The 144,179-nt window shown below is 37.5% G+C and overlaps 2 protein-coding genes and 4 pseudogenes across 5 annotated transcripts; 1 reads left to right on the top strand and 5 right to left on the bottom strand.

Annotated features, from left to right (window-relative positions):
- Positions 1-5,678: 5,678 nt before the first annotated feature.
- On the bottom strand, positions 5,679-6,884 carry LOC109452824 (large ribosomal subunit protein eL6 pseudogene; annotated as a pseudogene).
- A 32,474-nt stretch (positions 6,885-39,358) lies between these two features.
- IDO2 (indoleamine 2,3-dioxygenase 2) lies at positions 39,359-82,481 on the bottom strand. Of its 4 annotated transcripts, XM_019742138.3 has the most exons (11): positions 82,012-82,478; positions 69,784-69,856; positions 67,959-68,054; positions 62,185-62,304; positions 59,846-59,964; positions 57,942-57,956; positions 56,508-56,607; positions 54,717-54,834; positions 48,609-48,660; positions 41,813-41,961; positions 39,359-40,577 (listed from the first exon to the last, which is right to left on the bottom strand). In XM_019742138.3, exons 3-11 carry the CDS (start codon positions 68,022-68,024, stop codon positions 40,222-40,224), a joined length of 1,095 nt encoding a protein of 364 aa, XP_019597697.3. In that variant the 5' UTR covers positions 68,025-68,054; positions 69,784-69,856; positions 82,012-82,478; the 3' UTR covers positions 39,359-40,221. The 4 variants fall into 4 exon arrangements, with proteins under 4 accessions (XP_019597697.3, XP_019597695.3, XP_074185708.2 ...); XM_019742136.3 differs by lacking the exon at positions 69,784-69,856 and having other exon boundaries at positions 82,012-82,479; XM_074329607.2 differs by lacking the exons at positions 67,959-68,054; positions 69,784-69,856 and having other exon boundaries at positions 82,012-82,481.
- Positions 82,482-90,705: 8,224 nt separating this feature from the next.
- On the bottom strand, positions 90,706-91,358 carry LOC141566974 (serine/threonine-protein kinase PLK4 pseudogene; annotated as a pseudogene).
- Positions 91,359-91,404: 46 nt separating this feature from the next.
- LOC109452810 (serine/threonine-protein kinase PLK4-like) lies at positions 91,405-92,165 on the bottom strand (annotated as a pseudogene).
- Positions 92,166-97,852: 5,687 nt separating this feature from the next.
- LOC109452811 (structural maintenance of chromosomes flexible hinge domain-containing protein 1 pseudogene) lies at positions 97,853-108,655 on the top strand (annotated as a pseudogene).
- A 1,397-nt stretch (positions 108,656-110,052) lies between these two features.
- IDO1 (indoleamine 2,3-dioxygenase 1) lies at positions 110,053-124,843 on the bottom strand. The gene is made up of 10 exons (XM_019742016.3): positions 124,687-124,843; positions 121,313-121,408; positions 121,076-121,195; positions 117,927-118,045; positions 116,929-116,943; positions 114,309-114,408; positions 113,742-113,859; positions 112,615-112,666; positions 111,608-111,756; positions 110,053-110,671 (listed from the first exon to the last, which is right to left on the bottom strand). The coding sequence occupies exons 1-10, from the start codon at positions 124,780-124,782 to the stop codon at positions 110,316-110,318; spliced, it is 1,221 nt and encodes a 406-aa protein (XP_019597575.3). The 5' UTR covers positions 124,783-124,843; the 3' UTR covers positions 110,053-110,315.
- Between the last annotated feature and the right edge of the window lie 19,336 nt (positions 124,844-144,179).

Below are 144,179 nucleotides of genomic sequence, written 5' to 3'. Positions count from 1 at the left end.
TCTCATGCCATGCTGCCCTCTTATATGGATGCCTCTAGCCTTTGTGGGACATTACAGTCTTTGTTTTTCCACCCAATGCCTTTGCCATAGATCTCTCCTTACTCTGCCCAAGCTCCGACACACTGCTGTGAGTCACCATGGGTCTTACCACCGGGCTCAGACACCTACCTTGCTTGATTGCACTTAATAACTTGTGAACTGAATTGTTCCAGAGGGAAGCAAGCAGAAGGGAAGTAAACACACAAAAAAGAAAGGGATATAAAGGGAAAGAAACTAAAAGGAAAGGCATAGAATAGGAAAGGGAGAGAAGAGAAGAGGAGAGGAGAGGAGAGGAGAGGAGAGGAGAGGAGAGGAGAGGAGAGGAGAGGAGAGGAGAGGAGAGGAGAGGAGAGGAGAGAAACAGAAAAGAAAGGCACAAGATGAGATGAAAAGGATTTAAGAAGAGCTAAAATAACCTTTTAGTTGTTTTTTGCCATTTTCTCTCATGTTCCTTCCCCATCCATTATCCACAGAGCAGCTGAGTGGTAGTTGCAAAATCTACATCAAATTGTGTCAGTGTTTTATTTATTCAACGTCTGTAAAATGACCTGAAAAGTCCTGAATTTGTTGTCTTCTACTGACTTCTCCATCGTCATCTCTTCTACTCATCCCATAATTGATTGTGATGTTACTATGCTCAAGTCACTCTGACCTTTAAGGTTCTTACACTGTTAAGCTTTTTCCTTCCTCAAGGTCCTCAGCATGTGGCGTCCTGTGTCTGGAATGCTTCTCTGTCTTTGCTTTGCCTGGCTAACTCCCACGTAGCCCTCTGAGCTCCACTTACTAGACCTTCCCCAGCGATGCCATCTCTGACCTGCTCACCTACAAAGCATCGCCCCCGTTGTTTTCTCTCACAGGACCCTGTATCCCCATCATTGCACTTACACAATGATAATTAATTGTGTGTATGTTTTATTTTAAAAATATTGGTCTCATTCATTAGGAATAAGGTCTACTTTATTCATCATTATCTATATGCAGTGTCTAACATATATATTACGTAGTTAAATACTGTGGCCAGATGAACATCAAAATAAATTAATAAATAAAGATAGCTGAATTCAAAACCAGGATGAACTATTAAACTACTGATCGCCTAACTGCTTCTTTCCTAGGAATCATGCTTTCTCTTACCATGTTGCTTTTGAACCTGCCACCTTGACCTTTAATGATGGTTTGGGATATACACACCAGAAATAATTCTTATTCTTGTGTTATCCTGCTATAGTTTATCCTAGATACAGCCCACAGAGTGGCCTGTTGGATGATTTTCTGATTCTGCGAGTCTACTGCTGACAAGGGTTGAACCACATAACAAAACTGAAAAGATCTCTTTAGGGCAATGTTGCAATGAGCTATATTTTAGATCAACCAGTCTAAGTAGGCTTTCTACCACCTACTACTACTGATAATGAAGTTTTCATGTGTTGAGTATTTCGTATATGTCAGTCATTTCACATATAATTTTAGTCATTCATTTATTTCAGCTAACTATGAGGTAAAGACTAGGATGGATGTTATTGTTTTCAATGTCAGTATCTAAAAAAAAAAAAGAAAAAAGAATAAAATAATACCATAGTGTCTATCTCCAGAGGAGTAAATGGAGCATCCCAGCAATAGATTGCACTGTAAAATTCAAACCGAATGATTTGACTAAAAAGTCATAAGCTTGACATTAGGGCACTGTTTAGTATTCTGTTTCCAGGTCCTGTCTCTGCTGCCCACACATTCACACAATGTATACACACAGAAGTATCTTAAAAAGGCTAAAGCAGAGGAGAAACAATCAATCCTCTTTTATGTGATTTGCCACATTTGTTGCTAAAAGAAGCCCCTTCCAGAATTATGGGGAGGGGAAGGGTCATTTCTAAATCTGAACACCCTTTATTCTTCTCCATCTGTCTCAGAGTCTGCTACTGTATTACATTATTGCAACTACACCTCTGGAAACAGCATGTTACCATTCTGTGCTCACAAAAGGGGATCTTGACGGAATGGGCACCACCTATTTGAGACTAGTGGGGAAGTTATCTGATGTCTTTTCTCCCTTTTTGAGTGCCTTGACATACATCTTGGAATAAAAAGTGCAAGGCTTCTCCTAATGAAATAATGTCACAACGTCAGCCCTTCCTGAAGTAAAAGGCACTCCTTTTATGAGGAGTGATCAGGTCGAGTCACCTGCTCATTAGCACTTTCTAGGAGGAAGTGCCTGTAGACAAGTGCTTTTCTGTGGAGAACCCGCTACTGTTTGTTTTGGTGAGTGTGTGCTCCAGAAACTGAAGAAAATAAACCTGGGACTAAACACTATATAATGACCTGTTACAGTTTCTGGTAGGCTGACTTTTGGACTTGGGGGCTGTGGTTTTAATTTCTTTTTTATGTTGCAATCTGAGTGACAAAGTGGCCAAATGTTTCTGTCTTGTGATGTTATTTCTCATGGGTGGTACAGTGCCCCTTGCAACTTGCTACTTACCTCAGAGACTGAGATGTGAAAACCTTACAAGAAATTTTATTCTTCACAAGTTTTATTGTATTACAGTGATTTCTGGTTGCACCGAACGTTGACGAAATTAGAATAATATTTTTGGGGACCTGAAAGAACTTTTTTTAAACTATTATAGTATTGGCTATGTAGGATGTCTGTCTCCAATTAAAAATAATATATTTAATATTCTGACATCTAAGTACCAGTATTAGTGTTTGTACTGTGCTTCATTCCACAAAGGACTTGAGTCAGATTGCAAAATTGCAAGGAACGTTTTGATTAGAATATAAGATTGAGTTTGCGGGGAGAGTCAGAGAATAATCTCATAGGTTGTGGGGGTAGGAAACATGTCTTGGTTGAAAACAGCCTGAGAAGAAACAAGGTAACATACCTGAGGAACACCCTTCCCCAGGCTCCGCTGGACTGTGTCAAGGCAATGGGAAGTCCCATTGTTCTGACTCTCTACTCCAGTTCTGTGTCCAGAGCTAATGAGTTGATTTGGGTAGGCTGTGTGGAAAGCCACCTTGTGGGTCCTAAAACACCCAAACCTGGGGTGAGGCTGCAGTATAGTGGGGTGGGAGATCCCATCTCAACAGTGTTTGCTCTGCCTGAGGTCAAGGGGGCACAGGAGTCTGGATGCCCCCAATTGGTTCAGGCCTTACATTCCAGCAACTCCATTTATTCCCTTGCTGATTCACACACTTATAAATTCAAAACAGCCAAGTAAGCACCTGTTTTTTTAAAGATCACTTTTATATGCTAAGTTCCTAAACTACTTTCATTATATAACATATTATATAATTACTGTTGTGTGTAATCATCTGTTAGATTCTCATTTTAGAAAAGAGTGAGCTCAGTCTTAGAGTGATTTGCTTAAGCTTACACAACTAATAATAGTAAGTTGGAAATGTTAGAATTGGAACCCAGGTTTAGTTTTAGAGTCTACACTCTCTATTATTCCTCATTGCCTGGTAGGAACACAGTAATGACAGGGAATTTGATAAATACCCCAAAAGGAAGAAAAATGTATCTACTGCAACGTTCTCCATATTCACTAACAAAGGCGAAAATATGTGTATATGTGAAACTGGTCAAAAATGACATATGGGGATAAATAAAATGTTTCAAAATTGAAAGCAGAGACTTGAAGAGCTATCCATACATCCATGTTCATAGTGGCATTATTCCCAGCAGCCAAAAGGCAAAGGCAACCCAAATGTCCATGAATGGATGAATAGCTTAGCCCCTCCCCCCAATACAGCTCCAAGGCCTTTTGTGATCTGAACCCTGGGGATCTCTAAGTCCCCACCCTTCTGGTCTTTTCCACTCCTCATTTCCTAATGTCCAGTCTTACTGAACTGCTTCAGATTCTTAGATATACTGTATTTTTTTTAGATCTCTGTGCCTTTACATACTCCAGATGCCCATTTTCCCCACTCCTCTTCACCTGCCCTTGTTGAAACTCTCCTCTTTCCATTCACTGGGCTAATGCTTTATCATCCTATGGGAGGCAATGTTGACATCACACCCTTCAGGAAGCTTTTCTTGAGCCTTGCTCTCTCCCATGCCCCCAAGCCTGAATAGTGTGTCCTATTTGCATTGCTGTAGTACCTTGTACTTCCTCCATCATAACACTTACCACACTTCACTACTTTTTTCTTCTTCTTTTTTTTCTTTTTTTTGGTTTATATCCCCCAAAGACTATAAGTTCAGTGAGAACAAGACATTATTGGTCCTATCTACTACCTTATCATTAATGCTTAGCATATTGCCTAACATATAGTAGGAAGATTTTCAATAATATTGGTTGAATAAATAAATTCAGTGTAAAATGTTTAGTTTCATGCAAATATCTACACAAAGACTTTCTCATTTGAACCTCTTAAAAATTCTGCCAGCAAGATTGAATAGCTCTTACAGCTTTCATTCCACAGATGTGGAAATCGGGGTCTAAAACAGATTAAGGCAGCAATCAGCAGTGTAGGGCCATACAGATACAAAGTGGTGGAGTGACCGTTTATTAGAGCTTTTATTTGTATCACAATACCTCGTGTCTTGGCTTCCTGTTTCATATAAAGAAAACTTCTCTCGAGATATCTCTTAATTATTTATCTCCAAATGCAAATTTTATGTGTGTCTGTTGACTGTAGCAGAGATTATTGATGCCCCACCCTATATCTCCATAGCCCACCTCTGAGTTCACCTGTGGCGAAGGTAGATAGTTTCCAGAATGTTGAGAACTCTCCACTTCAGGGACCTACATTTCTCTTCCCCTCGGCCTGGGGTTTTTCTTCAGTACCACTGAGCTTGTGCTCTGCACACCAGTGCAACCCAGAAGTGTGTATAAGGGGTTAATGCCCTTGGGAGCAACCCTCAATGTGGAGGGGAGTTTCTGGGTAAATCATACAGCCTCCACACTCTCTGGTGGGACAATTCTGAGGTGTGCTCCCTTCTCATGGTGTCTTACAGGATCTCTGTCAGGGTTGAGCCCCAGTTGCCTGTGTTGGGATGGTTTTTTCCTGCGAGCACAGCAGGAGCTTTCCCCGTATCCCTCCCTCCTCCGATATCTTATCGGAGCAGTTTTCCTGCAAGCACAGCAGTTAGAGGCTTTCCCGTCAAAACAGTATTGAGCGATCACAGCTGTTAGGGACGGACCTCCCCTGCACCCTAGCCCGATTTAACCAATCCCTAGACCTGCAATAGCAATGGTGTGAATCGCCCCCAAACCCGGAGGCCTAACCCTATAAAACAAAGCGCCCGACCCCAGTAAGTGCTCAGTCTTTGGGAACAATCCCGCTGAGCCCACCGGCATACTAAAGCTGTGTTCTCCCTTATCTCTGCGTGCCGCCTGAGTCTCTCGGTCCTTGCCGCTTTTTCCGCGACACCTGCAGAGCTTAGCCCACACAATAGCATAAAGTTTAATGGATTTTCTGCCTCCATGAATCACTGTCATCTCTCTCTCATGTGTCCTAGAGATTACTTCACAAAGAAATTACTGGAATCCAAGTCTTTGTCTCAGGAATTTTTTTTGTTTGTTTGTTTAGAAAACCAATCCAAGATATTGGTAAATCCACAGCAAGTAAGAAGGAGATGGGAAAGAACATGGCTTTTTCTCCACTGCTAAGGAAGTGTCCTAGGAAACTGTTTCCTGCCATGTTCCTCACCTGCCTCCTTACTAGATGATCTTTCAGGGCCCTTTTCTTTCTCTCTGTCTCTCTCTCTTTTTTTAACAGGTCGGGTACTTAATTAGGTTCTCAATAATACATATAGAGCACCAGTTTATGAGGATAGACCCCATTTGTGAGAACACAGATCGGAGGTAGCCCTGGAGCTGAGGAACAGCTTTGATTTTTAGCAGAATTTGCAAGTCCATGGCTTTCTGATCAACCTTACACTGCCCTGTAATATCATATTTCTCTTTCTGTGTTGAAGAGCTCACCCTCCTGTTGTCTGGAATTGCACAGCTTCTTCTTGATGTAAGCAACAGTGAGATGTTTGGGGATTTTCACACCACTGATAGTAATTTTGGTAGACGTGGTGATGACAAATTTCTGGTATGTTCTATGCAGAGGCACTTGATTGAGGGATAGGGATCCAGTCACAAGTAGCAAGCCACTGCTCAGCTGTTTCCGGAAAAGCACCCTCTCGCCTTTATGGCACCTAGTGAGCATGATCAGAATGCTTCTGGGAATGATGCTTGCCCCAAGTTTTCTCACGTGCTGACTGAAGGGTTTCTTGTGGCTCAACAGCTTTCAAGGCAGATCTTCAGTAGGATAATATCTAGCTAGGCATTTTGCTAAGTGTAACCACTTAGGTGTCACCATTCTTGTTGCCACCAACTTGTTCTGTGACAGTAGCAAGAAACTTCTTTTATTTCTTTTCAACCCTGGATTTAGCTGCTAAATATTTCCTCTTGTACATGGCCTTTTGGAAATAACTAGCCAATTGGGAATGTCTGCTGATTCCTCTGCCCAAGACAGGGTCTCGGCTGCAGTGGGGCTTCCTTTTCTTAGGCATTTTGGCCTTGAGATTACCCTTCTTAGCCTTGCCACCAGCATCAGCCTTCTTTTTTTAAACTCTTATTTATTTTAAGTGTGTTTTTCCAGGACCCATCATCTCCAAGTCAAGTAATTGTTTCAATCTAGTTGTGGAGGGCGCAGCTTACAGTGGCCAGGTGGGGACTGAACCAGCAACCTTGTTGTTAAGAGCACCGCGCTCTAACCAACTGCACTAACTGGCCACCCCAGCATCAGCCTTCTTAATTTCAGATTTCTTCTCTTTATCATCCGGCTTCTCAGCTTTTTCACCTGCCATCTTGCAAGACGGGAAAAAGTTTCAGGGCCCTTTTCATCTTTGAGAGGTCATGAATTCTACTCTACAGTACACTGTTCACCAAATGCCTAGCTCGGAGATAATTGTTCTTCCCAGTGTGTGCTCTTATAGCTGCACAGGCACCCTCAGGGCACTGACCTGTGGCAGGCTAGTAACTGGCACAGAGCAAGCAATTTCCAACCTCTGTGCCAGTTCTCTCTGTCCTTTGTTTATCAGAACTGGCTGGAATTACTGACTAGAATCCCTAAGGGGAGGACAGAAGTTGCAAACAACCATGGCTATCTACACTCTATTAGCTGAAGCAGACAGAGCCAGAAGCACAATAGAACATTAACTTCCAGACATACACATTTAGTTTTAGACAGTCCATGAAAAAGGGTGGGGTGTGTACAGACTAAAACATACCCATGCAACAAAATGCAAACAAGGAGCACACCAAATGCCCTTGGTCAACTATTACACAACAGGTTTCTGAAACCAGTTTTCCCAGAGTTGCTGAAATGTTTGTTTGTTCAAGGAACATTTCTTTAAATTCTAAAGGTCAATTTAGTTGATTCATGTCATGCCACCTCCACCACAAAATGTGCACTTTTGACTTGCCTCCTCCTTTCACCTCTCTGGGGATAACAGTGGCTACCTGCTTATCACAACCTGGGCACCAACTTACTGTTTTCTTCACCCTCAACTACTTAACCTGATGGCTGCTTCACCACACATTCTACTGTAGCAGAAAGAAATCACAGGTGCAAGGAGACCAATGTGTTTCATAGGCAGTAGATTATACTCGATCAAGCATTGGACACCTCAGGAAATTTTGTCTTATTTATCTTCATATCCTATTCCTAAGTAGAGTGCCTAGTGCTTATAAGATTCTCATTAAATATTTGTTGAATCCTTGGATGTATGCATGAGTGGATTAATGAATATATGCATAATTCTTCTAGCTCGAAAGACTGAGGCTTATGCTATGAATATAATTTCTGAGTAATTAGCTCTGTGCATAGTGGGTGCTCAATAAATGTGAATTAATGAATCAGTAATGTGCTTAAAAGGGCTTTGCAGAGAATAAATCACTATGGAGGGCTGTGGAAATACCTCCACTTTGGTGTTGGTGGATTCCATATTGTACCCACTGAGTGATTATAGTCTCATATAAGTGATTCTTGTGATAGTTTATACATCATTTTAGTTGGGCTTTCTCTTTCAGTATATGCCCTTTTCCCCATATTGTGTTATTACTCATTTGAGGCATCTAGGCAGGGTTAGATAGTGGGAAAAGACCAGGGCTGTAAGTAAACTCCAGATAAATTCCTTAATTGAATAAGAGTTTGTCTGTGGTCTTAAGTGTAAACAATTAGTCCCCAAGGAGAAGTATTAGCTTTGTTATCTATAGTACACTATGGTCATGCAATACGTTTTATGAACCCGTAATAAAGTAATAGTACAATCATTGATTGTTATCTTTATCTGTTTAAAGCTGTTTCAGAATGCTATATCAAATAAGCTTCTCTTTTTTGCTGCTCTATAATGATATTGTAGATTTGAGATAATTTGTTTTTCTACTTTCATATTGCACTGAATATTTCCAGAAAATTATATGAATAATATACCATGAGTCAACATGTCTTACATTTAATAGTAATGATAATAATAATAGTAATAGCAGTTCCCCCTTTTGAGCATTTACTATGTGTTAGACCCTTTACTAAATGCTTTATATGTATAATCTTATTTATTCCTTAGATTAAGCTTTAGAAGCATTTATTATTATTTTCAGTTTATGTCTGAGGATATGAAAATTTAGACAGGTAAATGATTTAATCAGTATCATATTGCTGGAAGAGGTAATTTGATTCAAAATCCTTTGTTTTTAATTATTTTACTAGTATGCATGCACAAATACTTTATAGAAAGCTAAAATTAGGATAATCAGTTTTTTAAAAATGGGATTTGTAATAATAGCAACTATCATCATATGTTATGCTAAGTGTATTATATAAGTTGTCTTATTTACACTATGTATCTATCAAATTTGGTACTATACAGATGAATGGTGGTACTATACAGATGAATTTGGTACTATACAGATGATACTATACTGTGCCTCTCTACACAGATGAAAAAAAAATTGAGCTCCTAAAGGTCATGTGATTTGCTATAGATGATCAATAACTAGGTAGTAGAGCTTCGACCTAAACCAGCTCTGTCTTACTTTGAAGTCTTATCAGCACCTCCATAACACTCAACTGTATTGAATAAAGTAGACATTGCTAAAGTATTGATAATAGACATTTATCATTTTGTCGATATAGCATCCATTCCCCTTTCTTATCAACACCTTGATTTTGCATTTTATTTTTATGTGGGGGAAGGAGGTGATTACTTCTTATGTGTATAAAATTGTTGAGACAGTGAATCCATGTTTCTACCTTTTATTAAAGAAGTTGAAGGAACTAGATTATACCTTCTATCAACTCATGTGGACAAGATATAGCTAGATGGTCTAAATTTGACAATTGGAATAGTATTTGTATTTTTTTTTCAGGAATTGGAATCTTTTTTTTTTTTTGATTACCAAGTAATTTATTTTGCTTTCTTTTTTTTTTTTTAATATATAATTTTATTAGTTTCAGGTGCAGAAGACAAAGCAATACTTAGATGTTTATCATTTATATCCCTCACACTGTGTGAACACCCCTCCCCTATCCACTATCCCTCTGACATCGCACAGAGTCATTACATTTCCACTGTCTCGATTCCTAATGCTGTACTCTGCTTCCTGTAACCATATATATATATATATATATATATATATATATATATATATATATATATATATATATATACATATATGTGTATATATATATATAAAATTATAGTTGGCGTTCATTATTGTTCAGATTCAGGTGTACCGTGCAGAGATCAGGCATCTACATCATCCCTGAGGTGGTCTCCCAAATGGGACACATGTCCATCGGATACCCTACAAAATCTTTACATTATTGATAGGAATCGGAATCTTGATACCTGATGCAAGTAGTGAAGAAATGATTGGAATGCATTAATCTTATTTCTTTTCCATCAAATTTCCCTACAATGAGATTATTCTTGTGATTCCTACACCACTGAAACCTCACTCAGGCATAGCCCTGAAGCATAATGAAGAAAGAAAATCCTTCCATGAGCCAAATTCTAAAGAGCACATTTCATCAACTTTGCTGAGGAGAGATGGTCTGAAATAAGATCCTTACTTAAGCATGGGCAGTGGCCAATAGTTTGGTCAGATGATGAGGAATATCAAAGGAGCATGATTAGGGAATTTGTGAAAAGAAAGTTTTAAGGAAAAGTATATGGATGTATCTTGAATGGAGCCTATATTATCTAGGAATAGTTTCAGCTTAATACGACAGAAAATACTACAAAATCCTAACCAAACAAGATGGAAGTTCATTTTTTTGGTTTTTGTTTTCCATTCCAACATAAAAGAAGTTGTAGTTGTGTAGCCAGTGCTGATATAACTTCAATGATCATCATACTTACTTCACAGTCCAAGATGTCTTCTGGAACTCCAGCCAATTATGTTCTAGGCACTGAAAAGAAGGAAGAGGAGAAAAACAAAAACAGATGGGCCTCCATGCTGAGTCAGTTTCTCTTAAGAAATCTTAATGGAAATTCCATACTATATTTCCATTTACCACTTAGTGGCCAGAATTTTGTTACATGGGTACACTTAGGTACAACAGTAGCTAGGAAGTATAGAGTTTTTTTTTAGCTAGATGGTTTGACACTATAAATAAAATCAATATTCTATTTCATATAAACTACCAGCAAAGTTCACCACTATAAGAAGGAATCTAAATCAAGTGGAATCTTAATCTTGCTTTTTACTAAATTCTTTTACTGGTTACTCCAGAGTCTGCTCAATACACTCATAAGCGAAGTAGCCATGTTGGCAGTCACGGAAACTGTGCCTTGTCTCAGCCACAAGCACATCCCCTCACCAAGGTTGATTGTTGTTGAATATCCAGTAGGCCCCCCATTGCTGAGCATCCAGTTTAACACAATTTGCTAAGAGACTCTAACATGATGACAGTACATTGTTTACATTAGGCCCCTTCCACTATGAAAGGAGCAAACATTTGACTTTACTGGCACATTTTTTTCTTGACTGGGATATGCAAAGGCTTGTTTCTCATGCCTTTGCCAGCACTTTAATCCATAAGCTTGTAGAAGTCCTTATACACCATCATGATATCTTGTACTTTCAGGAGATCGAGGATATTGCCTCAATGTCAAAGTAGTAAGGTGATGATTTCATGCTAATGGTATTCACCAATTCTATTTTGTATCTTATCACCATGAAGAAACAGTTATACCACAGCTAAGAGACAAAACCTTGCCAGGTGTGCTGCTCTCTTGAATAATATAATGAATGCTATGAGGCAGTGACCCAAAATATGATGGTATTTCACCTATAGCTAGACTATATGGTTCTTGGAACTAAAAGATATAAATAGATTTGATGCTTCACAAGGTCACTTACCTACTTGCCATCTACAGCATCATTATTTCCTGTTCTTAGGACGTGGAAATCTAGGACTCTTAATACTAATTCACTTGAGAACTTGGGGTTCCCCATGTTACCAGGTGAATAGCTCCAAAAGAATATTATGGTTTTGGCTATATGGGGAAATTGGATTATTCATATACATTTGGCAGGAAAAACTATGGATGAAATCCAAGTTACTCCCTTTGGGGTTTCCTTGTCTGACTATGCCTAGTAGTAAAGGTTAGTGGACGTCCTTAACAAAAGGGCTTCCAAGGTCTCAGTTCCCTCAGTAAGGCAAAGGTTTTGGTCACCATGGTAAGCAATCCTCTGATCGACTGGTTGTTAAGAGATGGAAAGGGGAATACGGTATATGTATGGGAAAAAGGAAGAGAAAAATATTAGTTATGGTCTTGTGTCCAGTTATAGATCTATAGTCCCTATCTTTATGCATTTATTGTGTCATATACACAATCCTACACATATTTTTATATTTCTGTTAGATTATCTTATTCTCTTTCTATTCTTTATCATTGAATAATTTTGTCAGTTGTTATATGTTTTGGATCATAGAGGTGGAATCACAGTAGAACTAGTGGAGGAGGATTAGTCATCAGAGTTCCTTGATTTGGACATGGGCATGTAACTTTCAAGACTTAAGTTTACATAGTTTTTATTGTATTTGAAATTATTGTATTATTATTAGTGGGAGGGAGTATTTTAGAAAGTTCACCCAAGGGAAAAAATGTATGACTATTGGGCAGGAAAATAGATATTCCATAGATCCCACTTGATGGATATTGTGTATGAGTGAGATCTTCCCAGTATTCATTCCCTTTTCCCCAAAGTGTCCTATTTCCTATTGGGAAAATGTGTGGTCTTGGTAGGACAAGAAATCCAGAAGCCTAATTGAAACAATGAAAACTGTAAGGCCCAAAATGACCCTACTACTCATTTTTGTTATGATGGGGTAAGCACATATCCTAAGCTTGGCTATATAATTTTTTTCCTCTACATTTTGAATTTTAATAGTTGGAAATTATGCATCCTAATACTCACAATTTGACCAGCTTGACAGAGATCATTACTGGCATTCTTGATCCTTAGCTCCCTGCTGAGATGTTTTGCTTCTTGCCTTTTTCAAAGTCTGGTTATAGCAATTACAGAAAAATGGAAAAAGACATAATTTCCCTACCCTCCACCCCCAGTTCCAGCTGTTAAGCATAGCTACAATCCCTTGACATCATATGTAAAAGAATATAAGAAGATCCTGCGAAGTGGAGATAAAAAAGCAGATAGATTAGAGACCTCAGGACTCAAGTAATGACATGGTAGTGAGTTTACTAGGTTTTCTTTTAGCCTCATATGTGCCTAACTGCATATTGGAGAAACTAGCAACCCAGAAATGACCGTTGGTACAGACAGTAAAAACCCCAACAAAAGTCTGTTGTCTCTAGCCAAAGGATCAGGAAAGGGGAAGCTGACAGAAAACTTTTAGAAACTAGCCATTCTGCTCCAGCCAAATAACAAAAAATTGCTGCCCCACCCCCATCCCTGCCAACAAAAACCAATGAAGGACAAGGTGCAGTGGCGCCTCACTGAGGTCATAGTGAGAGAGAGAGGCCTCACCCACTGGGTGGTGATTTCCCACTAGCCTCCTCTCATACACTGCACAGAGCAATGGAGGCACCTTATTACCATCACGTGGTGCAGGAAACCCAGGCTCCCACGCTGTCTCCACTAACATCATATAAGATGAGAAGGCTCATTGCTTCCTGGTGGTGATGTGTCCTGGGTCTTCACTCTGTCTTTTCTAACAACACTTTGGCAAAGACATGAAGAGACATTTCACCCAAGAGGATATATGGCAGACAAATAAGCACATGAAAAGACGTTCAACATCACTCGTCATTAGGGAAATGCCAATCAAGACCACAATGAGATAGCACTACACACCTATCAGAATGGCTAAAATTAAAAATAGTGACAATATTAAATTCTGGCAAGGATGCAGAAAACTGAATTTCTCATATATTGGTGGTGGAAATGTAAAATGATACAGTCACTCTGGAAAACAGTTTGGCAGCTTCTTAAAACAAAACAAAACAAAAGCTAAACATACATTTACCTTGTAACCTAGTGGTTACACTCCTGGTCATTTATCCCAGAGAACTGAAAACTGAGGTCCACACAAAAACCTGTGCAACGATTGTTCCTAGCAGCTTTGTTTGTAATAGCCAAGAACTGGGCACAGTTAGCATACTTCACAATAGGTGGATGATTAAACGAACTGTGCACCGCCAATGCATGAAATCAAAAGAAACAAACTATTGATGTATGAGCAACTATGATGGGTCTCCAGGGCATTATGCTGAGTGAAAAAAAGCCAATTTCAAAAGGTCACATACTATGCGATTTCATGTATAAAACAATTTTGAAAAGACAAAATTATAGCTATGGAGGACAGAAAAGCAATTGCTGACGGTTAGGGATTTTGGGGAGGAGGGGATGAGTGTAATTCTAGGAAGGTATAAAGGGATCCCTTTGTGGTGACTTAAATGCACGGTGGTTACATGACTCTGTAGTTGATAAAGCAACATAGAAATACACACACACACCAATATGCCAATGTCAATTTTCTGTTTCAATATGTTATACTATAATTGTATAAGATGTAACCATTGAGGGCAACCAGATGAAGGTTACATGGAACCCTTCTACACTAACTTTGCAACTTTTTGTAAATCGATAAGTATATAAAAACAAAGTTTTGAAAAAGCTGGTTACATAACCTTCCTTCACTTCCATAAATTCCTAATATTTTTTCAATAAATCCCTCCTTTATTTAATTAAAGTTCTTGCTGAGGGGTAAGGATGTTGGCGAGGAGGGGATGAATGTGATTATAGGAAGGTATAAAAGGAATCCCTTTGTGGTGATTTATATATAGCATATCTTGCTTTCATCCAAATTATTCTGATATGCAACATTTATGTAAATGATTCATCTCATCCTTAGAAGAGTAAGAAAAAGAGTTCTAGAAGATATGCTTTGGACAAAAAGGATCAGAAACTAGAATTACCTGTCTCTTTATTCTCTTACATTTAAATTAGGTTATGTTAAGTTTGACTTGTGTTCTCTTTTCTGTTGAACACAATTACACATTTCATACACATATCCTCCCCCCAATCCCCTTCCCTTAATATGTTGGGATAATCAAAGCCATCCGTATATTTGGTATAGAAAGTAGTACATTTTTACAGCATTTATTGGACTTTTATGGTTAGTTGCAAGGGGCAGAGTCACCTAGTTAGGTAAGCACCAGGAGCTCATTTGGGAAAATTAATTTCTTTCATGTAGTGGTTTGGGAAATGAGCTTTCCATGGATATTCAAAATCAGGATCTTCAGACTGTATTTCTTTTTTTTTTTTTTTTGAGTCAAGGTGTTTATTCATGGAGTTTCTTTGAAGTCTCACAGTGTTCCTTCTTCAGTGTGAATCAAATATTCAAAATGTAGGTGTTTCTCTCCACCTTTTCTACTTTCATCTGCTTGAAGTTGGATCCCAAGAGGGCTGGGTAACACAGTACAAAACATGGCCCCTTAGGTAGCTAGAACTGTAGACAGAGCAGATTTCCTTAGAAGGGAATGTGAGCAGAGCAGGAAATGATCAATATCACTGAGTGTGGCTTTGCTTTAAAAATGCTGGGAAAGCTTCAAACCCAGTGACCTATCACACTGCTTGAAATCTCATCTGCATTCCTTTGTAGTTAAGGCATCTTCGGTTTCAAGACGGGAAGGTACAGCTGAAGGACTAATATGGACATACTTCTGTGATTAAGGTGTTTTCATTTCAATAACTACCTGATATTCTAAATGGGTATTCAGTCTCAGCTGTGTACATTGAAAGAGTTGCTGTGTGCTTTCACGTCAAGTGGGCATGGCAAAGAAAATGGAGAATGGGGTGAGGCAGAATGCAGAGTGTGGTGGGTTTAAAATCGCTGGGACAGTTGGCAGAGCAGGAGCCAGCCTCTAAAACTTACAGAGCAAAAACTGAGTGAAGGACATGGCCAGCATGAGAAATCTGCTTAGCAACAGGATGTATATAAAACCTTATCTGGGAATCTATGAGTGTGAAATTCTGTTAATAAGTTTGAAGTCACATCAATCAGATTTAAACAAGGAAGCCAGGTACATATTCCAAGACAGGTACACAGTGAGGACAGAAGATAGCTGTAGACAGCAGTTCATTGTGTCTAGACTGCTTTTTTTTTTTTTTTTTTTTTTTTTTTTTTTTTTTTTTTTTTTTTTTTTTTTTATAATGTATTGGCTTAGGTAACTGGAAAGTCCAAGGGCAGAGCTGGCTTCAGTTACTGTGGCTTGGAATTGTCTTCAAATCTCTCTCTCAACCCCCCTTTTACTTCCTCCTTTCTTTCCTCCCTTTTTTCTTTCCTCTCTCCCTTCCTCCCTCCCACTCTTCTTTCCCCTCTTGACTCTGGATCCTTCTGTTAGTTTTGTTCTTGACATGCTCTTTCTATAGTCAACCCCAAACCTACCTTTTCATTCTCTCAGTACCCAAACATTGAAAGTTACAGAAGAGTCTGATTGGCCTCGTTTGAGTCACATGCCTCGCTCGCCCTGTGGCCTGGGTAATGGAGTACTCTGTTCAAATGTGATCAAGTCACCTACCACATCTGTGGATGGCAGCATTAGAATTGGCCCCACTGGTAATACATGAAATGGACAAAAGCCATTCTGACCTTGATCCTAAAGGACTAATGGGAGTGGGATAGGAGTGGGAGAGTGCTCCTGAGGGTAAGGTAGAGCCTGGCATATGGGAAGTTAGGAATTGGGTATAAAAACACTAAAATGCTTGAGAGGATTACATAACAGGAAATAAGGATGGAAGTAATACGAGCCTCACTTTTTATCTGATTTTCTGGGTGGAAGAGGGCCCTGCAGATGAAAAGAAAAAACCAAAAACATTTACCTCAGCATTTGTTTTTAGGAAAGATGTGTATGGGAGGAGGCCACACATGGAACCCTGTTGCCATAGACACCATATTAAGATAGTGACACAGAGGTCAAGGTGGAAAAATAAAGAGGTCTGAATTTTCCTATGGCCATACTAGGCTGTCTCTGACACAACAGTTAACCCTAGGATTTGCTTATGTGGAATAAAACGGCTTCTATCTCAGGAAGAATTGAAAACCAGATTGAGATAGGCCAGCCTGTGTATCTTCCTCAGAACTATAAGTAGAGAAACTGAAAATCTGGACCCTGAAATAGCTTTTAGCTACCCTTAGAACTGGAACAGCATAGAAATAGGCCAGGAATTAGCCCAAAGAGCAAGTCCTATTAAAATGCTTAATAGGAATAATAGGTGTTTTGAAACTTTTTACCTAGTAGCAATACCAAATGTTAATTGATCATTTTATGTCTGAAGCTCATGGTTTTTAGGTACCAGACAAGGCACAGAGTTAGTTCTGCTGTTTTGAAAGGTGCTTCATAGCATTAGTAATACGAGCCTCACTTTTTATCTGGTTTTCTGGGTAGACTAACAGCTCTGAGGACGTCTCAAGACATATACACATATACATATATATATACATATACATTATACATATACGTATACATACATATACATACATAAACACACACACACACACACACGAGATCCGACAATTAAGTTCACAAACTTTTTGCACAGATGTTGCTAACCTTTTTTGGTATCATAGAGATTACTCATTATGAATTTGTACCAACTGGATAAATGGTTAACCAAGTTTACTATTTGGAAGTGCTGAAAAGGCTGCGTGAAAAAGTTAGATGATCTGAACTTTTTGCCAACAAGTCATGGCTCTTGCATCATGACAATGCACCAGCTCACACGGCACTGTCTGTGAGGGAGTTTTTAGCCAGTAAACAAGTAACTATATTGGAACACCCTCCCTACTCACCTGATCTGGCCCCCAATGACTTTTCTCTTTAGCTGAAGAGAAAGGAAATATTGAAAGGAAGACATTTTGATGACATTCAGGACATCAAGGGTAATATGATGATAGCTCTGATCCCCATTCCAGAAAAAGAGTTCCAAAATTGCTTTGAAGGGTGCACTAGGCACTGGTGTTGGTGCTTCCGAAGGGGAGTACTTCAAAGGTGACCACAGTGATATTCAGCAATGAGGTATGTAGCACTTTTTCTGGGTTGAGTTCGAGAGCTTAATTGTCTGGCCACATATATATATATGTTGCTCCAAAAGTTATCATCTGATGGTCCTGAAATGAATGCTCTGAGGTTCTGGTATCTGAAGCATGTCCTTGGTTTGAAAGCATAAAATCAAGTCTCTATTGTTTTTATCCCTTTCTAAAATCACTAAATTATTTTACTATGCTATATATAAAAACTTATGCGCTAACATGTTACTTAGCTGTAAGTAGCACTCGCTTCAGGCAGCTCTTTGACAGTGTTCCTGAGAGTTTCAGTCTAGGACCTTCTATGCTTGGGAAAGTAAATCAAGCCTTCCTTTCCTCTCTGGACAGAAGAATCCAAGTACATCGCTCTGTGATATCATTAGTGTTTCAGAGATGGGCACTAAAAGATCACCGAGCCAAATCCTATTCTGCTTTCTTCACCCAAAGAGGTTCTGCTGGAAGCTGGGGAGGCTATTTCAAAGCCACACCTGTGGAATTCCGCCATCATTGCTGCAATAAAGAGTGATTTATGGTAACCCTGGTCTCTGAGTTAATCCCAGAACTAGGAGGACAGATTGTAAATGCATTTTGTATTACTCCCTCTCTCAACATTGAGAAGCCCTGGAGGTGAGCACAAGGATGTGGATGGAGGAGAAGATGCTATATTAATGGTGATTTGAACTAAAAGAGACACCTGCTTTCATTTTCTGCTCTCTTTACTTTCTGTGAGAGGACTCCTTACGTTGCTGCTGCCATTGCCCCCGGCCTTTAAATTAAATGCTTCAGAAGAAAATGGAACTGTTTATGAAGTATATATTAAAGATTGGAATTAAATAGCCTGACTCACTGGTGATTGTAAGGTGATTCACTGTAGGGGAAATCTCTGCCCAAAGCCATTAGTGTAGATTCGGCAATTAGGGCCATTGCTTTGGGATCCTGTGTCTGTGGGTTTTTGCTACCAGAGTGGCACAGAAACTCAGAGATGGAACATTGGGACAGGAGTAAAAGCTACAAAAAGCTGAGGCTAAAGGACTGAGTCCTCTGTTAAGTCACTTAGGAGGGACTGAGACATGCAGGCTTTCAATATACTTCTTCCTCTCCTCATCAGACAGCATGCATCCAGTTTTTGAAACAGCTTCTCCTTTGGCAACTATGTCACAAAAGAACAATACAGGGACCATTGCATTTGATCTAAAAGATCTGGTTTTGTGTTTTAGTTCTGCCACTTACTATGCTGTTAAGGTTGGGTGAGTCACCTAACTTCTTTGAGCTGCAGGTTATTTACTAGACAAACTGGGATAATAATAGTACATACCTTACCAGGCTGTGGTAGAAATTACATGGAATAATACTTGTGAAAGCATTTCATAAATTATACACATTATTACTAATGTTATGATGCTTATGCTCTAGGTATCTCAGCATTCAAAGTGGTGCTTGATATAAATTTAAATAAGAGTTTACTAGTACAAAAGTATGATGAGGGAAGAATTCACAGAGTAATTTGTAGCAGACTACAGATTCTATCGAGACAAGTAGACTCCTGTTCCCTGATAAGGCCGTTTTTCCCCATACAACAGAAGTTCGAACTGTGGTTACATTGCTGACTACCTCAAACGGGGTCTCTCCACAACACCCTCTGAGCTATTCCTTCCTTTTTTCCTTCCTTCCTTCCTTCCTTCCTTCCTTCCTTCCTTCCTTCCTTCCTTCCTTCCTTCCTTCCTTCCAAGAACATTTACTGATCACTGCCTATACTAGGCAGAGAGAAAATAGAGGTAACTTTAAAGAACTCATAGTTGAGTGGAAGAAGCATTTACAGAACAGATAATTACAATTTCTCCATGAGACAAGTCCAGCCATGGCAGCAAGCTCAAGTTGTTAGGCAGCATATAGTCTGGGGAGGGGTGGGGAAGAGACAAAGTGGGTAGGAAGGGCCTCCTGGAACAGACACCTGAGTTGAGTCCTTAGGGATGTGTAGGAGCGCGTCAGGAAAAGACAAAAGTGGAAGGTGCTGATCCCTTGATTCCAGGCTCTCCCCACTTGAATATGTTGACTTAATTAACTCTTATAAACAATGAGGAATTAAGATAAGATGATTTAAAATAGCAATGATTGCTCAAATATTCCTTGATATTGTGTGGAAAGAGCAGATGGGCATGGTATAATGAGGACTTGTTCAATGGAGCTGCTAACTGTAGACTGGGCATTTTAGGTAAGGGAGAAGAGTGTTCTCTGGTAAATTTCATTGTTAAAATGCAATTAGTTGATTTATTATTTATCATTCTTTTGGTCATAAATGTTGCCTGTGTTTAATGCAAACAGGAAGAGTCCAGCCTAAATGGCAATGAACCAACTAGGATTTAGAATAATTCCTGATTGATAGTACAAGTAGAACTAATTCACTGTTTATCCAGCACAGGACTACCTCTTGAACACTCCTTAGAGAATCATCTAATGTTAGAAAAGAGAAAGATCTTAGAGATCATCCAGTCCAACATGCTGCCTTCATCATTGAAGACAGTGAGGCTTAGTGAGGTGAGACAACGTCCCTACGATGGGCAGTCAGAGAGGAGTAACCCAATCATTTAACTCTATAGTGTGTGTATATTTATTTGCAGAAGAATCCTGATATGTATTAAACATTTTCCAACTCTTTCTATTCTCACTAACTTTTGAAGGGATATTTTACCTATTAATTTTACCATTACTTAAAAATCATACCAAACTAGTTTCAGTTCAAGTCCCAGAACAAGTCTCCCTTCTGATGAAATCATAGTCAGCAGTTGATTTGGGATTTTGTCATTTTGAGGAAACCATCCATCTCCTTTCCTGTGTCTTTTGGCCCAAACTGTCTTGAATTTTTTACTATGTCCTTCACTGGACAAAAGCATTGCGTTTTCCCTGAAACTTGAATTTGCTTTCTATTTCTGTTGAAATTTAATGGTGTAAGAGACTGATCAAAAGAAATATTTCCTTTATAACATATGCAAACACTTTTCTGCATGTTTTTGAAGAGGGGTGGGTATGTCAGTCACCAAGACAACTTAAGTATTTTATGCTTCATATTCAGATGGTTATAGAGAACTTAAAGTTTCCCCCTTTAGAAAGCAAACTTTTCTTTCATTAAATGTGAAATGAAATACAAGTAATGGTTCTTGGTGTCTTTGATATCATGGAAGGGAAGAAAACACCATAAACCAGTGGTTCTTAAACCTTAGCTTGTAATGCCGTTACCTGGGAACCTGTTAGAAAAGCAAATTCTCAGGTTGAACCCCAAACCTACTAAATCAGAAACTCTGGGAGTGGTCATACCAATCCGTATTTTATCAAGTTTCAAGCAATTCTGATGTAGGGCTAAAGTTTCAGATATAGGCTGCTGTAAACTTATGGAATACAACCCATTTAAATAATTTACTCCTGACTGTGAGAACAGGTAAAAATTTCTCCCAATCTGAGAACAGCTATTTTACATACTCATAGGCAGGACATTTCCCATATCGGTATAGCTGCAAAAGGAAGATAACATTACAACTTTTAGTGCAAGCTGACTGTCCTAAGGTGAGGTATGAAATGTCTATGTGCTGTAATTGCATACTATGTTCTATCAAATATTGCTTCTACTCCCTTAATTCTCCTCTCCCTCCTTTGAAATTTTACTTGCAATATTTAATAACTATACTTACGAAAATTTCTGGTCAAGATGATTGAATAGGTAAATGCTGTGCTTACTTCCTCTTACAACCACATCAAGATTACAACTGAACTACAGAATAACCATCATTGAGAATCACCTGAAGTTCAGCTGAACTGAAGCTCTACAACTAGAGACAAACAGAAGAAGCCACTTCGAGACTGGTAGGGGAGGCAGAGATGTGGAAGAGGCTGGTCCCACACTGTGTATGACCATTAAAAATCAGGAGAGATATATTGGGTACAGAGGATCCCCCCAATGGATGAACAGGTCCCAACCCCACACCAGGCTATCCAGCCTAGGGTTCCATTGCCCCAGGGAGAGAAGTCCCCATAATTTATGGCTGTGAAAACCAGCAGAAATTGTGGGTAAGACAAGGGTATCAGCAGTCCCAGGTGTTCCTCTTAAAAGGCCCATACACAAACTTACTCGCTGAAGGACTCACTCCCTCTGAGCTCCAGTGCTGGGGCAACAGCTTGAAAAGTCCCAGGAACATACAGGGAGGAATGAGTTGTCTGTCTTTAGGGTGAGGATTAGAGGGACTGCTTTTTCCTGGATGGAGGAGCTGGCAAAAGCCATTGTTTCTTTGTTGAGTCCTCAATGCTCTCAGTGTGCAGGCTCAGACAGCTGCCATATTTGAGTTTCCATCACCCTGTCAAATATTGTTAATTCACCCTGCCATGGTGATTCCTTGAGACCCTGCCTACCCAACTTTTGAGTACACCCAGGCCCCTTCCAGTGACTTTTCCATACAAACAACCTGGGTTGGCTCATGCTGCAGACTTTCCTAAAAACTCTCAAAGGTTCACAAAACACAAACAAGAAGCATCTGGCCTTGGCATGCCACATACTTCTTGCTGAATAGTCCCAAGCCCAGCACTAGCAGCAACCAGCCTCGGTTGGTACATTTGAGAGATTTCTTGAGGCACTTCCCAGACCAGTGGTGGCCATCTGCAGATTGCTTTGTGTCTCATGTTAAGTAGTCCTGGGCATGGCACAGAGGGTGGCTGAACTTGGCCTGCAGAGTGTCACCTTCCAGAAGGACCCAGGGCTGGCACACCCGGTGGCCAGCTTATGACCAAGCCAGAGCACCACCTGGCCAACTCCAAGGATGACACACCCAAAGGGCAGACTGGGCAGCCACCGGAGCCCTACTAAAGTGAATCCTGCTCTGTAGGGTCAGCCCCTGCACAACAGCTCCACAACTGTAGTCACAGCCTGTCCTCACAACTAATCAGCCTGAATGGCAATTCCTCCCATTGATGTGCAAATGGAAACCAAGGCTCAACTACAAGAGGAGGGCACACACAACCCACACAAGGAACACACCTGGAGCACCCAGCTCAGGTGACCAGGAAGACTGTGCCACTGGGCCCCACAGCACACCTGCTACATAGGCCACTCTACTAAGACTGGGAGACATAGCAGCCCTACCTAATACATAAGTACAAACATAGGAGGGCAGCCAAAATGAGACAAAGAAACATGTCCTAAATAAAAGAATAGAACAAAGCTCCAGAAAAGGAACTAAACAAAATACAAACAGAGATAAGCAATCTACCAGATGCAGAGTTAAAAAACTGGTTATATGGATGCTCAATGAACTCAGGGAGAACTTCAACAAAGACATAAGAAATATAAAAATGGAGATAAAAAACCATAAAAAAGAACCAATCAAAAATAAAGAATACAATAACTAAAATGAAGAATACAATAGAGAAAATAAACAGTAGATTCAAGGAAACAGAGGATCAAGTCAGAGACTTAAAAGATAAGATAGCAGAAAACACCCAATCAAAGAGCAAAAAGAAAACAGAATCCAAAAAAATGAGGAGAGTTTAAGGGGCCTCTGGGACAACATCAAGTGTAACAACATTCACATCATAGGGGTACCAGAAGGAGAGGATAAAGAGCAAGGAGTTGAAAACCTACTTGAAGAAAAAATGACAGAAAACTTCCCTAACCTGGCAAAGGAAATAGACATACAAGCCCAGGAATTACAGAGAGTCCCAAACAAGATGAATCCAGAGATCCACACCAAGACACATCATAATTAAAATGCCAAAGGTTAAAGACAAAGAGAGAATCTTGAAAACAGCAAGAGAAAACAGTTAATTACCTACAAGGGAGCTCCCATAAGACTGTCAGCTCATTTCTCAACAGAATCTTTGCAGGCCATAAGTTATTGACACAAAATATTCAAGATGATGAAAAGCAAGGACTACAACCAAGATTACTCTACCCAGCAAAGCTATGATTTAGAATCAAAGGACTGATAAATAGCTTCCCAGGCAAGAAAAAGCTAAAGCAGTTCATCACCACCAAACCAGTATTACAAGGAATCTTACAGGGACTTTTTTAAGATTCAAAAAACAAAAAAGATAAAAAATATGAATAATAAATTGGCAATAACTACATATCTATCAATAATGACTTTAAATGTAAATGGATTAAATGTTGCAATCAAAAGATAGAATGACTAAACAAATAAGATAACAAGACCCATATATATGCTGCCTATGAAAGACTCACTTCAGGTTGAAAGACACACACAGACTGAAAGTAAAGGGATGAAAAAAAAAAAAATTTCATGAAAAAGGAAATGAAAAAAAAAAAAAAAAAAAAGGCTGGGGCAAACATACTTATACCAGACAAAATAGCCTTTAAAACAAAGGCTAAACTTCTGCTTTGGAAACTGGCAGGTGACGGAGTGAAGAGAGAGTACTTGGAGGTACAGAAGCTGGGAGGTGAGAAAGGCTGACAGAACTTAAATCTTCCAAAAGCAAGTTCCGTTTCTTCCTGAAAAGGCCTGTTTTGTCTCCTCTGACCTCTGAGGTAGACTTTATGAGGAAGACAGAAAGGCCATACTGAATCTGCATTAGAAGCTGGAGCCAAGAAAAGCTTCTTGAACTCCTTCGCTCTCCCAGGAATACAAGATTCCAGTCTCAGTTTAAACCATGGTTTCACCACAGATTGTGTGGTCTTGAGAGAGTTATTTAGTAGCTTCCAAGTATTGAATGTCCACTGTATTCCAGGAGCTTTCTGATTATTATTTCATTTAATTCTCACAATAACCCTACAAGGTATTCTGTCCTTGTTCTGCACAAAAGCTAAGAGGCGGTGTGGGTGTGGAAAGGCTCATGGGCTTGAGATTCAGATGGCCTTTTGAATACTGGCTTCATTATGTAATTGTGTAACCTTTATTAAATTCTTTGTTTCAAACCCCTTCATATGTAAAAGCTAAATAATCTACTTTCAAGGCTTATTGTGAAGTTAAATGGAGTGCTTGCCACATAAACATGATGATGTGTTTTTTAATGTCATTAAATAATCTACAATATTAAAAAAATACAAAGGCTATAACAAGAGACAAAGAAGGACCCAATAATTCCACTCCTGGGTGTCTATTCAAAGAAACCCAAAACACTACTTTGAAGGGACATGTGCACCCATATGTTCATTGAAACATTGTTTACAATGGCCAAGATGTGGAGGCAGCCTAGATATCCTTGATGCATGAATGGAAAAAAGGAGGTGGTACCTTTATACAATGGAATATTGCTAATGGAAGGGTATGGGTTCTTGCCATCTGCAGTAGCATGGATGGACCTGGAAGGTACTGTGCAGAGTGGAGTATGTCAGACAGAGAAAGACAGATGCAATGTGATTTCTCTTACACATGGAATCAAAAGAACAAAATAAACAAAACAAAAACAAATTCGTAGATACAGAGAACATTTTGATGGATGCCAGACAGGAAGGGGATTGGGAGGGTGGGTGAAAAAAGGGAAGGGATTAAAAAAAAAAAAAGTACAAATTGGTTGTTACACAGTAGTCATGGGGATGTAAGGTGTAGCATAAGAAATATAGTCAGTAATATTTTAATAACTATGGATGGTGTCAGATGGATACTAGATTTATCAGGGTGATAGGTAGGAGAGAGGTTGGATACAGGATGAAAAAGTCGAAGGGATCAGGAAATACAAATTGGTAGTTACAAAATAGTCATGGGGATGTAAATATAATCAATATTATGGTAATAATGATGTATTGTGTCAGGTGGATACTAAACTAGTCAGGGGGGGTCACCTCTCAAATTACATAAATGTCTGACCACTATGCTGTACACCTGAAATTAATATAAACTAATATTAAATGTTAACTGTAATTGAAAAATTAAAAAGGGGGGAAGGTGGAGGGAAATGAGGTTCAAATTTCCAGGTATAAAACAAATAAGTCATAGGGATGTAATGCATAGCATAGGGAATATAGGGAATATAAATAATATTGTGATAGTGTGGTACGGTGTCACATGGTTGCCAGACTTATCATGGTGATCACTTCTTTAGGTACGTAAATGTTGAATAACTCTGGTGTGTATCTGAAACTAATGTAATATTGTATGTTAGGTATATCTTAATAAAAATCTTTTAAAAAATAACTATACTTAAGGCTTTAATGCTATTATAGTTCAAATTCCTTAGGTAGAGTTAATACTTTTATTCTTTATCAATCTTTTATACAGTGAAGTAAGTTTTAGATTCTTTCTTGAGAAAAAGTTTTAAGAAACACAAAGGGAACTGAGAAATAGGAAGATTTAAGGAAAATATAATATAAGTGGGTTTTGTTGCCTACCTCAACATGCATTCATCCCCTACTTCCTTTTTTAACAGAACTCTATTTTTTGCTGGTTGTATGACTGCTCTGTTAAAGGACTACATTTACCAGTCTCCATTGTAGCTAGGAAGGCTATGAGACTAAGATATAGTCAATAGGAAGTAAGAGAAAATTGTCCTTTACTCCCGTTTCCTTCCCGTGACCTAGAAGGCAGATGTTGAGGCTGGAGCTCCAGCAGCCACATTAAACCATACGGTGGACAAAACCTCCTGAGGATGCCAGGGCACGGAGAAAGAGCAATCTGATTCATTAATGACTCTATCAAGCAACCATTTCATCCCTGGATATTTTAAAACATGAGAGAGAAAGAAACTTCTATCTTTGGGATTTTATTATTATTATTATTAGTAGTAGTAAAATACAATATTGTACTGATAGAAGATGTTGGAGGTTTCCAGCACAGAAAGGGGAGATTAGAAATGTGGAAGCTAAATTTCCTACACTTGACACCTTAGGCAGTCCTGTCAGGCAATAGGATATTACACTTCTTCTTCCAGAAGATTAGCTCCCCCTGCCAATATGCTTATGAGACTTTAGCTCTGTAAATCCTAGATCTGTTTTGTTTTGTTTTTCAAAATCTATAGTAGCTCCACTTCTCTCGGTGTTGTAAGGTCTCACCACCATACGGCCGTGACTTTAGTTTGATTTTAAAACTAGATATTTCATATGATTTAGAATTTAGGAGTGGGATTGAAGAAGTTCTTGTATAATAAACACGACAGGAATCAAAGAGTATCAGAAAAATATTTCCCTAAAAGTTGAAAATACAATACCATAGAAATTTCTCAGTTTTTCCAAAGGCCTTCCTCTGGGGTTCTTCAATTAGAAATCTCCTCTGCCAGGTGAAACCTGGGAGAATAGAAATGAGTGGAACTCTTCCGTGACATTATGCCTTGTATTTAAGAATGCAAGCTTTCCTTCCACACTGCTCAGCAGTGTGTCTAACAGTCCCTAGCAATTCATAAAAGCAATAATAATAGACGCAAATAGTTGCATAATGTTTGTGCTATGCAGACACTCGTCTAAGTGCTTTACATGTATTAACTCATATAATCATCATACCCTATAATACATGTATTGTCATTATCCTAAAATCGACACACAAAGATGTCACAGATATACTGAAGGGAGGAACTAGAATTTGTACCCAGGCAAGGGACGACAAAGGAGAAGATCTGTGTGGGCTTCATCCTCTGTATTGAGATCACTAATCCTAAATTTGTGTTTACTATGTGCCTAAAGGGACATTGAGTAATAGATAGTCTGGATTTGTTGTTTTCATTAGTTTCATATTAGAATTTTAAATTATCTCTTCAGTGTCTTTATTAATCATTGGAAATTAATGGACAAGGGAAATGATAAACAAGGACCCTTTAAGTTGTTTGGTTTGTTTTTTTTTTCAAGGTTTGTTTTATACTTTAAAATAAGGTTGAACTTGGTGACAATGAGCAGATTAGCTAGCTGTCACATTGCCTAATCCATCTAGTGCCTCAGTCCAACCAGACTTTCCACTCCAGTGATTCACTATAATTTCAAAGATTGTCACAATAGGACATTTTAAAGTGGACTGTCTATTTGCATGTGCAGAGTACAACACTGAGCTCTTATGATAGTAGGCATTTCACGCAAGTGACACATGGCTAAGTGCAATAGTGTTAGAATGTGTGTGTGGGGGGGAATGAGGAGAGAAATAGTTAACTAGAGATGACATTTGTCTTTTTCTCAACTAATCTCTTTCTCGGCCCAAAGCAGTTATTTGGCTTTTCTTGTTTGTAGTACTTATGTGACCTTTCTTTTCAATGCTTAGTCCTGTTACTAATCTTTTCACCATCTGGCAGCATTTAAGCTTCCCTGATAGTAAAGATTCTCAGATGACACTGGTCAGGGAGGTAGGATGAAGAATTCCTCTCCAACTTTTAAAAACACACATATTAGTGTTTTGCTTTTTAGTAAAGAAAAAATATAAAAAGAGGAATATACATTATCGACAGTTCTGTCACCCAGAACATCCCTATTAAAATTTACAAGTAAATAAAATATGATTTGCTTTTGGACAGAGAGAGATCTACCTGGATTGATTTAGTGTAGTGCTGTAAGGAAACAGCACGACTGGGTGATGACCTTTCAAGATTCTCCCCAGCCCTAATGTGGAAAAAGAAAGAGATACTTCTAAAACACAGGAAAATATTTTGGCTTGTGAGAGCAGTGGGAAATCCACACCGAGTTGGCGCTTGGTGGAACATATTGCAGGTTGCTATTGCCCTCTGGTGGTAACGGACCAGACTTACAAGTGACGTTTATATAACACTTTCAAGCATAAGACAGATAAGCAGTCCCCACCGCTAATGCTTTCCTTGGCCTGGGTAAAAGTACAAATGGACATCCACATACCATTTCTACACACATTTAGAAATTGTAAATCAAGTTAGCAAATTATTCAATAAAAGGTGTTCTGTCAGCCTGCATAGAAAAAGATACTTTCCTAATAGCCTGAGAGCCCATATTCAAATTAAAATTCTCAGACTCCTTAGAAATCTACATCAAACATGGAGACACGAAGATAGTCTTAGGTCTAGTCTTGCTCTTCCCAGCCCGACTCTGGTGCATATTTCCAGGGATTGCTCCATCATGCCTGTAGACACCCCAGCCATATGGCTAAGCTCCATCCGTATACCTGAAAGGAAACCACCCACTTCCCCAGACACTCAGTGTGGGCCTAGGCAAATCAATACCAATAGCATAGTCAGGAGTAAAAATAGGACAGGGGACTATGCAGGTTCTAGAAGCGGTCTTGAGACCATTTGTGCACAGTATTCTGGAGTTACCAGCGTATGACTGAGAAAGTGGTGGTGGTTTGGGGTAGTGGGGTTTCTTGGAGGGCAATTAGAGTAACCACACTGGTTTGCCTAGACACGTCTTGTTTGTAGCGCTGAAAGTCCCCCTGGGAAACCTTTCATCAGGATGTTACACGTTCCACTTTTTGATTATGCATCAAAAGATTAAAGGAAAAGTGCAAAATCCATATTAAAACCCCTAAAATAAGGACTGAAATGAACTCTCTTATTAGTGTCAAATTGATATGGTGTAGATTATCCATCTTCCATAGTCATTGTCAGTAGGTTTTCCCCTGATGGTTGAGGTTGGCAACTGTGATTTGTCGTTCACAATAGTGTACGTAACCAAAGTGTGCAATTTAAGCACACTGTAATCCTAATGTTAAGTCTGTCTGTGACTTTGCCTGTGGATTATCTAGGGCTTTGTGTTGAGACAGTATGAGCTTGATTTTTCACACTGAGCATTGTGATAATGTTTTCACCACTCATTTGAAAAGTTCAAATAATTAAAATGAGAACAATTATATATTATTTGTTTAATGAATTCTACTACTAATTACTACTAATTGCCACTGTGAACTACCCAATTGTTCTGTTTTGTTACATTTACGTAACAGAAAAGTAGGTAATGCTGAATAGAATATGATTTCAAATAGATGTCCATTTTTTATGTTTTAATGATAATAACATTGAGTGCATCCTCATTATTATTATCATTGTTGCTGATGTTTCTATTTTGTCTGGTATGGTTGTGTTCCTGATTCCCTATCTAAAAAGTTGGTCATTCTAAGGGCAAGTGCCATGGCCCCCGGTACTCCTTGCCTAGTAAGGAGAGATATGGCCTGCAAAGGGCTAGAGTGGGATCTAAGAAAAGATGCTCCTAACATAAGGTACCGGTCAAATCTTGGATGGACACCTTTAGGAAGAAAAAAAAACTGTTTATGGACCATTAAAGGCAGATACATAATTGAATTTGGTTTGAAATCTATACAGCTGCCACAGAACCATGTGGGCCAAAAGATTTGTGAGTTTACAAAGGAAATTACTTTGCAAAAAAAAAAAAAATCATTTGTTTTTGATGATGCTTACATTTAAGAACTCAGTTTTTTAATATCACTAGAAGCAGATGCTAAACTGCAAAAATTAACTAGAGATTGCATTTCAGAAAGCAATGATATTCAACTTCTTTATTAAGTTTACTGGTAAGTGAACAAAGAAAAAGAAAAGCATTTCTTCCATTAACAAAGCAAATAGGACATCTGTGCACAAGAAAATGCAAGACAAAATTTGTTGGGTGAAATTTATTGCTGGGGAAGGACAAATTGGCTTGTAAGTACCAAAAGTTTTATATCCCACGTCTTAAATTGCATAGGATCTCACAAGTTTTAAGCATTTCTTTATTATTGTTGTTAATTTTTATTTTTATTTTAGCTCTATAGATTGTATTGAGACAATAGAAAAGAATTTCAGACTAACAGCAAGGGGAAAAAACTCAGTTTCTGAGCCTCACTGTCTTGACTTGACACTGTAAAGTGAGAGATCTTTGTGTGCTGGTTTGAGGGATTCCAACCTACTGCAGGTAGCCCAGGAATCACGATGGAGCCTGTGAGCCCAACAGAGTGAGCATGACATTTAGCAATGACAATGACATCTAGTTAGTATTTCCTTTCTGTTTTTTTTTTTGTTTGTTTGTTTGGTTGCTTTTAAAATCATCCCTGAGTCTTTCTTTAAAATCTTCTGCAAATTGCCAAACTAATCCTAGCTAGAGTGGATGTGGGCACAGGATGAAAAGGAATCAGCGCTCCTTGTCACCAGCAGCGGTAGGTGGTGGGGGAAGCCAAGGTGAAGGTCAGTTTTGTGTACAGGATTCAGACTTCAAGGCCTTGTCCCCCCTTTCTAGGTGAAGATTTGCCCTATGTTTTCAACCTCAGAGCAGTGGGTTGTGTTTTTGTTAAGAGACACAATGGTTTCACTCCACATAGATCAGCTAGCATAGAACTTTTAGTTATAAAGTAACTCAGACTTTTTTTGGTGGTATTCTTCACTTCTCTCTGGTAGATTTTATCCAACCCACTGCTGTACCCCTTTGAGTCATCTCATAGGCCATCTCATAGTTCTACTCTGCACCATTTTTTTGCCTTCTCTCCATCATTACAAAGGAGGATCCCTCTTCTCTAATTGAGAGCATGTGTCACATACAATAACTTATCCTAATTCAAGTCCTTCTCAGGAAGGATTGTGTTAGTGAAATTTATTTTTTCTCCTTTTTCACTTTCTTATTTATTTTTAAATTTTCAATTACAGTGGACATTCAACACTATTTTACATTAATTTCAGGTGTACAGCATTGTGGTTAGACATTTCTATAATTTAGGAAGTGATCCTGCAGTAAGTCTAGTACCCACCTGGCATCATACAGTTATTACAGTATCATGGATTATGTTCCCTATACTGTATTTCATATCCCCATGACTGTTTTGTAACTACCAATTTGTACTTCTTGATCCCTTCACCTTTTTCACCCAGGCCCTAACACCCTCCCGTCTGGTGATCATCAGTTTGTTCTCTTGTATCTAGGAGTCTATGTCTGTTTTGTTTGTTCATTTATGTTGTTCTTTAAATTCCACATATAAGTGAAATTGTATGGTATTTGTTTTTCTCTGTCTGACTTATATCACTTAGACTAATATCCTCTAGGTCCATCCATGTTGCTGCAAATGGTAAAATTTCATTCTTTTTTATGGCCAAGTAATATTGCATTGTATACATGTACCACTTCTTTTTTATTCAATTGACTATTGATGGGCACTTGGGTTGCTTCCATATCTTGCATATCTTGGCTATTTTAAATAACACTTCAGTGAACATAGGGGTGCATGTATCTTTTCAAATTAGTCTTTTGGATTTCTTTGGATAGATACTCAGAAGTGGAATTGCTAGGGCATAAGGTAGTTCTATTTTTAATTTTTTGAGGAATCTCCAAAGTATTTTCCATAGTGGTTGCACCAATTTACTATCCCACCAATAATGCATGACGGTTTCCTTTTTTCCTCATTCTCGTCAACACAGATTTTTGATTTATTGATGATAGCCATTCTGAGAGAAGTGAGGTGATATCTCATTGTGGTTTTAATTTGCACTTCTCTGATGATTAGTGATGTTGAGCATTTTTTCATGTCTATTGGCCATCTGTATGTCTTCTTTGGAGAAATGTCTATTCAAATCCTCTGCCCAGTTTTTAATTGGATTGTTTGTTTGTTTGTTTGTTTGTTTTTTGGTGTTGCATTGTATGAGTTTTTTAAAGATTTTGGATATTTACCCATTCTTCAATGTATCATTGGTGAGTATCTTCTCCCATTTAGTAGGTTGTCTTTTCATACTGTTGATGGATTTTGTTTGCTATGCAAAAGCTTTTTAGTTTGTTGTAATCACAAGACACATGGAAACCAGATGCTGCTTGTTTGGGTTTTATGAATATTTGAGAGATTTTAGGAAAGTCCGCAGCAAGAGCCAGGGAAGGACATTTATAAGGAAAAGCCACTGGAAGCGACTTGGATGTGCCTGAAAGTTGGGTGGGGCATGGTCACAGGGAATCAGTAGGGTGTGGCCAGTTTGATGGAGACTCACATAGGACCAGGGAGGGGGAGGGCTCAACAAGGAAATAATAGCCTTCGCCAGCTCCTCCATCCGGGAGAAAGCTGCCCCTCCAGCGCTCACCCTGAAACAGGACAATTCAGTTCCTCCTTGTATGTACCTGTCACCTTTCGAGAGTGGGTGAGTCTGTAAGCAAGTAAGTCTGTGCGAAGGCCCGTAAAGAGGAGCACCTGGGAATGCAGCTACCCTTCATCTCACTCAGCCACAATCTATGCTGGTTTTCACAGCCAGAAATTATGGGGACTTCTCTACCCGACATTGAAACCCTGGGCTGGGGAGAGGCTGGGACCCCTCGGTCCTCCAGGGGGACCTCTGCAGCCAAGATATCCCTCCTGATTTTTAATGGTCACACTTGAGTGTGAGAGCAGGCTGTTCCATGTCTCTGCCCCTCCTACCAGTTTTGAGGTGGCTTCTGTATATCCATAGTTGTAGGGCTTTGGTTCAGTTAGACTTCAGGTGATTTTCAATAGTAGCTGTTCTGTGGTTTAGTTGTAATTGATGTGGTCCTGAGAGGTGAGCTCAGTGTTTACCAACTGCACCATCTTCACTGGAGAAAAATCAAGACAGATAGGTGTTAATTCTTCTTTGAATATTTAGTAAAATTCACTCTAAAGCCAACTAGTCCAGGACTTTTGTTTGTTGGGAGTTTTTTGATTACTGATTTGACTTTAATAGTAGTTATCAGTCTGTTTAGATTTTCTGTTTCTTCTTGATTCAGTCTTGGAATATTGTATGTTTCTAGGAATTTATTCATTTCTTCCAGATTGTCCAATTTGTTGGCATATAATTGTTTGTAGTATTTTCTTATAATGCTTTGTTTTTCTGTAATGTCAGTTGTCAGTTCTCTTTCATTTCTGGGTTCTCTCTTCTGATGAGTCTGGTTAAAGGTTGATCAATTTTGTTTATCTTTTCAAATAACAAGCTCTTGGTTTCATTTATCTTTGTGTTTGGTTTTTTTTTTTAGAATCTATTTCATTTATTTTCACTCTGATTTTTATTATTTTCTTCTTTCTACTAACTGTAGGCTTTGTTTCTTCTTCTGTTTCTAATATTTTTAAGTGTAAAGTTAGATTGTTTATTTGAGATTTTTCTTGTTTCTTGAGGTAGGCCTATAGTGCTATGAATTTCCTTCTTAAGACTGTTTTTGCTATGTCCCATAGATTTTGGGGTCATTGTGTTTTCATTTTTGTTTGCCTCAAGGTGTGTTTTAATTTCTTCCTTATTCACATTGTTAATTCATTCATTGTTTAGCAGCATGTTATTTAACCTCCTTGTGTTTGGGATTTTTTCAGTTTTTTTCTTGTAATTGTTTTCTAGTTTTATACCATTCTGGTCAGAGAAAACACTTGATATGATTTCAGTCTTCTTGAATTTACTGAGACTTGTTTTGTTGTCTAACATGTGACCTATCTTGGAAAAAGTTCCATATGCACTTGAAAAAAATGTGTATTCTGCTCCTTTGAGTTTAAAATGCTCTAAAAATATCAATTAACTCCATCTGGTTTAATGTATCATTTAAAGCCACTTTTTCCTTGTTGATTTTCTATCTGAAAGATCTATCCATTGATGTCAATGGGGTGTTAAACTCCTCTGCTATGGTGGTATTACTGTTAGTCTCTTCTTTTACATCCATTAATATTTGTTGTATATACTTAGGTGCTCCTATGTTGGGTGCATAAATGTTTACAAGGGTTATATTCTCTTGTTGGACTGATCCTTTTATCATTATAAAATGTCCTTCTTTATCTCTTACTGTAGTCTTTGTTTTAAAGTCTGCTTTGTCTGATATAAGTATTGCTACCGCAGCTTTTCATCATTTCCAATTGCGTAGGATATCTTTTTCCATCCCTTTACTTCTGTGTGTGTCTTTCAATCTGAAGTGGATCTCTTGTAGACAGCATGTGTATGGGTTTTGTTTTCTTCTTCATTCATCTACCCTATGTCTTTTGATTGGAGCATTTAATCCATTTACATTTAGAGTGATTATTGATAGGTACATAATTATTGTCATTTTAGTATTCATATTTATGCCTGCCCCTCTTCTTCTTCTTAAAGAAGTCCCTTTAACATTTCTTGTAATACTGGTTTGGTGGTGACTAACTTCTTTAACTTTTTTTTTTTTTCTATCTGATAAGTTCTTTATTGGTCCTTTGATTCTAAATAATAGTCTTGCTGGGGAGAGTAGTCTTGGTTGTAGGTTCTTGCTTTTCATCACTTTGAGTATTTTGTGCTAATCCCTTCAGGCCTGCAAAATTTCTGTTGAGATATCAGCCGACAGTCTTATGGGAGCTCTCTTGTAGATAACTAGCTGCCTTTCTCTTGCTGATTTTAAGAGTCTGCTTTTGTCTCTAACTTTTGGCAGCTTAATTATGATGTATCTTAGTGTGGGACTCTTTGGGTTCATTTTGTTTGGTACTCTGTGATTCCTGGACAAGCTGCTGTGTGGTTGCTAATCCCACAGTAGGATTTGGCCCAGAAGGCTCCAGTGCCTGCTGAGATCACGCTTTGGGTGTACTGCTTGTGGAGCTATCTGGGTGGTGCTCTGCAGTGTTCTGAAGCTGTGTTAGTTTGGGGACCTCTTGGGAAGGTCTCTGGTGCACGCTAAGGTCAGCTGCTACCTTTGACTGGCCTGGGACTACTTGATAGAAGATACAAAGTGATCTGTGATCTGCAGTTGGTAGCTGCCTGTTCTGGGTATGGAAGCACATAAGAGGGGCCATGCTGCTACCAGTATCAAGCCTGGGGTCCATGAATCAAAGGCACAGGAGACCCTGAGGCCTTCCACTGTTTGCTGGCTGTCCACAAGGATCAGCCACTGAAAGAACTTTGGGCAATATGCAAGTTGGGTGAGGTAGGGTATCGGGGAATCACCAGGTGGTGTGTAGTGTTCATGCAGTTAATGCAGATTCAGATTTGGCACCAATTATGAGCCTGGGGCCTCTCGATGTGGCATATGGCACACCAAGGTTAGCTGTCACCCACTTAGGGCCTGTGGACCTTAGAGAGTTTTTAAGAAAGACTGTGGTGCAAGCCAAGGCTGGCTGCCCACTGCTAAAAGAACCTTAGGTGTTCTGAGGCTGGCTGCTTGCTACTGAGCCTCAGGAAGTGTACAAGGCAAGGCAACCTGCTTACCACTGAAAGAGCCTCAGGTGGTACACAAGTTGGTTGGGGCTGGGTCTCAGGAAGTCATTAGGGTGGGGTGAGTGGAATTCACCAGCTAATTGGATTCAGACTTGGCTGAGTGGAGGGAGGACTCAACATAGGAAAGATGACACTCTCCTGCCAGCTATGTGAAAGGAGGATTCAACATAGTGACAATGGCAGCAATCCTTCTTGCCCTCATCCTACAGCCACACAACTAAGTTTCTCCCTCTATGTCCCTGGTGCCCCCTGAGATGTTCTTCCTCTGCTGGAGTCCAGGGTAAGTGTCTTCAAGTGAGGAAGTCTATGTGCAGCCCCTTTAAAAGGACACCTGAGTTTCCAGCTCCCTTCTGTCTCACCTGGATGAATGGAATCCTGCTGATTTTCACAGCTAGATGTTATGGAGGCTCCTCTTCCCAGCACTGGTACTCCGGAATGGGGAGCCCAGCGTAGAGATGGGACCCTTTGAACCTCAGGCAGGCTTTCTGCAGCTGAGGTTTCCCTCCAGATTCTCAACTGTCACATGTGGGTGTGGGGCCAAACCACTTCACATCTCCATTCCTCCTACCAGTCTCGATGTAGCTTCCTCTGTATATCTTTAGTTCTAGGACTTCTGTTCAGCTAGTCTTCAGATGGTTCTCCAGGTTGATTGTTCTATAATTTAGTTATAATTTTGGTGTGGTCATGGGAAGAGGTGAGCACAGTGCTTACCTACTCTACCATCTTGATCAGAACCTCGTGATAGCTAATTTTGTGTGTCACCTTGGCTGGGCCACAGTGAACATTATTTTAGATGTTTCTGTCAGGGTTTTTTCAGATAACATGAAAGTTTAAATTGGTAGACTTTATGTAAAGTAGGTTATTCTCCATAATGTGGGTGGGACTCATCCTATCAGTTAAAGGCCGATTGAACAAAGAGTGACTTCCCCTGGGCAAGAAGGAATTCTGCCAACAGTTGGTCTTTAGACTTACACCACAGCATTGGCTCTTCCTTGAGTCTCCAGCATGCTGGTCTACCCTCCAGATTTTGGAATTGTGCCCGCCCCCCTTCTTCCATAATCACATGAGCCTCCATAATCACATGAGCCAATTCCATAAAATAAATCTCTCTCTCTCTCTCAACACACACACACACACACACACACACACACACACACACACACACACACAATTCGTTGTTTCTCTGAAACACCCAAACTAATACAGAGCTCTAATTAAGGAATCTCAAATAATTATAAAGCATTGAGGAAGAAATCTATGGGTCAGCATAAATTTGTTGAACCTTCAAATTGAACATGTAAGTGGTACATACTCCATCCATTTGTAGGACTGTCCCTCTACAATAACGTAAGATGAAACCTCCCTAAGATAGGAAGTAAACATGTATTTTCCTCTACCTCCACTTGGTCTCTGACTGTAAGGTTGAGTATCCTCAAGGAAACTATTTTTTTAAAGGCAAGAATTTGTAGCCTTCCCCTCTATTCCACTCAATTTGGGTGTTGATTTAGTCTATGATTATTGTGAAACTAATATGTGTTAAACACTACAATTGGTTTTGATTATATCTAGATAAACTTAAAGTGTAATCCTATGACAACACCCTTCTTATCATTGTGAAACAAAAATTACAAATCTTAGAGCATAATGAATGTCCTAGGTTCTATCTCTGGGCTGATTTGGCATTTTCTTTATTCTCAGTCATAATTCTGCTTCTTATACCCGTGTACATGCACACATTATTCCATACGTGCTTCAGGAAAATAGTTTCTGTAGCACTTTTTGATTACATGTCTGTTGGGTCTCTTCTCCATTTTCCTTGAAACTAGAGAATGGAGGAGCATAAGCTTTTATCTACACTTGTTTTCTTGTCTGGATCAAGGGAGTAGTCAGGGAATATGCAACATCACCATAATAATACCATTTACTCACGTCCTGCATGCTAGCAAATATACATATATTAGTTTTACTTTTCACAAAAGTATTTGCAAAGTAGCTATTATTATTCTCATTTACACATGTGATTTATATGACTCAGAAATGTTAAGCAAGGTACCTGGCTTATGTTGTAAGTGAACAGCAGAGTGAGTATTCAAACCTGCATTTCTCTAGTTTCTAAGCCTACACTTTTGTTACTTCTTCAAGCTTGTATTAACATTCTCATATAATAATACTAATAAAATTATTTCTACCATTAGATAGTCATTCTTTTCACTGGTTTGGATACCCTTCATCCCCAGAAGTCTTGAGAAAAATGTGTTCTCTTGCTGTAATGGAAACTTTACTTTCACCACTATACCATAAAACTAAAAATGGAACTCCATGGCCCAAGAAATCAAACTTTGACACATGAATTAGGAGTTAGTTCATGGGCAAGCAAAATACTTTTGTTTGCATTCATATCATCTTTGTTCAACGACAACAAACAAACAACAAATGAAACATATCTGAAAATTTTGGAAGACAAAACTTTGTAAATGTCTCTTTCTACCCTATTTAATCTACCTATTTTTTAATTTATTGAACATTTATAGAAAATCTGCTCTGAGTTAGACTCTGTGGTCTCTTTGAGTGAACTTGTATTTGTTGAAGGTATATCAGTTAAGATGATTTTTGTAATCCTGTCACTCTGAGGGACAAACCAGGGCCCCATTTTGTACAGACCTAGATTTGAAGTCTAATGAGACAGGACCCTTTATTAAGTTCTCAAATGTCCTTAGCATTATGCCCCACATGTGCCTGTATTATTTCAAGAAAATTCCAAGTTATATCTTGCTTTTCTTGCTTGTTTTAAGGTTATATACAGGGAGATAGACAACCAAGTCCAATGTTCCTTCTGGGTTTTAGGAATTCTTAGGCATGGATCCCTTCAGTTCAAGGCCATGTACATGCAGAATAAAAGTATAATAACCACCGTTTAGTTACTGACTATATATTCTTGCTCCACACAGTAATTACAATATTCCTTCTTTTACAAGTAAGTAAACTATGGCTCTGAAAGATTAAAAGATTAAACAATTTTTCTATCATAAAATGTGAAAAAGCTGGACCACAAACCCAAGTTTCTTGACTCTTTAAGCTCCCACTTTCTATTTTCTAGCATCCCCAAAAATAAATGATAAATGTTGTTTTATTGCTATGCAGACTCTGCGAATCCAAGAAGCTTGAGGAACATAATGTCCTCTCTTGAACAGACATCTACATGGTGCTCTGAGCCCCACCTCACAACCAAATGAACTTTTATTGGTTTCTTCCTCCTTGCCAAGAACTATCCCTTCTGTTATTTAGATCCACCCCAAGACCATTCTAATCATCTCAATTTTATAAGAAATAGGAAACTCAGGATTCATGATTTTCTGTAATTGGTCAAAAGCCACATTGTTAAAATTTATTAAATGGAGGCATTGGAATTCAAACACAGGTTTTATTTTAAAGGTACATTATTTTCTCATGGAACATTATCTAGAAGCAACAATGTTTTGAATCATTAACCAATGTGCTTCTATCCTATTACCCCTAGTCCCACATAGGGAGAGGGACTGCTTAGTAGATGCTAACTTAGGCAGAGTCTTCTCCACCCCATGTTCAGGTACCTCTATCTCATGACATGATGCTAGATCAATGCTCTGGAATTTAGAAACTATCCCAGATATATGTGTGTGTGCATAGTGGGGGGCAAACCTAAATTAGTGTACTTTACCTGAATTGACAAGATTAAAGTTTTCTAGATTTGTTGTGTCAGGTGGAATGAGACCTTGAGATAGAAACCAAGTCAATGAAAAGTTATGTTTATTTGCACACTAAACATGGGGATTTCCTATTTATTTCCACTTAGCTCATTTACTTCCAAAGGAGCAATTAATTCATTTTTACAAATACAAACTTTCAGTGTAAGGAGAAAGAATCATTCTTTTAAAAATAAAGAAGGAAACTAAAATAGAACTTGCAAATTTATGAACTATGTGAAGAGTCTCATCCATTCCCATAGAATTAACTATGCTTTTCCATACTGGTGATGCCCAAGTCTCATGGCCAACCTTTTCTTTCCTCCACATCTCCACTGGAGCATTTCCAATCAAATTCACCAAATTTAGCCAAATTCGCCGAATTCAGCCATGAAGGGAGATGAGGGCTGGGCTGGGGCCACAGAAATCCCTGTTCTAATCCCTAAGCCAGTGTTCAGTAGGAATTTAACAAGGTGTTAAATGAATAAATGCATGAATAGTTAATTTGTTTTTTCAAGAAATCAATAAGGTGTTCTGTCCACAGGCAATTTTACTTGGTTTCTGAAATTTAAATTGTTTCTATTGCTTTGCAAACAGAACAGGGATAACCTCTCTCCTCTGTGGGGTTCTCAATGAGGGAATGTCAAAAGTTGCTTGCTATTAACCACTGATCAGGTAGAAAAAGGAGTTTCTGGCCATGAAAATTCTCCTCTGTGAAGACTGACAGATCTCAACAAAGGAGAAGATGGTGTTCTCTAGAGCAGGAACATGAATAGGGCTGATGTCCCTTTCGGATTATTCCAGACAGAACCCTGACCCTCAGTCTCCAAGCCTACCTGTCCTCCAATGGGGAGAAGGTAAGGGGAGACCTGCGTTTGTTCATTTGCATTGCTGGGGAGAGGGCCTTCTCTTAACTACTCTGGGGGAGGATTGCTTCTAAGGTCTTATTCCTGACACTCTTCAGGAAGCTCAGAACTGCAGTTCCACCTGTGCCCCTCTCTTCTAAGGCCTGAGGCGGCTCTGGTAGCTGGCTTGACCTCCTGCTTTTCGCTTTGGCTGCAGCTGTGATGACGTATTTGGTCACCACGGTTATATGATAGCTGCGCAGCTCTGCCAGGGCCTCCACACACTGGTTATAGGCTTTCAGAAGTTGGCCATTTCCAGAGGACAGGATGTGATTCCTCAGTGAAGGAGCTGACTGGATTTCTTCTATGAAGGCCTTATGAGAAGGAGGCATGTAGTCTCTCATTCTGAGCAGAAAGTCAGCTGAAAGAAACAATCCAGAACAATGTCATAGTGCCACATGGAAAGATTAGAGAGCCTGTCTGCTTTTCCAGACATTAATGCAGCAAAAACTGTTACTATTGTCCTAGCTATCCCATCTACTTTGCTGGCCCTTATGCTAGTAGACTTCAAATACTCAAATGCACGTTCTTGATTATTGATAGGAGATGGGGAAGGGAAAAAGAAGCAAGCACATCTCAGATAACTGAGTTGGAACTAGATCTATCAGCCAGTGTACATTTATCATAACTACATATGGGCAACAATCTTGCTAGTCACTATGAGAAAATATCTAGAAATATAAGGCATAAACTCTGAAACTGAGTAGCTACTAAATATTTGGCTGAATTTTGTTTCTTGAATGCTTTGTTTTGGAGGGGATGCTAAGGAAGGAAAAAGTAATAGCGTTTATAAAAGACAATAAAGAATCAGTAACTACTTTAATAATAGCCTCTTGAAGTCAAGTTGTTTTAAAATGTAATCAATAGATATTCATAGGAAATGTTCACAGATCATTTATAGGCAATCCATTATGTATTTAGTATTACGCATGGTAAGTCAACTACTAATATTACCAAGTCAAACTTCCATGAAAAGTTATCATAGTTCTAGAGAACTGGCTCTTTGTGAATGAGACTGGATGCTGTGACACCAAATTATAGTCATTTTTTCCTACTCCAACTTAAAAACTCTGTACTATGAAGTGCTTTCGGCAGCTGGGAAACATTTGGTTTAATGCTGCCAGGTAAGAAAAGGAGCACTTTCAAGCTTCTAAAATGATTGACCCCTCCCTTTTCTCATCTAAATAGACTTGGCTGGAGGTTGCACCATTTTTATGGGGAAGGGATTTGGTGAAGGAGCTCAGACCCATCACCAGCTAGACCCAGACTTAGCAACAAAATACCACAGACTTCAAACTCTAGAAGTCTCCCCCATTTTAGAAAAAGAAAGCTGTTGCCTAAGGATCCAAACAAAATTGCAGTGAACAGCTGGAAATGTAGCAATATTTTAAGAGTTGGAAATGGAACCCAATATCCTGCTGAGATCTGATATTAATTGACTTGACACAATAACATATGGCAGGCACACAGTTTCCTGGTTGATTTGGAAAGATACAGACTTCGTGACATCTTAATTTATACTTGCTTTTATCAATCAGTAAAAGCATCTCTGTTCTTCAACCCTGTTAAAAAAATAAATAAAAATGTCTGACTTACCACTTTCCTTGCTATGACGAATGCCCAAGAACTCATCAAAGGCATGAAGCACTGTGCTCTGAGCTGCACTCCCTCCAGAGTATTTCAGGGGCTCTGTGGAGACTCCTTCATATATCAGCCCCACAGGCATTGCTGGGTTATCTTTCCATCTAAGCAAGAGTAAAAGTCAGAAAAAAGTGGGTCCTTGGAGTTAAACGTGTATTTTCTCATATGGAACCAGAGAGTGAGCAACAAAGAGAACATGTTTTTGTTTGTTTTGGTTTTTTGTTTGTTTGTTTTAAGATTTTATTGGGGAAGGGGAACAGGACTGTATTGGGGAACAGTGTGTACTTCCAGGACTTTTTTCCAAGTCAAGTTGTTGTGATTTCAATCTCAGTTGTGGAGGGTGCTGTTCAGCTTCAAGTTGTTGTCCTTTCAGTCTTAGTTGTGGAGGGCGCAGCTCAGCTCCAGGTCCAGTTGCCATTTCTAGTTGCAGGGGGCACAGCCCACCATCCCTTGCGGGAGTCGAGGAATCGAACTGGCAACCTTGTGGTTGAGAGGATGCACTCCAACCAACTGAGCCATCTGGGAGCTCAGCAGCAGCTCAGCTCAAGGTGCCGTGTTCAATCTTAGTTGCAGGGGTCACTGCCTACCCACCATCCCTTGCGGGACTTGAGGAGTTGAACCAGCAATCTTGTGGTTGAGAGCCCATGGCCCATGTGGGAATTGAACTGGCAGCCTTCGGAGTTAGGAGCATGGAGCTCTAACTGCCTGAGCCACTGGGCCGGTCCCCGAGAACATGGTTTTAATAGTAATTTTAGGGCAAAAGACTGGGTATCTTTGTAGGATGTGTACTTAAGCATCATCTTGACCTCAACTTCATAACAGGACACATAATGAAGCCCTTCTCTTTCTTCATTTAAAGGATTTTTTTTTTTTTCTAGAGAAATAAAGGATATTTAGAGAGGAATCCTTGGCATTCATTCCATGGCATATTCCTTAGAAAAACCCAGTTATAAAGATGACATCAGTGCTGATACAGGAAGAAATTAGGGGCTCTGGAACAATCTTCACTCCCTCTGTTAATGTCAACCTTGACCTGATAATTCCACAAGGAGAGATTTGAAAATACACATACACATACACACACACACACACACACACACACACACACACACACGTCTTTGCCCTTCCCTGAAACAGTTGTAACAGTTGTCACATCAGGCTATCAGTTCTAAATACTACTTGATTTTATAGGAATGCCTTTATCAAATACTTTGTTGATAGCAGGTATTGTAAATAAGGATAGTGACAAAGACAACATAATACAACCCTGCACTGACCAGGAGCTAAAGTCAAGGACAGGTAGAAGGACTGGAATAGAGGCACTTAGTCAAGCTCAGATTAATTGAGTTTTCCTCCCCTCCACTCCCCTGTCTTCTCTCCTTTCCTCTCCTCTAGTGTCACTCTGATTTCGTTTCTTCATCTTCTGTCTCTGAGTCCTCCTCTTTCTACTTCCAACTATTTTACTAATTTCCATGTCTGATTTTGTATAGTCTGGATCACAGAGTGCATGTGGATGGCTCCATAATGAAGCCAGAACAATGACACCAGGATCACATGCATATATTTGTACTTACAGTGCTTTACAGTTTATAAACAACTCACATTCATTTTCTCATTTGACCTCTTTTGAGTAGATCAAGGCAGGTTTTTTTAAACCCATTTTACAGATAAAGAAACAGAGACTCAAAGCAATTGAGTCTCCAGGGCCACATTGTTAGAGAACAGGAGAACCAGAACTTAAACCCCCAAACTTATACTTTTCTGTTTTCATGTTCTCGAGACCCCACCATGAAGATATCTACTTTTACTAAGAAATGGAATCTTTTTCTCTTATTGCCTGGAACAAAGTACCACCCCTGTTGTTAACAGTGTAAATAACAGGCTTACATGGTTTATCGCCTTCTTCCTATAAGTCTAAAAGTCATTTTGCTCAGGAGAAGTGAAACACACACATTTCACACATATAGAAGCCGTAGACAGTCTGCTCAGCTTGCTAGTCATGACCTTTTTAAAATAGTTCCCTGAGGCAGGAAATGCTGTAAGGAGCTGGTTGTTTCCTTTTGGGGGTTGTTTTGTGTTGAATGTTCTATGGTTTTCCCTGGAGGACTTTCAGAGTGTCCTTTGCAGTTGGGGCACTCTAGAAAGAAATGAAGCACAGAAAGCAGGGCAGAGGGACAAGTGAGAAGAGCAAAGGAAGGATTCTGATTGTAAGATTGTAACGTGCTGTAGCTGTTATGGAAAAGGGCCCCTTTTTAGGCAGATTTGTAATTGAATCTCAGCTGTGATATTTATTAACTGTGTGCTTTGGCTTAGTAAACCACTCTGAGCCTCAGTTTCCTCATCCAAGCGAAATCAGTATCTACCTTATTGAATTGCTGTAAGAACAATTTAAAATAATACCTGCTCGGTGCCTGGAACATGTTAAGCACTCTATAAATGTCAGCCATTTTATCATTTATTCAGAGTGAGCTGGAATCTCTGCTCTCCCCTTTCATTGTTTTGTAACTTTGTACAAATCCTTCTGAGTTTTAGTTCTCTTAATTTGTACCTACTTCCTAAAACTGCTGGAAGAATTAAATGAGAGGTTTCATGACTTGTTAAGAGTTCAGGACACTAGTTCAATAAAATTTCTAAACAACATTCTATGGGGAAGAAATATTGAAGACGTGACTGCTACTGTGTGGTAAGTGGATCAAACACAGGGACCACGCTTGTTCAGGTTTCCTTTGTAATCCTGTTGATGATCTTATGTAGTTATTTCAGTCTCCTTCACTAGTTCTTTCCATCATGACCATCTCTAAGGGTTGGACTCCCTCGGAGCTCAGTCCTTGGCCTTCTCACTACTGTCACTTCCCGAAGGATCTTGCCTAGCCTCATAGATTCAAAAACCTATTCTGTTTCCAAACCTGCACCTCTACCTGAACCTCTCCCCTACAGTCCAGACTCATATATTTGACTGCCTATGAGGCATCTCCACAGGAATGGACTTGTCCCAAGCTGAACACCTGATCCCCCCTCCTTTTTGCCACACTTGTTCTGCCTATAGTCTTTCCGATCAGAGAAAATGGCAGCTTCGTTCTTTGCAAATTGGGCCATAACCGTGAGAATCATCTTTGATCTCTCTCTTTTCCATTTTGCATGCAATCCAATAGCAGATCCTGTCATCTTTACCTTCAGTCTATATCCAGAACTGATCATTGCCTCTAGTGTCACCACCTTAGTTCAAGCCATGCCCTGGATGTATAGTAAAAGCTTCCTAAATACATTCCTGGCTTCCATTCTTTTTCTGAAATAATCTATTTTTTACTTAGAAGACAGAGTGATGATTTGAAACTTTATACAGATCATGTCATTCTTCTCAAACTTGCCAGTGTTACTCATTTCACTCAGAAAAGAAGCAAACAAGTTCCTACATGATCTGATCTCCCAGTATGACTTGTATTTTTCTCATTCTCCCCCCTGCTTACTCCATCTAAGTGCTGCTGGCTTCCTTGCAGCTCTTCCTTCATGACAAACATACTCCCATTTCAGAGTCATTATCATTTCTGTTCCTTTTTCTTGGAACAAGTATCTAGGTGGCTTACTTCTCACTTAAATGTGTAGCATTCCCAGATCACAATATATAAATTAGAAACTTTGGTTGCCACCCCTAACACTCCATAATGTCCTATGTCCTACTTTATATCTCCTCATATCACATATTGTTGTAACATATATTGTATGCTACTTGTTCTGATTATACTTATTTCTTCATCATCTGTATCCCATCTTTAAAATAAATGTAAGCTCCACAGGAGTGAAGTTGCTGTTTTATTTTGCTGCTTCATTCCCAGCACCTAGAACTGTGCCTGACATGTAGTAAGCACTCATTAAATATCTGATAAGTAAATGAATGAAAAAATAGCATTCTATAATTATATATTATATATCTAGACTGTGTAGAACCCAAGTATATTTTTTTAAAGGACCTGGTCAGCTTAAAAGAGCCATCAGATGCTCAAATTGCCAAGACATCAATCAATCTCTTTGTGTGCCCAAACCCGAAGAAGACATGTTGAAGCCACATTGAAGATGATAGAAAAAATACCAGTGTGAAAGTCAAAAAAGATAACAGCATCTACTTTCAAAACCCACATTCTCCATCTATGATGAGATTTGTCTAAGGAAGGAAAATTGGGTTTCTTTGGAAAGCCCAGGGATTGCTCCCATGCATTCTCAGGCCCAAACTGCTGTTTGTGAAGGAAAGGAATTATTTTCCTTTCAAATCTCTGTAGACAAGGTTATTTTTAGCCTTTCTTGTAGCATATTTCTAGCAAACCCAAGAAAAGCAGACATTTAAAAAGAAAGAAAGAAAATAAAAAAAGAAATGAGATGACATTTGTTTTCCACAGGGGCTATTAACTTTCCTGAAAATTTTAATGTGAGCGGGAAATAAAGGGAATGTTTTTCATCTGCAGATGAAATCTCTTAACCCTCCTAAATAAAAATGTTTTAAAAAGTAAACAAAAATAATGAATCAAGCATCAAGAACACAGGAGCAGATTTAGAATTTTCAAGACAACCCTATTGGGAATTGTCAGCAATCCAGATGTTTTTGGTCATCACTACTTATCAATACACTTAGGATTTGGTACTTGTCATTTAGTTTAGCTACATGGGAAACATTTTTCAGTATCAGAAACAGGGGAGATATTTATGTAGATCACAGATAAAATGTGTCACTGACCCAGAACTTATTTTAATGATAACAAAGTCACCCTCTGATGCCCATCTAATCATGATAGATAAAATTCCAAAAATATTGCCCCAAGATTCCCAGTTTAATTCCTAGAACTGTTAATATTATGAGAGAGCATACCTGTTGATATCATGCATTATATGTCAAGGAAAAGGGACTTCACAGATGTAATTAAGGTTATTAATCAGTTGACCTTAATATAGGGAGTTATTCTAGATTATCTAGGTGAGCCAAATCTAATCAATAAGACTAGTGGCTAGTGGCAGGAGAAGTCAGAGAGATTTGAAATACTGGAAAGACAGGAATTAGCGTTGCTGAGTTGGAAGAGACCGTGTGACAAAGAATTCAGGAGTCTTCTAGAAGCTGAAAGCAGCTGCCGTCTGACAATCAGCAAGGAAACAAAGACCTAAGTATCAAAACTACAAAGAATTAGAGTCTATCAAAAATCTGAATGAGTTTAGAAGTGAATTCTGTCCCAGATTCACCACATAACAGCTCAGGCCAGCAGATACCCTGACTTGGCCTTTTGAGACCCTTAAGCAGAGAACCAAGCTGAGCTCACCTGGACTTCTGACTTGCAGAAATGTGAGATACTTAATGTGTGCTGGTTTAAGCTGCTAAAGTTGTGGTAATTTGTTATGTAACAAGGAAAACTAATACAACCTTAGAGAACAAAGGAAAGCACGAAGAGGTTTTCCAGAATTAGGTGCTTCCTAAATCTCAGTCTATTTTAAAACATTTAAAAACTGACCTTTGTTTTTGTTTTTGTTTTTGTCTAATCCTACCAAAGCATATTTATATGTTTTGCTTAATATGGGTTGGTAGAATCTCTATTCTATAATCAGATCTTGTCTTGACCCTGACTACATGCAAAAAATACAGAGAGCAAACAAGAGTTCTGCAGGATGTATAACCTCTTTGGGGAGGGTTTCCGGAGTGAAAGTCTAAAGTCTGAGACACACTCCCAATTCCATTTCTGTGCCCTTTCCCCTTTTTTCTCTTTTCACCAAAAACCAGGTCGCCATTACTTTCAAGTTATTCTCTAGAAACCTTCCTGCTTCTTTCCACTCTCCACACCCTACAATGAGGAATACCCACCAGGGCTGTCCTCCCTTAGAGAGGGAGGCTGCTTTCTCACACTCCAGACCTACCCAATCTAGATAAAAAACTTCATACATATTTTTACCTCATTTTTGCACCAACAGAATATATCACTAAAGCAATAAATTAATAAATTCATTGATTTTGGTATTTGACACGTCTCTTGTTACATCCAGGCACAGCTTCAGATTCTTTCTATAAATAACACTTCAGGCATCTCCTAGGTATCAAGATGGCATACCGGATGACATCTATTTCACATTTTTTACCTCATCCATCTACTACCTCTGCCTTTCACTTTTCACCATTACAAAACAAAAAAAACACACAATTTCTCTCAGCTAAAATGAATAGGAAAGCAATCTCATTAAAACATGTCAAGATATAATTAATGTATTTAAAATAAGAAATATATCTGAAAGTAGAGTTCTGTTTCTAAAGAAATTACAGGCCATGTGACAAAAGGAGGATACACAGGAATATGAGAAAATGGCTTGGGGTAGCTCTTCTAGGAAGAAAGTTTTTAAGCTACTGTCTATGTCTCTATCTGCCTCAATAACAAAGGGCGAGAATGAATATAAATGATTGAGCTTTGTGGGTGGCACAGTGGGCTTTTTTCCCCCTTTCTCTAATCAAGGTGGGGTTCTAAAAAAGGTAAATACTAATGAATCTAATATGATGGCCTAAGGACAATTACTTTAAACTTAAAAATTCAACCTTTAATGTTATTTGTCACGTAGATGGTACCCCCACTTCCTTTATCCAAGAGTGGATCCAGGTGATTACTTTGCTAACAAGGGTTACTCGGTTGGTTACTTACTTTAGGAAGAAAGCTTTTGTCTGTTTCTACACCCATAAATTTGGAAAATGCTACAGAGACCTCACACAAGAAACCAGTTGAACTATACTTACCCTGAGAGAAAGATCCGGATGACTGCATAAAATATGTCTGGATCTACATAATCTGGAGGAGCAATCAAAATGTGAACTTTACTACAAGGCAAAAAAAGTAATTGGTTACATATGCACAAGCTCTGCTGCTCTCCTGGGGCTGCCTCCTCTATCTGATCTGCATGGAGGCCTGGAATGAAGGCAACAGCAAGAGGTGGATGGAATGTTCTCTTTTGTAGTTGCCCTCATTGGCACTTACAGAACTTTTAAACTATTCCAAATGCTGCCCTTTTCTATTTGTGGTACTTCCCTTTTCTGTACTTAACAACAACAAAAAGAGAGATCAAGGCCATCTTTAAAAAATTAATAATTTAAACAGACATGACGTTTGAGAAAATGTGGAAAGTCGAAAGGACAAAAGTGGAGAAAAAGAATCACCTCTCCCACGGCTTTCACAAGAGAGAAAACTAAAGCCATCGATCCTCAAGCAAAGTTGTGTATAGTCAACAAAGGACAGATGAGTGGAGAGTCTCTTGCCCAGGGACTGCCACACAAGGTCAGATACAGGTTCATTTAGATCCATGTTTAGGTGCATTCATTAATCTGGGCAGCTATTTTTAAATCTAATTCAATATCTGAGGATAATTGATTCCACTAGTTTATTAACTTGTATATAAGGAAGCAGATTTTCACATTTGTACTAAATTTATTTTCATCAACTTTTGAAGGTTGTTCTCTTTCTTCACTTAACAGGATCCCTCTGTGACCAACCATGTTTCTCTTATCCACATTCCTGTCTATGTCTCTTTGTTTCTGAGAGAAAACAAAACAAAACAGAACATTTTTTTTTTTAATGAGACTTAAATAATGACATCTTCATACTATCAATTTCCCTTTTTTACCATTACACCTACTGTCTTGTTCACCATCTCTATTTTTCTGAAGCCCCATGGCTTGGGTAACTAGTGTCTTTCTTCAGCGTCAGGATTTCTCCATGCTCCTGAATAATGTCACATTCTCTCTGCTGTTCTGTGACAATTCTCCATGTGCCAGACTTTTCTCTGGTGTTATTTTTGCATCTTACCCATTTGGTACTCTGTTCCCACAAAAATGCTAAATATTATATACAAATTTTTGCTGAAGCAGTAATGACTGGCAACAATTTAATATATTATCCAATTTACCATATTTAATGAAGAAAAGTCAAATGATTATTTCAATCGACACAAAATAATCCTGGTGTAAAATAATTTCGATAGATGTAAAAAAAATCCATTCATGATTAAGACAAACAAACAAAACATTTTAATTAATTCAGAATAGGAGGGAACATCCTCAAACTGATAAAAGGAATCCACAGAAAGCCTACAGTACACACTTAATGTTAGAATATTAAAAATAAGTCTTCAAATGTGGAACAAAACAACGATCAGCACATCTATTCAATACTATATTAGGAGTCCTAGCCAGAAGAATAGAAACAAAAATTTTAAAAAAAATAAGTTGTAAGTATTATAAATGAAGAAACAAAAGAACATTATTTTCAAATGATATGATTTCTGCATAGAAAATTCAGATAATCTGTAGATAATTATTAGAATTAATAAGTGTGTTTATCAAGGTGCTAGATTCAAGGTTAACATTTAAATATCAATTTTATTCTATAAACCAGTAACAATCAGGAGTTAGTTAAATCACCACATTCACTAGAAACAAAAATATAAAGTAACTTTGAATAAAACAGAAGATATTTAAATCTTTTATCTTAAAAAAAATTAAAGAAAAGTTTGTCCATTTGAGGAAAATCGAGAAAACTCAATATCAATATCTAAGAGGAGAAATATATCTAAATGAGAGTTTTCTATCAAGATAAACTTCTTTTGTCACAAAAGAAGAATATTCACTAATATGAAGACATGATTTAGGGTAGCTTGTCTAGGAACCTCAATGTTTTCATGTTATTGTATATGTTTCCACCTGCCTTGATCATAAGACAGAAAGACTGGATATAATATCAAAATTATGTATTTTTTTCCAAATTAATATACAGATTTAATGCAATTTGAACCAAATTCCTAACAGAGATTTTTTTTTTAATGGTATTTGACAAACTGATTCTGACAGTTTATATGAAAGGCAAAGGCTCAAAGACAAGACAGGCATCCTTGGAAAGAAGAGCAAGGTGAGAATTTTTTTATATACCTTAAAATGAAAAATACTATGAAGATATGGTTCTTAAGACAGATGGCATTGGTGGGAAAGATAAACAGACAATGAAACAGAATAGAGAGCCTGAAAACAGATCCAGTCATTTAAGAAGAACTGATAGAAAAGTATTGCAAATTAGTGATTATTCACAGAGGGGAAATTGAATTTATTTCCTATGTCATACTACGTATAGATAATAATTATATGTGAATTAAGGACTAAAATGTGAAAGCTAAAACAACAATTTCAGGAGAAAATGCAGGAAAATATATTTATGACCTAAGATTTTGAAATATCTTGTGCAAAACCTAAAACTGAGGCTTTTACAAAAGAAAGGACAGGTACTTTGACTATATTTAGATTAAGAACTTCTGCTTTCAAAAAGTGTAACAAAATGAACCACAACATTTGCAACACATATAACTAACAAAAATCAGCCTCAAGAGTTTACAAAAACTCATAAAAAGCCATAGGCAAAATATAAAAGATTATTAGAAAAATAAGGAAAGACATGCCTTTCACAAAAACGGGGACATGAGTGAGGGGCACCCATGAACACACACACACACACACACACACACACAGGGAGAGAGGGAGGGAGGGAGGGAAGGAGAGAGAGAAAGAGAGAGAGAGAGAGAGAGAGAGAGAGAGAGAGAGAGAGAGAGAGAGAAGATAGTCAACATATTGAAAATCAGGGAAATGCAAGAGTGACATCATCAATATTATGGCATAAGAGTTTCTAATGTCTTCCTCCCAAGAACACTGATTTATATAGTCATCCATGGATAAGAGATCTTTTGTGAAAGTCCAGGAGTCCAGGGAAGAAGTTCCAGCACACTGGACCAAAAACAAACACACACAAAAATCCGAGACTGAATGCACCCAAAAGAGTGAGAACATTTCACTTTACCCACAACACCCCTCTCACAAGGCAGCATAGTTCAGTGTCACAAAAGACCTTTTTGGCCCATGATTTTTCCTGCAAGGGAAAGTGAAAACATATGAGTGAGTGCCTAGCTTCCCAGGTACACAGAATGCTTCCAGAGACGCGTGTCTTTCCCACCCCTCCCAGAATACTGAGGTGAGCTGAGTGACTGGGAAAACTGGGGAGTAGGGAGCGGCTGTGAGACCTCTTGGGGGACATTAAAGGGTTGCAGATCCTACTAACCACCTCACAGACTCCATCAGGATACCCTCCCACGAGCTACTGAGGATGACCTGCCTGCCAATCCCCCTAACTGGTCCATGGGCACCCTTAGTGCTCAGGGTGCCTCATCCACACACCCCATACCGCACTCTGTGGCCACTTCCTCCTGCACACTGCTGAGGGCGGCAAGAGAGCCTTTGTAGAGAAAGAAGAACAAAGCAGGAGGCACCAGGCTCCCTGATTTCAAACTTCCTACAAACCTATAGTAATTACACCAGTATGGTGCTGACATAAAAACAGACACACAGATGAACAGAAGAGAATTGAGAGCACAGAAATAAACCCACACATATATGGACAATTAATATATAACAAAGGAGTCAAGAATATGCAATGGAGAAAGGACAGTCTCATCAATAAATGGTTTTGAAAACACTGGGCAGCCCCACGCAAAGGAATTAAACTAGACCATTATCTTATACCATACCAAAAAATTAATGCAAAATGGATTGAAGACTTGAATGCAAGACCTGAAACCATAAAATTCATAGAAGAAAGCATAGGCGGTAAGCTCCTTAACATTGGTCTTAAGGTTATTTTAGTGGATCTGACTTCACAGCCAACAAAAACAAAAGCAACAATTAACAAATGGGACTACATCAAACTAAAATACTTCTGTGCAAAAAAGGAAACCAGCATCAAAACAAAACAGCAATCTACTGAATGGGAGAAGATATTCACAAATCATATATCCAATAACTAGTACCCAAAATATATAAAGAAGTCATACAACTCCACAACAAAAAAGTGAATATCCCATTTAAAAAAGGGCAGAGGATCTGAATAGATATTTTTTACAACGAAGAAATACAGATGGCCAACAGGAACATGTAAAAATGTTCAACATCACTAATTATAGGGAATGCAAATTAAAACCATGATAAGATATCACCTCATACCTGTCGGAATGGCTATTATCAAAAAAGCAAGAAATAACAAGTGTTAGAGATGATGTGTAGAAAAGGGAACTGTTGGTGGGAATGTAAATTGGTGCAGCCATGATGGAAAACAGTATGTAGATTCCCCCAAAATTACGAAGAAAACTACCATAGCATCCACCTATTCCACTTCTGAGTATTTATCTAAAGAATATTAAATTACTAATTTGAAAAGATATATACACCCCTATGTTCATTGCAGCATTATTTACAATAGCCAATATATGGAAACAACTTATTGATGGATAAATGAATAAAGATGTTTATATATATATATATATATATATATGTTTATATATATATATATATATATATATATATTGCTCATCCATAAAAAAGAATGAAATCTTGCCATTTATGGCAACATGGATGGACCTTAAGGGTATTATGATAAGTCAATAAGTCAGATGAAGAAATTCAATTCACTCATATTGGAATCTAAAAACAAACAAACATAACAAATGTATAAGCAAAATGAAACAAAACAAACTCATAGATACAAGGAACAGATTGGTCATTACCAGAAAGGATAGGAGTTGAAAGGTGGAAGAAATGAGTGAAAAGAATCATCTATGGTGATAGATGGTAACAAGACTTTGGTGGAGATCCGTTCGTACTATACACAGATGTTGAAGTATGATGTTGTACACCTGAAGCTTATATAATGTTACATGCCAATTTTACTTAAATGAAAAACAAAACACACACACACACACACACACACACACACACACACACACACACACACACACTGTGGGGACAGAGCCCCAGAAAGCAGTTTCCAGGCTCTCGGCCTCACATAGAAAGGTGCTGGCTCAGGTAGTAAATGGCCATCAACTGTGATTGGATGGCCATCAGCTGTGGCTAGTTGTCCGTCAGCTGTAACCAGTGAGCCATTGGCCACTAATATAACTGCTGTGGCTACGCTAGCAAAAAAATGGGGGCTAGCAAGAAGATGGTGGCTGGCAAGCGCGGACTGCAGTTAGGAAGGCGGGTTGCAGACAGTGTGGCTCCTGCTTCCTGTGTCTCCAACCCAGCTGCCAGCGAGAATATAGTGGTGTGACTCCCCTACCTATGGCTCCGTGGGTGTTCCTTTTTGGCCTCACCATATCCTGCGTTCTTATGTGGGGAGCGGGAGCAGAGCCCCCCCCTTCGCAGGCCACCCCACACGACACACACACACACACACACACACACACACACACACACACACACACACCCTGTATATTTTTTAGATTCTTCTGATAGAGGAAGTTGAAGAGCTGACTACCCTGGAGATGGAATGTAGTCAGCTGAATAAAGTGTAACCCAGAAGGAACTGGCCACATCTATCAAAACTTATCCTGTACCAGCCACAGGAAAAGGAGCACTGGAAGGGCCATCAAATGAAGCCTAATGCCACTTGAGAAAAAAAGAATGAAAGGGGCATTAGAGAATGTAACGACAACTCTCAGCAGTAGCCACAGTGCTGGATGGAGTACATACAGCCATTGCTGTTGTGTGCCTCATTCCCTTCTCCCAAACTTCATACAAGACCTCAACAGGCAAAGAAATGTATGACCTCCGAAGAGGAAACTACCCGAATCACAAGGGAACACCAGAAAAGGACAAAACCACGAGACTCTGCAAACTGAGAGATCATCCACTACTAGTAGTACGCACAGCAATCTGGTACAATTAAATAAAGCTAATACACCAGCGCCATCTTGTGGATGTTGCCCAACCTTCAGACCCTTTGCCACCAAGCAGAGCCTTAAACATGCAGGAGCCCCATACCATGCATTTGTCCCAAGGTTCTGGTGATGTCCTGAATGGAGAGTCTCAGTTGCTGCAGGGCTTGGAGCAGAGAATCCTGGCTGGGCTGCAAGACGGCATTCACTGCCTGAATAAGTGCCTGGGGAGGAAATTCATTCACTCAATATATTAGCATTCACTTAAAGCCCTTTGATGTGGAGTGAGCAGCAGATCTGTGGGAATCCCGGTGAAGGGTGTCCCTCTGACTATTGGACTGTTTGGTAGGTCTCCCCTGGGAGTGCTCTTAAACTAGATTTGCTATGAGGTCTGCCTGAAAGGAGGCTCTCTCTGGGCATCTCCCAGATAGACCCTTGGTTCGGTTTTTCTGGATCTTTCCACTAATTGCTACTTCTTATAACTCTCAGGGGCATAATTATGATTTTTTTTCCCTTCTGTATTTATCAAACATTATAATAATTTCTATGTCTGAATCTTGAATTAGGGCACCTTCAATGCTGAGCTTTGTCTTACATAACATCAGACAGATTCTGTAGAGCTTCCAGGTGCCGAGACCCCCCATTATGAAATCTTCCTTGTCTCTAGCAGTCTCTACCTTTTATGAGCTATATTTGGAAGACCAATATTTTATTCTGCATCTATTGATGTACTAAATACACTGATGAGAAGTAAAGGGACCATATACCATGTTTCTCTAAAAATAAGACCTAGCCAGACCATCAGCTCTAATGTGTCTTTTTAAGCAAAAATTAATAGTAAAATAAGACTGGGTATAATATAATATAATATAATATAATATAATATAATATAATATAATATAATATAATATAATAAATATAATGCCAGGTCTTATATTAATTTTTGCTCCAAAAGACACATTAGATCTGATGGTCCGGCTAAGTCTTGTTTTCGGGGAAACACGGTAGTTTCACTGTTGAGAGTGAAAGAGAATGTTATAATAATTATGCCATGACTGCGCAACCTGCTTAGCATACAGTAAGCTTCAAAATGTGCTTATCAGGGAAGGTGGTGAGGAAAGACATAACCCTAACTCAATTATCTTTAGACAAGGCATGAATTCTCTAGCCGCTCCCCTGCTGCTCCACCATCTTTTGTCTCACTCCTGACCTTTCTGTTAGCTCCCTGACCCCTGAAGGAATTCAAGTTTGTAATCCCCCAGGGCTAGGTAATCTCAATGATGGTTCTTTTCCCCTGAGCCTTTGCACAGCAGTTCTGTCTGCCAGGAATATGTTCTCTTTCTCTTTCTTTCTCTCTCTCCACGCCCCCCTCCACCCCCCACCCCCATCACCCTTCCTTAATTCCTATATATCACTCAGGTTTTAAATTTAGCTGTCATTTCCTTTGGGAAGCTTTGCCTGACCCCCTGACCCTTTAGGTCTGGATTAGGTTTTAGATGTCTTTTCATGAAACACTGCATCCCCCCCCCCCTTATTACCATATACATCAGCTCATTTGCCTCCACTAGATCATGAGCTTCAGTGGTGGCCAGAATGATGTTCCCCCAGATGTTCCACTGTCTAGAACAATGCTTGTTTGTTGAAAGGACCACTGGTCGCTTCTAAGTTTTACAGGAGTTGAGGAAGGTATTATCTCTGTGGACTAGAGCTTAGATCTCTTTCCTCAGACATAAAGCAATAGGACAAAGCCTATGCTCATCTGCATTGATTAATTCACTGAAGGGAAAGGGACTGGGTGGGAAGTAAAGCTCAAACTGATTTCTCATTTAGACAAAAAAAAAAAAAAAAAAAGAAAAAGAAAGAAAGAAAAGAAAAGGTGCTTTGAGTGAAAAGATACCTTCATTCCAGGTACTGCTGCTTTTTCCACCAAAACAGTCACCAGTACAAAGCCACGTAGGCTTTCTCCCCCAGGCAATGAGACAATGGTGTCCAAGTTCCTTGGGAATGAGATGACATATTGGACACCATGAGTATGCATGACCCCTAGGTCCCCTCAGAGTTAGACAACTATATATCCAGGGTAGAATCAGTGAACAGCTTTCACCTTTTTAATAGGAAAGCCCCAAGGATGGGCATCTACCTTCAGCAACATTCAGAAAGGAAAGAGAACAGATGTACTCAAGCCTAAGTTCAACTGGTCTTAGGACTTTCAAAGTCTAGCATGGCCCTGATGGTCCAGACCATCCCCCTAGTGGAAGAGCTGAAGCATGAGTGGGCAGATGTTGTTGATTCTTTATAAGGCCAATCTATGGCCTATCACACCATTCCTGTCAGGAGCATACATAGTCTTAGAGCTATAATGACCACAAGCAACAGCTAATTCCTTGCTCCTTTTTTTACAGATATGAAACTATGGCCCAAAGAAGCAAAACAGCTTGCCCAAGGTCATACAGCTCCTTAGTCACAGGAGCAGGTGGAGACCAGTTTCATAACTCAGACTAGTGCTTTCTAATTAGCAATTTTGTTTTGTATAACAGGGTGAGAGCTGGAAGACCGTTAGAGAGGGATCACTTTTAAATGACCTGTGATCATATGGATTCAAATATCCCAGATGTAGATCCAGTCTACAAAACCTAAAAACTTTATTTCATGAGTCACTTCTGCCTCTAACATATTAAATATGAGAAGAGATGAAAACAAACACAAAAGAAAAGTAATTCAGGAGCTCCATTGTTCCAGCAGTGACTTTAGTGTGAGAAATGGTGTCTTCACCCTTCCATCCCTCCATCTCCCGAGCTACAGCTTTTATATGAACCCCTTTACTGAGCTGAGGTTTGGTGATGGGCGAGGCAATGTCAATTTGGAGACTCGCTTTGCTCTTTGCGGAAAGAGGAGCCTAAGGATGTCTGGGCCAGACCCGCCCCATGGGCTCCAGTCCATGTAACAAAATATTTCAAACGGATCCTTCTGTAGCTATGTCAGGCACTGCCTGAAATTTGACCTTTCATAGAAGTTATGATGAAACGAGAGATCATTTTCAGATCATTAAAGAATTAGTGACTTTTTTTCTTGCATTGCACTTACTTGTTTTATTATGTACGAATTTGAAACTATAGTACAGAAAATTAATTACCTAATCCCAACAAATCATTCACTGTTAAATTTTGGATTGTTAATTTTTCGTACATTCTTCGAGACTTATTTTTACATACATTTTTGTACAGCTTATATAATATACGTACATTTTGGAATGCTTTCTCTTTTTGTTTTATTGTAAACTTTTAAAGTTAGCATGAATTCTAAAGTAAGTGAAGGATTTCTGAGAACTTACCTTATGTCCAGGGGTCTAGTCAAATTTCAATGAATGACAACCACAAACAGAAAAAGAAAATAAAGGAACAAGTCAGTTTGTAAACCAGATATGCCTTCTAGGGTCACATGTACACAGGCACACACTTTCATGTTCAAATGCACATGCGTGTGAGTGCACACACACACATGCACACATACATGTATCCAAGTGCACTTTGGCTATCACAGGCTATAACTAGACTATGGGCCACTGTGTGACAAAGGGTGAGGCAAATCTCAACTCCTATCTCAGCCCCAGAACATTTAGCCTGTGGCATCATGATAAATCATCTTACTCCTTTTGTATTTTTTAATTACCACAAACTCATATTTTTGTTGTAGGTATTCTCCTACTCACCTTTTAGCACCTACTTTAAGTGGAATTTCACCAAGCTTTCTCATGAGTGTTAAAGCCTGAATTGATGTAATTTCTTTGAAATTCTAAAGGGTTTATTGTTTGTATCACTCTGGCATTTGTTGTGTATTGCTTTGTTTTGTTATTTAACCATTTTGGGTGTACTTTGCTTCCATTTCTTTCATTTCTTTATTGCACTCAGCTCTGTGCTAGGCATATTAAGAGACTCAAAAAAAAAAAAAAAAAAAAAATGAAGAAGAAGAAAAACATTACCAAGAAGAATAACTACTGAATCCCAAGGCTGTGTCTGCATCTCTGGGATTAAACTAGCCCTGCATTCTTACCCACTGAAAAAGTAGCTTTTTGTTGTTTTTACTTTACCACCCCAGTCCAGTCATTTTCCCCTTCAACCTTCCCCACTTCTTTCTCTTTGAATCACAGACTCAGCTTATTAAATATATGATGTCTTGACCAGAACCATTTCTTCACATATATCTATTATTTTTTTCTGCCCAAAGCCAGATACAGCACCTTCCTAGGGTAATATTAGTCACCAATTTTGTTATTAAAGCAGAATTGGTCAAAGATCATAATTCATAATTATAAAAAACATAAAATCCCAGGGCTCAGAAGTCCTTAGAGAGGTGAGATGGCCCAATCTCATTTTCTTCAAGGGGCATGCATGTAAATTAATCCTAAAGGATTTATTGTTTATTAAGTGCTTAATTCTTTAAAAGTAATTTCCCATCATCTCTGGCAATCCTGTGTTTACCCACAACCCTAATGCTAAGGAAGCTTTTTCCACATGTCTGACTGAAATGTCATGTTAGCTATTTCAGTAAGTCACAGAAGTGCTATCTCTTGCATCTACAGCCTGAAATAAATTTGAGTGTGATAATGAAGTTCAAAGGAAAATTCAATACCTCACCATTTCTGCCCCATTCTATTTATTGGAATTTCTTGTCTTTAAAAACTCATGCTATTTCTACTGTAGACAAATGCCAATATCCCCAACCTGTCAAAGGAATCATACTAACTAGGTGGAATAGACAGCAGTATTAATCAAATTTTCAATCAAACACGTCTAGAGCACCTACTCTCAATTCATACGTAATCATTCATGATCACTATATAAACGATCATTTATTGAAGTTCCTGGTCCTAACTTGACTTGAATGGAGGACACATTAAGGAATAATAAACAATTTGATGGGAAAGAATGAGTGAAACCTGATTGTGCAGGAGCTTGAAGATCAGGTTGAGAAATTCAGATTTGATATAGAAGCAAACAAATAAAAGTGGTTTGTGTCAATGTGTTCAGAGTGAGTTGAGAGGAAAGTTCTGGGAACTGTGACTTTTGAACTTGGGTTCAAGTTCACCCATTCTTTGGCACCATATAGCAGACAATAAATATGAACCTCTTTGATCACAAAAGAGTTGAAAAAGCTTTGGCCTTTCCGGTAGGGAGAATACAGACTGCCCCTTATTGAGTTTCCATCTGTTCAAATCCAAAGCACTTTCTCTTTTACCTTTCAGGATTCTTTGTAGTCCAGTTTGTCAACACCAAGTCTGCGTGGACCAGGATAGGAGGGAGGCCCAGACTCCGGGAGACTTCGACAAAGGGAAGGGCAAGATTTCTTGGTAGAACCTTTCAGATATTAATCCAGACAATTAGCTTGTTCCAGAAAGAATGCAACAGAGGACCTAATCATGGCTGTCTTTTATTCCACCAATCCTGTGGTAGAGAAATGACTTCGGGATGAAACAAATTATCTGAATGATCTGTACACACACACACACACTCCTCACTCTCACATTTTTTCTGTTAACAACCTAGTGGATATATTGTTTACAAGTACAATCTGAAATTTATGTGGAAAAATACAAATTGGAACACACACATATACATATGGTATAAAATATTACCCGAATGTTGGCTATTCAGGGAAGGGCATTACCAAATGTTTAAGCATGAATTGGAGGCTGAGTTGATGAACAGGAGGAAAAAATACCATTTATCTATATTTATCTATCATCTGTCTATCTATCTATCTATCTATCTATCTATCTATCTATCTATCTATCTATCTAGATATGGATAGATATGTAGGTGTGTGTGTGTGTATAAAACTAGGAGATTATATATATGTGTGTGCATCTATACACACCCATACCTGTGGTTGTGTGTGTATTTATGTGTCAGTCAGGGAGAGAAATGAGGAAGACAGAACACTTCATCCTGTGTGGCAACTGACTCTGTCAGTCACTTCATACGTCAAACCCAATAACAACTTCAAGTAAGTCACCTCAAGACAGACCCCATTCAACTCCTGAGTTATCTGAGGAACACTCTGAAGAGACTTATCTGCCCACAAGTCCAGAAAAACTATTCAGATCCATGGAGGGAGTCTCAATTTGTAGACAAGGCTCATCTAGATTCAAAAGAACATTATTATGCCCCCTTTCTCCCACTTCCATTTTTATTTCCCCTTAAGATAGAAGTATTTATTAAGGAAGCCCTGCTTCTGTTTTCATTTTCCCTTAGATGTTCAAATAGACTTGGGACAGAACTGTTTCTTCAGTAGAAACAATGAAGAGCTTTAAAGAGTTTTAAAATTCAGACTTAGGTCAGCTTCCCTAAGGAGGCAGGATAAAAGGAGGGCAGTGCAGAAGAGAGGTGTCTACTTAGTTGAAAAGTCAGAGGAGACACAAAGAAAGTAAGAGACGATCCAAGTCTGGGGTGTGGGGGGCTCACTGGGCCTGGAGTACATGGACACACCTTGAAGCTGGAGACTCTGTTCCCTGTCACCCTTCTCTACCCTTTCCCCAATTTAGGATTACGTTTTGGAAATCAGATGGGGGACAGAATCCCATGGGATGTTCTGTCGTGTGCCTAGATTTTAAACTTTCCAATATCAAATACATGATTTTTTAAAGTTAGACGTCCTGGCATTTTAAAAGTCTGAAGCAGCTCTATACTTTTTTTTTTTTTTTTTCTCTCTCACTTTCCTTTTTTTCCTTACTGGGACTCTCAGGTATTTACTTGAGAGGTAAGAGGTAGGATCAACCAGGCAAACAAAACAGGCATGGGCTGCTCACAGAACCATGGAGTACTGGAACAAGAGCAACCCTGATTTCTAGAAAAGGTACATTTATATAAATAGAAAGGGAATAGTCCTTTATACTGCAAAGAGAGGAACTGGGAGATTTCATGTCTCAAGATTCAGGTTGAAACTATAAAAGGTTACGCAAAGATTTCAGAAGAGATTTAAATGAATTGCTAAGAGACAATCTAATAACTGGTAGATAGCAAGCAGTATTAAACAAAAATAAAAATTAGTGCTGTAAATGTCAATGTGTGCCTCTGGGGGAAGGAGGTTACATTCGTGAAATTGGAAGGCCTTGGATTTTCCACTAACTTGTTATCTGACCTTGGACTTCTGTAATCCTCAGCTTTCCGTAAAATGGGCACAGCAAAGCTCTACTTATCTTATGGGATTGTGAAAATTGACCAAGATAAATTATGTGTATAGGAGTACAAAGTGCTGTAAAATGTAAGGTATCGTTAAGTTTTTTATGTGATCTCAAAACTTGCTCTCAGATGCAACTCTTCAAATATTCTTGGAAGAGGTTGTCAGAAAAAATAGATTAAAAAAGCTATGAGTTCTAAAGAAAATGAACCTGGTATTTTGGGGGGAAGAAAAACCCTTTCATTTCAATGAGCCCTTTGCTTTCCTTCCACTGACACCCAAATAAAAGAATAAGAAGGACCCATTTTCCAGGAAAATACTGTGGTGCCAGGTAGAGAGTGTGTTCTAGGTGCAGCAGACCTGCCAGATGACAAGACAGGCATCTATTTGTTCTTTACCTCTTTGGGCTGTGTCTCTCCTTCCTGCCAGACATAGCCCATGGTAATAAAGCTCAGGACCAAGTGGGCCAGGCGCTGTTCCCGGTAACTCCGGAGGAACTGGCAGTTCAGCAGGGGCATCTGTTCAAGAGAATTTCCAGAGATTATCAGTTGCAGGGGTGGGGAATGGCTGTAGGAGTTCTGTGACTTCAAGAGTTCTTTGGGTGTAAGGAACGGGTTCTATTTAAATTAAGGAACAAAGAGCCTCCGTGCACATCATTTCTCCCCTGATCCCAGGACACTCCTCTGATCCCAGGAGGAGATATCCCCAGGGATATTGTTCAAGGACCTAACTGCCCCACCCAAGCCCCCAAATTATCCCCATAATTGTGCTGGACAGACATTGGTCTCCATCACTAAAGAGAACATGTGGTTAGAGTGTTCTAAAATAATTAGCTCCCAAGACTGTGATCATTTCTTTCACAGGAAACCCCAATGGCAACTTTGACAATCCCCTCTTTTAAAAGCATCTCTGCTGACTTGGTATCATTTAACTCTAATAACAGCCCTGTGCTGTGGGCCGAAATCCCTCCGTTTAATTCATAAGTAAAATGAGTTATGAATTTGACCAAATCCCTAGAGGGAGGTAGCTGAATTGTGCCAAATTGTTGTTTATCCCTTGTTCAAACACTCCCCTGACCCTGGCTAGGTCTCTTCACTTCTCCATGCCTGGTTCTTCCTTCTCAAGATATGTCATTGGAAGGTAGTGTCCTCACTGAAAGCAACACCCTGTACAGGAGTTAGTTATTACTGACAGCAATGCCTAAACAAATAGTACCAGTTTCTCAGTTTTGTCTGGGCCAGCCCTCCCTGTCTTGAGCTCAGGCCAACAACCCCTGAGCTCCAGCTTCCAGACACAGCTCCCTCAACTTGCCTCCTTCCCCCATCCCCTCCTCAGCTCTAGACACAGCCTGATTGAGATCTTTCCAAATGCCCCTCTCCGGGATCTGGAGCCTCTGAAGGGGTGGCGGTGGAAGTCTTGTCTTTCCCTTTAAGCTACAGGCACCCCAAGTGGGCTGGTACCCACAGCTCCTCCTGCCCAGGCCCAGCCCCAGGGCAGCTCTCCCTTGAGCCTCTGTCACAGAATCCTTCCCCTGCTATCCACGAGGGGGCAGCCATTCCTCATCAGTCGGCATGTTTGTTCCTCTTCCAAACTGGCTCTGAGATAGAATAGCCAACTTAACGTTTACTAGGCGCGTGTGTGGGGTGAGCGGGGAGGGGTGGGGGGCGGGGCTGCTGAGATGTTGCATTTTAACAGAAACCAGCCGGAGAACTAGAACCGCAATTACTTATTTAAGTACTTATTCTAAAGATTTTCCTAGAGTGTCTAAGGCACAACGCTAAAAACTTCTCACACGGGATGTTTTTTCATCTTCCCCAAAACCTCAGGACAAAACTGAGAGTCAGAGAGGGTAAGGTATTTGCCCAGGGTTGCAGAGCCAGGAGGGCTGAGCCAGGGTGCTACCGTCAGTTCTGCTGACCACAGCCCTGATCTCTCAAGTTCAGCACTGTCTGATAAAAATATGAAAGCCACATGGATCATTTTAAATTTTCTAACAGCCACATTTAAAAAAATAGTAAGAAGAAACAGATGAAATTTGCATTAATAATATATTTTATCTGGGTCAATATATCTACAATATTATTAACATCTAATCAATATAAAAATATTGAGATATTTTATGGTCTTTTTATAGTAGGTCTTCAAAATCCATTGCGTATCTTACTTCTCAGTTTGTTTTAGCCACATTTCAAGTACTCAATAGCCACAAGTGGCTATGGGCTACCTACAGTATAGTCCTAGGGTAAAGGAATAATGTCCATACTGAGAATGTTTCTCTTGATGAGAGGTTTTTCTGGAAAATATAAAGCCGTTTTAGAATTAGTTAACGTGTACCCCATGAAAAACAAATTTACCAACTAGAATACTAGGGCACAAGTCTCATCCAGTGATTATATACAGTTCTCATTTAATTCACCCTTATCGATTCCAGTCACATCATTTTCCACAATAACTTAGGACAGCTGCACCCCTCCACCCCCCACTCTTTCATGAAGTCATGTCATACGACTGCAGGACAGTTAGAGTCATTTGTCATCATCTGCATTCCCTCCCAGGAACCCCCAACATTCTGGTTAATTTGTTTTAATTTGCATACAATTCACTCTTTGTGATGTACAATTTTGGGGGTTTTACAAATGCATAGAATCATATACCCACCACCTGAGGACAATACAGAACAGTTACATTATCGTCAAAATTCCCTGTTGGTAGTCAACCACTCATTCCCTCTCAACCCTTGGTAACCATTGATCTGTTTTCTGTTCTTATTGTTTTTCCTTTTCCAGAATGTCACATGAGTGCAATCATATAATATGTAGGCTTTTGGAACTCACATGTTTCATTTGGCCCCATGTATTTAAGGTTCATCCATGTTGTTGAATAAATCAATAGCTTATTCATTTTGTTACCAAATAGCTTTCTACTATACAGATATAACTCAGTGTCTTTGTCAGTTTGGGCTGCTATGACAAAGAACCGTAGACTACGTAGCTTATAAACAATGGAAACTTAATTCTTCCAATTTTGGAGGCTGGAAGTCCAAGATCAAGGTGCCAGAATGGCTGGGTTCTGATGAGAGCCCTCTTCCAGATGGTGGATTGCTGTCTTCTTATTGTATCCTCACATGATAACAATAGTGGCCCAGAGAGCATCCTGGGGTCACTTTTATAAGGGCATGAGTCTCATTTATGAGGGATCCACCCTCATGACCTATTTACTTTCCATGTTGGTCAATTTTATGTGTCAAATTGACTAGACTAAGGGATGCCAAGATTGCTGGTGAAACATTTCTGAGTGTGTCTGTAAGGGTGCTTCTACAAGAGATGAGCATTTGAACTGGTAGACTGAGTAGATCTATCCTCAGAAGGTCTATCCTCACCGGTTTGCGTGGTCACATTCCAATCCCTTGAGTGCCTGAATAGAACAAAAATGTGACGGAGGGGAATTTGCTCTCTGCTTGAGCTGGAACAGCTGTCTTCTTTGGGCCTTGGACATTAGCAATCCTGGTTCTTTGACCTTTGGACTCAGTCTGGAACTTACACCATTGGCTCCCTTGGTTCTCAGCTTTCCTGTGCCTCTGTCTTGCAAGAGGCAGATCATGGGACTTCTCAGCCTCCATAAGCATGTAAGCCAATCTCTCATAATGAGTCTCTTTCTGTATATCTATATCTATATATCTATATCATCTATCTATATACAAGGTATGATCAAACAATACAGTGAATGTTTAAATTTAAAAAAATTATTATAGTAAAAGACACATTGCCACAAAATTGTCCAAATTTTCCTGGAAAAAGATGGATGAGTCAAAGTCAATGAACAATTGGGGCTTTGTAAGAGAAAGGTGGTTGGCTGGAGATACGGTAAGATCAAAACTGCCAATTCACTTTTTTTATTGTTTATGCCAAATAAAAGACCCAAGAGAACAAATGGTAGTCTGTAACTCCATGTGTGGTCCTGAAAGCCGTTATGTTTGCTGCTCACAACTGATTTCCAGTTAATACAGTCTCGATTTTACAGTCTCTTAAAAGTAGTTTTATCTAGTTAGATGTTTCATAAGTAATTAGAAGTATAGAGACTGGCCAAAAGCATTGTATTCGTTTCTGAGGGCTGCCTCAACAAATGAACATAAACTGGGAAGCTCAAAATAACGGAAACTTATTCTCTCACAATTCTAGAGGATAGAAATCAGAAATGAAGGTGTTTGTAAGGTTGATTCCTTCTGCAAGCTCTGAGGAAGAACCTGTTCTATATTATCCTCCTAGTTCCTGGTGATGGCCAGCAAGGTCAGCCTACATCTTCAGATGGTATTCGTCCCTGTGTGTCTGTGTCCAAACTTCCTTCTTCTTATAAGGACACCAGTCTTACTGCATTTAGAGTACACCCTCATACAGTATAACCTCATTTACCTTGACTACATCTGTAAAGACTTTATTTCCAAATAACATCATACTCACAGGTTCCGAGTAAACATGATTTCTGAAGAGACACTGCTCAACTTAGTGGAAGTATCGGGGGATTAATTTCACTGCTATGTTAAGCTGTTTCCCCAACTCCATGTTTTCAGTGGACAGAAGTTCACTGGACACTTCTGGCCTTTTCTCATTGACATGTAACATATGAGGAGTACCAATTCAACAGGTCCTTCATTTTACATATGGCAGTTTAACCAAATAAAGCCTGAGGAAAGCCCGGTACAGAGGACTGTATTGTTCACAAGCTGAACTTTAATCTGCCTTCCTGCAAACTGTCCCAGATCCACTCTTGCTTCTATGCCCTGCTACTCTGAGATCAGAGAGAAAGGCTCCTGTGGGGCGAGGGACAGAGGTCATCTTTCTGCTTTGGTTGACGTTTGGCATGAGTACTATACACTCATTTGTGGATCTGTAGGATTTGCTTAATATGGTACAAAAATCATTAAAGTTTTTATCCCATCATCAGTATTTTCTCTTGTTTTCCTGCACTACAGACATTTTCTTACTTTCTTCTTTGTATTATTTTGGTCATGATAATGACTCTTTATGCAGCAGGAAAGTAAATTCTCAGGTTTAGTTAGCCATCTTCGTAGACACTGGAGACAGTCTCTTACATCTCTTACAGGGTTTCTAACCTTGTGACTACATGTAGCTGGCATTCAATATGTGTGTTTTTTTTAAATGAATTTTTCATTATAGACAATATATGTAAGTCAGTGAAAAAGAATTTTGGAGAGTAGAAAACGTTTTTGTATCTTTGAAATCACTTGGCACTCCAAATTGTAAGATTGAGACAAATGGAAAAGAGACTAATGAGAAGTATAAATATACATTGAACACTATTGTGATATATGAAAAGGCGTTTTCAAAAGTCATTTAGTCTTCACAATTCTAGGACCAGAATTTCTCTAATTTTATAAATAAAAAAGCAGAATTACAGAGGTTAAGTAGGTTGTTCAAGGTTATATAACTACTAAGTGATAAAACCATGATTCAAACTCAGGTCTTCCTGAATCAAAATCTGCGTTCTTCCTATTACACCTTCTGATTATTCCTGTGGTGTAATGTCAGTTCTCTCGGGACCAAGAAGTTTCACTGTTCCTTACAAACTCTTGGGAAACATTTCTCATCTTATCCCGTATGTATTTACAGGCTTATCAATTATTCCTGTAGAACCTGACAACCCTGATCCTGTAACTCATAAATTCTCTTCATTCAGCTATTCTATGAGGCCCCCATGGTAAAAGCAAGGTGTACTGACTTTTGGCAGAGGAGTGCTGACCGCATGACCTGGAATGAGGACACCTGGAATTTCTATGCTTGTCTTTCCCCAGCTAGATCTTACCGTCAGCTTGCTTACAATTCCCAAACAGATTTCCTTCTTTCTTTAAATAACTACTTGTTGAGTGCTTAATATAGTCTGGAATTGTTTTGTGCAGGCTCTGGAAATTTTAGGGAAACATGTGTCAAATCAGGAATAAGTCATTCTGCTCTTGAGGAAAGGTGAGACAGTTTTGTCAATAAACTCAATGGCAATGAATTGGTGTCCCTAGGTCAATTGACCCACTTTTACAATGCTGGGAAAGAAAAGTGGCATGAAGGTTTCTATCAGATGGTGAGAAAGGATTACAGAGTAAAAAAAAAAATATACATATATATATATATATATATATATATATATATATATATATATATACCTTGTTCACTTGAGCTCGAAGCTGGTGACTTTCAATCAAGTGAGGAAGCTTGTTGACAATTTCCATCCAAGGCCAATAATGATCTGGAAGTTCTTTCTGCATTCAAGGTAGAAACAACTCAGCATTTTAGACTTCTCTGGGGAGCAGCTTTCATGAGTAGCTGCTTTCAGATCCCAGTCTTCTGAGAAAATTCAGGTCAATTCAGTTCAACAAATATTGAGATTTCACTGTACACTGGGCTCCGTGCTAAGCACTGCAAATACACAGATGACTAAAATAACAATTATTGTGCTTAAGGAACATAAGGTTTACTAAAGGAGAAAAAAACATAATCAGATATATCCCCAAATAAAGTGTTCAATTACTGGTGTGTGTATAAGCTTAAGAATTTGCAAAGAGGAAGAAATTGTTAATTCTATCAACTGTTTTGAGGAATTAAAGGAGTGTATTGTAGAAATATGATAGTTGGGGCCAGTGTTAGAGTCTGAAATTAACTTTTCCATGTGGAAAATTGAAGATGGGAAGGCAGTAAAACAGAGGGGATAGTCGATAAACAGAGATAACTGTACTTCTTGAGACTACACAAAATTCAGTGTTACTAGAATATAAAGTTCAAGAAAAAGGATGATGGAAGATGAGACTAGAAAATCAGTTCAAATGTGCTTTTTATAGAAAACATGAGAATTTTCTTTTAATGTAAGTTGGCCCTACTATTTGATTTGAATTTTAGGAAGTTAATTTTGTTTGTAGGATTTTAAGACATTCAGTTAGATTAAAAAGCCTTTGAAATACTGCTCGGGGACTAAACTCAGACAATGACAATGAATTCAGAAAGGAAAAGGCATGTTTTTAAAATGCATTTTGAAAGTAAAATTTAAATGATGTAATGATTAAATTTAGAGATGGAGGCACTAAAGGCAAAATGATTCCTAGCCCAATAGCACCCTTTATGTGCCTACTCTGGGCCCATTGTTTTGCCAAGTAGATCATAGCATGGATTTCAGTAACCCTGAGACTGTCCCAAGAAATGGCAAACTACACCTATTGCTGTAATTAAACTTTTATTTAAAAATAACCATGCGTATTTATTTATATTACTGCAACAGAACTGAGTAGTTGCAACAGAATCTATATGGTGTACAAAGTTTAAAGTATTTACTATTTGGCCCTTTAAAGAAAAAGTTTGCCAACTCCTGATCTATCCTATGTTCTGGGCCTCATTTTTTAGAGTACAATCTGTACAGCTGAATGTTGTGTCTCTGAGTTAAGAAATAGAGGAGGTGAGGATGATTTCCATGTTTATGAATTAGGTGACTGAATGAATTGGTGAAAACACAGATTGAAATAAATGCAGGTGGAAGTCAAAGAGAGGTCATACAGATTATGAATTTCTTTTTAGATATATGCAGCCTAAAATATCTGTAGACTGTTAAAATATGATCATATACTGGGAATTAAGTATACAGTTTGAAGTTCAGGAGAGCATTAATATTAGAAATATGCAACTGGGAAGCATAACTGTAGAAATGAGCACTGCGGTTAAAACCACAAGAATGTACAAAGTCATTTGGGAGAAGTTGCAAAGTGAAAGGGAAAGTTCAACACAGATCTTCACAGATCAACACACGGGCTTATTCACAAGGCAGACAGAGAAACTGAATCAAGCAAGGCAGATCAAAAAGTGAGTCAGAAGAGAATTATCCTACAGAAGACATTAGAGGCGTTCACAGAAATAGGGATTCATCAGAAAGTCAAATGCATCATTATAAAATGACAGTAAAATTGTCCACTTTGAAAAGAAACCAAAAACTGGGAAGTCACTCACATATTAGTCTTTCAATATGTATGGCACAGAATTTTAGTTCCGGTTCCTGAAGCAGGGTTCAAATTTTAGTGTGCTGAGGAAGTAAGAAAATAGAGACCAAAATGTACATTAATTTTTCAGAAGAACCCTAAACCATTAGCAAAGAAGAAATTTGTGTTTCAGAGCTATCTCCATTCAAGAATGACAAACTTAAGACATTTATAGTCTGATACTGTAAGAGGGAGAGATTAAAAAGCAGAGTTGAGAATGCTAGCAAGAATCAAGACAGATGTATCATAACCTGACTGAACTGGCAACTTGGTTTTTTTGTCTCATTTATATGATGCACACATATGTTTTATGAACAAAAATTGAATGTAGTTACAGAGACAATGGTATATAATCTTCACAAAAGAAAAGTCAAAGATGCAAAGTCATAATATTCAGAAGGTCTTTTAAAGTGGGTTTGAAGAAAAGAACTTGTAACTAAATCATTACCTCTGTCCTTCCTATTTTGATTCCTAGATAAGGAATCCTATCCTGAGAGTTATGTTAAGCCTCCTGGATTTCTGCTTCCTGACATGGAAATTCTTAAATACTACATTTTGCCTCAATCTAGGCTGCAGTCTAGTCTTGTATATTTACTTTTTATTTCCCCTTAGATTGCTAGAGGAATCCTTCCTGTCCTCCTCTTTTTTAGCCTCTCCCTTCTTTAAAAATTCTTAATGTTTGGACTTCTGTATCACATCACAGACACAAGAAAGCTATGAGCTGTGAGATCCTCTGGGCTTCAAGTGTGGTCCCCAGTTCAGTGACTTCATCATTACTTGGCAACTTGTTAGACATGCAAATTCTGGGGCCCTACCACAGACCTACCGAGTCAGAAACTCTGGAGGAGGCTCAGCAGTATGCATTTTAGCAAGCCCTGTAGGTGAAGCTGATGCACCCAAAAGTTTGAAAACCACAAATGTGGGAACCTTGAAAGTGATGAACAGGGGGCGGAAAGATTTAAAGATATTTCACAATTCATTAAAAATGAAAAAGGAAGACCTTTTGGCTTTTCCTCTAGACACTGAAGAATTTATTGAATTATGTAAATTACCTTTTGATTGACAGACTTTGTTTTTTTAAAGTTACAGTGTGGGAGATAGGATCAGCTGATGAGTGTTTCACTAAATAACGTACGTTTTGGTGTCAGTTACTACATATACCAAGGGTGCCAAAAAATTGTATGTAAGTGGACACTTTGGTTAACATTGCTCAAGCAATAGTTCGCTGTAATCAGAAGTATCTGGACGCTGGTGGTAACCACTTTGAGCACCTCTTGTAATTGCAGAAGTCAAATGTGACTTGTATTTATCTGTTGTTATCAGTATATATTGAATATTAAAACTGAATTTTAATATAGTTTTCCTTTCTTAAAATGTGTATACATTTTTTGGCACCCTCTGTATATCACTTTTGTTTTAAAACCTGTATACTATTATAAAATTATATTAATAAATATTACTAATTGCATATAATTTTTCATTATTATTAAAAAGTTCTGAAACAATTTTCCTTAATGTGTATTTTTAGATGTTTTCTCATTACTAAGATAAATTTCTCAAAATAGATTTGCTGCACTAAAAATTCTGCACATGAAAAGTTTAAACACTACTTCTTGATCTTCTTACAGAAAAATTACATGAATTTATAATTGCATTTATAATGTGTTTTATATATAAAGGGAGTATCAGTTTATCTATGATTCTAGCAACACTGAAAATTATCAAGTTTTTTTGTTTGGTCATTTTTAAAGATTTGATATGTAAGGTATTATTTGGATTAAAATTATGCAATTATTAGTAATTACAGAATTTATAATTAATAATATTTAACAAATATGAAAATCACCATCCAAGAAATATGCCTTTCTCAGAAATGATGATTAAAATAATGCAATCAATATCTGTGGCCAGACAGTCAAAAAGCACAAAATTTGCAAGATGGAAAGTAAAAGTAACCTAATTCCCACCTTCCCACTTAACAATGTTGAAAGTTTCGTGTGCAGTTTTAAAAAATTTTTATGCTATCATTCTATTGTTTAAATTGACATTTCTATGGTTATCAGTGAGTTTGAATGTCTTTCGTATGTTTTGTTCTTTGCGTTTTATGTGCCTGTGTGAAACAGCCATTTGTAATAGGGTAGCTAAATAAACCAATATTTTCACTTACACTTCTGGGTTTTAAAATATTGGGGAAGTTATTCCCATCCCAACATTATTTCTCTTAGAGTACTTCTCATTTTATTGTTGATGCTTGCATTTGTATTGTACATGTTATGACTTAGCACATATTATCTCATTATTTCCCTTTTGAAATAGAGGAAGTTAAAGCTCAGAGAAGTTGGATGACTTTTCTGATAATACACATCTGGTCAGTGTCCAGGTCAAATGTCTTCTGACTGAAAGTTCAGTGTACTTTCCAAAACCTCTTTGGAATAAACACACAGAGAATGGTGAGCTTGGGGCCAGGGCAGATAGAGCGTTGGTACAAGAGGATAGGAAATTGAAAGACATTTACATACTTTTCTTCCACTCATTCCAATAATCAGAAGGCCCAGAAGTGGGATGGACAAAAATAATAAAATATTTGGTTTTCTTTTCTTTATAAAAACCAACTTTCCATTTTATATTATTTTTTCTACACTTTTTATCTGTCAAAATATAATTATCAAAAAGGTTTTTTAAAAATTACTCATGCCAATATAAAACATATGTGCAAAATATATTTAGCTCATTAATGAGGAAATCAGCAGGATGGTAAAGCTGTTTCAAAAGGACTTGATAAACTGAATGTTTACAGAATTTTGAAAAAAGAATGTTGAAATCAAATTTCTAGGTTAAAGACATACGGGGTCTGTGGATTACATCACAGAAATGGCGGGGTGAGGTGAGCCTCTTGAAATCTTGCCTGGAATTTACAACAAATTGAACAGCTATAATTCTACAAAGGACTCCCTGCACAGCACACAGGCAAAACTAAGGGATGCACAACTGAAATCATTTAAAGGTGGGCAAATTGGGTGAATGGGGTGGTTGGGGTAGGAGGGTAGGGGAAAGTGTTGAGACGTGGGCTGCTCGTGGGCTGCAGGACACAGGCCGGAGCTCAGAGCTCCAAGCTCCAAGCTCCAAGCTCCCCGCATTCCAGAGCTACAGCAGTCATGGGAGAGAGAAGAATCCAGACTGCTAACACTCCTCTTATGGTCTACAGTCCCTCCTGAGGGATCAGTATATAACACGGCTGAACCCAACATTCACAGCAGAGATCCCAGAGCAAAGACTGAGGGAAGAAGGGTCAGAACAGTGCTTTAAGCCCTCACTGTCAAGCAGAGGACAGAAGACAGGCACAGAGCCTGGCCAACCGCTCCCTGTTCTAGAAGCAGAATGGTAGCAGTGTGAGACCAAAAAGACAAAATATTTATAGTTCTGAGAACTACAGCCCCGCATACACAGACTCACAGCCCAACTAATTCTGGTACAAGAGAAGGAACCTTAGGTTCAAGAATAACTGTGCTGGTAGTTGCCCCCTTTGCTCAGAACTACCTCTCACAACCCACCCCACCTCTGCCGCCACCTATCTGGGTGGATGCCTGCAGGGATAAACAGAGTCCCAGAAGCACACAGGCTCTGAATCTGGTTGCAGGAAGAGCTTTGGGACGCAGAAGCTTTCCACGTACCCCCATGGAGGCAGTGCCCTGAAACCCAGGTGATCTGCTCTCAGAGGAAAAGCCCACCTTCCAGGGAACTTCCCCATCATGTGAGAAGCTAGAATGGTGCAAGAGAAAAATATAACACTACAGCATTAAAGAGAATAAAAGGCTGCAATGGGAGAGAAAACAACAACAACAACAACAACAACAAAACATTCCATCAACACCTACTGGAAAGCAAAAGAAAGACCTCTTCTATCAACCCAATGCAGAACACACTCCTATAGTGGCCTAGGAAGAGAAATCATAATTCATTAATTGCCATGAATAACCAAGGTAATAAGGCAGCTCAGGAAGAAAATGAAAAGTCTCCAGAAAATGAATTTAGAGACATGGAAATATGTGACTTCAATGACAGACAATTCAAGGTTGCAGTTCTGAAAAAAAAAAATCTCAATGATATGCAAGAAAACACAGATAGGCAGTTTAATGAATTCAGAAATACAATCAAAGAACAAAATGAACATTTTACCAAAGAGATTGAAATTTTAAAAAAGAACCTAACAGAATTTCTGGAGATTTACTCAATAAAAGAAAATGAAGAGTGAAATAGTCAGCTTAGGTAATAGAGCTGATGAGATGGAGGAAAGAATCAGTGACATTGAAGACAGAAATCTGGAAATGACAGATGGAAGAAGAGAGAGACTTGAGAGTTAAAAGAAATAAAAGAACTCTACAAGAACTTTCTGACTTCATTAGAAAGAGCAACATAAGGATAATGGTCATACAAGAAGGAGAAGAAAGGGAGAAGGGAACAGAGAGTATATTCAAACAAATAGTCGACGAGAACTTCCCAAATTTGGGAAAGAACTGGATCCTCAAATCCAAGAAGCAAGTAGAATACCTAATTACCACAACCACAACAGACCTTCTCCAAGGCACATTGTATTGAAGCTGTCAAAAATCAACGACAAAGAAAGAATCCTCAAGGCAGCCAGGGAAAAGAAGATGGTAACCTACAAAGGAAAACCCATTAGATTATCATCAGATTTTTCAGCAGAAACTCTACAAGCCAGGAGGGAATGGACTCAAATATTCAAACTATTGAAAGAGAAATTATGAGCCAAGAATAATATATTCAGCAAAGATACCGTTTAGATATGAAGACAGAATAAAGACCTTTCCAGACATACAGAAACTGAGGGAATTTTCTAATACACAACCTGCACCACAAGAAATACTGAAGAATGCAATTTGACCTGAAATAAAAAAGCAAACGAATAGAAAACAATGAGTAGTATTATGAACAGACAGGCAGAAGCAGGAAATGAAAGCCTTAAACCAAATAGGACACTATACACTTAAACGTACCATGCAGGGTAAAGAAAAAGAAAAACACTAAAAAAAAAAAAAAAAAAAGAGGTAAAAGACCAAAAGACCACTTGCTACTGCAGTGCAGAAATCAACTCACAGCACAAATAGGGATAACTTGTGACAACAAACATAAAAGGTGAGAGACTAAAGGTCTGAACTGGCAAAGGGGAATGGAGAAAGGCAGCATGCTGAAGAAAATGGAATACTCTAAATACTAAATATGAAACTTTCTCTTACATAAACTTAATGGTAACCACTCAAAAAAAATAAAAATAAAAAACAATCCAGAACTGAAATATATAACACAAAAAAAGAAGAAATAGAGGAGAAAATCGTAGAATACACCACACTGAACTAACAGACATCAACAAAAAGGCAAAGAAACAGTGGAAACACCGTCCTACCAGAAAACCAAAGATGGAATGATAGGAAATCCTCATATATCAATAATCACCCTAAATGTAAATGGATTGAATTCACCAATATGAAGGCACAGAGTAGCAGATTGGATAAAAAAACTAAACCCAACCGTATGCTGTCTCCAAGAGACACATCTCAGCTGCAAGGAAAAACACAGACTCAAAGTGAAAGGTGGAAATTGACACTCCAAGCAAATGGTATTCAGAGAAAATCAGGTGTAGCTATACTTATATCAGATGAAACAGACTTCAGGACACAAAAAGATAACAAGAGACAAAGATGGACATTTCATAATGATAAAGGGGACTATACAACAGGAAGACATAACAGTCATCAATATTTATGCCCCCAATCAGGGAACACTGAAATATACAAAGCAACTGCGAACAGAACTAAAGGGAAAAATTGACCAAAACACAATTATAGCAGGATACCTAAATATATCATTGACAGCTATGGATATATCATCCAAACAGTAAATAAATAAAGAAATATCAGCCTTAAATGACGCATTAGAGGAAATGGACATTATTGATATTTATAGAGCACTTCATCCTAGAACATCAGACTATACATTCTTTTCTAGTGTATATGGAACATTCTCAAGGGTAGACCATATACCGGGACATAAAACTAGCCTCACCAAATTTAAGAATATTGAAATCATACCAAACATTTTCTCTGATCACAAGGCTTTGAAATTGGATATCAACTGAAAAAAAAAAGTCAGGAAAAAACATAAATGTGTGGAGATTAAACAACACGCTTTTAAAGAATGACTGGCTCAAAAAAGAAGTAAGAGGAGAGATCAAAAGATACATTGAAACAAATGAGAATGAAAATACAGCCTACCAAATTATTGGGATGCAACAAAAGCAGTATTAAGAGGGAAATTTATACATTACAGGCCTGTCTCAAGAAAGAAGAAAAATCCCAGATAAATAACCTCACATTACACCCTGAAGAACTCAAAAAAGAAGAATAAATGAACCCAAAGTCAGCAGAAGGAAGGAAATTATAAAAATCAGAGCAGAACTAAAAGAAAGAGAGAACAAAAAGACAATAGAGAAAATTAACGTACCTGAAATCTATGTAACTTTACTAAAAATTATCACCCCAAGTAACTTTAATTAAAAGAAAAGAAAAGAGAAAGAAAGAATAGAATGCCCGAAAAATTGAGAAACTAGTAAATCAGGTGAGGGTAGTTTGACTCTAGAGAAATAGAGCAAATGGTTGGAGATTAGAATGAAAGATGGGAAACAGTTTTAAACAATTGTTCTCAAAATTAGCTAGCGATTACTAGTTATTTTTAGGACAAGATAGGGAATTTTTGTGCAAATCACTTAGTTTGAATTAAAACACTGAGGGTAGAATAGTCACAGAAGTTTTATACATCAGTTTTATTTACAAAGAGAGGAAATTGAAATTAACCAAAATGTTTAATGCCATTTAAATTTCAGTGTTATATCATATAAGTGGGATTTAATGCAACCATTAGAATTGTTTTATTAAGGCTAATTAATTTCAGGCAAAGGTTTATTTTATAGTATTGAGCTAAAAATGTAGAATATAGGTTTGGATATTCAATAGAATTGCAATCTTACAACTTTGCAAACACACACACACACACACACACACACACACACACCCAGGCATACAGTCTTATACACACTCTTAGTTCAATTGTCTCCAAACACCAAAGGTATTTTGATTTAGTGGTGGAGTTATGAATAATGAATTTCACATTTTTAAACATTTCCAATTTTTATTAAATATACTTAGTAATTTAGTAATGAAATAACCACTGTTATAATACTTTTTCATAAAAATTTTGTGGCTAATGATTAGCCACCATTCCTCAGTAGTCTTCTAATTTCTAAAAATTAATAATAAACTAAATAATCAGTAAAGAAAAATGTGAAGTAAGGTTTCAAACATTGGATTATCGATTTATGTGACTCATTCATCCTTGAGATTACATATAGTTGAAAGATTTTTTATCAATAATAGGGCCATAAGGTTTATTAAAGGCAGTTGGGTGATATTTATGATAATCATATATCTCAAAATTTAAAAAAAGACACATAGTGTGATAAATATTAGCATACTTATGGTATGAAATGGAATAAAATATTCTATTCCAAATTGGTCATGATTTAGAAAAACTGGTCGGTACGGTCCTCACTTATCCTGTCGTCGATAAGATCCAGTGCTGGGGCTGTCCTAGTGTTTAGTTCTAGACTCAAACTAGAGTGTCAGAATTCTAAGCAGCTTTAGGTAGTCATTATATCTCCCTTTCACTGATTTCTTACTTTGATACTCATAGCATGTCCCTGAAGTATAGTCCTCACATAAGAAAAATAAGGTTCAAAGAGATTAAATATGGCCTGTTAGTTTTAAAACTGACAAGAGATTCAGCTGGAACTCAAACTCAAATCAGCATGACTATTATAGAGCCTGCCTATGCCATTAATCAGGATTTGTTATATTGACTATTTACTATATATTTCTCAGCTAAATTAATGTATAAAATTGTCTTAAAGGAAAGATTCTCATGAGTCTCAGAGAATAATTTCCCAAGGATCTAAAGACCATCGTTGAAAAAAAAAATGAAGAAAAAATAACTAAAATTGTATGGAAGTATCTTTCAATTACCAAGTTATCACTGAAACATACGATATTTGTTTTTCTATCTAGTCAGATTTTTGTATTTCTTAGTACTTATGCACTCTCAAGAATATGTCTTTGCTATTCTTCCCTGTCCCCACTCCACAGTCCATAGTTTCAAAATAATGATTCTAGTTCATCCATTTAAATGTATACAGAAGATAAAGACTCCTTTCCCTCTTAACTGTGGTTTCATAATTACTGTTGGCGCATATGAAAAACAAGGCTGGAGCCTGAGTTCAAGTGCACTAACTTAGTTGCCTAACCTTTGCCCATACTGTGTCTCATATTCTAGCTTTCCTCTGACTTTAAAGCTACAATTTAACAGCATAGGAAGTGATTTGTCTTCAAAACATTGATGTCATATTGGTGAACATGAGTTAACATTATGCTGACAAAACTCGTGAATTATATTGAACTGTGTCTCAAATGGTCATGTGTCTCTTTGACCATTTTATATTTTGCATCCTCACTTTTCATTGTCCTTCACCCTCCCTTGGTCAGGTTTGGTAATTTCAGGACAAGACAATGTTTTAGCTTTCACTGCCCAGGTACCTCCCTCCCCGTAACCCTTTATCTTTTTACTTCACTCCATGTAGTGGGTTGAATGGTGCTGTTCCATACCACACTCCCCCCGCTGCCCCTGCCACCCCCTCAAAAAAAAAAAAAAATAGATATGTCTACTTGGAAACTGTGAATGTAACCTTATCTGGAAAAAGTGTCTTTGCTGATGTACTTTAATTAATGATCACAAGACGAGATCATCTTGGATTAGAGTGGATCCAAAGAAAAGGGTTCTTATGAGAAAAGACATAGACAAGAGGGGAGCAAACACAGTCACAGGGAAGGTCATGTGCATATGGAGGCAGAGAGTGGAGTCATTCTACGACATGAGCCATGAGAAGATGACTCAGAAGGATTCTCCCCTAGAGCCTTTGGAGCGAGAGTGGGCCTGCCAGCAGCCTGGTTTCAGACTTTTGACTTCTAGAACGCTGAGAGAATAAATTTCTGCTGTTTCAAGCCATCAAAATGGTGGTAATTTCTTACACTAGCCTGAGGAAACTAATATACTTCTTGAGCCTCATTTTGACTGAAAGTAGCAGATATGTATTTTCCTATGCCCAATTTTTTCATCCTTTCTTAGGATCTGTCATCTCACCTTTCTCCACGGCAATTATTTTGCTATTCTTTCTTCTGTGCAGCTGGAGTCCACTGCTTCTATCAAATGCTTTGAATTTCTACAGGAGAGTATATATGTATTTATTTTTTTCCTAAATGGTTGCTTGATCACTATAAAGAATAAAGTTCCTCACATTCCCATGACTATTTGTACCAGTCCTTTCCTTCTGCTCCACGGTACATTTAACATCTCCCCTTTCCTTTGTTTTTGTATCTGAACTACTTTCAAGCACTTCAAGTTTCTCATAGCCATGGCCTCTTTATTTCTACAGCCAGCCTCTTAAGTGGAGCCTCTGCCCCCAACCTCTGATCTGGAGCTGCACTGTCCTGCATGTATTCTGTGTTTTTAAAATACTGAGCCACTTAGGCTAGAGATTCTGAATTAACTGTTCAGGATGAGGCTCTGGTGTCAGTATTTTTTAAAGCTCCCCAAATCACTGTGGTGTGCAGTTCAAGAACCACTGCTCTCATCGACCCTGCACTTAACATTCTGCTAGGAAAATATTTAAATGACAATTTCATCATGTCATTTCCAGGACATGTTGAAATTTGAGTTCCTGAGCCTAACTTTCAAGGTCTCTCAGTTCTACTCCAATCTAATCTCCTACTATGGTCCCTTCCTTCCTGATAAGCTAATTTCCCTATATTCTTTATGTCTAAAGAAAACTTACCTCACCCCACCACCCAAATGCTCGCACACATGCATACACTCACATAATCTGGCAAATTTTTTTGTAGGATATTTAGGGACATGAGTCTTAGAGGTATACATTTTCCACACTGAAACATTGGCTCCAGGAAATGTTTGGGAGTTTATAATAAGAGCACGGTAAAGCATTTGAAACCAAGTCAACCCCTTCTCCAGAGCAGAATGTTTGCTTATTTATTAGCTTGACATTGTTTTCTGTGGAGAGACTTTGAAGTAAATATTTACAAGAAGCAGCTAAGCTTGAAGAAAGAGCATCTTTGGGCTATTGACATGAAGGAACAGCCCTTCCATCACTTGCTTTAAACTAAAGGAAAGCAAAACCTATCCGTGCCCTTAGCAAAGTCAATGACCGAAATTTCCCCTTCCGATCAGCTGTAACACAGCTGGCGCCTGGTGATGCTGTGATAGCATCTCATGATACCAGTAACGATTCTGATGGAAACTTACTTCCTCACCTTTTCCCAGAAATGGAGCTGTTTAAACTTTTTACACAGATGAGACAAAACTAAAACTGAAACAGAATTGTTTTCAGACATCTGGCATGACTATGAAACATAGAACAAGTTTGCCAAGGAATTTTTTATATGAGCCCAGGAATAGAAATTTCTTCTTGGAGTATCCACTGACCAAATCACAGGACAAATATGGTCTGACTCAGTATGGCACCAGCACTTGATGTTGTTATGATTTTTCATTTATAAAAAAAGAAACAGCAAAGAGGGGGACTCAATCACTGTGGTCCTCCCAAATGTTTGTATACTTTATAATATTATTTTTCCTCAGCTCAGTGTATGTATTTAATCCCAATAAGAGCATGTTGACCTATTGGCCTTTTCCTCCTTGTGAACTAGGGATGATGGGAATATTCCTGAATCAAGTTACACACACAGAATGAAGCTTTTAACAAGCACTGAACTGAAGGTCAGGAGAATTGACTTCTTAGTACTTACATTACATTTATCAAAACATTTTCATTCACCATAGCAATCCAGTGGATGAGAGTGGCACTAGATCTCCATCCAGTAGATGTGAAAACTAAGGGTCAGGTAATACTTGTGATTCACTCAAGGTCCCAAGAGGTATTAAGCGCAGGTTAGGTTGACTGTTGTGTTCTAGTTTTTCCAGGATTTTTCTGGTTTAGCCCTGAAAGTCCCACATGTGGGAGCCCCTTCAGTTCCTAGTAAATGGAGAATCTTGGTCACCCTAATTGCAGTGTCAGAGAATATAGTCTCGTACTCTGGGCTACAATCCTACTCTGCCCAACACCCTGAAGTTATTACTTTTAATGCTCAAGTTACTTGCAGATTTTTGACTTGGTCTCACAACTAACAGCTCTACAAGGGAGCTTTGGAACCAGAGAATGGGTCCTATCGTCATCTGTATTCTTCTAGTAACACTCAGAAGTAAATAAGGATCAGAGTAGGTATTCAATAAATGCTCACTGAATTCCAGACCATTGCTTAATCACAGTTAAAAGGCACATTAGGCCTATCGGAGGAAAAAAATTGATCTAGTAAATTATTGCAATGATGGCAACATTAGATCCCGAGGTTTTAATTGAGTGGTCTTGGCCTTTATTTATGATGTAGTAAAAAAAAGTGTCAAGAGTCCCGAGTACTAGTTCTGCTTTTGCCACTGATATGACTTTGGGCAAGCCACTTCCTCTGGACTTCAAATGTAAAAGGTGGGGGTTGGGACTAGATGCTTCTATGAATTCTTGCAGTTTTAACATCATAGGCCTCAGATACGTTTGAAAAAGAAACAGTGTTGATAATAGTTAATTAATAAAATCGAATTACATTACAGTTTGAACCTTAAGGAGAATTAAGAAATAGGTACTGTTCTTTCTCAAAAGTTCCTTCCTCTTCTCTATGAATATGCAATCCCTCCTACCATCACTGAAAGTGCCCAAGGTCCCTGGTCTGTTTCTTCATAACTACAGATTTTCTCATAAGTTTACTGAACTAACAGTCTATTACAAAAAACTGGCATTAAAACATTCCATTTGAGCTATTTTCTGCTGTGGCTCTCACTTCTCTTTTGTTGGTAATTATGCTTTGTATTATTTCTAGTATCTTTCCCAAGTCGAGGGTTTGGTATTTGCATTGCATCTCTCTTAACGACTATATAAATTAAAGAAACAACAAACAAACAAACTAGCATCTCAAGAAACCTATTCTGACCTGATCAAAGTCTCTGTCCTTACCAGAGGATTAGGAAGAAGAAAGCCATAATCTTCAGAAATGTGAAATCTTCCTAAAGATAGTGACGGTGTTGTCTTTAAATTCCGACTTCGCAGTTCCATGGCTTTGTTTGAAGTATCTGCACTGAAGCTGCTCCTGAAGAGACAACTGCTCCGAATAGATAAAAAATCCAGGTTAAGGAAGCTTCAGACTCACATGCAGGTAGTTGCGCAGTGTCTCAGCGGCACGGGAGAATGTTGTCCTGAGGTTGAATTCCAGAGTGCCATGGACTTTCTCTGACACAAGGCTGAGTAAACAATTAAAGACTGCTGATTAAAACAAACAGGCAAACAAACTCACCTCAGGAAAAAAAAAAAAAAAAATCCCTCCTTTTTTTTCCCCATAGATATGCAATATGAAAAGATTGGTTTTAAACCCAGAGACAAATTTGTTCTACTTTGGAAAGGAGGGAAATGAACCAGAACTTTTGTCATGGCTTATCCCAAATACTCTGACAAGGTAATCTGATCCAGGATGACCTTTGACAACTGGGTATTTATCCCAAAGAAGCAAACTATTTAAACCAGAAGTTAGTTACATGTAGAGAGATATATAAGTGATTGGTGGTGAGTAGGGTACGGAGGAGGACTCTAAATGCATATTGGAACTTCAGAAATGTTCCGTACATCATTTGAACAATATATTCTAAGATTATAACTGCTTCGATTTATTTTAAGAAATAATATTTCATAATTAAAAAAATATTCGATCACATTAAAAGAGGACATATATATATATATATTTAAGTTTAACAAATGAGGTAGGGGATACTAACAAACTTGAGAAGAGCCTAACAGAGAATTTGATTTAACCTTCTACTTTTATCAAACATCTTTTGAGAACCTATCAATGAGATGGGTGATTTTAACCTATGAAGTAGGTACTACCAGATCCATTTTACAGATTAGTAAACTGAGACACAACCATGTGCATAACTCTGTCCACTGTCACCTCACTAATTAATAGTACAGGGAGGACTAGAACTAAGGTATCTTGATTTCCAAGCCTTTGCTTTGTTCACTAGATCAGGTTGCCAGGCTGTCTGTCAAGGTGCCATCAGTTTGAATTCACTTCAATACACAGTGATATGTTTCAGGCCATAGATTTGCACTGTGAGAATTTTGAAGACTGCTTTTTGCCCAGTGGACCCTGAACTTAGGTGATAAAGTTGTAAACAAATTTATTTGGGAGTTGATTATCTATCCACATGTTCTTCTTCCTCCCATCTTCAGTGTTAAATATGAAAGTTAAGAGCAGGGAGTGCTTTGATCATTCACAGTTCTCATGAACATTTCAGCTTTGAAGTTTATATGTCAAAAGTAGCCTAATTGATTTATGGTTCATCAGACACCTAAACAGCCATGCTCTATTATTTACTTCCCCTCAGCCCAATATCCAACCAGTTCAGTGTCATGCGTCCTAAATGCAATTTCTCAAACTTTATATGTGTAATCATCTTCTTCTTTCCTTCAATCTCAAATAAAAAGATGACCCCGTTTTTTTTGTTTGTTTATGTTAGTCATGCTGTTTTTCATCCATTCCTCCTGTACCCTCTCAAGAATTTATGGTAACAATATAAAAACCTAAAATCATATAATATCAGAATGAAAAGGAACATTATGAATGATCTAGTTCAACCCTTATTTAACATACGAAAAACCTGAGATTTATGGGAGTGAAATGACTTACCAAATGTTATTCTGTGAGTTTGCATCAGAATTGTACTAGAATTCTGACTTGCTGTCTCTGAGCCCAGAACTTTCCTAATGTTAACTCAGCCAGGCCAACCTAAGTGTGAAGCTCTACTCTAATCGCCTATTAGCTCTATCACTTTTTAACAAATGGGAGAAAAAAGTGAGAATTTTAATTCTGAGCCTCTGTTTCCACATCTGTAGGAAATAGTAATGTTTATCTAAGACATTTTGTTATGAATGCATGAGAAACTGTAAGTGAAACACTTCATAGATAATAGTAAAACCTATTTTTCTCATGTTCTTTCCCCCTCATTCTGGAAATCCTTTTTTAATGTTGCGTTTTTCTGATTTGATTTCCTACCATTCTGACTATATCGTTTCTGTTTCAGTTGCTGACTTTTTTCTATTTCAGCCTTGAACATGTAAATATTTGCAGTGTAATTATAACCATTTCTCTCCCTCAGTGTTCTTAAATATTTCTATCTGATCTTATCCATTAATTTTATGCCCAGGTTTCCAAGTCTGCATATTCAATCTTGACCTTTTTACTTCCCAAGATTTGACGCCATGGTACTTGTGGGTCAGTGTACACCTCACGTCCTGCCATAAAGCCTTTCAAGAGCTCTTCACTGTATATGAGATTTGACAGTTAAATTCGTGAAGTTGTTACAATGATGTTGCTAACTTTTTTTGACATCAGAGGGATTATTCATTATGAATTTGTACCAACTGGACAAACAATTAACCAAGTTTACTATTTGGAAGTGCTGAAAAGGCTGCGTGGAAAAGTTAGACGACCTGAACTTTTCACCAATAATTCATGGCTCTTGTATCACGACAATGCACCAGCTCATATGGCACTGTCTGTGAGGGAGTTTTTAGCCAGTAAACAAATAACTCTTCCTACTCACCTGATCTGGCCCCCAATGACTTCTTTTTTTACCCAAAGATAAAGGAAATACTGAAAGGGAGACATTTTGATGACATTCAGGACATCAAAGGTAATATGAAGACAGCTCTGATGACCATTCCAGAAAAAAAGTTCCAAAATTGCTTTGAAGGGTGGACTAGGCGCTGGTGTTGGTGCATAGCTTCCTAAGGGCAGTACTTCAAAGGTGACCGTAGTGATAGTCAGCAATGAGATATGTAGCACTTTTTGTAGGATGAGTGCATGAATTTAATTGTCTGACCTCATATTTCATAAAATTCACATTTCCTTGGCCTGACATTCAAGGATGTCCAGCACTTGACCCCCAGCACCCTTCTAGCTGTGCAAAATTCTACAATTACCTTGGACCACTTTCACATCACTTCAAATTCTACCTGGTGAATTGTTATTAATGTATTTGTCTCATCTTGTCTATTGGATTGTAAGCTCCTTGAAGAACCCCTATCTAACTCGACTTTGTATTTTTCTTTAGAAGCAAGTCCAGTGTCTGGAGCTCAATAATGGTTGTTAAATGAATGATCTCTCAGAGTCTTATTGTGGATCCTATAATTCTAGAACTCGGTGTCAATGCGAGGTAGAAGTTTCTGGTAGTCTCTGTGTTCTGCTTTAGGCCCTGCCCCTGCAGTGAGGAACATAGTGGCCACACCCTCCATGAAGCTCTGCTTTGCATGTTTCTTATTTATCAAGAGGAAATGGTTAAACATAATTGTGCTCAGCAACTTTCTCTCTTAACAGTGGGATTTTGAGTTTCAGAGTTCTGGGTCCTAAATTAGCTTTCCCATGAATCACAATAATATAAGTACACAATAAGGGTTCTATTTCTCTTAGACTAGGTATTAGGACCTTTTGGAAATGAACGAAAGAGTATTCAGAAAACAAAGAAAGACATTCACAATTGAAATATTAGGAAATCATTTTGGTTTACTGTTGGCAACATCATCTATCATCAGTTTCAAAATGATGGAGTCCAAAATCTGAATTATCCAAAGCAATCAGCACAAACTGTGCTTGTGCACTGAGCCTATGCTTGCGCAGCTCATTCATTACTTCATAAATCCAATGGGACTTCCTGATTATTTCCTTGATTAGCTACTCAGCCATCTGGGGTTTGCTTACTTCTTCTTCTTCTTCTTCTTCTTTTTGTTTTTAAAACTCTCTTCCTCTTTTGACTTCTCCTATGGTGTCTAGTACTTCTTGTTTGATCGTACTTAAAAATAATAAGGAAAAAGCTAATAGTTAACATTCACTGATTTTTCTTCTGTGCTGAGTCCTAGGTAATCATCTTCCACAGAATATCTCATTTAATCTTCACAGTAGCCCTGTGAATTGGGTACCATTATTATTCCCATAATTCAGTAGAGGAAACTGCAGTTTGGACAAGGTAAGTAAAAGCCGAAGGTCATATTTTTTGTAAGTGGTGGGGTCAGGCCTGGAGCACAGATAATCTGATTTTAAACTCATCACTCTTAACCACTAGAGGCATGACTTCCCTTCTTTGTTTATTATCTCTTATTGTTTTGGTTACAGTTTACTGTTGGTGATCTCCATAGCTCAGTCCTTACTTCCCTCCCTTCTCACTTGGTTCTTTGTCCCGGGGAGATCTCATCTATTTCAAGATGTCAGCCATCATCTCTAGACTGATAACTCCTAACATTGTTTCTACTTGAATCTCTCCTGTCTTCTTTACTTGACTGCTTTATAGAAGCTTCATGTGAAAAATCTAACACATCAAACATATACTAGATATCTTCCTTTAAGGCAGAGGTGAAGACTTTAAGACCTCCAGCAACTAGCTCAAGGTCTTGAGCAGAGAGCCCACTGCCTAGTGACAGATCCAAGCTGTGTTTGTCACTTATTTTCTACAATAAGAACAAAGCTCCTTTTCTTCATCTATTCCATGTTTTGTTGAATTAGTATCAGAACCGGCAATGTAATTTGAGGGGTCTAGTGAAGAATGACAATATAACTATCCTTTCTCAAAATTATTAAGTATTTCAAGACACTGACAGTAGAGTGAGGCCTTTTTTCATGCAAGACCCTGTGCCACTGCACAGGCTGAATGTCCATGAAACTGGCCCTAGCACTTCTGCTGCCACAGCTGACCAATTAGAGACCTGAATGTCATCTCTCCATCACAGCCATCAGAACACCAATCTTGCCAGTCCTACTGCCTGAATATTTCTCATGTTTCCCTTTATCCTCAATCCCAGTGCCATTCTTTTCAATCTCTTGCTATTTACTATTGGAATATTATATCATAAGAAATCCCTGACTCATCTCTGCCTCAGATCTAATCCCATAATACTCGGCAATCATTTTAGACATGGATTACCTTTACAACCTTCAGACTCACTGTCCTGCCTTTATTATTACACCCTATTTTATTCCATCCCTGCCCGAGTCATTTAAATATTTATTTACAATGGGCAGCCCTTATTTAAATATTTTTCAAATATGCAAATATAATAAAGTCATTTCTCTGCTTAAAATCTTTCCCTTTGTTTTTAGGATAATTTGAAACTACTTCAATGCATGGCCCTTGAAGCCAATACTCACATATGGTTTAACTTCACCAATCTATCACTCTTAGTTTTTTTATGCTTCAGTTGTATTGAACTAGGTGTGCTTCCTCAAATAGATCATGCGTATACCACAGTTCTTTGCACACCCTTCTTTTTCCCCCTGGAATTTTCTAAACTTTCTTTCAGTTGCATATATACTAATCACATTTAAAACTTACTTCTTATATTACTTCAGCTAGGAAAGTCTATTATTACCACAACCCTTTCTAGTACCACCCTCTCCTTCCCTGCTGGTTTGTGCATGTTAAGTCCCACCTCCCTCTGCTGCCCTTTAGTCTGATCTAGGGACTACTGCTCTTTATTCCTATACTCCGTTTATGTTTATATAGCCCTTATTCTATTGTGTTGAAGTAATTCATTTGTCTAATTGCTTACTAGTGAGCTCCTTGAAAGTAGGGTTGGTGCCTTTAGTCTTTTTAACTCTATTATCTAACTAAGGAACTTGCATAATATGTATGCCTATTAATGGTTACTGAACAAATGGGTAATTAGGGTTGATATTCTGACGCTTATTGGATTAGGTCTAACCCCATTAATGAAACAACATTCTGAGTCAACATGGTATTCATATATGCTTTTAATAGCCAATATTTTAAATACATTGTTAAGTGCTATGATGTAAAAATGAAATAGGGAACTAACAAATTAGGAAGTAAAATAATACACACACACACACACTCATAATCACTACATAAGAGCAAAATAAACTATACTAAAAGAGTAAAATAAATCTAAGGGAACAGAATTGAGAAAGAATTCCCTACAAGGTACTCCCTCAGTTGGGTTTGCACAAGGACCTAAAATAGTGGTTCTCAAATAGAAATGGATAGGTGGAAAGGAGTTGTATCAGCATGATCATTGGAGCTCTTCCATGAGGCTTTGACTATTGATGGAGAATTGAAAGGTTTTGTACGTATATTCTTTAAAAGACACTGTCTTCAAAAGACAGGTTATTCTGGTATTGCCTACTTCTTTTTGTTTTCTTAATTTTTTTATTAAAATTTATTGGGGTGACAATGGTTAGCAAAATTAAATAGGTTTCAAGAGTACAATTCTGTAATACATCATTTACATATCACATTGTGTGTTCACCCTGCTTCCGATACTTTTGAAAATCACCACAAAATAAGAAAAATAGTTCCTGTTTTGACTTTTTAACACGGTAATAGATTGGAAACAATGCCATTGAGTGAAAACACTTTGTAAGCTTTTAAAATATATAAATATATAAAATAATATTACAGCAAATGATGTAATATGATATGAAACTAATGTAAAACTATTCTACTTTTAAACACATGTTGACTTATTGTTTATAATTTCCATTAGATTAACTTAGCCTATGAATTGATTTTTATGGATAAATTTGCATATCATATATGTGATTGAATCATAGAGTTGGAAATCACCTTCAGTATCATCTATTTATTTTTGATCATTTTAGATGTGCAAAAACACACAAGAGAGGTTAATTGAATTATCTAAGGTCACATAGCAGTTTTATTTTTAATAGACTATTTTTTGAAACAGTTTTAAGTTCACATCAAAATTGAGCAGAAAGTACAGAGAGTTTCCATAAATCTCCTGCCCCATACAAGCATAGCTTCCCACGCCAGAGTGGTGCACTTGTTACAATCAATGAACCTACATGGACATATCATTATCATCCTAAGTCCCTAATTTATATTAGAGTTTACTCCAGGTGTTATACAGTCTATGGGTTTTGAAAAATGTATAATGACATGTACCCACCCTTAAACTGTCATACAGAACAGTTTCACTGCCCTTCGATAGATGATTGGATACAGATGTGGTACATATATATATACAGTGGAATATTACTTGGCCATAAGAAAAGATGAAATACTGCCATCTGCGACAACATGGATGGATCTTGAGATTATCATGCTATGTGAAATAAGTCCGACAGAAAAAGTCAAGAACCATATGACTTCACTCATATGTGGTACATAAAACTGAAAGCAACATTTCTCTTGAATTAGTGAATTCCAAAACGCTAATTCAAAAAAATACGTGCACACCCATGTTTATTGCAGTGCTATTCACAATAGCCTAGATGGGGAAACAACCGAAATGCCCATTGGTAGACAACTAGGTTAAGAAACAGTGATTCATTTATACAGTGGAGTATTACTCAGCTATAAAGAAGAATGAAATCTTACCTCTTGCAACAATATGAATGGGCCTACAGAATATTATGCTAAGTGAAATAAGTCAGACAGAGAAAGACAAATATCATATGATCTCACTTGTATGTGGAATCTAAAGCACAGACTAAATGGACAAACTAAACAGAAATAGTCTTAGAGATATAGAGAAAAACTGATGATTGCTTGATGAGAGGGGGTAAGGATGGGGGAGAAGGTGAGGGGATTAGACAGTACAAATTGGTAGTCACAATATTGCCATGGGGATATGAAAGAGAGTTTGGGCAATATAGTCAATAATGTTGTAAAGATTGTGTAGGGTGTCAGATGGGCACTTGTCTTATTAGGGAAACCACGTTATGGACAGTGTAGATGCCTGACCACTGCACTGTACACCTGAAGTAGAAGCTGAATAATGTTGAATGTCAGCTGTAATTTAACATATATATATAGTCATGGGATGTGGAGTACAGCATAGGGAATAGAGTCAATGGAATTGTAACAGCTATATACGATATCAGAGGGGTAGTAGATTAGGGGAGGAGGATATCACTTTCTGAGGGGTGTAAATATGTAACTATTACATTGTTTTGTACACCTGAAACTAATAAGAATAAATAAATAAAACTGAAAGCAACAAACAAACAAACAAGACAAACGAACAAAAACTCCTAGACACAGTCAACGGTTTAGTGATTACCAGAAAGTAAGGGGGGTGGGCGGTGGCAGAAGAGGGCAAAGGGGGTTAAATATATGGTGATTGAAAGAGAACTGATTCTGAGGACTGAACACACAATATATAGGTGCTGTATTATAGAATTATACACCTGAAACCTATATAATTTTACTAACCAATGTCACCCCAATACATTTAATACAAATTTATTTAAAAAATAAAAATGGCTATAACTACAAAAAAAGTAAATGTCACGGGACAATTTGCAATGAGGGAGGTGCAGAACCCTCCTAAAATATGGTGCTGTTTCTTAACAGAAGTGGGGGGAAATCATCTGTGTTTCACCTATTCATCTCTCCCTGCCGCCTAACTCCTGGCAATCACTGATCCTTTTACTGTCTCTCTGGTTTTACCTTTTCCAAAATGTCATATAGTTGAAATCATACAGTATGTAGCCTTTTCAGATTGACTTCTTTCACTTAGTAATATGCACACTAGGTGTCTCCATGGTCTCTTTATGCGTGATTGCTCATTTCTTTTTAGCACTAAGTAATATTCTATTGTCAAGATGTACCTAAGTTTATCCATTCACCTACTGAAGGGCATCTTAGTTGGTTTCCAGTTTTGGCAATCATGAATAGAGTTGCAATAAACATCCAACACAGGTTTCTGTGCAGACATAGTTTTATTTTTCTCTCTTCAAATTATGGATTCTAGTGCTAAACAAATGCAATGACTCTTGTCAGCATGGACCACATATATTTTTGTGCCCTCTTTCAAGCTATGAACTTTACTTTCTCTTATCAAGGAGTAAGATTTCTCAGTTTTTCAGCCATGACTTAAATCTTTTGGATATTTTTGCCCCATCATAAAATCAAACCTCAAAATCAACACTAGGGTAATTTTTCATCAAAACACATTTACCATGTCTTGTAAAAATAGATGTGTTTTTAGAGACTTAGATCTTACAAGCTGAACAAATCTATTTCCTCCGGTATTTGTCTTGTAAATTGTCAAGTCTGAACCTACTGATGTTGCCAGGAGCTCACCACATTCTGTAAACAAGAGATAATAATCATTTGGACAATAAATAGTAATCATATATTCATCACTAGATATATAAACAACTCCTTTAGATGCTTTGCACAAACGTTCTCTGAATAAAATTTGTTCACCGCTGCCCTTTTGGTTTTCAGTCTGATTGATTTTAACCTGTGAACAGGTAAAGAAGAAGTAATGGTTCACACTATGCATTTCTGATAGCCCTGTGCTGGCTCCACATCTCCTTTATTCAGAAAAAACAAAGGTTAGCGTTTCATAATCTGCCAATACCATTTTATTAAATGTGTTTTTGACTGTGCCAATGTCCAAAGGTGACCTCCCAATATGTAATGTATAAAGCGTAGAGCTCATAGACCAAATACTATCCAAGTCCACGTGCACTTTCTGGGGGATATGTAATTAAGAGTTCCACATAATGTATAATGCTTTCTTATGTAGCATTTTCAATTGCGTTGCTAGCTCAAAACTGGCAATCTTGAAGTTCACATTATATACAAGTAAGAAGTGAGTTGCTAGTGCGCTTGTATCATGAAAACAACGATACAACATTTTTGTGATGATCTGGTGCATGAAGTCTTAGCTTTGTTTATTGAGAAGGCTTTCATTCTGTTCTTTAGATACTTGTTCCTTTTTCTATTATGGTATTAGGTTGTTGCAAACGTAACTGTGGTTTTTGCAATATTTTTAATCTTTTAAACTGCAATTACTTTTGCACCAACCTAATACATTTCTAATACTAGGCATGCATAATTGCTATCTTCAAAATAGTTATAAAGTTCCAAAGTAGAAGGATATTCCAATGGGAAATGTATTTTCATCTCATGTTAGACACCCTGTACCATTCCAACATTCTTATCTCTTATTTTGACTGCAACTTCTAAACCAGTGTGAGTAGACTCAGCTCTGTAGACACCAGCAAATTATTGTTTACTGAGCAAATTTCCAACCTTCAAATTGCCCATCTTCTCTCCCATACTGATCACCATATTTTAGGTACCAGCTCTGTTCCTATCAGGTTCCGCTCCCATTAGTTTCAGCTCCCATGGCTGCAGGTGGTATGGCAAAAGCACAGCCAGTAATAGGTCTCCAAGTCATCTTCCAAGTCAGAAACATTTTGAAATGCTTGGGCTGGTTGCCCCACATAGTAGTAATGGGAACAAATACAGGTCTTATTACCACCCCACATCCACTGCTTTCTTATTACAAGAACATAATAAAAAGCCATTCATGACTTGGAAATGCATGTAATCAAGTATTATTTTTACTTTACATTTTTAAAATTTTATTATATTTATTGGGGTGACATTGGTTAGTAAAATTATATAGGTTTCAAGTGTACAGTTCTAGAATACATCATCTATATATTTTATTGTGTATTCATCACCCAAAGTCAATTCTCCTTCCATCACCATATATTTGACTCCCTTTACCTTCTTCTACCACCCTCTTGCCCACTTAGCCTCTGGTAACCACTAAATTGTTGTCTGTGTCTATCAGTTTTTTATTATTTTGTCTTGTTCATTTGTAGCTTTCAGTTTTATATTCCACATATGAGTGAAATCATGTGGTTCTCAGCTTTTTCTGTCGGACTTATTTTGCTTAGTATAATAATCTCAAGACCCATCCATGTTGATGCAAATGGCAGTATTTCATCTTTTCTTATGACTGAGTAATATTTCATTATACGTGAAATATTCACATCTTCTTTATCCAATCATCTATTGAGGTACACCACATAAACAGCATAAAGGATAAAAATCATATGATCATATCAATAGATGCAGAAAAAGCATTTGACAAGATACAACCTCCATTTATCATTAAAAACTTAATAAAATGGATATAGAAGGAAAGTACCTCAACATAATAAAAACCACATATGCCAAACCCTTAACTAATATCATTCTCGATGGTGAAAACTGAAAGCTGTCTTCTAATGTAAGAAACAAGACAAGAAGACCCCTTCTCACCACTGTTATTCAACATAGTGTTGGAAGTCTTAGCCAGAGCAATCAAGGAAGAGAAAGAAATAAAAGGCATCCAAATTAGGAAGGAAAATGTCAAATTGTCACTTTTTGAAAATGACATTTTTTTGTATAGAAAACCCTAAAACTTCACCAAAAAACTATTACAAACAATAAACAAATACAGTTGCAGGATACAAAATCAATGTACAAAAATCCATTGTGTTCCTATCAGCTAACAATGAAAAAGAAATGAAAACAATCCCTTTTACAACTACAACAAAAAGAATAAAATACCTACCTAAGAATAAACTTAACAAACGATGTGAAGGACCTATACACTGAAAAGTACAAGACATTATTAAAAGAAATTGAAGGAGACACAAAGAAATAGAAAGATTTTCCATGTTCATGGATTGGAAGAATTAACAAAGTTAAAATGGCCATATTACCCAAAGCAATACACAGATTTAATGCAATCCCCATCAAAATCTCAATGGCATTTTAAAAAGAAATAAAACAAAAAAATCATCAGATTTGTATGGAATCACAAAAGACCTGAATACCAAAAGCGATCCTGAGAAAAAAGAACAAGACCGGAGGTATCACACTCTCTGACTTCAGCTTGTACTACAGAGCAACGATAATCAAAACAGCATGGTATTGGCAGAAGAACAGACACACAGACCAATGGAATAGAATTGAGAACCCAGAAATAAACCCACATAAATATGGGCATGTGGTTTTCCAATTTTCTCAGCACCATTTATTGAAGAGGATTTCTTTTCTCCATAAAACTAGACTGCTATCTGTCTTCGTACACCAAAACAAACTCAAAATGGATCACAGACCTAAACATAAGACCTAAGAAAATAAACTGCATAGATGAAACCATGTATACTAAACTTATGGACCTTGGGTTTAAAGAGGATTTTATGAATTTGACCTCAAAGTCAAGGGAAGTAAAAGCAAAAATAAATTAATGGAACTATGTCAAACTAAAAAGCTTCTGCACAGCAAAATAAATCATCAACAAAACAGGAAGGCAACCAACCAAATGGGAGAAGATATAAACAACACCTCCATTAAGGGGCTAATATCCAAAATACACCGAGAACTCACACAACTCAACAACAAAAATGAACACTCCAATTAAGAAATGGGCAGAGGACCTGAACAAACACTTCTCCCAAGAAGACATACAAATGGCCAACAGATACATGAAAAAATGCTCAACTTTGTAATCGAGTATTGAATACTTTGATTGTTAAGGTAAAAAGGAGGAGGTTCACTCGTGAGGAAAAATTTTCCTTCAGCAGAGCTTGTACTGTGTAGTGGTTTGAGATACAAGTGTTCTAGAGACGGATTGCTTGGGTTTAGTCTTTTACTTTGCCATACGTAGACTAGCACTGTGGCTTTTGAAAGCTACTGAACTCCATCAGGTCTCAATTTCCTTAAAATTAACTAGTACTCATCTCAGGTGCATTGGAAAAATTAAGTGAATTGATATATGTGAAACATTTAGAATAGTAAGAAGTACATATAAATATTAATTAGTTATTAGCCATATTATTTATATATTGAAAAGTTGCTCTATGAGAAGGTTCCATATGTTAGATAAGTCTGATGTTCATTTGCAGAATTCATATTGTTTATATTTACTTCATGTATTGTATAAGCCTGGGTTGACAAGCAAAGTAACATGTTTGCTTGTTTATTTTATGCTGGAAATCCAGGAGACATTTTGCAATTAAACTGTAGCAATTAATTAAACTTTAAAGGTAAGCATCAACTGTAACCTCCTGTAAGAAACTTTCCACCATTCTTTTAAGTAGAATAAATCTCCTATTCTGTGCCTCTATAAAGATCACACGTTATTTATTTTATTTTTTTTAATTGCAGTTTACATTCAATATTAGTTTCCAGTGTACAGCATAATGACTAGATATTTATATAATTTACAAAGTGATCCCTCCCAGTCAGTCTAGTAATATTATTTTTCTTCTTAGTCTAACAATTAGAAAAGTAATAAACCAATGGAAATACAATATGATGTTTTGTGTGTTAGACTATAAGCTGATTAGGAGTAGTGAATGTGTTTTATTAATTTCTAAATCCCAAGTGACTAGAAGAGTATCTATGTGAAAATGAGTCAAGCTGTCTGTGTGTTAATGAGTTCCTCTTCTCTAGAAGTATTCCCACAGAAGCTGGGTATATTTCTTCTTATGGTGATTAAGAGCTCAATCTTTGGAGCCAGAGTATTTGAGTTTACACACTGGCTTTGCCTCCTGTGTTTTTTGAACAAATATCTTAACCTCTTTGCATCTCAGTTTCCTTGTCTGTAAAATGGGGAGGATAATACTACTTACTACATAGAGTTGCTCTGAAGAAAAAATGAGTTAATGTATAAAGATCAGTTAGAGCAGTTATCAGTAGAGAAAGATCTAAACAAGAGTTTGATAAATTGCTAGAGGTTCTAGAGGGGAAGTTCTGCATTGTATGAGCCTTTGTGTCTCAGAGTTGACAAGAACTTTACAGACAATCAAGAGACTGTTTATATGCCAAATTTTTAGCCTCTGTGAACTTCCAGCTTTTCAATTGTTTATTGTCATATAAAACAATTTGATGGAAATGACTAAATTCCTACTTTAGCTCATGGATGACCAATTAACTGCATAACTTTCTGCACTAGCTCTTAGATAGGGTATGAGGAGTTCAGTGCCATACGAACTGAAAAATATTTTCTCTGCACCATGTAATATTACATTTAATACATTAGAGTAAGGAAAAATAGGAGGCAAATTACGCATTAGAAACTTCAATTATTTATTGTATAACATTTAATTATAGAAAAAAGGAGATGAAGAATAATTATTTTTCTGAATTTCTTGTATGCAAAGGACAGTTAAGTTCATGAACTCATCCTAGAAAAAATGCTACATACCTCATTGCTGAATATCACTATGGTCACCTTTGAAGTACTCCCCTTGGGAAGCTATGCACCAACACCAGCACCTAGTCCACCGTTCAAAGCAATTTTGGAACTCTTTTTCTGGAATGACCATCAGAGCTGTCGTCATATTACCCTTGATGTTCTGCATGTCATCTAAGTGTCTCCCTTTCAATATTTCCTTTATCTTCAGATAAAGAAATAAGTCATTGGAGGCCAGATCAGGTGAGTAGGGAGGGTGTTCCAATACAGTTACTTGTTTACTGGCTAAAACTCCCTCACAGACAGTGCTGTGTGAGCTGGTGCATTGTCGTGATGTAAGAGCCATGAATTGTTGGTGAAAAGTTCAGGTTGTCTAACTTTTTCATGCAGCCTTTTCAGCACTTCCAAATAGTAAACTTGGTTAACTGTTTGTCCAGTTGGTGCAAATTCATAAAGAATAATCCTTCTGATATCAAAAGGAGTTAGCAACATCGCTGCAACAAGTTTGTGAATTTAATTGTCAGAATTTTCAGATTAATTCTCCTCACTTTGTGGAAAACAACATGTGGAAGAATATACCACTACAAACTTGTGATTTTACTAGGACACACACAGGGATGAAATTAATTATCATTAATTCTATTCAAATAGGATCCATGTTTAAAGAATTCATTATGTCTAGCTAAAACCTTCTCTTATGGGAGGAGATTACTTTCATCCCCTGGCAACCCTTCTCCCCACAGAGGAGCACTCACTGTGAAGAGCAGAGACCACATGACATGTGATGAAGGAATAGCAGGACTTCTTTAGAAACATATCCATTATTTTGTTGTACCTCTCCCAGTCCAGAGATGAGTTAGAGGAAAATCAGGAATCTTGGTCTCCATTCTTCGGACAGATAGAAGAGAACAGACTCTGAGGAATAAGTGTCACACTGTGGAGAACTTGAAGCCGGGTTTCAGTCTGTGCATCACGTACATAAAGACAGTGCAGTTCAGGGACAATGCCCCTTGCTTCCCCCTCCTTCTACCTCCAAGGTGAGATAGATGTGATGATCTAATGAAGAAGATATGATGCACGGCAGTGCTAAGAAAACCGAAGATGCTCTGCATCTCAAGGTGATTCAATACTAATTAGGCAGAATTAACTCTGGAGGAGAAACTCCTGATGTATAGCCCTGTGATGGTAGCTGTGGAGCCAGAGTGATCAGCGTAGCAGACAGGACAGGAAAAAAACCTTGGCTTGAAGCCAATAAATGATCCTTAGCGATGTATTATTTATGTCCTAGTAGTACTGTATAGTTTTCTAACACATTTGCATGACGCTTCATTCAGTTCTCACAGTTACCTTGTGAATGAGGCAGGGCGATTATTATGTTCATTTTACAGAAATACAAAGTAATTGCCTAAGGTCACAAAGCTGATAGATGTCCAACATGGAACCCATGTCTTGGCTTCCTGACTTTCAGTTTAGTGCTTTCTGAACCGCATCAACCTCTAAGACACGGTGATCTTTCTGGTCATCTCTTAAAAACTGAACTCATGCTCTTCCTCCCGCGTCTCAGTCCAGGGCGGCAGCCCTGGTCTCAGGTCACGCAGCTAGACGTGCGTGGACCGCAGCGGGCGCGGGTCTGAGCGCTAAGAGGAGCGCACCGCTTGCCCACTCCTCCCTGGGAGCTGTGGGCCGCGGAAGTGATGTGGTGTAGGGGTTTGAATCGGTTCCCGGGTGATCCTTGCGCTTGTTGCTGCTCGGCCACGACCCCCGCAGCGCGCCAGGGTTGAGGCCTCCCGCGGCCGGGGGACTGGAACTGAAGGCACAGCGTGGGGCAGCACTTGGGCCCTGAGCACAGCAGCGGTGGGCACTGGCGGTGCTGTTTTTTCTCCTTTCCCCCAGTATGGCAGCGGTGGGCGGCGGCGGGCCCTCGGTGGGGACTGGAGAGGGCGGCAGAGGCGACGGCTGACCGGCGCAAGAAGGAGTCGGAGCTCGGCGACCGGGTCGTGCGGGTCGGAGAGTGCTGGGACTATGCGGGATTCCGTGCTTCTGTGTGTCAGACGCTTGGCATGTCACCTGAAAAGAAATTTGTTATTACAACAACAAGTAGGAAAGAAATTACCTGTGATAAATTTGATGAAACTGTTACAGATGGAGTTACTCTATACCTGCTACAGTCAGTGGATCAGTTATTATTAACAGCTACAAAAGAATGAATTGAATTCCTACCTCACTATGATACACTAGTTAAAAGTGTCATGTATGAATATTATGAAAGTGAAGGACAAAAATCCTTTGCCATTTGCTCTTGCAGAATTAATTGACAATTCATTGTCTGCTACTTCTTGTAACACTGGAATTAGAAGAATACAGATCAAATTGCATTTTGATGAAACACAAGGAAAACCTGCCATTGCAGTGATAGATAATGGAAGAGGAATGACCTCTAAACACCTTAACAACTGGGCCGTGTATAGGTTGTCAAAATTTATAAGGTGTCATCAAAATGGCAGCGTGAGGTGAGCCTCTGTAAATCCCCCCTGGAATTTACAACTGATCGAACAACTCTAACTCCACAAAGGACTTCCTGCACATCAGACAGGCAAGACGAAGAGGTCCACTACTGAATTCACCTAAAGGTGGGAGAATCACGTGGGGGAGGGGAGGGGGAGGAGGAAAGGGAGAAGTGCGGAGATGGAGCTAAGCATGCGCAGGACACAAACCTAGCTCAGGGCTTCAAGCTCGCTGCATCCCGCAACTACCGCACCTGCAGGAGAGGGAAGAACTCGGACTGCTAGGGCTCTGCTTATGGCCCACAGGGCTGAGGGGACAGCATATAACACGGCTGAACCCAACGCTCAGGGCAGAGACCTCGGAGAAAAGACTGAGAGAAGAAGACTGAAAACAGTGGTTTAAGCCCTCACTGCCAAGCAGAGAATGGAAGCCTTAGGCACTGAGACTAGCTGCCCCCTCTCTACCCTCCATGAGCTCGCCCTGCCCTCACCTGCCTGGTGCTAGAAGTGGAACAGTAGCAGTGTCAGATTAAAAGAACAGAATATTTGCTGTTCTGAGAACTGTGGGCCACAGACACAGATTTGCAGCCAAACTAGTTCCAGCAAAGGGGAGAGAGATGTGGAAACAGGATTGGCTGTGGTGGTTGGCCCCAGCATTGCTCTCGGCCACCTCTCACAACTCACCCCACCCCTGTCCCCACCTATCTGGGCGGAACCCTGCAGGAGTAAACAGAACTGCTGAAACCAATGGGCTCTGAATCTGGTGCAAGAAGAGCATTGGAACTTCAAAAGCTCTCCGCATACCCAGGTGAACTGTTAACAGAGGAGAAACCCATCTCCCAGGGAATCCCCCCATTATGTGAGAAGCTGGAATAGTGCAGAGAAAACATAGCACTACAGTGTGAGAGAGAAAAAAAAATGCTGCAGTAGGAGAGAAAATAAAACATTCTACCAACAAGTACTGGAAAACAAAAGAAAGACCTCTTCCTATCAACCTGTTGCAGAAGCCACTCCTGTAGATGTCTAGGAAGAGAAATAATAAATCAGTAATTGCCATGAATAACCAAGGCAACAAGACAGCTCAGAAAGAAAGTGAAAAGTCTCCAGAAAAAGAACTTAAAGATATGGAAATATGTGACTTAAATGACAGAGAATTCAAGATTGCAGTTCTTAAAAAACTCAACGAGATGCAAGAAAACACAGAAAGTCAGTTTAATGAACTCAGAAACACAATCAAAGAACAAAATGAACATTTTACCAAAGAGATTGAAATTTTAAAAAAGAACAAAATAGAATTTCTGGAGATTAAGAACACAATAGAAGAAATTAAGAATGAAATAGCCAGCTTAGGTAGTAGAGTTGACCAGATGGAGGAAAGAATCAGTGATATTGAAGATAGAAACTTGGAAATGATATGGACGGAAGAAGAAAGAGACTTGAGACTTAAAAGAAATGAAAGAACTCTACAAGAACTCTCTGACTCCATCAGAAAGAACAATATAAGAATAATGGGCATACCAGAAGGAGAAGAAACAGAGAAGGGAACAGAGAATATATTCAAATAAATTGCCGATGAGAACTTCCCAAACTTGTGGAAAGAACTGGATCCTCGAATCCAAGAAGCAAATAGAACACCTAATTACCTCAATCCCAACAGGTCTTCTCCAAGGCACATTGTATTGAAGCTGTCTAAAAACAACGACAAAGAAAGAATCCTCAAGGCAGCCAGGGAAAAGAAGACGGTAACCTACAAAGGAAAGCCCATTAGATTATCATCAGATTTTTCAGCAGAAACTCTACAAGCCAGGAGGGAGTGGAATCAAATATTCAAACTACTGAAAGAGAGAAATTATGAGCCAAGAATAATATATCCAGCAAAGATATCCTTTATATATGAATGAGGAATAAGGACCTTTCCAGACATACAGAAGCTGAGGGAATTTTCTAATATATGACCTCACTACAAGAAATACTAAAGGAGGCTGTTCAACCACTATCAACAGGGACAATTTGTGGCAACCAAAACATAAAAAGGGGGAGAGTAAAGGCCTGAACCGGAATATGGGAATGGAGAAAGTAAGCATGATGAAGAAAATGGAATACTCTAAATATCAAACTTTCTTTTACATAAACTTAAGGGTCACAACTAAAAAAAAATCCAGAACTGAAATATATACTGTAATAAAAGAAGAAACAGAGGGAAACATCATAGAATACCACCACACAGAAATAATAGACAAAAACAAAATGGCAAAGAAACAATGGAGACACAGCCTTACCAGAAAACCAAAGATGGAATGATAGGAAATCCTCATATATCAATAATCACCCTAAATGTAAATGGACTGAACTCACCAATAAAAAGGAACAGAGTAGCAGATTGGATCAAAAAACTAAACCCAACCATATGCTGTCTCTAAGAGACGCATCTCAGCTACAAGGACAAGCACAGACTCAAAGTGAAAGGGTGGAAATTGACACTCCAAACAAATGGTATCCAGAGAAAATCAGGTGTAGCTATACTGATATCAGAGGAAACAGACTTCAGGGTGAAAAAGGTAACAAGAGACAAAGATGGACATTTCATAATGGTAAAGGGGACTATACAACAAGAAGACATAACAGTTATCAATATTTATGCCCCCAATCATGGAGCACCAAAATATACCAAGCAACGACTAACAGAACTAAAGGGAGAAATTGACCAAAACACAATTATACTAGGGGACTTAAATACATCATTGACAGCTATGGATAGATCTTCCAAACAGAAAATAAATCATGAAATATCAGCCCTAAATGACACATTAGATGAAATGGACATAATTGACATATATAGAGCACTTCATCCTAAAACATCAGACTATACATTCTGTTCTAGTATACATGGAACATTCTCAAGGATAGACCATATGTGGGGACATAAAATCAGCCTCAGCAAATTTAAGAAGATTGAAATCATACCAAGCATATTCTCTGATCACAAGACTTTGAAATTGGATATCAACTGCAAAAAGAAAGCAGGAAAAAACACAAATACATGGAGATTAAACAACATACTTTTAAAGAACGACTGGGTCAAAGAAGAAATTAGAGGAGAGATCAAAAGATACATAGAAACAAATGACAATGAAAATACATCCTACCAAAATTTTGGGGATGCATCAAAAGCAGTTTTAAGAGGAAAATTTATCTCATTACAGGCCTATCTCAAGAAACAAGGAAAATCCCAAATAAATAACCTCATGTTACACCTTAAAGAACTAGAAAAAGAAGAACAAGTAAAACCCAAGGTCAGCAGAAGAAAGGAAATAACAAAAATCAGAGCAGAACTAAATGAAATAGAGAACAAAAAGACTATAGAAAAAAATGAATGTGACAAAGAGCTGGTTCGTTGAAAAGATTAACAAAATTGACAAACTCTTGGCTAGACTCACTAAGATAAACAGAGAGAAGACACTAATTAACAAAATCAAAACTGAAAATGGGGATGTTATCACAGACACCACAGAAATACAAAGGATCATCCAAGAATACTATGAAGGACTGTATGTCACCAAATTCAATAACCTAGAAGAAATGGACAAGTTCTTAGAAACATATAGCCTTCCAAGGCTGGGCCATGAAGAGCTAGAAGGTCTGAACAGACCGATTACCAGTAACAAAATTGAATCAGTCATCCAAAACCTTCCCAAAAGCAAAAGTCTGGGACCAGATGACTTCACTAGTGAATTCTACCAAACCTTCAAAGAGGATCTAATACCAGTCCTGCTCAAACTCTTCCAAAAAATTGAAGAAGAGACAGTACTCCCTAACTCATTTTATGAGGCCAACATTACCCTGATACCAAAACCTGGTAAGGACAACACAAAAAAAGAGAACTACAGACCAATATCTCTGATGAATACAGATGCAAAAATCCTAAACAAAATTCTAGCAAATCGAATCCAGCAATGCATTAAAAAGATTATTCATCACGACCAAGTGGGGTTCATCCCTGGGGTACAAGGATGGTTCAACATCCGCAAATCCATCAATGTGATACATCACATAAACAAAATAAAGGACAAAAATCATATGATTATATCACTTGATGCAGAAAAAGCATTTGACAAGATACAACATCCATTTATGATTAAAACACTTAACAAAATAGGTATAGAAGGAAAATACTTTAACATAATAAAGGCCATATATGACTAGCCCTCAGCTAATCTCATAATTAATGGTGAAAAAATGAAGTCCTTTGCTCTACGTTCAGGAACACGACAGGGCTGTCCCCTAGCACATCTGCTTTTCAACATAGTGTTGGAAGTCCTTGCCAAAGCAATCAGGCAAGAGAAAGAAAGAAAAGGCATCCAAATTGGGAATGAAGAAGTTAAATTATCACTCTTTGCAGATGACATCATGCTATATATAGAAAACCCTAAAGACTCCACCAAAAAGCTATTAGAAACAATCAATGAATACAGTAAAGTTGCTGGCTACAAAATCAACGTACAAAAGTCCATTGCATTCCTATATACTAACAATGAAATCTCGGAAAAAGAAATACAAAACACAATTCATTTTGCAATTGCAGCAAAATGAATAAAATACCTAGGAATAAACTTAACCAAGGACGTGAAGGAACTATATGCTGAAAACTATAAGACATTTTTGAAAGAAATTGAAGAAGACACAAAGAAATGGAAAGACATTCCGTGCTCATGGATTGGAAGAATCAACATAGTTAAAATGGCCATATTACCCAAAGCAATATACAGATTTAATGCAATCCCCATCAAAATCCCAACGGCATTTTTTAAGGAAATAGAACAAAAAATCATCAGATTTGTTTGGAACCACGAAAGACCCCGAATAGCCAAAGCAATCTTAAGAAAAAAGAACAGTATTGGAGGTATCACACTCCCTGACTTTGGCTTGTACTACAGTGCTACAATAATCAAACAGCATGGTATTGGCAGAAAAACAGACACATAGACCAATGGAATAGAATTGAGAACCCAGAAATAAAACCATATCAATATGGACAGATAATTTTTGACAAAGGAGTAAAAAACATGCAATGGGAAAAGACAGCCTCTTCACTAAATGGTGCTGGGAGAATTGGATAGCCACATGCAGAAGAATGTAACTGGACTGCTATCTGTCACCATGTACCTAAATTAATTCAAAATGGATCAAAGACTTAAGCATAAGACCTGACACAATAAACTGCATAGAAGAAAACTTAGGTACTAAACTTATGGACCATGGGTTCAAAGAGCATTTTATGAATTTGACTCCAAAGGCAATGGAAGTAAAAGCTAAAATAAACAAATGGGACTATATGAAACTTAAAAGCTTCTGCACGGCAAAAGAAACCATCGACAAAATGAAGAGGCAACCAACAATTGGGAGAAGATTTTTGCAAACAGTGCCTCCGATAAGGGGCTAATATCCAAAATATACAAGGATCTCATGCAACTCAACGAAAAAACAAACAACCCAATTGAAAAATGGGCAGACGACCTGAAGAGACATTTCTCCAAAGAGGACATACAAATGGAAAATAGACATATGAAAAAATGCTCAACATCACTATTCATCAGAGAAATGCAAATAAAAACCACAATGAGATATCACCTCACCCCAGTCAGAATGGCTATCATCAACAAGACAAATACTAACAAGCGTTGGAGAGGCTGTGGAGAAAAAGGAACCCTCATACACTGTTGTTGGGAATGCAGACTGGTGCAGACATTATGGAAGGCAGTGTGTGGATTCCTCAAAAAATTACGAATAGAATTACCATATGACCCAACAATCCCTCTCCTGGGTATCTACCAAAAAAATCTGAAAACATTTATACATAAAGACACGTGTGCTCCAGTGTTCATTGCAGCTTTGTTTACGGTGGCCAAGACATTGGAAACAACCAAAATGTTCTTTGATAGATGAATGGATAAAGAAGTTGTGGTATATATACACAATGGAATACTATTCGACGGTAAGAGAAGATGATATAGGAACATTTGTGACAACATGGATGGATCTTGAGAGTATAATGCTAAGCAAAATAAGTCAGACAGAAAAAGCAGAGAACCATATGATTTCACTGATATGTGGTATATAAACCAAAAACAACAAAAGAATAAGATAAACAAATGAGAAACAAAAACTCATAGACACAGACAGTAGTTTAGTGGCTACCAGAGGGTGAGCGGGGAGAGGGTGGTAGATGAGGGTAAAGGGGATCAAATATATGGTGATGGAAGGAGAACTGACTCTGTGTGGTGAACACACAATGGGATTTATAGATGATGTAATACAGAATTGTACACCTGAAATCTATGTAATTTTATTAACTATTGTCACCCCAATAAATTTAAAAAAAGGAAAAAAATTTCAAGGCAACGTGACTTTGAAAGTGACCATTCAGTGTTGTTCCACCAGTACCTGTGCCACGCAGTTTAAATAGTGATATTTCCTATTTTGGTGTTGGGGGCAAGCAGGCTGTTTTCTTTGTCGGACAATCAGCTGGAATGATAAGCAAACCTGCAGATTCCCAAGACGTTCATGAGCTTGTGCTTTCTAAAGAAGATTTTGAGAAGAAGGAGAAAAATAAAGAGTCAATATGTAGTGGATATATTAGGAACAGAAAGTCATCTGATTCTGTTCACATTACAAATGATGGTAAAAGATTTCTACATTATCTTATCTCAGAGGAGAAGGAAAAAGATGGCTTTACTGCTGTGGTTATCACAGGAGTACAATCAGAACACATACAATACTTGAAAAATCATTTCCATCTTTGGACAAGACAGTTAGCGCATATTTATCATTACTATATTCATGGCCCAAAAGGAAATGAAAAACGTACATCAAAAGAAGTTGGACCTTTCAGCAACACTGATATTGAAATTTCTGTGTTTGAAAAGGGTAAGGCACCTAAGATTGTCAACCTAAGGGAAATACAAGATGACATGCAGACGTTGTATATAAACACAGCAACTGATAGTTTTGAGTTCAAAACTCATGTTGAAGGAGACGGTGTAGTGGAAGGGATTATCCGATATCACCCTTTCTTATATGATAGAGAAACTTACCCTGATGATCCATGCTTTCCATCAAAAAAAGATGAAGACAATGATGACGATTGTTTTATACTTGAGAAAGCAAGAGGGAAAAGGCCTATTTTTGAATGTTTTTGGAATGGACAACTAATACCATATACATCTGTTGAAGACTTTGACTGGTGTACTCCCCCTAAGAAAAGAGGGCTTGCACCAATTGAGTGCTACAATAGAATTGGGGCATTATTCACTAATGACAGATTCCAGGTCAGCACAAATAAACTGACTTTTATGGATCTTGAACTAAAATTGAAAGATAAGAACACGCTTTTTACAAGGATTTTAAATGGACAGGAACAGCGAATGAAAATTGACAGAGAATTTGCTTTATGGCTGAAGGACTGTCATGAAAAGTGTGACAGATAAAGTTTACATTTTTAAAGGAATAATTACACGTTCTGATCTTCCTTCTAAAAAGCAGGGCCCCGGGCCACATACTCAGCAATAGAATGGGATGGAAAAGTATGCAAAGCAGGACAGCTGGTCAAGACAGTCAAGACACTTCCTCTCTTTTATGGAAGCATAGAAAATTTTTTTCTTTATGGTGATCATGATGGAGAAGTATATGCTATAGGAGGAGAAGTTCAAGTTGCAATGGAACCTCGAGCACTGTATGATGAAATAAAAACTGTGCCCATTGCAAAGCTGGATAGAACAGTTGCTGAAAAAGCTGTAAAAAAATACATAGAAGATGAAATGGCAAGGCTCCCTGATAGATTGTCAGTAACTTGGCCTGAAGGAGATGAATTATTGCCAAATGAGATTTGGCCTGCTGCAACCCCCATTGGTGCATTAAGAATTGAAATACTGAACAAAAAGGGGGAGACAATGCAAAAGCTTCCAGGAACAAGTCATGGAGGGTCACAGAAACTCCTCATTGAGCTCAAAGTTATACTACACTCTTCAAGTGGAAATAAAGAAATCATTTCACGTATTAGTCAACATGGAGGAAAATGGCCTTACTGGTTTAAAAAAATGGAAAATATTCAAAAGTTGGGGAATTATACATTGAAATTACAAGTTGTATTGAATGAAAGTAATGCGGACACTTATGCTGGAAGACCTTTACCATCTAAAGCAATTAAATTTTCTGCTAAAGAGGGTAAGCCGGAGAAATTCTCATTTGGTTTCCTGGATCCCCCTATTCGTGTTGGAGTTTCATTCAATATCCCTCTGGAGTTTCAGGATGAATTTGGTCATACTAGTCAACTAATAAATGATATTCAGCCAGTTCTTGAAGGAAGTGATTTATCTTTACAATATGAAGAAATAACCAAGGGACCAAATTGTGTAATTCAAGGTGTTATAGCTCAGGGCCCTGTAAATTCTTGTCAAGGCAAGAATTTTAATCTGAAGGTTATTCTGCCAGGTTTAAAAGAAGACTCACAGATTTTGAAAATCAGATTACTACCAGGTCCCCCTCATCGATTGAAAGTGAAACCTGATTCTGAAATTTTAGTTATAGAAAATGGAACAGGTTTCCCATTTCAGGTGGAAGTTTTGGATGAATCAGACAATATAATAGCACAACCAAAATTAATTGTTCATTGTAAGTTTTCAGGTGCTCCTAACCTTCCAGTCTACACTGTGGATTGCAGTAGTTCTGGAACGAGTATTTTATCAGGATCTGCAACTCAAGTTCAGAATATTAAAAAAGACCAGACGCTTAAAGCTAAAATCGAAATACCTAGCTGTAAGGATGTGGCACCTGTGGAGAAGACTATTAAGTTGCTTCCCAGTAGCCATGTTGCAAGATTACAGATATTCAGTGTGGAAGGACAAAAGGCAATCCAGATCAAACATCAGGATGAGGTTAATTGGATATCAGGCGATATTATGTGCATAATATTATTTTTCAAATGTATGATGAAGGAGAAAGAGAAATCCATGTAACATCAGCTTTAGCAGAGAAAATTAAAGTTAATTGAACTCCTGAAATTAACAAAGAACACTTGCTACAGGGTCTGCTTCCTGATGTACAAGTACCAACATCTGTAAAAGATATGCGCTATTGCCAGGTTTCATTTCAAGATGTCTTTGGAAAGTGCATTTACAGTAAGACCCCTTACTGATGAACCTAAACATCTAAAGTGTGAGTTAAAAGGAGGAAGAGCAGTACAGATGGGCCAAGAGCTTCAAGGAGGAATAGTTATAATAGTTACAGATCAGTATGGAAATCAGATTCAAGCATTTTCATCAAGTTCTTTATCTGCCTTGGGACTTGCTGGAACTGGACTTGATAGCTCACAGTTGAAAACTACTTTTCAGGAAAATACACAGAGTGTAAGAGGCATCAAATTTATTCCAGGTCCTCCTGGAAATAAGGATCTTTGTTTTACTTGGCGTGAGTTTTCTGACTTTATTCGAGTGCAGCTAATTTCTGGACCACCAGCTAAACTACTTCTGGTAGACTGGCCAGAATTAAAGGAGTCCATTACAGTGATTAATGGAAGAGAATTACAGAATCCTCTCATTGTTCAACTTTGTGATTAGTGCGGCAATCCAACACGCATACCACAGGTTAAAATAAATCTAATAAAAGCTACCAGTTTAAAGCTCACTCCTTCAAACCAACAGCATGAAACAGATGAAAGCGGCAGGGCTAATTTGGGAGTGTTCGGTGTTCAGGCCCCTAGAGGAGAACATACTATTCAGGTTAAAGCCATCTATAACAAGAATACCATAGAAGGACCTAAAAACCCATTCATCTGGATGTTAAATATGACAAAGATACTTCCTTTTTACCAGGGGGTACTTTCACTGATTTTATGATTATTGTTGTTTCTGAAGATTAGTATCATTAAAAATATTAGTCCAGCATGTATTTCCATGAAAATGTGGAAGCTCTCTAACAATGGGAACCGACCACCAGCAAATGCAGAAATATTTAGTTGTACTAAAATAAAAGATAATGACAAGGAAGATGGCTGCTGCTATTTCAGCTTTCTGTGTCCTTAAGAAGTCTTTACTGGGCCGGGCCGGTGGCTCAGGCGGTTGGAGCTCCGTGTTCCTAACTCCAAAGGCTGCCAGTTCGATTCCCACATGGGCCAGTGGGCTCTCAACCACAAGGTTGCCAGTTCGATTTCCCGCAAGGGATGGTGGGCTGCACCCCCTGCAACTAAGACTGAAAGGACAACAACTTGAAGCTGAACGGCACCCTCCACAACTAACATTGAAAGGACAACAACTTGGAAAAAATCCTGGAAAAATACACACTGTTCCCCAATAAAGTCCTGTTCCCCTTCCCCAATAAAATCTTAAAAAAAAAACTGAACACATGTGCACACACATATATGTATTCTGTATGTATGTATACATACATGCATACTTTTTGCATTATAAACTTATATATGGTCATTGAAGAAACATTGGTTGGAAAATAAAGAAGAAAATGTGTACCATCACCTAAATAATATTATCATTGACATTTGATGTATTTTCTAGGGAATCAGGTGAAAGTTTGCTATGAGCAGGAAGATTCCACTTGATTTCCTTGGGTTAGGGTTTGCTTGAGAAACGATGTAAAAACAGTTTCCAGATGTTTGACTTTAGAAATGTGTGACAATATTTCCTTCCTCAAATTTACTGGGGCTTAGTCAACCCTCCTCCTCAAGAGCTGGGCTTTTCGTAATTTGAAAGTGCTTGCTAATCTCGCACCCATACAACCATTGTGCCTTTTTTCTCTTCTCATCTTTAATGGCATACCCAATTTCTGGCTAACCATCTACTACCTCATGAGATCCTACTAAGTCATCTCGTTTCTCACCTACCCTTCCAAAATACCCTTCTTTTTTAACCTAGTTTACTCCAAGTGAAAAAAGATGAGAGTGGTCAAAAAATTTAAGTTCTTCTCTCATTTATAACAAATTGTGTGACTCAAATTAAGTTGCTTCACTCTTCTGAAACTTAACACTGTCGTCTTTAAAATGACTTTGGCTTATATGATTTTTAAGTTCTTCTTCAGCCTTAACTTTCTTAGATTCCATTAGTAAATAAATTCATGCCAGAATGAGAGTACCTGGTAACTCTGACCTCCTAGGAGAAATTCTATTTCAAATGTGAGTTCTTGTTAACCCAGATTATATTATTCATAAATTCACTCAATCTTTTCAATATTCATGCAACAGATATTTGTTAAGTATCTGTTAAGAACTGGGGATGCATAAACAATAGTGTCCCTGATATCATGAAGCTTATTATGTTATGAGAATATAGACAAGTAAACAGGTAATTATGAAAAAGTGTGATATTACTATAAGGAAAGCACAGGAAGCTGTTAGCCCTGCTTGCAAGGTAGTAGTGTGAAGTAGGTCTCATTAGGAGCAATATTTAATTATAGTTAAGAATAAAGCAACTTTTAGACATTTATTATATCAGTTTTTATTAAATTTCATCATTACATTCTAATTATAATATATAGATCACAACACTGCTAGTATAATTGCTTTTCTAGTTTTCGTAAAAGGAATACACAGATATCAGAAAAATTATTTTGAAATCTTTTATAATGTACTCTTAAGAAGTTGTTACATATTAAATTATAGGTGTGATACAATGAGTGGCATTAATATATACAGACACCTTTGTCCTGACAAAATGTACCCTTGCTTGGATTATGTTAACCTTCCTTCAACAAGGCCTCCTCAGTTGTGCCTCTTACAGACTTTAGAAACTTCATTAGATCAGTGCCTCCAGTTCCTTTATTTCCTAGGTCTGATGACTCTTCAGATGTTTGGTTTTTCTTGGGCTTCTGGTTGGCAGGCATCACAATGTACTTAGTTACTATTTGCAAATGGAAGCTTCTCAAGGAGACCATACCTTTCACACACTCATTATAAGTTTTCTGTAGGCTAGCATCACCTTTTGAACGTACAAACTCACGAACTGAGGGACCTGATTCTAGTGAATGAAGAAAGTTCTGGTGAGCTGGTGGCATATATGTTCTCATTTCCTGGAGGAATTCAGCAGCTGATGCTGAAAGAAAAAGAGAAAGATGATTTAGTAGAGAGCCTGAAGCATACCCCAATCCAAGGGAGAAAGGCAGAGTGAAGTCAGAGTGGGTGGAAGATCACAGGCCAGCATCACAGCAGGAGGCAGTGAGTTTACAACCAACTTATTAGAAAGCCATTAGTCTTGTTACTAGTAATGGTAATTATTGTAAAATATATTTAAGTCTGAAAACCAGATGAGCTAAACACATTATTTCACAATAAAGAGTTTTGTTTGTGTGCTTCCTTTCCCACTTTCCTACTGCATTTGATCCTTCTAAGAAGTAGATGATATAGATAGGCTATATATAATCTGTACACAGAGTCCAAGAGAGTTTAAGGGATCATTTTGAAATAAGTGAATGAACTAAGAAAAAAGCAGATTTTTACCCAGCACAGTGCTTTCCCCTTTGACTATTAAACAGTTTAGGAAAAAGGGGAAAAGTAGAAAGAAGTTCTTCCTGTAAGCCCTTATAATGAATGTGGCTCATCTTCAAACTTTGATACAGGCATTGCCCCTGGGTTGCCAGGGCAGCAGGATGGTTGAACAAGCAGAGGGTCAATTCTCTTCTGGTCACTGAAGTTTCTCCCTCCCCAACTTATACTCACAGTCCTATCTCATTTGCAAGTGACTTTCTGAATTTGATCATACATTTTCAGAACATGTGATATTGCCTTCACCACAGTCAATCAGGTCTTATGTACAGGTTTAAATGTAAAGGTTGAGAGGGTGATGAACTTGGGTTTGCATTCTGACTTCATTGCTTTCTAACTGGTTAATAGGGAGCCAGTCACTTATCCATTTTAAGTTTTTGCTTCTTCACCTATATATATAAGATGCTGATGAGGAAGTATTTTTTAGATATTAAAATACTATTGTGTTAACATAAGAGTTGATTATTATTTGTCATTTTCTACTCACCTGCACCAGCACTCTGCTTGATGCCCAGCAGAACATCAAAGCACTGAAAGATGCTGCTTTGGGCTGCACTACCCCCAGCAAACTTCTTGGGGGTGTCCCAGACGCCTTCATACAGCAGACCCTCTGGCAACTGGGCGTTGTTTTTCCAGCTAGGCCAGGAAGGAAAGAAAAATCATTTTTTGGATTCATTGCCAAATTTTCAGATGTAAAATCTTGCAGTAGAGGATGAATAGGACGTGATGCAAGATACATTTCATTATTCTTCTTCCACAGTCCCTTTTCCACTCATGTGCATGCATAAGAATAATAAATAACATCGTTCTGAGCAAATTTGGCTGAAGTATTCCATGAATGGAAGCTACTTTTGCATTAGCAAAAACCATTCCTCTCTCTTTAAAATGATTAACTTTTCTGTCCATACTCCATCCCATGCCCCGCCAGGCAATAACAGAGAATAGTTTATTCTTTTTCTACAACATGTATTTTAGGATATAAATTGTTTTCCAAACCTGATGGATAGTGGGGGCCATCAGTGGTGTGGGGACAGAGTCCCAGAGAGCAGTTTCCAGGCTCTCCACCTCACGTGGGAAGGGCTGGCTCAGGTAGTAGATGGCCATCAGCTGTGATCAGATGGCCATCAGCTGTAATTAGGTGGCTATTAGCCACCGATATGACTGCCGTGGCTATGCTAGGGTGTTGGTAGGTTGATTCGTTGGTTGGTTGGCAGGCAGAGAAGTGCAGATTGCAGCTAGCAGTTGGGGTTGGTTGGCAGACAATAGGATGGCAGATTGCAGCTCCTGCTTCCTGTGTCTCCATCCCAGGCACCAGCAAGAATATAGTGGTATGAACCCCCTATCCATGGCTCTGTTGGTGTTCCTTTTTGGTCTCGCCATATCCCATGTTCTTATGTGGGGAGTGAGACCAGAGACCCCTCATGACAAGTGGGAACTTTGTGTATTCTTTAAGTTAATTGTTTAAAAAAAAAATTCAAACATATGACTACATACCCAGTCAAGTATATGCGAAGAACATTGAAAAATAGGTGTGGGTCCACATATTCTGTAAAAAGATGGGATGTGTTTAGTTAAATACCATCAGAGAAATCAGGAGAAATCAAGATATTATAAATAACTGGTAGTGCATTTCAGCAGAGGCTGCCAGAAAGGCATTAGCTCACTCTGTGCAGAAAAATCCCCTGAGGACAAGATCTCACCCACTGCCCTCTCCCAGGTGAGCCCTGCTCATCTACTGTGTCTCCTCAACAAGGTCTACCATGAGGTTAACACACAGCTTGTGTCCAAGAGCCTGGGCTCACCTACCACTCATCCTGAGATCAATTAAACTGTCAATATTTATTGAAGTCTACTTCATGTGCTTACTAACATAACAGATAAATTACTTCCGTAAAAAAAGAAAAAAAAAAATCTAAACAAACAGAAACAAAAACCCCACCAGCTCTATGGACCACATCCCCATGTCTCCCCTGCCGCCAAAGCTTGGTAAGGTCTTGGATTTGAAGGTCAATCTCCTCACCAAGGACCAATCAGCATTAACTCAAATTCCAGTGATATCATCACATATTTGTTAAGTCTGTCCAGTAGGGCAAATTTCCTTTGGCAAATCCTGTTTATGCACTTTTGTGGTTATTGTTGTTTTGTAGCTGTTAATTTTATGATTATGTTTGAGCTCAGTGATTTTGTATGTTATTTCTTAGATAATTGTGAAAAAGCCAAACTCATAGAGAGCTCCTATCAATCAGAAGCTAAGTCTTTTAGACCTTGAAACAGCCTGTACCGTTGGCAAGTTTCTCCAAGGTTTTTAGTGGGAAGCAAGGATGTTCCTTAGAGTTAAATAGATCTAGCTTGAAATACTGGCTTCACTACTTACTACCTATGTGATCTTAGGTCATTTATCTTATTTCTCCAACTTTAGATTCCCTTGTCTATAAAACGGACGTAGTGAAATTTAGCACTTGGAAAGTATAAAAATTTAATGAGATAAAATAGAAAGTGAAAACACACCTACGTACTAAATGAGAGTTGTTTTTGCTTCCATTTTCTCAACAACTCTTTATCTCAGATAATTATAAACATTTGACTGAGGTCTAGAATGATGTGTGGCATATAATACTTGCCATAAATTTGGCGAAACACTGCATGGGCTTCGTGCAGACAAGAAGTTACATCAAGCAGTGCCTTCTGCAAAGTATCTTGCTCCTGATCTTGTACAGCATTGAGTATAGTGGGAATTACCTTTAAAAACACACACACACCCAAATGTTTGATGAATTTTCTTATATTTAATTAAGCTTCAATTTGTTTTTTTTTTTTTTTTCATTTATCATTTTGAGATAAGTTTATAGAATTTTATATATTTCTATTTCTACTTCTAATAGTCAAAACCATTACATTTATGTCAGTATGTAATATAGTTCCAATGCCAAATTGCATTGAAAATATTTCTCTTTTATTGGGGTTTCAAATTTGATTCGAAGGTTTGTGGCTCTTAGATCTTATATTTTAGGCAATTCACAACAATAAATAAAATACTTGTTTCTACCAGATTATCCCTTACCTCCAATTAAACAATCAAATGCTAGAATCAGGAAAAACTTATTTTATATATAATATAGTTCAGTTACTAAGTGATTGTTCTGCTTATGTGAAATAAGATGCAAATTTTCCAGTGTGAATAGACGTACTTTTATTGCAGAAGCAGCGGCTATTTCCACCAACAGAGAAACTAGGAAGAATCCTTTACTGCAGTCCCCACCGGGAAACGAAAACAGAATGTCCATGTTTCTAAGAAAATCAGTCAAGGAAGTCAAGAATTGAGCAATAATATCAGTATATTTGTTGAGTACATTATATTTTTAAAGCATTTTTACTTGTCCTATTTTATTTTCAATATAGTCTTGTGAGATAAATATGACAGGTTTTACTATCTCCATTACATAGTAGGGAATATTAATGTTAGGTCCATTGTTTGAGATCATATAATTAATAGAAGCTTAAGTTGAGACTTGAAATTCCATTCCAAAACTTGTAACTAGAAATTCCAAGATTGTTTCTGTCATTGCATTAATTTTTCACATGCACATACATGCATACAGATATATGTGCATCTACATATATACATACATATATACACACACTCAATGTTTGTAGAGATATCTATGAGATATAATTTTAAGAAGTGATCTTTTTGCTTAAATAAACGTATATATTTTTAAATTTTTATTGTTTATTGGGGTGACATTGGTTAGTAAAATTATGTAGGTTTCAAGTGTATAATTCTATAATACATCATTTATATATTGCATTGTATGTTCACTACCCAGAGTCAGTTCTCATTTCATCAACCCCCTCTCCTTCCATTTGACCCTCTTTACCCTCTTCTACCACCAGCCTCCTCCCCCTTTACCCTCTGGTAACCACTAAACTATTGTCTGTGTTTATGAGTTTTTATTTGTTTCTGTTATTCATTTTTGCTTTCAGTTTCATATCCCACATACGAGTGAAATCACGTGGCTCTCTACATTTTCTGTCTGACTCTCAAGATTCAGCCATGTTGTTACAATGGCAGTATTTCATCTTTTCTTATGGCCTAGTAATATTTCATTGTATATACCGGGGTGCTAAAAAAGTGTGTATATATAACTTGTATTCATCTTTTGTTATTGGTATATATTGAGAATTACAATTTTAATACAGTTTTTTTGTTCCTTAAAATGTGCATACATTTTTTTGGCACCCTATGTATGTACTACATCGTTTTAATCCAATCAGCTGTTGAAGGACACTTAGGTGGTTTCCAGCAATCCCTCTTCTGTGTATCTACCCCAAATATCTTAAAACATTTGTCCGTAAAGATATATGTACCCCTGTGTTCATTGTATTATAGTATTATTCATGGTGGCCAAAAAATAAACTTTTTTATCTGTGAATCTGATTCAATTCCTCAGTGGTATATCTGCCTTACAAAGGAATTGACTGGGAAATGCAAATAACTGATTAGACCCTATTCTCTTTTTTATTGAAGTTTTGCATTGTTGCAAACTGGGCTCAGTACCTGTATATCCATGAGTTTCATGGTGGTTAAATTCATGTTCTCTGAAGCCAGACCATTTCTACAGCTTACTTGCTGTGTTAGCCTGAGCAAGGTATTTCATCTCTTTCTGCCTGAGTGTTCCCAATTATAAAATGGGACTTATGATATCATCCTCTCATTTAAAAACCTTCCGTAGCTTCCCATTTAAGATACTGTTTAAACTGCTTACTATAGCCAAAAGTCCTACATAATCTTTTTTAAAGTTTATTTCTTCATCCCTTTCCAACACTATTACTTTCATCATTCATTATTTATCAACAACACTAGTCTTCCTTCAGTTTTTATAAGGCACCAAGATTTTTGTCACTTCAGGGCACTCTCTCTTACTTTATACTCCCCTATGACGACTCTCATGTTTTTCTTTCTTCTAGCTAATTCCTACCCACTCTTGAAGACTCAAATAACTTCTTACAGGGATTTCTTCTTCATCTCGTATTCGGTTGGAGCTTCCAGTCCTCTATCTTCTGACACCTTCTCTTAATCATGTAGTGATTTGCATAATTTATATATATATATCTCCTTTCCTCTCCATTAGTCCAGCTATACCAGGACAAGCTTACACCTATAATATTTACCTTTGTTTCCCTAGCTCTTAGCCTCTGCTTATTACATAGATCAAAAATATAACGATTGGGTCCAAAAGAGCAGATTTATGTTTCTGGCCACTCAGGTCATTAAGTCATAGATACATTGATGTAAGCGCATTTTGTATTTATATGTATAATTACATTTATATATATATATATATATATATATATATATATATATATATATATATGCAAGTATTATTTTTGCATATGTCTAAAAGATCAAATAGTCATAGATATAATTAAGAGCTGGAACTATTTACTCTTCTTTTTTCTTTATGGGTTGTGTACTTTAAAATTTGTATTATTATTATGTTTTAGTATTGAATGTTTTCTTTAAATAAAAGCATGCAGAAGTCCATTATGAAAACAAAAAGTGGAGTTCCACGTCTTAATGTTGGCCTGGGGTTGTGGAGATTCCTGAGTGTTTCTCTCTTGGTCCTTCTCCAACCAATGCCTGGAGACTCTTGACATATCAAGCAGGAGCCCCCACAATTCCTTGAGTTACATTTTTGCCTGAATTCAATTGACCATTTAATAAATGAATTCTGGGGATATTGATAAACCTGTATTCACTTTGAATAACAAATAATTCTTAGACTAAGATAAGAATCAAATACTTACTCATAAGTCATGGGCCTTATGAAAGCAGCAGTGAAGGAATGGGCCAGTTGGAAGAGAGAAAGAAAACCAATTTAAAGATCAAATGGTTTTGAGTTATTATTAGATTTAGTACTATTATTATTCAATTTAATACTACTTATAAACTATTATTAGATTTAATACTGCTATTAAAGGTAAGATACAGTTGAATTAAAAAAACACAATTTTTTTTTATATATTTCTCAAGTAGTCATTGCAAACACTTAGGACTTTATGAGTGAAATAAAAAATTAAATATGCAAGGAACACACATGGTTAGTTGGTGGTAACTAACAGAAAACTTTTCTAGACAAAATTCTTTCATTTTGGACTATTCCCATGTCTAGAATAGTCTTCTGCAGATACACACCCAGAGCCAGGGGGCACCACGATTCTCTTATCCCTTTATTGTAGAGAACCCCATCACTACATGGTTAGGAAGGGCCTAAATTCTGAGCAGCTGCTCTGAAAGCACAGACATTGCCATCTCTACTGCTAAAGATGTGTTGACTCTGAAACTCAGCTGGATAGTTAAAAATACATTTGTAGGATCCCATAAACATGTTAATCAAGAGAAGCCAAACACAAAAGAGTACATACTCTATGATTTCATCAAGTTGAAATCCAAGAACAGAAAAAACTAATTTTTGATATGACAAATCAGAATGTATTTGCCCGGGGTAGAGGAGAGAGTTTTCTGAGGTGATAGAAATATTCTGTCTTTCTTAGGGTTACACATGTCAGACTCATAGCAGTCAGACTCCTTAACAGAACCGAACTCTTAAGAATTGTGCATTTCATTGTTAATTGTACACCTCTCTCATATATGTACATTTGTAGTTACGGATACACCAAAGAAACCATACTCTCCAAACATAGAAGGAAGCTGTGCTACCTAAAAATTAAACAAATGACTAACTCCCTATTGATTTAAATAATATGCAGTCCTTTCACTTTTGTTATAATCACTGTTTACTTACCCATGGGGATCCTTTTTCTTCCAATTTGCCAAGACACAGTCTGCATAAACCAGAATTGGAGGCAATCCCAGCTTCTCAGAGAGTTTACAGTAAGGGACGGCAATATTGCTTGGCAGGACCTAATTAAAACACAACATTTAGTTTAAACTTCGAAGTATCTTACCTTTCATTCTGCTTCCTGGGTGCCAAAATATTAGATGCTGCATAGAATGGCACTTTGTAAACAAACTAATGTAATTTTCTCTTCCTAATTTCATAATTTAGTCTGGTAACTGTTATATGTTTAGGTTTTGAATTTGTATTGATGTGGACTTAATCTAATCATGGGGGGGGGGAAGAGATAGAGGGTAAGGGGAAGAAAGTCTTTACTCCTGACTGTCTAATAACCTGTGAGTCATTGACAGCTATTCATTCATCCATCCATCCCATGAATATTGGTTAATTAGGCAACTCCTCTATGCAAGATACTCATTATTTACCAGCAGTAAATACAAAGATAAAAGCAATTGTCTCAAAGAAGCTCAAAGCCGTTTATAGCTAAGAATTTTGGATATGATACATACTAGAAGCATAAAAAGATTGCTGCTCTTGGAACACAGTACTGGCAGAAATTCTCTGCTGAATGACTTTTTAGAAATTCTCTTCGTAGAGTGACATTGGTGCTTGGCCTTGAAGGCTTACTTGTGTTGGTAGGGGAAATCTCCTACCAACACTTTTACATTTCCAAGCAGAATATATCAACTAGAGTGACACTCTGGGTTTAACTCTTTCACTCACCCATCCTCAGAGGAGGTATGGAGGCTTAGCTAATTGCATTTGGCAGTGAAACTACAGCTCAGTTTCCTTTTCTCCTCAATTGTTCTTTTCCTGAGCCTCATACTCATAGAATTCTGCTTTCTGTTTGGCCACATACTCCCGCAGGGCAATCTTAATGACTAAGTGCACTCAGGATGACCATTGTTGCCACATACTCCAACTACATTCTTCAACTGCTCTATTAGTCATAAAGTTGACATTTTAGTTATCTGCTTGATTCTCATCTAACTGTATTTGGTTTATAGACAGATGGTCAGTCTCATATAATAACTAAAGTCATGCTTATCATCAGCAGCCTATGGTTGGAATATGTGTATGTAACCAGGCAAAAGATAAGAATATATGGCCCATCTGGGGTAAGTGGGTAGTGGGACTTCAATGTTAGAGATGGTGTGACTAGGAGGTCCACTCCACAGTTCTGAGAAAATCACGGGAGCTACATAACTCCCATGATTAGTGGTTTCAGATTAGCTTAGTATACTTGGAGATGATGATTTAACCAAGAGAACAAAAGTGTTGGAATAGAATCATTGTTTATTAAAGTAACACTTCGATGTGTGCTTCCCTTTGCAGACCTTATCCCACTGGGGGTTGAAACATTCTGTTTGGCAAATGATTTCCGCATATTTCTAAAGGAAATAACTTTTGTTCCTTTCTTAATTAGAGAAAAGGTCAAGGGAAACAAAAAGGGAAGAAATTGAATTAAATAATTAATTTGTAATGACTTAGGAAAAAGAAAGGAACTATTCAAACACAGCTTAATCTATTATACACTCCTGCAGTTGCTAAGAAACTCAGATGCTAATTTCTTAACCATTCTCAAGCAAAATGTGCCTCACATCTTTGTATCTTATTTTTCATCTGTTTATTTTCTCTTTCCTACAATTTCCTCACTTAAATATGTTTTTTTTATCTTTTTATATATTTTTACACTGCCAGCTTCTAAGATCTTTTTCAAAATGAAAATCATACAGATACTAGATAAATTTAAAAAATACATTTCTATGTTTTCTTTTATAATTGTGATCTACAGTCTGATAAATTTATTATCTTTTGATTATGCCATGTACAAAAAAAAAAAATCTACACCATTTTTTGCTTGTCTTCTCTCTCTTTTTGGATTCCCTCCTCTTTAGATAAGCTCTACCAATCTTTCAAGAACTAACTCAAGTCCCACTTCTTTTTTTAAGTATTTCATGATCAAGTCAACTGTTATTTATTTCGTCTGAACTCTGTACCTAGCATATGCTGCCCTTTATTACTGATGCTGCATTATTATTGTTGTTCTTTTTCTATACAATACCTGTGCTTTTAGCTAGACTCAGATTCTAGCAAGTCTAGTGAGACATTGTGCTTAGCTAAATTTTAAGCTAGGTAGTAAGACTGGAACTACCCTTAAACTTTTTTGTGTGTATTATCACAGAATCTGGATATGGCAGTTTGATGATTGTAAAGAAGTATAAGGTATTCCCATGATTATGCAGAACAACTTTTTCCTCTTCTCTAAGTATCAGGGGATGGATGACTCATGACATAGGTGGACTCATATGTTGTTCTATCTTTAAAAGGGCATGGAAAGAAAAAAAAAGATAAAATACAAATTCCCATTGTCAAAAAAGAAAAAACTTTCACTCAATGGCAGAAGGTGTTTCTGGAATCTATTTTATTCCTTTGTTTGTGATTTAAAGGTTAGGTATTATGGTCTATATTGGTCTCATGTGATTAGGGTTGCCAGATAAAACGCAAAATTGTATTATTTTAAATCTAAAGTTATCTGCTATTGAGAGTAGAGTGACACTGATGTATTCTTCTATGTTGACAGATGTAAAATAGCATTTTAGCTTTAACTAAGAATAGCCATAAAATGTTCATATCTCCCAAAAGTCAGAGAGAAAAGTGTTTCATATTTAGATATATTAATTGTAGTGCCATTTACAATGGTATAACATTAAAAACAAGTAAAGTATTTATCAATAGTGGAATGAATAAATAAAGTTCAGGAACTCAATGAAAAATTATAAAGTGATTTCAAATGATGACTAGGATGATTGTGTAGTAACTAAAAATGTTTAAGATATAATTTGAGTGAAAGAAGCAGAACATACATGTATATGTACAGAATGGAGCAACTGTATTATATTAGTAAAAGCCTAAAAATCCAATAATGATCATAGTTGACATATTAAATCAGTGAATGATTTTTTTCTTTTCCTTTTTTCTTGTTATCCAAGTTTCACAAAATGCAGTTATAATAGTTTTAGATTTTTAAACATTAAATGTAATTGGATGTAAATCTGTCATGTAGCATAAGAAATATTAGAAAATCTCCAAACCTTGCAGACATCTCCATCACCCCGATTCCACACATATGCCATGGTGATATACCCCAGGGCCAGATGTGCAAGGCGCTGGGACTTGTGTCCTTCGAGGTCATCAATGCTGAGCATTGGTAACTGAGAATGAAAGGAGAGGTTGACTCAAATCAATGTGGTGACATTACAACTTCAAAACCAAATTTAAAATGTTAAGAAGTTATGATAGACGAAAGCAAATGTAATACTTATGCAAACCTTCTCAACTTCTGCACGTAGTTCACCATTCTGAATCAGGGCAGGCAGATTTTTAGCAATGGAAATCCAGGCATCATAAGGGTGAGGTAGTTCCTCCTTGAAAAAACGAAATAGGACTTTTTTGTACTAGTGGATGTTACCGTAAAATAGTTTGGATCCTCCATCTTGCCTCTAAGTCAGTTCTGTGCAATATTGTCCTGACACACACTTACCTGTCTAGCAACACAAGCCCAGGCACTGCCACCTGCACACTCAGGGCTCAACACCTTCTCTGCACTCTTCCTTTTCCTCGCTCCTCAAGCACTCTCACCTGCCTGTTTTTCAAAAATCGCCTCAAAGCTCTCACTAAAATCTTCCTGACCGCTGCAGTCTATCTCATATTTCCAGTTATGAATCTTAAGGTTATACCTTTTCACATTGTTAAGTAATATATTGTTATCTGCTATTATTTTTTTTTTTCTTTTTGGTTAGATTTTAAGTCTTTTTGAATGGAAGAAAAATGAGATTTATTAAATGTCAGTAGTAGCCTAGGCACTTTGCTCAATAATTTCTCATTTAATTATTGTAATGACCCCAAAAGTTGATTGTTATCTCCATGTCATAAAGAAAGAAAACAAGGCTTGGACAGTTTACTAATCTGTTTTGTATATACAGTTTAGTGTAATTCAAATGTTTCTAACTTTCAACAACCCATGCTCTTTTTATGTCTCATTACCTGATGGTAAGGATTTTATCATGCTGTTAATCCTACATTTCTTACAGGACCTGGCACAAGAACTGGACATGTAGGAAACGCTGTATGTACACATGTTGATTACCCACTTTGGTTCCACTATAGGCTTATTGTTTGATCAGTAAGTACAAATAAAATCCAAATAAAAGGGTCTACCTGGATCTTATCAGATTTATAATCTTATCTCTAGGGAAAGCATACAAACAAAAGACCTAGGAAACACCCTAAAATGAAATTCAGATCCCTGAACAACTCCCCATTTGTACTGATCTTATCCGTTCTTCATTCAGCTACTTCCAGACATGCCCTTGGCGTCATCAATGCTGACCTATGAGGATGGAGTATGGATCAAGAGATTAACTCAAATCAACATGGGTGATGTTTTAAGCTGCAAAACAAAGTTAGTATTATAAGTAAGCTATAAAATAAGAAGACAAATGTACTGTAAAACTCAAATATTTTCAGGGACTGCAGATAATTGTCCAGTCTTAATCTGTAAGAGCAGGTTTTTAGCAACAAAGGATCCAAGCAGGATATTCACTAGTCACTTCTCTTGTTTACTTTGAATTCTTCCCACTAACCACACAAATGCTGTGCTCTAGTGTTTTTAGTAGTTCTCATATATTTTTTGTTGTGTGTTTCTTGTTGTAGCACACCAAATTTCTGGTTGTCATTTTCCTAAAATAACAAAAGTGCTTTTTTTTGTTATGTATTATGACTAGTATCCTATTTGACAGAAATTTCAACAAATGTAAAATTTAATCCATAATATACTTTTGGTTCAGGGGCTGCCTGAGTGGTATGATATAAATTAATAAAGACTAACAAGAGGGCTATTCAACGTCTACTAAATTAGAGAATGTATTTTGTATCTATATGGAATCAGAAGACGTATTATTTTCCTAGACGTATTATTTTCCTTTGGAATGGCAAACTGATAGATTATATGAGACAGAGTGGACTTTTCTGAGCTTATAATTTGCAGGAAAGAACTTCAATGAAGAAAATGATTAACACTTAATTGTTGTGTGTGTGTTTTAGGACACTAAATCTAACTTCCCAAACATCTCAGATAGCAGCATTATTTTTTAAGCAGCTCAGGAAGAGTGTTGTTTTGCTTTTGTTTAGGGTTTTTCTTTAACCCTTGGAATCACCATAATTATTTTTTAAGAGAACCGACTCCTTCGGGGGAAAAAAAAACACACAAAATGTGTTTTCTGAAAAAGACGTTTTTTTTTAAAAATTTTACCATTGATAAGTACATCCCTAACACAAACTTGTCCTAGCAATTGTGTGTGCTTGTATGGAAGGAAAGTAAGTCTGACTATTATTAATTTGCAAATATAAAGTAAATTAGGTACTTTTGGCAATAAAATTAAAACCTATACTTCATATTTTTAAATTAGCTTCATTATTTAAAAAGAAAAAAATGGATTGGGAGGAAGCATTTGCTTTACATTTGCCTGTATCACAGGATGTTATTTGTAAGTACAGTAAGATTGGAATCTCTGACTAAAAATATATACATTTGCTGCATTTAGAAGTGCTTTCTGGAGGTGGACGTTGAGCCACAAACAAATAGAGATATATTGTTATACATTATTGCCACAACATGTAACTGGTTCCTTGAAATACTTTCCTGGCATCTCATGTGTCTTGTTAAACCCAAGAGTGGCAGGTCAGGAGGGAAACATGCCTAGTGATCTCTTAAGACAGGCAGCATAGTATAATGACTTTAAGATCACCGACTCTGGACCCAGACTGGTTAGGCTCACATCTGATCTCTGCCATTGCTAGTTGTGTGAGTTTGGATAATTACTTAAATTCTGCTTAGTTTACATTCCTCATCAGGAGAATCAGGTTAATAACATATATACCTTGTTATTAGGTTTTAGGATGGAAAAGTTAACAGTTGTAACTTGCTTAAAAATGTTATATAAAGGTTTGATAGTTAAAATATTGATGATAAGATAGTTGTGATGGCATACTTTGGAAGACAAATTAAGGAAATGTAGTTGTTGAGGCAAACATTACCTGCCTTGTACTTTGTAGGCAAAACTTCTGAAAAAATAAAAGGTAGTTCAGACTCCCTTGAATCTTATGCTTAGTAACAACACACAATATTAATATAACACAGTTGCTAGATGTCCCATATCAAAAGCTAATCAAACTACAAATATGTACTTTGTACAATTAAAAATCAGCCAAGAAAGGGGAGTCCTTTGACTAACAGGTTATTTATTTGTTTTTTTCAAAATGCCTTCTGAAAATGTAATTGTATTAAGCCAAAATACATCCATAGTTTCTTTATTTCATCACCCTCTGTATCTGTGTAAGAAAGTAATAAGTGCATCTAAGACTAAATTTCTAGGTACAAAAATTTTAAGAAAATCAAATAAGACCCATTTATTAGGTTGGTGCAAAAGTAACTGCGGTTTAAAAGGTTAAAAAAAATAATAATAATTGCAAAAACCACAATTACTTTTGCACCAACCTAATATTAAAACTGTCTCAAATTTTGGCATGCTTTACCCATTTGTTCGTAGAAATTACTGAACCACAGTTTTTCAATGGAAGTTAATTTATCCAGCTAAACAATGATAAGAAAATATTTTTGCCATAAGTCAGTGCCCTCTCTTACCAGTGGATCTCGCAGAGCAAAGCCCATATCATCATCTATGTGGTATTCTTTGCCGATTTTCCAAGAACCTTTCCCAGGAGATGCCTTATGTGCCATTCTTGCAGTCTTCTCCTCTGGCCCTCCTCAGTCTGAGAGAAGTTTCACAGCATCTATTTATTAGAGAGTTGGCCATTGCCAACTCATCACGTAAGTAGCAAGCAATTACTTCCACTTTTAGAATAGTTTCATTTTCTACTTTCTTTATTTGTAATTTGATAAACCACAAAAGCATCATTGTCCATCATATAAAGAAACTCAAACTTTATATGCCATAACAAATCTTTATCACTGAGAACATCTTTTGTTTACTGCCATAGAGAAATGAGGAAAAGACCTGACTGAAATAATAGAAACCATGAAAATAGGTGACTAGAAGAGAACATTTTTATTTTATGAGAACTTTTTAAGCTTTGAATTAAAACAATGAATTTTTCCCAAGGTTAAAGTCTTTTTTTTTTTTTTTTTTTTTTAATTTTGAAACCATTTTTTTAATGGCCATTCAGTATTTGCAAGAGTTAAAGTTGCATTTAAAGATTTTAATAGGCTTTCTTTTCTTTTATTGACAAGTGGTATGTTAAATTTTATTTTATGACAATGCAAACAGAGTTCAAGTACAAACTATCTTTTGCATATCAAGTATTTGAAAATAAAAATGAAGCTCTAATTTATGGAACATGCATGGCAAAACAGTCACAGAAAACTAGCTGGGTAGCTAGTAAGAGCACTTCAGTCATGAAACAACACTTATCTGATATATGTAAAATAGAGATTAGGGGTTACAGTGCCTGGAGGTGTGCCAGCTAGAAGTCCCTAACCACCTTCACCCCAACAAGTTGCACCTTGGGCTGTGAGCCCTGCATTGTGGGAATTTGGATATGAACTCTAGTGGGCCTATGGGTTCCTTTTTAGATCTGATGGGCAGTTGAGAACTTTGCAGCTGGCTGCTGACGTAGCGGTCCAGAAGTGACTATTCTGGATTCCACCTGGAAGAACCATATGTCCACCGTTAAACCTGACCCACTTGGGTCACCCTTCAAGGAGCCCTGGAAAAGACTGCTGTGTGTGATCTTGTGTTTCTGCCACTCCAGGCTTCCTTGGCTAAGCAGAGGGCTGAGAAATTAGTGTCTCATCCAACCAGTGGCACACACTGGTCAGGGAAGCTTAGAGACAGAGTGTACTCTCACAATGTTCCTGGTCCCTCAGCCTGTTCTGCTCTTCTCTCACTTAATCCTGTGTCCTGAGTTCTGTCCTCACTTGTAAGATTGCCAAGGCTAAAGTCTTAAACTATCACTTACTTATTACTGTCATTGGGTTTCTTTTAACCTATCGGAGTTTTTAAACATATTAGTGTCTTTTTTGAGCAGCCATGAAATACAACCTGAGATACACTGAACTATTAATCAGTGACTCTGAAGTAGAAAATAATGCAAATACATGAAAAATTTAAAAAGAAGTACCTCTCTACCTCCCCATTTTTCTTACCCAGTCTTTTTTCACTATGATACAGTTTTTCCATCCCCATATCCCTAATAAGTCATTTTTAGGAAGATTTTCCTGCATCTATACTATAGCTGACTGATAGGGACTGATGCGGCAACAGTATTTCACATTTGAAGACTTTGTAATATGTTGAAAGTTGAAAGAAAGGAAAAAATACCTTGAAAATATTTCTTTCAAAACGCAAATTAAGACTGCCTTTGGTAAAGGTTTTCGGGGTGAATACTTGCAGGACACTTGTAGGCATTGTTTCAATCTTAAAGTGAAAGAAATCAAAAGGAGAAAGGAGAAGTTTGTGTTCAGTACATTAAGAGACAATGCAGTTTTGTCATCCAGCTTATCGGTACTTCAAAAAAGTTTAATAATCCGTCACTTTGTTACTATGTTCTAGAATAGTTCTCACACTATTCTTCTTGATTGCATTATGACTTTTATTTTAAAGATGTCCTTTTACAAGAATATGTTCTTTTCATAACAAAGGAAAACTGAAACAAAATTTTATAGCAAAAAGCACACCATAAGTCAACTTCCTTAGAATGAATGATTCATAAGGCTGATACTGTTGATATCAGTTCCAAGGAGAAATGAACAAACACACACACACACAAATGTTGACCTATCATATCTACACGGAAGCCAAACATGCCAACAAAATATTGAGGATTAAAAAATGTGTGGTTATTCTTATGATTTTTTATTCTTTGTACCTGAAATTTTTTATGGGTGAGTCAAAACAGAAGCATGTAATGCAGTTTTAGATAATTCTGCCTTGGAAAAATCTCTGAGAATTGATTTTTTATTTTTTTAAATTTTTTCAGAAGCACGGCTTGATAAAACTTTCCTTGGCTCTTCTTATCCAGCTACTTACTAAATCTATTCTACATTTGACTGCCAAAACAATATTTTATTATCCTACTTTTATCCCCCTTTCTAACTCCTTTAAACTTAAACACCTTTCATATTTCTGAAGTACAACCTCAACTGAGCCTCACTCTTCATTCGTCTGGATTTTTCTTCAGTCATGCAGGACTGCACAATAGTACAGAATGCGAAAACTCGGAGATGACACCATCTTTCTGAACAGAATTAAAAAGGAATACCTCTCATTTCAATGATGAATCAAACAAGTTTCTGCTAAGCTCCAAAGTGCCTAGTGCTTCCATTGTTGCTTAAAATGTCTTTCTAGCAACTAGTTTTCTGCCTTAATTAACATAGTGTAATAAGCAGAATGCTTTTTCTAAATAATTCAGAATCTTGAATTTTTTATTGAAAAGCTCTGATTTATATCTACCATCGAGGTAGTTTATGAGCTTTTTTGAAAGCGAAGATCAGAACAGGTCCCCATTTGATCTCCTTACCAAGTCTACCAGAATACGAGTACTAACAATTTATTATTGCTTGATTATATCATAGGTTTATATAAAGAAGGTATGGGATATTGTACTAAATAAGTACTGACTCAAAGATATTCCCTGGAAATTTAGTTTTTGTTTTTTAACTAAGTTACCATATTGACTTATGTGTTTACTTTTTTCCCTTTCTCAAAGAGGAGGGGTGAAAAAATAGAGTCAGAATTTTAATCAATTTTTTTCTGGCTCTTATGTAGTTCATTTTTTCCTTTCTTCCTCTTGTGTGGTCTTCCTTTGTCATTGATAGTTTTTTGCAGTGTGTGCTTTGATTCCTTTTTCTTTTATCTTTTGTATATACTAGACACTTTTGGTTTATGGTTGCCATAAGCCTTACACAGAATACCTTATAGTAATAAAGGTCTATTTTAACCTGATAACTTCAATTACGTACAAAAATCTACCCCCGCATTTTATGTTTTTGATGTCACAATTTACATATTTTTATATTGTACATTAACAAATTGTCTTTTAACTTTTATCATACAATTAAGTGATTTACACACCACCATTACAGTAGTTGAATATTCTGAATTGACTATATACTTACTGTTCCCAGTGAGTTTTATAATTTCATATGTTTTCATGTTACTATAACATGTTATTATCCTTTCATATCAGCTTGAAAGGCAGGTCTTGTGGTAATGAACTCCCTCAGCTTTTGTTTTTCTGTGACAATCTACTGCTTTTTTATCTGAAGGACAGCTTTGCCAGGTATTCTTTTTTTTATTTGTTTCCTCCAGTGTACACCTGAAGCTGAAGCTGAATAATACTGAATGTCAACAATAACTTTATATATATATATATATATATATATATATATATATATATATATATATATTACATCTTTAATATACATGTTGAATAATACTGAATGTCAACTATAAGTCCTTTCAGCACTTTGAATGCATCATCCCACTCACTCCTGTCCTGTAATTTTTCTGCTAGAAAAACACTGGTAGCTTTTGGGGGTTCCCTTTGATGTGATGAGATTCTTTTCTCTCACTGCTTTCAAATTGTCTTTGTCTTTGATTTTTGAAGGTTTTATTTTAATGTGTCTCCATGAAATCCTCTTTGTATTGAATCTGTTCGGAGTTCAAGGAGCTTCATGAGCCTGGATGTCCATACCTCTCCCTAGATTTGGAGAGTTTACAGCCATTATTTCTTTTTCTTAATTGTTTATTTTTTTTTAGTTTCAGGTGTACAAAACAATGTCATAGACATTTATCATTTGTATCCTCACACAGTGATAACCCCCTCCCCCATCTACTGTCCCTCTGACATTGCACACAGCCATTACATTTCCACTGTCTCTATTCCTAATGCTGAACTCCACTTCTTGTGAATATATATATATATATATATATATATATATATATATATATATATATTCTTGTATATATAGGGAGACCACCTCAGGGATGATGTAGATGCCTGATCACTGCACTGTACATCTGAAGCTGAAGCTGAACAATAATTTCAGCTTCAGGTGTACAGTGCAGTGATCAGGCATCTACATTATCCCTGAGGTGGTCTCCCTAATGAGACAAGTGTCCATTGGATACCCTACAAAATCTTTACAACATTATTTATTACATTCCCCAAATTGACTTTCATATCCCCGTGGCAATCTTGTGGTTACTGATTGTGTTTCTAATGCCCTCACCTTCCCCCTTATCTTCCCCTCTCTTCCCATCTAGCAACCCTCAGTTTTCCCTCTGTGTCTCTGAGACTGTTTCTAATTAGTTCATTTATTCTTTTCTTTAGATTCCACATATAAGTGAGATAATATGGTATTTGTCTTTCTCTGTCTGACTTATTTCGCTTAACATAATGTTCTCTAGGTCCATCCATATTGTTACAAATGGTTACGATTTCATTCTTCTTTATGGCTGCATAATACTCCATTGTATAAATGTACCACAGTTTCTTAATCCAGTCGTCTACTGATGGGCATTTTGGTTGTTTCCATGTCTTGGCTATTGTGTATAGTGCTGCAATATACATCGGGGTGCATAAATTTTTTTGAATTAGAGTTTTGGATTTCTCCGGATAGATACCTAGGAGTGGAATTACTAGGTTATAAAGTATTCCCATTTTCAGTTTTTTGAGATACCTCCACACTGTTTTCCATAGTGGCTGCACCAATCTGCAATCCCACCAACAGTGCACAAGGGTTCCCTTGTCTCCACATCCTCTCCAGCACTTGTTGTTTGCTGATTTATTGATGATAGCCATTTTGAATGGGGTGAGGTGGTATCTCATTGTGGTTATTTGCATTTCTCTAATGATTAGTGAGGTTGAGCAGTTTTTCATATGTCTGTTTGCCATCTGTATATCCTCTTTAGAAAAATGTCTCTTCATGTCCTCTGCCCATTTTTTAATTGGGTTGTTTGTTTGGAGTTGTGTTGAGTGAGATTTTTAATAAATTTTGGACATTAACCCCTTATCAGATATATCATTGGGAAATAGCTTCTCCCATTCAGTAGGATCCCTTTTTGTTTTATTGATGGTTTCCTTTGCTGTGAAAAAACTTTTTAGTTTGATGTAATCCCACTTGTTTATTTTTTCTCTTACTTCCCTTCCCCTTGGGCTTCTTCTAGGAGTTTTATGGTTTCAGAACTTACATTTAAGTCTTTAATCCATTTTGAATTTATTCTTGTATGTGATGTAAGGAGGTGGTCCAGCTTCATTTTTTTGCATGTGTCTGTCCAGGTTTCCCAGCACCATTTATTGAATAGACTGTCTTTTTCCCACCATAAATTCCTCTTTCCATTGTCATAGATTAAATGACCATATAGGCATGGATTTATTTCTGGGTTCTCTATTCTGTTCCATTGATCTATGTGTCTGTTTTTATGCCAGTACCGTGCTATTTTGATTACTGTAGCCTTGTAGTATAATTTGATGTCAGGTATCATTATACCTCCCACTTTGTTCTTATTTTTCAAGATTGCCAAGGCTATCCGGGATATTATATGGTCCCACATAAATTTTAGGATTACATGTTCTATTTCTGTGAAAAATGTCCTTGGTAGTTTGATAGGAATGCATTGAATCTGTATATTGCCTTAGGCAGTATGGATGTTTTAAAGATATTAATTCTTCCTATTCATGAAATGGTATGTGTTTCCATCTATTTGTATCTTCTTTAATTTCTCTCTTCAGTGTCTTATAATTTTCTGAGTATAGATCTTTTACTTCTTTGGTTAAATTTATTCCGAGGTATTTTATAGTCTTTGAAGCAATTGTAAATGGGATTATTTTCTTAATTTCTCCTTCTAATATTTTATTATTGGTATATACAAATGCAACTGATTTCTGAAGATTAATTTTGTATCCTGCTACTTTTCTAAATTCATTTATCAGTTCTAATAGTTTTTTTGGTGGAGTCTTTAGGTTTCTCTATATATAGTATCATGTCATCTGCATATAATGACAATTTTACTTCTCCTTACCAATTTGGATGCATTTTATTTATTTTTCTTGTCTGATTGCTGTGGCTAGAACTTCCAGCACTGTGTTTAATAGAAGTGAAGAAAGTGGGCAACTTTGCCTTGTTCCTGATCTTAAGGGGAATGGTTCTAACTTTTCCCCATTGAGTATGATGTTAGCTGTGGGTTTATCATATATGGCCTTTATTATGTTGAGATATGGTCCCTCTATTCCCACTGTCTTAAGAGTTTTTATCATAAATGGCTGCTGGATTTTGTCAAATGCTGTTTCTGCATCTATTGATATGATCATATGATTTTTATTTTCCATTTTGTTAATGTGGTGTATCACATTAATTGATTTGCAGATGTTGAACCACCCTTGCATACCAGGAATGAATCACACTTGATCATGGTGTATGATCTTTTTAATGTATTGCTGAATTCTGTTCACTAATATTTTGTTGAGGATTTTGCATCTATGTTCATTAGGGATATCGGCCTGTAGTTTTCTTTTTTGGTAATGTCTCTGTCTGATTTTTGGATCAGGGTGATAGTTGCCTTGTAAAAAGTGTTTGGGAGCCTTTCCCCCTTCTGGAATTTTTGGAATAGCTTGAGGAGAATAGGTGACAATTCTTTTTTGAATGTTTTGTAGAATTCACCTGTATAGCCATCTGGTCCAGGGCTTTTGTTTGTTGGGAGCTTTTGTTTGTTGGGAGCTTGTTGATTACTGATTCAGTTTCCCTGGTGCTAATCAGTCTATTCAGGTTTTCTGTTTCTTCTTGAGTTAGCCTTGGAAGGTTCTAGAAAATTGTCCATTTCTTCCAGATTGTCTAATTTGTTGGCATATAGTTGCTTATAGTAATTTCTTAATTTTATTATTTTTTTAAATTTCTGTGGTGTCTGTTGTCACTTCTCCTCTTTCATTTCTGATTTTATAATTTGGGTCCTGTTTTGCTTTTTTTTGATGAGTCTGGTACAGGTTTGTCAATTTTGTTTATCTTTTCTAAAAACCAACTCTTGGATGCATTGGTCTTTTGTATTGTTTTTCTGGTCTCTATTTCATTTATTTCTGCTCTGATCTTTATTATATCCTCCCTTGTACTCCCTTTGGGCTTATTTTGCTGTTCTTTTTCCAGATACCTTATGTGTGAGGATAAATTGTTGATTAGTGATTTTTCCTGTTTCTTAGGTAGGATTGCATTGCTATGAATTACCCTCTTAGGGCTGTTTTCACTGCATCCCATAGATTTTGGGTCGTCGTGTTTTCTTTTTAATATTTCTCAAGATATCTTTTGATTTCTTCCTTGATCTCATGGTTGACCCATTCATTATTTACTAACATGTTATTAAGCCTCCATGAATTTGTGTGTCTTCCAGTTTTTTTCCTGTAGTTCATTTCTAATTTCATAGCACTGTGGTCAGAGAAGACAATGGGTATGATTTCAATTTTCTTAAATTTATCAAGAACTTGATTTGTGGCCTAACATGTGGTCCATCTTGGAAAATGTTCCATGTATGATTGAGAAGAAAAACCAACAAAGAAAAAAACAAATACACTCACATGTAAAAACAACTGATAACCCACACTCAACACAGGCAAAAATATCAAAAATACAAAAAACAAAACAAAACAAAAAAAGCAGCGCCACTCTTGGCTTAAGCCCACCAAGTAATCTCCAGGTTGTCCTCGCTGTACAAAGAGTCCTCTGTGTCTTGTGCAGGAAGAGCCCGCCACCTGGTGCCCAGAGTGACCCTGGGACTGCAGTTCTAGATGAATGGAGCTGTGGGGTCTGGATGGTAGTTTTTACAAAGTCAGTGCAGTTTCTGTTGTTGCCTGCACATATGCACACTCAGAGTAACACAGCCAGCCCTGTGCCCAGGTCTCCTGAGTCTTAGGGCACTTCTGTGTGTGTGTGTGTGTGTGTGTGTGTGTGTGTAGGGTGGGAGATTTCTGAGCTGCTGATAGCCCAGAGCTTCGTCTGAGCTGCTGATAGCCCAGAGTTTCATTTGCCACCTGCTGGGTGTGTGACTCCTGGGTGTGTCTCCACAGTTGTAATTGCCCTGCCCTAGGGCAATTAATTACCCACAGAAAATGTAGGGGTTGGAGATGGAGGAGTCTTCTCTCTCCCAGCCCAGCAGTATCACACTCTTCCCAGCCTCTTCCCTGGGTGAGAGCTGCAAGCCGGGTCTTCCCAGATCCTGAGCGCTATGGCTCCTTATAGTCTGACACTAATCTTCAACTCAGGGGCCATCTTCAGTCTCTGGAAGGGCTGGAGTAGTAATGGGAGAGTGGGGGGAGGGGCCCAGGTCTGGTGTTTCTGTCCTTTGTCCAACCTAGGGCCCAGCTGGAGGTCTCAGCTGAGGTTACTGCCTTAAATGCTGGATGTGCTGCTCTCTCGGCAGGAGAGGTCAGTTGTGGGATGCAGGGTAAGAGCCCACCTCCTGGCTCTCGTGGTCTCTGTTCTGTCCTGGGACCCCCTGTTTCTCCGCAGTTATGGATGCGGGCCACATCTCCACTCCACTCCCTTCCTTCTTCCCCTGCTCACCCAGTTTGCCCACCTTCAAGTAATCTTCATATGAGTCTCTTAGCTGTTCTGTGTGATGAGCAGAGTCCTTTGATGGGTTATAGATGTTCAGTTTGTGGTAGGTTCCGGAGGAGAACTCAAGGAGACCATCTCGCTGCCATCATTCCTATGACGTCACTGGAGCCATTATTTATTTGACTAAACTTTCTGCCCCTATCTCTTTCTTTTCTCATTCTGCATGCACATATTTTTGATTGATGGTATAATGTAGGCTTCCTCTTACATTCTTTTTTCCCCCTGTTCTCTGACTGGATAATGTCAAATGACTTGTCTTTGAGTTCGTAGGTATTTTTTCCTGCTTGGTAAAGTCTGCTATTGATACTCTTTATGGTTTTTTATTTTATTTATTGTACCTTTCAGCTCTAGAATTTCAGTTTTGTGTTTTCTTATAATTTTTATCACACCATTGAACCTCATTTTTTCATGTATTTCTTTCTAGACTTCATAGAGTTCTATTCGTGTTCTATTATAACTCTCTGAGCTTTCCTAAAACAATTATTTTGAATCCTTTGTCAGGCAACTTGTAGATCTCTCTCTTTGGGGTTCAGTTACTGTAAAATTATTGTGTCCCTTTATTAGTGTTGTGTTTCCTTGATTTTTTTTCATGTTCTTTGAAGTCATGCATTGCTCTCTTCTTATTTAAAGAAACAGTTACCTTCTCCAGTCTTTATTGACTGGCTTTAGGAGAAAAATACATTTACTAGTCTGTCTGGCTCGGGATTCTGAAGGTTTCAGAGTTTTTCTATGGATATGCCTATTTCACCCTTCTTGTTCTCTCTGAATGGGGGAATTGTTAGATTGTATGCTTTGTCTCAGTCTTGCAAAGTAGGGGAGAGTGCTGAGATCCTCTTATTTGTTTTCCCTGTGTTGGTGCCCAGAAATGCCCAAGTTTGTGTGCCTTCTCCCAATCCTCCATAGCCAGACCCGCTTTCTGCATATTCTCTGTAGTCGTCTGCAAAGACACTCATCATCCACGGGAGCAGGAGCAGGAGTTGGCCATGGGAGTGGGCTAAGTGAGGTTCATGGAACTTTGTATTACCTGTGGATTTGTTAAGGAAGTCCACAGGTAAGGTGTCCCCAGTGGCTAGCGGGTAGGCTTTTTAATGAAGTACACAAAGTGGTTAGTAAGATCCTCATTCCATTGATGAGTTCTGTGCCCTGGTTGCTGGGCTCTCAGCTTCTCCCAATCCTTCAGCCACGTAGATAACAGCACTCTGGGAGTGATGAGAAAGAAGTGGGCCTCTTAGGCGGTATCCACTGTGGCTGGGGAGTCAAGGTTTTCACTCACACTCTCTCTCTCTCTTTCATGGGAAAAATTATTAGCCCGTAGAGTCTCTCTTGGCACTGATCTGTGATGCGTTAACAATTTTTGTTGTTTAATCTTTATCTTAGAGTTAAGTGATTCGCACACCACCATTACAGTAGTTGAGTATTGTGAATTCTGAATTTGAGGGGTCATTTGCCTAAAGTAAAACTGTTCTTCTTACCCTCTTCTATACATCTATTCTCAGATTATGTTGCTCTAACAAGGTGCTAGAACTTTACAGCTGATCTCCTGTACTCCCATAAAAGTACTCTCAACTATGGGTGATTATCAAAACTGATGTTCTATGGGGATGACAGTAAAAACTTCTCTTCTGCCATCTTGCTGACATCACTCCTCTATCAAACGCATACAATTTTAGATCAAATTATTATCTCAAAATCTTCACTGCTTTTTTTCTGTGGCCTCATGGTGATGTGGGTATACTTCCTTGCTCATTAAGTTTGGGTTCTGCCATGAAACTTGCTTTGACTAGTGAGTGGGATGTGACTGTTGTGACCTTGTCAGACTTTTAAAATGTGCTTGTACTATCTCCATGAGAAAACTCTAACTTGGGCAGCTGCTAAGTCACCAGGGTTGAACCCTTAATGACATAAAGCATTACAAACAAAGCTGCCCTGGCTTATCCACAGGTCTGCAGCCTGAATTAGATCTATCCCACTCAATCCATGGTCACAGGTGCTACACATAAAACATCGATAATTGTTTCTGAATTTTGTCTATTTTTTAGTATTATTGTTGCGATAGCTAACTGATACACACCCAATGACCCATCGATTTTATTCCTTTGTATATTCTCAACAGAAATGCAAGTATATATTCATCAAAAGACATGAATTAGAATGTTCATAGGGTCATAACTAGCTATCTGTGCTAGCTCTCCACTGGAAGCTCTCCATAAGAAACTACCCAAATATCCATAAATAGATAAACTGATAAGCAAATATTGAGCAAAAGATACCAGATACAAAAGAGATACATTTTAATCACATTATTAAAGTAACAATATAAGACAAACTAATATGGAGAGATAGAAGTCAAAATAATGGTTACTTCTGAGTATATAAGATTAGAAATGAGTGCGATAGTAGGATTCTAAGGGTGCTGGTAACATTCTACTTCTTTCTGTTGGTTCTATTTTCATAGTTCAGTTATGCTTATAAAAACCAATTGATAGTGATGTCAGCATCATGGTAGAGTAAGTTGTTCCTTTTTACTCTCCCCTTTGATTTACAACTAATTTAGACATCAAGAACCAAACATAAGTGCCTCTGCACATTACACCAGGACACCCAGGAGGTTTCTGCCCACCTGTGCATCCAAAAGTAGGCAGACAAAACCTTAGTGGGAGCTTTGGATTCAAGGGAGTTATTGAGCCTGCTCCACCCCCACTCATACCAATTGGGAGAAAAGGAACCCTGAGAGTACAAAACTGGGCAGAAACCCAGAGCTGGTAGAGAACTTACGGAGATTTAGCCTGCCTGAGAGAGGAATCTGTCATGCCATCAGAGTGGGATAGAGAATGAATTGTGAGGCAGAAAAGGTGAAGAAACTCACCAAGTTGGTTCCTCTCCCCAGGGCGATACTGCAAGACACAGGGCTTTTGTCTCCCTCAGAGGTAACCGTTCCTGGCAGAGGATGCGGAAAGCAGAAGGGGTGAGAGACCACCTGGCTGCCAAGTTGTACAAGTTAAGCTGAAGAGACCTGTTCTCTCCAGCAGCACCCATACTTCTGAGAAGTGAACTCTGTGACTGTGGGAGGTAGAAGAAAGAGTGGGAGACAGAAAGGAATGTCAAGGGGCATTGAAGAAACAAGGCTTCCTGTGTCAGCTTTGGGATTCCAGAGGAGGTCTGCCCACAGACTTCTGGGAATGGCCCAATTGAGGATCCTCCCACCAGGCATGTGGGCATCCGTAAAACCCCAGGTGCTAAGCCCAAACATCCTCCCACTCTAAGGGCAGCTCCTTGCACATGCTTCTGAGTGCATCCTTGAGAGCCAGTTCTGGTAGGAGAAACCACAAACTTGAGTTATAGTGCCACCTCCTGGAATATAAAAGATTATTTCTAATTGCCAACCGGTTAAACTGCAAGAACCAAAGAAAACATACATTCTTAACTAAGAAAGGTGGTTGAGGTTGAAATAGCATGGTGGACATCATTATGATTCATCTTAGGCTTACCAAGATGTGCTGTGACAAGGCCAGCTGAGTTTCTGAATATGACATTTTAACCTCACAACCATAGCTGGTTAGCAATTGAGTCCAAGTTGACTCAGTATGGAGATATCAGGCCAAATATCACAAGGTCTCCTCATTGGTCAACTGAGTTTCAATAAGAGTCCAATAGAAAGTAAATTACTTCTTTTCAAAAGTAGTATACAAGGCAGCCATGTCAGGGAGTCAAGGAGTCCAAAACCCCAAGGACTCTCTCCAGGTTTAGTCTGACTTGCTTTTGTAGTGTTTCCCTTCAGCAAAACATCAATCACAGAGACTTGTAGTTCAAAGGGGTGACGAGGGTTATCAGATCACAAAGTAACTTGAAAATAATATATATCCTATATTGTGCCTGTGGGAAAGTAGAATCCAGATTCAGGCAATATAATGTTACTCTTGCTTCCACATCTGAAGTCACATTTATATATATTTTACATATATATATATATATATATATACACACACTGGGGATGCCAAAAAATATATATGCACATGACTTGTATTTACCTTTTGTTACTGGTATATATTGAGTATTACAATTATAATGCAGTTTTTTCCTTTCTTAAAATGTGTGTGTGTGTATATATATCTCCATCCTCCTAGATCTTGTTAGTACTCTTTTTTTTATTAGTTTCAGGTGTACAAAACAATGCAATAGTTAGACTTTATAATTTATATCCCTAACACAGTGATAACCCCCTTTCCCCCCATCTACTACCCCTCCGACAGTACTCTATGTATAATTGTAAACCTTGTATAGATTTTCTGCCTTGGCTATTGCTCATAACCTGGCTGTTTGGTCTGCTACTTGGAAAATTACAAAATGGCTGATTAAACACATTGATCTCTGGGATCATGACCAGTGAAATGAACCGCAAGTGCGTTTTGGACTATCTTGACCATGATTGTAAGATTGAGATCAATCTCCTTAATGATCTTGCACCAACTAGATGACCATCACTGTTTCCTCAAACAATCGTTTAATGATATGGTATCCCATCCACCATAATAGACTGAACACAAATTGAAAAAATCTATTTTCTTAATGCAGATCCTACCATAGTAATCCTTCAAACTGAAATATGGAGAGGAAAATCATGAAAAAAGCCGAAAATTTCAGAGACTGTGGGAAAATATAAAATCATCTAACACACATAGAATCAGACTAATAGAATGAGAGAAGAGAGGAAATTGGGTAGGGAAAATATTTGAAATGATAATGGCTAAAATTTCTCTAAAATGTATGAAGGATATAAACTCATGGACTCAACACATTCTCAAATCCTAAGAAAAATCAATATAAATGTTACACTTCTGAGCACATCATAATCAAACTACTGCTAACCAAATATAAAGAGAAAAATCATTAAAATAATTAGAAAAAAATACTCTGGGGAGCAAAATTAAGAATAATGTAGAAGTAAAGGAAGCCAGAAACCACTTTTCATTAGAAACAATGGAAAGCAAAAATCAATGGGATAATTTTTTTAAAGATACTAAATAAATAAATAAATAAATAAATAAAATATCAAATGTCAGTATAGAATTTTTTATCCAACAGGGTACACGTAAAAATTAAGGCCAAAAAAAAAGAAAAAAAAATTCATAAAAACAAAAAGCTGAAAAGAATTTATCTATATAAAATATGACATTTAAGATTTTATATTACATTAATTTAAGGAAATCAAATATTAAAATAATGTTTATAGATATGCCATGAAAAGATATGGAGGAACCTTAAATGCATATGACTAATGGAAAGAAGCCTACTTAAAAAGGTTATTTACTTGTAATTCCAACTATATGACATTCTGGAAAAGGCAAAGCTATGGAGACAGTAAAGAAAAAAATCAGTGGTGGCCATAGGTTCGAAAGGAAGAAAAGAGGGATGATTAGGTGGGGCATGGTGTAAGGAACCTATTCTGTATGCTACTATAATTGGGGATACTAGTCATTAGACATTTGGCAAATCCCATAGAATATGCAAGTACAACATTAAGAGTTAAACCTAATGTAAACTGTGGATTTGGTAGATAATGACATGTCAACGTAGGCTCATTGATTGTAATAACTGTACTACATTGATGCAGAATAATGATGTGGAGGAGACTGTGTGTGTGTGTGTGGAGGGGATAAGTCAGATCTCTCTATTTTCACTCTATTTTTCTGTGAACCTAGAATTGTGTGTATATGTATGTGTGTGTGCATGTGTGTAAAACATTACAATAATAAATGAAAGGGCTTAAGTGAAATTATCTTGTTGCAACATTCTTATATTTTTCCTGATACAGTATGTGGAATGCAATATGTTCAATATATATAATATAATCTCTAATCACTGAAAAACAAAATAATAACTAGTACATTTAAAAATTCAAGAGAATAGATCTAATGGACTATTAAAGTACTTCCATTATTTAAGAAGATAAAGAAGTAAAAAATACAGACAAGAAAAATAGAAAACTGCTACCAAGATGAGAGAAGTAAACTTAGCATCTCTGTAATTTACAGTAAATGAAATGGACCTATTGCTTCAATCATAGCCAAATATTGTCAAACTGGATTTTACTTCTTTATTTTGTCAGTGGTTTCTTTTGCTGTGCAGAAGCTTTTTTTTTTTTTTTTTCAGTTTATTTTTTAAATTTATTGGGGTGACAATGTTTAGTAAAATTACATAGATTTCAGGTGTACAATTCTGTATTACATCATCTATAAATCCCATTGTGTGTTCACCACCCAGAGTCAGTTCTCCTTCCATCACCATATATTTGATCCCCCTTACCCTCATCTCCTACCCTCTACCCCCCACCCCCCTTACCCTCTGGCAACCACTAAACTATTGTCTGTGTCTATGAGTTTCTGTTTCTCATTTGTTTATCTTGTTCTTTTGTTGTTTTTGGTTTATATACCACATATCAGTGAAATCACATGGTTCTCTGCTTTTTCTGTCTGACTTATTTCGCTCAGCATTACACTCTCAAGATCCATCCATCCATGTTGTCACAAATGTTCCTATATCATCTTTTCTTACCGCCGAATAGTATTCCATTGTGTATATATACCACAACTTCTTTATCCATTCATCTATCGAAGGACATTTTGGTTGTTTCCATGTCTTGGCCACCGTAAACAAAGCTGCAATGAACATTGGAGCACACGTGTCTTTATGGATAAATGTTTTCAGGTTTTTTGGGTAGATACCAAGGAGAGGGATTGCTGGGTCATATGGTAATTCTATTCTTAATTTTTTGAGGAACCTCCACACTGCCTTCCATAACAGCCGCACCAGTCTGCATTCCCACCAACAGTGTATGAGGGTTCCTTTTTCTCCACAGCCTCTCCAACACTTGTTATTATTTGTCTTGTTGATGATAGCCATTCTGACTGGGATGAGGTGATATCTCATTGTGGTTTTTGTATGCATTTCTCTGATGATTAGTGATGTTGAGCATTTTTTCATATGTCTATTTGCCATTTGTATGTCCTGTTTGGCGAAATGTCTCTCCAGCTCCTCTGCCCATTTTTCAATTGGGTTGTTTGTTTCTCTGTTGTTGAGTTGCATGAGTTCCTTGTATATTTTGGATATTAGCCCCTTATCGGAGGCACTGTTTGCAAAAATCTTCTCCCATTCAGTTGGTTGCCTCTTTATGTTGTCGATGGTTTCTTTTGCTATGCAGAAGCTTTTAAGTTTCATATAGTCCCATTCATTTATCTTAGCTTTTACTTTCCTTGCCTCTGAGGTCAAATTCATAAAATGCTCTTTGAACCCAAGGCCCATAAGTTTAGTGCCTATGTTTTCTTCTAGGCAGTTTATTGTTTCGGGTCTTATGTTTAGGTCTTTGATCCATTTTGAGTTAATTTGGGTACATGGTGACAAATGGCAGTTCAGTTTCACTATTTTGCACTTAATTTTTCGATTTTCCCAGCACCATTTATTGAAGAGGCTGTCTTTTCTCCATTGTATGTTTTTGGCTTCTTTGTCAAGAATTGTCTGTCTATATTTATGTGGGTTTATTTCTGGGTTCTCAATTCTATTCCATTGGTCTGTGTGTATGTTTTTCTGCCAATACCATGCTGTTTTGATTATTGTTACCCTGTAGTACAAGATGAAGTCAGGTAGTGTGATACCTCCAGCATTGTTCTTTTTTCTTAGTGTTACTTTGGCTATTTGGGATCTTTTGTGTTACCATACAAATCTGATGATTTTTTGTTCTACTTCTTCAAAAAATGCCATTGGGATTTTGATGGGCATTACATTAAATCTGTATATTACTTTGGGTAATATGGCCATTTTGACTATGCTAATATCCAAAATATATAAGGGACTCATACAATTCAACAACAAAAAAACAAACAATCCAATGAAAAAATGGGCAGAGGATCTGAAGAGACATTTCTCCAAAGAGGACATACAAATGGCCAATAAACTTATGAAAAAATGCTCAACATCACTAATCATCAGAGAAATGCAAATAAAATCCACAATGAGATATTACCTCACACCAGTTAGAATGGCTATCATCAACAAGACAAATAATGACAAGTGTTGGAGAGGCTGTGGAGAAAAAGGAACCCTCATACACTGCTGGTGGGAATGAAGATTGGTGTAGCTGCTATGCAAGGCAGTGTGGAGGTTCCTCAAAAAATTAAGAATGGAATTACTATATGACCCAGCAATCTCTCCCCTGGGTACCTACTCAAAAAATTTGAAAACACTTATCTGTGAAGATATATGTGCTCCAATGTTCATTGCAGTGTTATTGACAGTGCCCAAGACATGGAAACAACTAAAGTATCCTTGGATAGAGGATTGGATCAAGAACATGTGGTATATATACACAACAGAATACTACTCTGCCATAAGAAAAGATGAAATAGTGCCATTTGCGACAACATAGATGGATCTTGAGATTATAATGGTAAGTGAAATAAGTCAGACAGAAAAAAGGCAAGAAACATATGATTTCACTGATATGTCCTATCTAAAACAAAACAATAAAGGAACAAGACAAACAAATGAAAAACAAAAACTCCTAGACACAAACAATAGACATTGACAATTTACCAGAGGGTAGGGGATGAGGTGGGTGGTAATTGAGGATAAAGGGGATCAAATATATGGTGATGCAAAGAGAACTGACTCTGGGTGGTGAACACACAATGTGATATAGAGATGATGTAATACAGAATTGTACACCTGAAATCTATGTAATTTTACTAACAATTGTCACCCCAATAAACTTTAATAATAATAAAAAAAAACTATATGCTATCCACACACACATTTTACGTATAAGGACACACTTTTAAAGCAAAGTACAATATTTTTGTTAAATATCCCATGCAAATTCTAATCATAATAAAGCAAATCTGTCTATGGAATTGTGAGACAAAATAGACAATGACAAAGGAGTATTACAACAAATAAAGAGTGATATTCATAATGATAAATGTTATTTGACACAGAAGGTAAACCATCCCTAAATGACATATACAAAATAATATATATTCAAATTAGAAGAATCAAAAATTGATAGAGCACAAAAGAGTAATAGAAAAATGTATTATCTTAGTTGACTATATTAAAAAAACAAGCAGGCAAAAGACTCAGGAAAGATATAAAATATTTGAAACTCTGTTATCTAATTTGACCTAAGTGACATTTATAGACTAATATGAGTCACAACTAACTAATTTACATTCTTTTAAAGTTTACATGGAGCCAGCTATCTATAATCGACAATCTAATGCAGACTAAGTCTTGCTCAGTAAATTGCAATGGCTTAAAATAATTCAGAGTATTATTATGACCTCAATGGAATTAAATTAGATATCAATAAGAAAAATGTAATTGGAACGCCCTCAAATGTGTGGAATTTAAAGAACACATGGGGCAAAGAAGAAATCACGATGAAAATTAGAAAATACTTTCACCTGACTATTAATGGAAATAAGGCACATCAAAATATGATATATTAAAAATGCAATACATATCAATTTGGTGATAAATTAGATGAAACTTATAATTTGAAATGCATATGTTAGAAAGAAGAAAGGTTTAAAATGAGTAAGAAAAAATTCCATTCTTAGAAGCTAGAGAAAAAAATTGCACTTACATTAGGAAAAAAGGAAATGAACACAAAGCAAAAATCAATGAAGTAAGAAAATAAACATATAATAGAAAAACATTTAAAAATCCCAAACTTAGTTCTTTTAAATGTTAATAAAAATAATAAACTCCAAGAATGATTGATCATGAATAAAGAGAAAGAAAATCACAAAATTATCAACATTGAGAATGACAAAAGAGCTATCTACAGATTCCACGGAGCTCAAAAGGATGATAAAGGAGAGAAGGATATCATGAACAACTTTGGCCAATACGTCTAACATCTCAGAAGAAGAGTACAATTCTATCAGAAACCCAACTTTCTCTAGCAGAAGGAGAAAGAGAATATCTGAATACTTTTTTAAAAATTAGATTTATGACTAAGAAAAGAAACTCTCACACAGAAAATTCTAAGTCCATATCACTTAATTTCTAACTTCTAAAAAACACTAAATATTCACAACATCACACTCTTTTACAAAATAGAGCAAGAATAACATTTTCCAATTTATTTTATGAGACCAGCATGTCTCTGATACAAAAACCGTCAATAAATTATAATAAAAGAAAATGACGGACAAATATTTCTTATAAATATTGATGCAAAATCTTAAAATGCTGGCCAATCGATCCAGCAAAATATAAAAAGGATAATATATCATTACCAAATAGAGTATATTCCAGGAATACAAATTTGTTTGAACACTGGAAAATCAATAATTTTAATTAAAAACATTAACAGAAAATGGAGAAAACTATGTGATCACTTCAGTTTATAAAATTCAACATCCATGCTAAGATACCTATTATAAAAATCCTAGCAAATTGTGAAAAAAAGTAAATTTCTGAATATAAATGTGTATCTACAAAAATCCATTGAATGT

The sequence above is a fragment of the Rhinolophus sinicus genome, chromosome 16, assembly GCF_057876585.1.
Source record: "Rhinolophus sinicus isolate RSI-liver-muscle chromosome 16, RSI-T2T, whole genome shotgun sequence".
Taxonomy (NCBI): domain Eukaryota; kingdom Metazoa; phylum Chordata; class Mammalia; order Chiroptera; family Rhinolophidae; genus Rhinolophus; species Rhinolophus sinicus.
The sequence above is the reverse complement of the archived record's forward strand: the minus strand, read 5'-3'. Positions and strand labels throughout refer to the sequence as shown.

Excerpts from the sequence above, each read along its gene's own strand:
- IDO2 (XM_019742136.3), bottom strand. The coding sequence starts at position 82,110 with ATGGAACTGCGAAGTCGGAATTTAAAGACAACACCGTCACTATCTTTA. Across the intron at positions 54,835-56,507 it reads CAGCAGTACCTGGAATGAAG|GCACTTATTCAGGCAGTGAA; the intron begins GTATCTTTTCAC and ends TTTCCTCCCCAG. Across the intron at positions 40,578-41,812 it reads TCGTCATAGCAAGGAAAGTG|CTGACTTTCTGCTCAGAATG; the intron begins GTAAGTCAGACA and ends TGTTTCTTTCAG.
- IDO1 (XM_019742016.3), bottom strand. The coding sequence starts at position 124,782 with ATGGCACATAAGGCATCTCCTGGGAAAGGTTCTTGGAAAATCGGCAAA. Across the intron at positions 121,196-121,312 it reads TACGTGCAGAAGTTGAGAAG|TTACCAATGCTCAGCATTGA; the intron begins GTTTGCATAAGT and ends TTTCATTCTCAG. Across the intron at positions 118,046-121,075 it reads GTGATGGAGATGTCTGCAAG|GTCCTGCCAAGCAATATTGC; the intron begins GTTTGGAGATTT and ends TGTTTTAATTAG.